The 101477-nt window shown below is 35.6% G+C and overlaps 8 protein-coding genes and 7 long non-coding RNA genes across 23 annotated transcripts; 6 read left to right on the top strand and 9 right to left on the bottom strand.

Moving 5' to 3' along the window:
- Positions 1-6903: 6903 nt before the first annotated feature.
- LOC138126576 (uncharacterized) lies at positions 6904-7818 on the bottom strand. Its single transcript, XM_069042367.1, has one exon. It carries the CDS (start codon positions 7816-7818, stop codon positions 6904-6906), a length of 915 nt encoding a protein of 304 aa, XP_068898468.1.
- Positions 7819-9513: 1695 nt separating this feature from the next.
- On the top strand, positions 9514-14196 carry LOC138126575 (uncharacterized). The gene has a single exon (XM_069042366.1). It carries the CDS (start codon positions 9514-9516, stop codon positions 14194-14196), a length of 4683 nt encoding a protein of 1560 aa, XP_068898467.1.
- Positions 14197-16332: 2136 nt separating this feature from the next.
- LOC138126574 (uncharacterized) lies at positions 16333-16839 on the bottom strand. Its single transcript, XM_069042365.1, has one exon. The coding sequence runs from the start codon at positions 16837-16839 to the stop codon at positions 16333-16335; it is 507 nt and encodes a 168-aa protein (XP_068898466.1).
- Positions 16840-24152: 7313 nt separating this feature from the next.
- On the bottom strand, positions 24153-24926 carry LOC138126757 (uncharacterized). The gene is made up of 4 exons (XR_011157948.1): positions 24817-24926; positions 24570-24761; positions 24484-24514; positions 24153-24429 (listed from the first exon to the last, which is right to left on the bottom strand). It is a non-coding gene; the product is annotated as an uncharacterized lncRNA (long non-coding RNA).
- A 10268-nt stretch (positions 24927-35194) lies between these two features.
- Positions 35195-37213, top strand: LOC138125222 (uncharacterized). Of its 2 annotated transcripts, XM_069040429.1 has the most exons (3): positions 35195-35311; positions 35465-35500; positions 35558-37213. In XM_069040429.1, exons 2-3 carry the CDS (start codon positions 35476-35478, stop codon positions 37078-37080), a joined length of 1548 nt encoding a protein of 515 aa, XP_068896530.1. In that variant the 5' UTR covers positions 35195-35311; positions 35465-35475; the 3' UTR covers positions 37081-37213. The 2 variants fall into 2 exon arrangements, with proteins under 2 accessions (XP_068896530.1, XP_068896529.1); XM_069040428.1 differs by having other exon boundaries at positions 35197-35500.
- Positions 37214-38101: 888 nt separating this feature from the next.
- On the bottom strand, positions 38102-39597 carry LOC138125236 (uncharacterized). Of its 2 annotated transcripts, XR_011157379.1 has the most exons (3): positions 39452-39579; positions 38692-39385; positions 38102-38639 (listed from the first exon to the last, which is right to left on the bottom strand). It is a non-coding gene; the product is annotated as an uncharacterized lncRNA (long non-coding RNA). The 2 variants fall into 2 exon arrangements; XR_011157378.1 differs by having other exon boundaries at positions 38692-39597.
- A 2989-nt stretch (positions 39598-42586) lies between these two features.
- Positions 42587-45096, top strand: LOC138125238 (uncharacterized). Its single transcript, XR_011157381.1, has 2 exons — positions 42587-44861; positions 44913-45096. It is a non-coding gene; the product is annotated as an uncharacterized lncRNA (long non-coding RNA).
- A 1376-nt stretch (positions 45097-46472) lies between these two features.
- Positions 46473-49738, top strand: Gga (ADP-ribosylation factor-binding protein Gga). 2 transcript variants are annotated; one of them, XM_069040407.1, is made up of 7 exons: positions 46473-47027; positions 47086-47654; positions 47707-47926; positions 47987-48250; positions 48301-48412; positions 48465-48975; positions 49025-49738. In XM_069040407.1, the coding sequence occupies exons 1-7, from the start codon at positions 46988-46990 to the stop codon at positions 49226-49228; spliced, it is 1920 nt and encodes a 639-aa protein (XP_068896508.1). In that variant the 5' UTR covers positions 46473-46987; the 3' UTR covers positions 49229-49738. The 2 variants fall into 2 exon arrangements, with proteins under 2 accessions (XP_068896508.1, XP_068896509.1); XM_069040408.1 differs by lacking the exon at positions 46473-47027 and having other exon boundaries at positions 47086-47189; positions 47353-47654.
- A 271-nt stretch (positions 49739-50009) lies between these two features.
- Positions 50010-51447, bottom strand: Lst8 (MTOR associated protein, LST8). The gene is made up of 5 exons (XM_069040440.1): positions 51223-51447; positions 50810-51175; positions 50553-50755; positions 50335-50477; positions 50010-50275 (listed from the first exon to the last, which is right to left on the bottom strand). Exons 1-5 carry the CDS (start codon positions 51340-51342, stop codon positions 50160-50162), a joined length of 948 nt encoding a protein of 315 aa, XP_068896541.1. The 5' UTR covers positions 51343-51447; the 3' UTR covers positions 50010-50159.
- A 602-nt stretch (positions 51448-52049) lies between these two features.
- LOC138125233 (uncharacterized) lies at positions 52050-53849 on the bottom strand. Its single transcript, XR_011157374.1, has 3 exons — positions 53544-53849; positions 53265-53455; positions 52050-52913 (listed from the first exon to the last, which is right to left on the bottom strand). It is a non-coding gene; the product is annotated as an uncharacterized lncRNA (long non-coding RNA).
- A 5408-nt stretch (positions 53850-59257) lies between these two features.
- LOC138125232 (uncharacterized) lies at positions 59258-61422 on the top strand. Of its 4 annotated transcripts, none has more exons than XR_011157372.1 (3): positions 59535-59773; positions 59824-60977; positions 61299-61422. It is a non-coding gene; the product is annotated as an uncharacterized lncRNA (long non-coding RNA). The 4 variants fall into 4 exon arrangements; XR_011157373.1 differs by having other exon boundaries at positions 61231-61340; XR_011157371.1 differs by lacking the exon at positions 61299-61422 and having other exon boundaries at positions 59258-59773; positions 59924-61059.
- A 5406-nt stretch (positions 61423-66828) lies between these two features.
- On the bottom strand, positions 66829-73698 carry LOC138125237 (uncharacterized). The gene is made up of 3 exons (XR_011157380.1): positions 73638-73698; positions 68769-73582; positions 66829-66957 (listed from the first exon to the last, which is right to left on the bottom strand). It is a non-coding gene; the product is annotated as an uncharacterized lncRNA (long non-coding RNA).
- Positions 66850-99444, top strand: LOC138125235 (uncharacterized). 3 transcript variants are annotated; one of them, XR_011157377.1, is made up of 3 exons: positions 66850-66977; positions 67104-73592; positions 98212-99444. It is a non-coding gene; the product is annotated as an uncharacterized lncRNA (long non-coding RNA). The 3 variants fall into 3 exon arrangements; XR_011157375.1 differs by having other exon boundaries at positions 66923-67052; XR_011157376.1 differs by having other exon boundaries at positions 66950-67368; positions 67643-73592.
- LOC138125231 (uncharacterized) lies at positions 79304-80587 on the bottom strand. Its single transcript, XM_069040444.1, has 5 exons — positions 80226-80587; positions 79998-80128; positions 79740-79950; positions 79542-79686; positions 79304-79490 (listed from the first exon to the last, which is right to left on the bottom strand). The coding sequence occupies exons 1-5, from the start codon at positions 80260-80262 to the stop codon at positions 79355-79357; spliced, it is 660 nt and encodes a 219-aa protein (XP_068896545.1). The 5' UTR covers positions 80263-80587; the 3' UTR covers positions 79304-79354.
- On the bottom strand, positions 81756-82862 carry LOC138125230 (uncharacterized). Its single transcript, XM_069040443.1, has 5 exons — positions 82705-82862; positions 82471-82625; positions 82204-82423; positions 82015-82144; positions 81756-81961 (listed from the first exon to the last, which is right to left on the bottom strand). The coding sequence occupies exons 1-5, from the start codon at positions 82742-82744 to the stop codon at positions 81829-81831; spliced, it is 678 nt and encodes a 225-aa protein (XP_068896544.1). The 5' UTR covers positions 82745-82862; the 3' UTR covers positions 81756-81828.
- Positions 99445-101477: the final 2033 nt, after the last annotated feature.

Here is a 101477-nt window from a genome sequence, read left to right as displayed (position 1 = left end):
TTTTCTCATGTGTGAACGGATTTTGATAAAAGTCACAACTTGTCAAAATGAAACGTCAAGCTAATTTTAAAGATTTTAAGCGACTTGAAGCCTTTAAGGGGCTCGTCGAACAAAAAAACGCTGTATTCAACTCGTTCGTGTGTAAATTGGACCTTTTTTGGCACTCGTTTCACTCGTGTTTTAAAATGGTCCACTCGTGCCAAAAAAGGCCCAATTTACGCACGAACTCATTAAATAAACTACTATTATATACTTGAAATCCTCTATGAAAGACTGCGTGTGGATTTTCTTCAGCCCAGACATCCCAGTTATGAGCATTAAAACAACCTTCTCGACCAAACATCGCCTCATCAGTAAATAGAACACGAGACAGAAAGTTAGAGTCCCCATTATTTTGATTCAACAGTCACTCACAAAACCTTCGTCTTATGGGATAATCTTCAGGTTTTAATTGTTGTACCCATGTGTAATGAAATGATAAGCGTGCATGGAGTTTTCTTTCAAAATTCTTTGGACAGAGCTCCACGACATCACCATTTGGCGAGAGACTGCTCTTTGACTGGTAGTGGGGTTTTCTTCAAACGTGTTCAACACGATTTCCTCATTTTCCACCATTCGTACGTCTCTTGTGGACCCTCCAACTTCTGAACGATTAGAAGTCACTTGTCGTGTTTCTCTTCCTCTCGCTATTGCATGCAATAGTTATTTGTTTCACATTGTCCATTGTGAATAAGCACTTAAGATTAATTTACTAAGCGCGTCACATAAATAACTATTGCGTTCAGCAATTTTTGATTTAAAGAAGAGATCACAATTTCGCAATTTCTTAGCTTCATATTCTAAATAGGCCAATATCACACTTTCAGACACGTTCTTTAATTTCTTAGAGCTACACCAATTCATGAAATCCTTCTAAGCAGATTAATATTGTCTAGAAGACTTTTCCGGGATAAGACTCGAAACTACACTTCGTGCCGTTTCTGATACATCCAAAGGCAGAGATCATCTTCATCACTTTCGGAACTCATTTTTGTTTTTTCTTCTTTCTTTTATTAAACACCAGTAATTCTCCCAAAATCGCAACCAAACCTTAGAAAATTAGAAGTTATAACCACGATATTATAACGTTTGTTTGACGGTTGCTATCCCTATCATTATTAGTTAGTCAGAGCATTCCAAATTTAAAACATCAAGATAATTGTAGACAATTTTTTTTTGAGTTTCCGCTAATGTGGAGCTGTGCAGTTTTCTAAAAAACGTTGTTTGATACTCGATTGCGATAGTTATTTGGATCACTAGTCCAGAAAATAATATTTTGCGAGAGTGAGTGGTAATGCGTAGCCAAGGCGCCTAGCCGAAACGGAGCAACACGAGCACTCAAAATAGTAGGTATTAAAATATAAGTTGCAGAAGGCATCTATTCAAGCATAATGTAAGAAACTGGCAGGATGTGAATATCTGGTTATCGCTCTAGGATTATGTATGGTCTTAATTTTGGTGACTATTTCCTTCGAAAAATTTAAGCCAATCAAAAAGCTCGAATATTTGAATTTTAGCCAGTAGTGATCGAATTACAGCGATAATACTGCACTAGTGCAATTATCGATAATTTGCACTAGTGCCAAATTTTCGCGTAGTCCTAATTAAAAAATCATTTGGTATTAATTTTATATTTTAAAAAGAATTACGTTTATTTGTACTTACTTATCATGTAAATTTTTCTCAGGAAATAGTCTGCCAAAATATCCTCTCGTGCATGTCAAATTGTGGATAATTTGACATGCACTCGGGATATTACTAGTGACTATTTAGTATTTTTGGGAAACGAAAGTAAATTTGTTAGAAAATGAGAGAGACCCTCGACAGGACCAATGAACGATCAGGATCATAGTCTATCTTTGTCAGATCCTGATCGTTCATTGGTCCTCTCTCATTTACTAGTAAATTTTCTCAAAAATTTAGTATCGTGTCAAACAAGCTTTAGGTATAAGATTACCTATATGGCAGCACTAAAATTATCCCAATAATGGAAACCAATATTGGCGTTAAGATGGTTGTCTCGGCTCGTGCAGCTGCATCCCTGGGCGTATCCGAGTTCCTCCCGGTGGTCACTTCTTTACCTGCATAACCCTTTTTAACGGACGAGTTCCTCCCGAGGTTATCGGGGATTACTGCGATAGGTAGTCGACGGGTGGTAGCCGGACTAGATTATAATGACAAGTATTTTGCTTGAAATTGGCAATAAATACACTGATGAGAGGGAGAAACAATTTTATTTACAAGGGTAAATTAAAATAACACGGCATTTACAAATTGTACTCTATTTATGTTCATGATATGAGTATACAGTGAGTTTTTTTAAGACTGGCCATAGGGTTTTACATCTCCAACGTATACCGTTATCACATATTACATAACTTTCTGGCTTAATGAAATTTTGCACCATTCACTACAAGTTTGCCTTTTTCACTCAGTTTCCATGGTGACGCTTTTAAAGAAATAATTAAACTAAAAATTTTACTTTGAAATGGGCCTATTTATAAGTGAGATTTACCCCTGCATCCCACCAAAAAAGAGATGGTTTTAATCATTGGTCCCAAGAAGTATGTCTTCTTATAAAGAAATATTTAATTTAATATTTTAGGAAAGGCAATGTAATTCCTAATTACCCGATCATTCTTATCACCAGTGCTAATCCCTTACCTCTCACTACCTGCTACAAGACCTGAAAATTTCTGACCGCCGGGAGGAACTCGGCTGCCGCCGCATCCCTTTTCCTTCGTTGAGGGCAGGGATTAAAAAGTTGTGAAAGAACATGTTTTTGATGTTTATTGTAAATTTTGTTATTGTAACGAAATTCCCTTTAGTTGTTTGTGTTTTGAGAACAGTAAAGATGATTTGTAATAGTATTGTATATTTAATAAATAAATATAATTTCGTCGGTACCCATTTGTTTTGAGGCCGGCTCTGGAATTCAGAATAGAGAATTGCTTGAAGCATGATTTATGGTTGGGCTGACCACCTACTGCAATTGCGACAAAAGGAACGTTTATCTCCGGTCAAATACTTTTAAAGGGCCACATAATCTTATACCTTAAGCGTTACTTTATTTTTTTGTATGAATAAATTTGGTAAATTTGGTAAACGGTTATATACCACCCATTTTAAAACAAGTGAATAATTTAAACTAGTTGCGATGAAACAGAAACCCATGTATTCAATTTGTGGGAATGCATCTACGCAATGGAAGTTATAAATAAATCCAGAGACATTTATCAGCGGTAGAAAAGTATATTACCTTCTATTTCCTCTCTTATAAATTTATGGGATTCAGAAAGGTCACCGTTTCGCAAACGTCAAAGCACCAATTTATTAACTTCTTACTGTAGCCACATTTTCTTTTAAATTAAAACTGTTACTAGAACCACGATTCTGATTCATATAATAAAGTAAATAGTTACTTACTAAACCTCATAAATGCTCCTAATGAGTATTGGTTGATGTATTGTGAACAATTACATACAATGTGGAAACATTATAGTGGAGTAACGATAGACAAAAATACGGCGTTATTTCGGAACCGGTAACAAGAGTTCCGATTGTAATAATTTATTTTTTTTTATGTCATGAATACAAAATACTAAAACCTTTATAGGTTAAAAATTGACGCTCATAGTGGGAAATACACTCACCGGCACAAAAAGCGACTCATTTCCAGAGTTTTTGGCCCATGGTATAACATATCTGAAACCAAAAGATTCCGATACTAAAAATCCATCAAAATATAGGCCAATCACATGTCTGCCTACAATTTATAAAATTATGACATCTTGCATTAAAGTAATAATTTACGACCATTGTCAAAAATTAAATATACTTAATGAAGAACAAAAAGGTTGTGTTAAGGAGTGTTTTGGTTGTAAAGAACAACTCATAATAGATACGGTAATAATGGAACAAGCTAGAAAAAATAATAGAAATATTATACCGCATTCATAGACTACAAAAAAGCCTATGATTCAGTACCACATTCATGGTTAATTAAAATTCTTAAAATTTATAAAATTAATTTGGATTTGATTAACTTTTTATCCCATGTTATGACATTTTGGAGAACTACTTTAAATTTATCAATAAACAATACTATTCAAATTAAACGGGGAATTTATCAAGGAGATTCTTTAAGTCCTTTATGGTTTTGTCTAGCCATTAATCCTTTGACAAATCTATTAAATAGCACTGGATATGGTTTCAATATTACTTAACAATACCACACTATCCAAATTAAATCACCTTCTTTATATGGATGACATAAAACTTTATGCATCTAAAAAGAATCACATTTTATCTTTATTAACAATAACTGAAAATTTCTCAAATGATATTGGCATGAGTGGTATTGATAAGTGTAAAACGCAATCAATATGTCGCGGTCATTACGAAAATTTAGAATATATAACTAAAGAAGGAGAAATCATTAAAAATTTAAATAAAGGAGAATTTTATAAATATTTAGGTATTAATCATATTCAACATTCAATTATAAAAGAAAATTTAGAAAAACAATTTTATTTAAGAATTAAATCTATTTTATCTAATCCCGTGGGATAAATGACACTTATCCCACTCATTTGAGTGGAATAAGGAACTTCATTACCGGACGCATTTCATTACTCCACTCAGTGGGATAAGTGAGCTTCATTACCCCACTCAGTGGGATAAGTAAGTTATTATTCCACTGAGTGGTGTAATGAAACTGGCGGAAATAAATAAGATTTACCTTTTTTTTTAATTCGGGGCGGTCTTAGATAAAATTTTGTACATAACACGTGGGCTAAAGCATATTACAGGAAACTCGTGTGATTACAGATGAACTCGGGCTAACGCCCTCGTCATCTGCAATCTTCACACTCGAATCCTGTAATATTGCTTTTATCCCACTAATTGTGTAAATAACTATTAAAATCAAAATTAAACGGTAATAATTTAATTAAAGCAGTTAATACATATGCTGTTCCATTGTTGACCTATTCTTTTGGTGTTATAAAATGGTCCAAAACTAATTTACAGAATATAAACATTCAAACTAGAGTTCTCTTTACAAAATTTTGTAAACATCACCCCAAATCTGCTATTGAAAGATTTAATTTACCACGCGAAAATGGTGGTAGGGGTTTTTCAAATCTAGAAATTCTACAACACAATCAAATTGCTTCACTAAAAAATTATTTTCTCAATAGAGCTCGTGATAACACTTTTTTTAATGCTTTGGTTTCAGCGGATAAAGGTTACACACCTTTAAATTTAAGTGATAATATAATTTCAGATATTGTTGAGCCAAATATACCTGACACTATAGCAAATATAAAACAAAAGTCTTTACATGGGAGATATTTTAAAGAGCTAGAACAGCCAGAAATTAATATTCAAGCTTCTCATGCATGGTTTAAAAAATCAAATATTCATCCTGAGACTGAGGGTTTTATATTTGCAATACAAGATCGTGTTATAAATACAAGAAATTATAAAAAACACATATGCGGTTTACAATCGATCATTGATAAATGTAGGATTTGCGGAACTGAAGGGGAAACCATTGAACACATCATTTCTTCTTGCACCGTTTTGGCTCAAAGCTAATATAAAAAACGTCATGATATATTCGCAAAAATTATACACATAAATTTAGCAGTTAAATTCAATTTATTAAAGGATACACAACCACATTACATTTATAAACCAGAAAGTTGTTTAGAAAATGACAATTACAAATTATATTTTGATCGCACAGTTTTAACTGACATTCACATTCAGCATAACAGACCAGACATTTTTATTTTAAATAAACAACAAAAGCAAGCATATCTTTTAGATATAGCTGTTCCAAATTCACACAATATAACACAGACATATAATACAAAAATTAATAAATATTTAGAACTCTCCGTTGCTATGAGAAATCTTTGGTGTTTAGAAAAAATTTCGATTTTACCATTTATAATTTCAGCAACAGGAATAGTACCGCAATCTCTTTTTAAAAATTTAAAAATTTTGGACTTAGAGAACACATTGGTGGTTGAAATTCAAAAAGGTATATTATTATACTCATGTCACATCGTGAGGAAATTCCTTAACATTGACACAGAACATAAAACACAAAAAAGTCAAAATGTGGAGGCGAGACGCCGGTAATTATGTTGATAAGCACTGCACTATTACTTGATAGTATTATCCGTAATAGTGTATGTACTCCGGCAAAATTGCCGTGCCGCCGGGTGGAGGTGGGATACGAAAAATTTTGAAATTATATTTGTGCTTATTTTTTTTATAATAGTTAAATTGGGATATTTTCAAAGATCGGGAGTGCTATGGTCACCATGGCAACCGAATTGTTTTGTTTAAATAAATTATTGAAAAGTTTGCGCTACTTCCATGTTGTGTTTTTGTCGGTTGTTTTACGTGTTAAAATTTTTAATTTGACTGTTTAGGACTGTAACCCTTTTGTATGCTGTGTTTTTGTTGGGTTGTTGCGATCGAATTGGACGCTTTGAGTTGGACGTCTTTATTCGAGAAAAAATAACTGTCACTTTTGTTGAGTACTTTATTCGTCTCTGGTTTCTAGTTATTCTCTGCCTACTATTTACAAAATTTTACCTTAAATACTACCTACTTCTAGAAAACTGAGGGTGGGGGTGTAAGCACCCGTCCAGACCTTCGTGGGTACAGTTGGACGTAACAGAAATGCAACATGCCGCCCACCATTGAAATAAAAATGAGAATGTGTACATACATATTTTTGTTTCAATAAGACCTTAATACCATGAACAACGAAATACATATACATCATTAACAAAAAAATAAAAATAAAAAATGCTCGATTGTTAACCGCATACCGAAAATTCATTAGTCTGTGGGCAACGGACACAAATAGTTTATCGAACGTTTGGATTCACTTGAATTGCACTTCACTGACACTACACGCACCACCTTGTCTGGTCCGGGATGCAGCTGAGTGATGCGGCCAAGTTTCCACTGCAGTGGAGGTGCATTGGTTTCCTTGATTAGTACTAATGAACCCACATGCGGCACCTTGTCCTTGGATGTGATCCACCGGGTCCGTTGTTGTAGCGTCGTAAGGTACTCGTTGGACCAGCGCTTCCAAAAGTGTTGTCGAATTCGCTCGACGTGTTGCCACCGTGAGAGTCGATGGATGTTGACATCTGTGAGGTCGAACTCCGCTGGTGCATTGAGAGGCTCGCCGACGAGAAAGTGGCCGGGGGTTAAATAGGATAAGTCATTGGGGTCGTTGGAAAGAGGACACAGAGGACGTGAGTTCAGGATTGCTTCAATAGAGGTTAAAACAGTGTACAGTTCCTCAAATGTCAAATTCGCGTTCCCAATTACCCTTTTTAAATGATTTTTGACACATTTAATATTTGCTTCCCACAAACCTCCCATGTGGGGACTTCGTGGTGGAATGAAATGCCATTCTATATTGTGATCAGATTGAATTCTTTTTTGTAACTCGTTTTTTGATCCAATAAAATTCGTGGCGTTGTCAGAGTAAAGTTTTGAAACCATACCCCTTCGCGATATCAAACGTTTAAGTGCATTTAGAAATGACTCTGTTGTCAAATCACCAACCAATTCAACATGTACTGCCTTTGTTGTCATACATATAAATAACGCAATATAGGCCTTAACTATTCGCTTACCGCGACCTCTACCTTCCTTGAGGGCAATTGGACCGGCAAATTCTACACCACTAATTAGAAAAGGACGATTTTGAGTTACTCTATCGGATGGTAGATCACCCATGATTTGATCGAATGTGGTAGGATTTGTTTTGAAACACCTGATACATCGATGTATGACTTGTCGTACAGCATCACGTCCCGCAATTGGCCAATATTTTTGTCTTATATAGGCTAATGTGCCTTGATGACCTGCATGTAATTGACATTCGTGAGCATGTCTGATAATTAATGTCGTGACAAAATGTCCCTTTGGAAGCAAAATAGGAAATTTTTTATATGCACTTATTGAACGTGAGTTACGCAATCTTCCGCCCACCTTGATCAATCCGTCTGTATGGTCGATAAAGGGGTTAAGAGATTTGATTTTACTCTTGTTAGAAACTAAATTATTATTCTTTAAAAGAGACAATTCTTGGTGAAATGATTCCAATTGGACCAATTTTAATATTGTATTGGTTGACGCACTTATTTCCTGTGGAGATAATCTGTTACTTGCGATTCGCTCAGCCTTTACTTTACGACAGTTGGAGATGAATCTTTTACAGTAACCGATCACGCGCTGTAATTTAGGAAATGTTGAAAAACGTCTCAAAATCTCTAGGTTCAATTCACATTGCGTTACAAAAGCGTTTGTTTTGACTTCTGGAATTGTACAAAATAATGTAATTTTGAACGTTATTGTTAGAAACAGGTACTGTAGCAGGTAGTCCTGCCTACTTTCTTTGTGAGAGGGGTGAAATCACCCACCCTTATTTAAGTCGAGATATAGCGGTAAAAACCAGAGTCTACCACTATCCTTGGTACTTAACACTTGTACATCAACATTTTGTCATACAATAAAGTTTTTAAGTAGTTATACAAAGACGACTATATCATTTGAACGGCTAATATCACCACCCAACAGTGATTAATCGTTCATAATTTTGGTCCTTCGAGCCGGATGATTAAATCCATATCACACGACGGTCGTCTAGTGTAATAACAAGTGTAATACAACAACAATTCAAGAAGCAGTTTCGACACCCAGAGGGCAGCAACGATTTCGTCACCTTCAGCAAGGGCAAAAGGGCAGCACGAATAGTCACCGAATTGGGTAGCAGCGAAGCGATCATCACTCAAGACATCAACAAAGGTTAGTGGCTCTCAATCCTTTCAATTTCCCTTCCAAACTACATTACTACGTACGACTTTTTCTATTGTTCTTAATTTCGCAAATTTTCATCTCGACCACGTAAATCAAATCAATCATTATGCCCGAGACATCCTTATTAGATGAATCAATTGCCAAATTAGAGGCTTTAAAAAAGAAAAGAACCTCATTAAAAACAAAAATTACGCGAATTCAAAACTTTGTTGCTAACTTTCAATCAAATGATAACGATGTAAATCCACTAAAATTTAGAAAAACATTCATCGAACAGACATTCAAAGATTATGAAGAGGTATTGAATTACTTGATTCTTCAACGACAGCTGTTGAAACGCAGACTCAGGACCGCGTCGAAATTGAGTCAAAATATTTCGATGTATTATCATCAATTCAAACAAAAATTGAACAAATGACGCCTCCACCGCACACTGCGGCCACAACGAACGGTAACGGTAGTTGTTCCAGCGCTAATTCACATTGTTCTAATCGTGATCAATCAATCAAATTGAATCTGCCAACTCTAAATTTAAAATCTTTCACTGGTTGCTATAAGGAATGGTTGTCATTTCAAAATTCATTTAAATCCATTATTGAAGACGAAAACAACATGCTAAACAACTGTCAACGTTTCCAATATTTGCGATCATGTTTATCTGGTGAAGCTTTGCGAGCAGTCGAGTCATTAACGGTGTCATCAGAAAATTATAATGTAGCGTGGGATATCTTAAAGAAACGGTTCTGCAACAAACGGCTGATCGTCCACGATCACATAATAGCCATCACAAAGGCACCCCAAGTAATTAAAGCCTCGCATTCGTCACTTAGGTGTTTTTTAGATACGTTGAATTCAAATGTTGCCGCGTTAAGACAGCTAGAAGTACCGATTGATACTTGGCACGCTCTTCTAGTCGTAATAATTGTGGACAAATTAGACGACAATCTTGCAAGAGAATGGCAGGCTACATTAACCGACGAGGTTCCAACTTACGGTCAAACGATCGAATTTTTAGAAAGGAAATGTCAGTTGTTGGAATCCTTAAATCTATTGCACCCCAAATCGAACGTCAATCCGAATCACAATAATGCAAAAAACAATATGTCACAAAAACGAAGCACTACATCTTATGTTGCCACAAACAAACTACATTGTACATTTTGTAAAAATGACGATCATACAATCTTTCAGTGCAATGAATTTACAAAATTAAATGTAGAGGAAAGAAACGCTCAAGCTCGAAACCTGAAGTTATGTCTTAATTGTCTAAGAACCAATCATTTTGTTAACAACTGTCAGTCCAAATTCAAATGCCGTAAATGCAATCAAAGCCACAATACGCTGCTTCACAAAGAAAGACAAATCACGCAAACCAATGAAACACCAGCACAGGTAGAAAGTTTAAACGCTCATTCTATGAGGTCCCAATCATCAATTATTTTGTTATCAACCGCGATCGTTCTCATAGAAGATCGTAATAATAAGTCACATAAATGTAGAGCTCTCCTGGATGCAGGGTCCATGAACAGTTATATTACGTCATCATTTTCCAAAAAATTACGTCTACAGCAGAAAGCCGTAAATATAACCGTTGGCGGAATTGGTCAAATTTCGACGAACATCAAACAGGCCGTCCAGGTAAACATCAAGTCTCAGTACAATAAGTTTTCGGCGAACTTAAGTTGTTTTGTTCTGGAAAAAATAACCGAAAATCTTCCCCTGGTGACCATAAACATGTCTGCAATAAATATTCCAAAGGAATTACAGCTAGCCGATCCGAAATTCTTAGAAACTGCACCAGTAGACTTACTTATCGGGGCTGATTTGTTTTGGAACCTTTTATGTCAAGACCGCAAGGAAATAACACTGAAGAACCATAACAAACTAATGCTGCAAAATACCCATTTAGGTTTCATTGCGGGTGGGTCACTAAATATGAACAATAACAATAGCTCAAGCACCTGCTCGCTTTCTCTAACGTCGGTAACCGACATTTTAGAGAACCAGGTGCAAAAATTCTTCGAACTAGAACAATGCAGCAACCCTTCCGAACAAAAATGCTTTTCAAATGAAGAGATTATGTGCGAGCAACATTTTATTCAAAATACGTGCAGACAAACAAACGGAAAGTTTCTTGTTAAACTGCCATTAAAAAATGATCCTCCAATTCTCAAGTCAAACCGCGATAGTGCTGTAAAGTTTTTTAACAATCTGGAACGAAACCTAAACAAAAGGCCTACACTAAAATCAGATTATGTGCAATTCATGCGGGATTACATCTCTTTGGGTCACATGGAGGAAGTTCCGGGTTGCGAATTAAATAAACCGAACTGTACATATTTGCCTCATCACGCGGTACTCAAGGATTCTACATCGACCAAGTTAAGAGTTGTTTTTAACGCGTCATTTCGCTCAGCTGATGCATTAAGTCTAAATGACAATCTTATGGCAGGACCTTCAATCCAGCCAGAGCTTTTTGCAATTTTGTTGAGATTCAGAACTTTTAAATACGTCGTAAACGGGGACATAGCTAAAATGTACCGTATGATAGAAATACATCCCGATCACAGTGACTATCAACGAATTGTTTGGCGCGAGAACACCGAAGATCCGCTAAAAACGTATAGATTAACCACTCTAACCTACGGTACAAAACCGGCCAGTTTTCTAGCAACAAGATGTCTTAAAGAACTAGCTCTTCAAAACGTAAATCAGTACCCGGAAGCCGCTAAAGCAATTCAACAGGATTTTTACGTAGACGATCTTCTGACGGGAGGAGACTCACTTGAAAACCTAATCACTTTACGAGATCAAATAATTCAAATTTTAGCTCATGGTGGTTTCTTATTACGTAAATGGACCGCCAATCATCCGGCATTAATTCCAGATAGTCACGAGCCTAATCTCAACGTCAGTTTCGATAAGGATGCTTACACTAAAACGTTAGGGCTTTTTTGGAATCCTAATCACGATTCGTTACGGTATCAGGTAAAACAGTGCGACATTCCGAAAAGACTAACAAAACGCGAAATCCTGTCTAAAACTGCCCAGGTATTCGATCCATTGGGTCTTGTGGCGCCAGTAGTAGTAAAAGCAAAAATAATCCTTCAACAATGCTGGAGTTTGAAAATTGGATGGGACGATCTATTACCTGAAACTATTTATTGTGCATGTGTTAAGATCTTGCAAGAACTCGCTCACTTAAACGAAATCGAAATTCCCAGAAACATAATAAAATCAAGCCCCGTACAGGTGCAACTACATGGTTTTGGTGACGCATCACAAATCGCATATGGCGCTGCTGTCTATCTAAGAACAACCGATCATAGTGGCAATCATCAAGTTCACTTAATTTGCGCTAAATCTCGTGTGGCTCCTCTTCGCGCTGTTACGTTACCACGCTTCGAGCTGTGTGCCGCCTTAACGTTGTCGCGATTATTTAATACAGTTTTACGAACGATAAATGTCAAAATTGATCAGCAATTTCTCTGGACAGATTCCACAGTCGTTCTGGCATGGATAAACGCTACATCTTCAAACTTACAAACATTTGTAGGAAATCGAGTTTCCGAAATTCAAACGCTAACGGATGCGAAAGATTGGTATCATGTCAAAAGCGAAAGTAACCCTGCGGATGTACTAAGCCGAGGTGCTTTACCTGGTCAACTCAAAACTAATAAACTGTGGTGGAACGGTCCTGATTGGCTGTCAGAAAACAACGACACTTGGCCCGTATCTAACGTAAATCTTTCGGATATTGAAATTCCAGAACGGCGAACTGTCACTCTGACCAATATTCATTCTCGCGAAAGACAACTACCGCTTCTTACAAAATTTTCAAATTACAAAAAAACTGAACGCGTAATGTCATGGGTATTACGGTTCATCAACAATTGTAGGAAGCCAAACCAAAGGCAAATCTCTAGTTCTTTAACATGTGAAGAATTAAAAGATTCCATGAAGGCCATCATGCGTTTGATTCAAGAAGTTGCATTCAACGATGAATTAGCTTGCCTTAAACAAAACAAACCGATTAACAAGAAATCACGTTTACTGTGCTTAAATATTTTTCTCGACAAGAATGATAATTTAATTCGCGCGGGAGGTAGGTTGCAAAACTCATCCTTAACTTACGATGTCAAACATCCCCTCGTGCTACCAAACGATCACCATTTGATTAAGGCATTAGTCAAACACGTGCACATTGAGCAACTGCACGCTGGTGTTCAGGGAACTTTAGCCGCGTTACGTCAAAATTTTTGGATAATTTCTCCACGCAGTGTGGTACGCAAGATTTTGCACCAGTGTTTGCAATGTTTTAAAGTCAAACCAAGCGTTATGTATCCTATTATGGGTAATTTGCCCAAATCCCGTGTCGAACCAACCAGACCATTTTCAATCAGTGGCGTAGATTATGCCGGGCCTATTTACATCAAGGAATGTCGTGGTCGCAGTAAGCGTACTGTGAAGGCATATATTTGCGTCTTTGTCTGTTTTTCAACTAAAGCCGTTCATTTAGAACTAGTTGGTGACTTAACGACTCAAACCTTTTTGAATGCGCTAAAACGCTTCATATCAAGACGTGGTCATGTGTACCATCTTTATTCGGACAATGCTACAAATTTCGTTGGCGCCAATAGAGAATTACTGGAACTAAGAACATTTCTAAAGTCAGCTTCATTTAGTCAAATTACAGAAAATCTGGCTAATAAGGGTATCTCGTGGCATTTCATTCCCCCCAGATCCCCGCACATGGGCGGTATTTGGGAAATAAACGTAAAATCCATTAAAGGTCATTTAAAGAGAACAATAGGAGAAGTCGTGCTTTCCTACGAAGAATTGTATACCCTGTTAACAAGAATTGAAGCAGTCGTAAACTCCAGACCTTTGTGTCCCCTGAGTAATGATCCTAATGACCTTAATCCCATAACCCCTGGTCACTTCCTCATCGGAGAGCCATTAACTTCTATAAGCGAAAGAGATCTTACGACGACGAGGATCAACCGATTGACGCAATGGCAAAGAGTGGAACAGATGAGGCACCTTGTTCAAAACATCAATCGTTCCAAGCAGCTCCGTGGTTCCGGTTCCAGACCGTCCACCCCCGCCTTGGAAGTTGGTTCCATGGTGATTCTAGTTGAGGACAACACGCCGCCACTACAATGGAAATTGGGAGGCATCGTAGAACTTCATCCCGGAAGTGACGGTGTTGTGCGCGTAGTGTCCGTAAAGACTGTCAATGGCATCTTCAAAAGAGCCACGCGAAAGGTGTGCGTTCTGCCAGCGAATGAATAGACTATGTTTGTATCGTGTAAATATTTGTTATAATTATGCATTAACCCTTTTTTTACAATTGACTTCAATGTTTGTATTTTTTAATGTTTTTTGTCATGTTTATTATGTAACAATCCTTTTTCTAATAACCATGTTCGATCTTTGCTAATTCCAATATTTTTGAAGTCCGTGCCTTCAAGGGGGGCGGTATATGTACAAAATAATGTAATTTTGAACGTTATTGTTAGAAACAGGTACTGTAGCAGGTAGTCCTGCCTACTTTCTTTGTGAGAGGGGTGAAATCACCCACCCTTATTTAAGTCGAGATATAGCGGTAAAAACCAGAGTCTACCACTATCCTTGGTACTTAACACTTGTACATCAACATTTTGTCATACAATAAAGTTTTTAAGTAGTTATACAAAGACGACTATATCATTTGAACGGCTAATATCACCACCCAACAGTGATTAATCGTTCAGGAATGTTTTCTGACCGCGCGTAGTTAGATATATGATTGCAGCGCCATGTATCAGGGTGTGAATGTAACCAACTTGGCCCATGAAACCATAATTTTGAATTACGTAATTGACTAGGTAATAAGCCCCGCGATATTATATCGGCTGGATTTTCTTCACCTTTTACATGATACCAACGGTCGCTATCCGTTTGTGATTGAATCTCTGACACCCGATTAGCAACAAAAACCTTCCATTGTGTGGGCTCACCGGAAAGCCAAGACAATACGATTGTACTATCCGTCCAAAAATAATGATCATCAATTTTGTGAGAAATGATTGGATACACTTTGTTGAATAATTTAGCTAATAACATCGCCGCTGACAATTCTAATTTTGGTAATGATATTGTTTTGATAGGTGCAACTCTGGATTTAGCGCAAAGAATGTTAACATGACAATTTTGTTCTGGATCTATGAACTTAATATACAAAACCGCACCGTAAGCTGCTTGAGAAGCATCACAGAAACCGTGGAGCTCTGTGCGCTTAATTTTCTGTTTTCCCAAAACAAAACGAGAAATTGAAATGTCGTGCAAATTAGGTAATTCTTCTAAAAACTGTAACCACAAAATTTTAATGTTTTCAGGAACTGATTCATTCCAATCTATTTTTAAAAGCCATAGTTTTTGCAACAGAATTTTTGCCTTTGTAATTATTGGACCAATCAATCCTAAAGGGTCAAATAATTTTGAGATGGTGGATAAAATTGTTCGTTTTGTGATTGTTGACACTTCAGTGTCGGGTTCATATTTGTAATGTAATGTGTCTCGTTTATTGTTCCAGAATAAACCTAAAGTTTTATTAATTTCCTTGTCTAAATTTAAGAATTCTGATTGGGATTCATTAGGTGGCAAAACATCAGATTCATTCGAGACCCATTTACGCAATTCGAAACCTCCTAAACTGAGATATTTAATCAGCTAACCTCTTAATTCAATCGCGGTTTCCTTTTTGTCCACGGAATGTAATAGATCATCTACGTAAAATGAATTTTGTATGACTGGACATGCTAATGGATACGTTTTCTCGTTCTCTAAAGCTAGTTGCATTAAACACCGAATCGCTTGATATGGAGCGCATGTTGTTCCGTAAGTTACCGTTTTAAGCCGAAATACTTGTAGCGGATCATCGGGATGATTTCGCCACAAAATTCTCAAAAAGTCCCGATGAGCAGGGTCAATGAATATTTGTCGGTACATTTTTGTGATATCGCTGCATAAAACAATGCGATGTATTCGAAAATTTACGAGAATATGAAATAGGTCCTTTTGTAGGGTAGGACCCCCCATCAGATTGTTCGATGATTTGACTGAACCATCAAAAACAACTCGCAATTTTGTCGTTAAACTGTCGATTTTGAACACCGCATGATGCGGTAAATAAAAATGTTTATTGTTTAAGACATCGATATCCTTAGATGGAACTACCTCCATATGACCTAAATCAACATATTCATTAATAAATTCTGTATATGCGCCTTTTAAACTGAGATCACGTGACAATTTTCGTTCTAGTGATTGAAATCTCTTTAATGCTTGGTCAAATGAGAGACCAATATTCGGACTTTCACTTTTGAACATCAATGGTACCTGAAATTTACCGTTAGCAAGCCGTTTGTGACATTCTAGGAATTGTTTCTAGCACCTTTCATGTTCTCTGGACAGAATTGGTTTATGGTCTATTTCCTCAATTTGCCAAAACTTGACCATCTGTTTTTCCAAGTTCTTGCTGGAGAAAGTGCAGATCGTCTTTGTGTTTTCTTTGTTAGTGTCCCAACAACTGCCCAAAATCCACCCCAGCTGGGTATTTTGAGCTATCAACCGTTTGGCGGGACCTAATTGCACCTTGCCGACGCACAGTACCTTCCAGAACAGCTCGTTTCCGAGAAGAAGATCAATCGGACCGGGTTTATTGAACGTCGGGTCCGCCAATTTTATATTTCTAGGGATTTTGAAAGTGTCGTAAACTAACGGACTCGCTGGGATGTTTTGAGTGATTTTTGGCAACACTAAACATTTTACTGAAGCTTGGAATTTATTGAAATTTGATTTGAAAATTAGCGTGGTACTTTTGTTTACCTTGCTGTGACTGTTGTTTACCCCAGATAACGTGATGTTCGTATCGTAAGATGGCAAATCTAACATTTTTAAAGCTGACTCTGTGATGAAATTTGACTGTGAGCCACTGTCTAGAAGAGCTCGTAATTGGGTGAAATTTACTGCTTTATCTTGCACCTGCACCAGTGCCGTTGACAAAATGACATTGATTGGCAAGGTAGTGCTCGAATTTAGTACATTTACATCATTGTTAATTTCATCCAATTGCTCCGATGTGTCCTTGTGTAATAATGTATTGTGTGTATTACTGCCACACACTCGGCAATAACCACCTTTGCAGCTGTCTGAGTCATGATTTGTTCTTAAGCAATTTTTACAAAGTTTTCGTTTGTTTATTTGATCAATTCTGTTTGATACCGATAAGCTGAGAAACTTCTTGCATTGATACAAGTAATGATTTGACTTGTTACAATATAAACATTTTTTTGAGGTAGTTTCATTTTTGACACTAACAAACGATTTTTGCGATTGTTTGGGTTTTTCAATTGTTGATGATTTTCCCTTATGTGAATCGCTCAAAGCTTCTAACGTGAGACAATGATTTGTTAGTATATCGCTAAATTCTTTCAGTGTCGGAATGTTTGTTGTTTTGCAAGATGTTTCCCATTCTCTGTGGGATTGATAATCTAATTTTGACAACATTAACTGAATGAGAATGATATCCCAACTTTGTACTGGAATATCTAAATTTTGCAATATACTTAAATTGGTCGAAAGCCCATCTAACAGTTGTCTTAGGGACGCTGGCGATCCCTTTGTTACCTGCGGTAGATTTATTATTGTATTGACGTGCTGTTGTACGATAATCCGTTTGTTCTCAAACCGTGATTTTAAAAGATTATACGCGGTAATATAATTGTCATGGGTGATAGCTAAATGAACAATTAGCTTTTGTGCTTCCCCCTTTACACTTGATTTTAAATAATGAAACTTTTGTATGTTGGTTTAGTCATTATACATTAGAATCAAATGTATTTTTGAAATTTACCCATTCGATTTAATTTCCCTCAAACGAAGGTAGGTTTATTGGCGGGAGTTTGGCTATTACACTTTCAGCAATACCTTGACTTGAATTGATTGATGTTGACGATGATGTAAGTGTATGTGACTCTAAATAACTGCTTACATCCGCGATAACTTTATAGTAATCAGTTTCAAAACTCTCTCGATACGCTTCTTCATCATCTTTTAATAATTCAATTGACGTTTGAATGTCATTAAAATCGTTGAAGGTTTTGTTTAAAACTTCTTTCCGAATTGAAATTTGTTTTGCGTGTGCAATATTTGATTTGTGATTTTCAAAAAATGTTGTGAATCGAGTTAAACTTGACTTTAATATCGCGCGTCTTTTCAATAGCTCTGGTAATTCTGCCATAATCAATTTGAAAAACTGTTCTACTGCTAGGAAATGACTGGAAAATGGGACTGACCTTTTGTTTCTTGAATTCGATTTCTTGTACCTCTGGCGGATACGATGTCACCTTGATGTTCCACAGCCGGTGAATCCGATTCGAGGAGGACCACACGGTTTGCTTGTTTCACTGTAGCGACTTGAGTTGCTTTGGATTCCAATGTTTTGTTTGTTACACTTTTTTAATGCACTGTCACTGGATCCGGTTCGAAGGACCAAAAATGTTTAGGACTGTAACCCTTTTGTATGCTGTGTTTTTGCTGGGTTGATCGAATTGGACGCTTTGTGATGGACGTCTTTATTCGAGAAAAAATAACTGTCACTTTTGTTGAGTACTTTATTCGTCCCTGGTTTCTAGTTATTCTCTACCTACTATTTACAAAATTTTACCTTAAATACTACCTACTTCTAGAAAAATGAGGGTGGGGGTGTAAGCACCCGTCCAGACCTTCGTGGGTACAGTTGGACGTAACAGAAATGCAACATTGACAATACGAAATACTAATTCAAAATACTGTTCAAATTTTGACAATTTTTTATAACATATTTTTTTTTTCTAAAAAATAGCTTTTATCATTTTTCATTAAAATCTTATTTCCTGTGTTTAATGTTTTGTTTGTCGGATATTCTTTGGCAAAGAATAACTTAAATAGCACCTACCAATACATGATACAAAAAAAAAATTCTAAGACAATGAATTACTTAAAATTCAAAGTGAGTAGAACTCTTCAAACGATCATTGTGACGGGTATTGGTAAAAAATATACAAGAGATGCTGAAAGTAAAAATTTATTAAGAGTGTATTATAAAAATTAAATATTTTCCCCGGTTTCATCCTCTTCTATGTCATTTTCATCTAAAATTGTTGTGGCCTATTTTTGAACACGTTGTTTTTAAGGAATGGAAAAACAAAATAATCAAGGCAAGTTGTTGGTACAGTTGGGAGTAAAAAAAACGGACATCAAAATTGTGACATTTTCAAAAATTCAATACAATCCATTCTTTATTGTCAATGTGACAGTTTATGACAACTGGAACATTTGAAGAATTGATCAGACGGACCTACTACCTTGTCAAAAATAAATTACTCCCTATATTTCGAACTTTTAGAGAAATAACGTTTTTCATGTTGTGTAACTAGAATTTTCAGAAGTAATTTTGAATGCCTAAGGTTGGTTACTATGAATTGAGGGATAAAGTTCAATCAAATATGCCGACATAAACCAAAATTGATTGTGAAACGAAAAATCATCTATCACTTAGCGAGGCATTAGTCATTAATTTGCAACTGTGACAAGGAATTAGCCACAGCCTTACATTTTTGAGATATCTTTTGTCTGCCACCAGAAACCACATAGCCCCCAACCTAACCAAATTTATGGCAACCTAGTATCGAATATCCCTAAATCCTAGAGAGTAATTTATTTTTGACACGATTGTAGCACAGTTATTAACTAAACTGTCACAATCAGTCTAAATAAGTTTACATGTTGGAAGGGCGGTTTCACACTTATGACTGTTATGTCAAAAATTATGTCTGTTTTTTTTTTACTCTCCACTGTAAGTGCCTTGAAAATCCGGAAACTTTTGTTGAAATTCCTCGAAAACTAGAGGTGTTGAATAGGACGATTCGCCGTTTCTGAAGTAACACTGGACAATGAAAATTTTTTGCTCTGAAGTGAACATATTGCAATAGCAATTTTAATAGTCAATAATTAATAATGACAGTTCTCCATTGTAATGGCATCTGATGACATTTGAATTACATTTTTACATGTTGCCAACTGAAGCGTATTACTCACGGACCTCTGGATTTTTTTTATTTTCGATCGCATGGTATTACTAAACACTTTTTTGTCAAAAACCATTAAAAACAATTATATATTTTCTTCAAAAAATGCTAACTATGCGACTCTAGAAGACAAACTGAACGTGTTTCTATCTGAGCCGGTCAACACCGGGCTACCGAACATCTGCCTATTGTTCTTCTTTTCCCACATACAATTAATTCCAAACAAGTTTCAATATAACAATATAATATCTATTCACTTTGATTGTGACCACAACGAAAAACATAGTAGGCGCTGTTTAGCTGTGTGCTGCATACGTTTTACATTAAATATTTGTGTGGTGTGAACATGATATGAAAATGTCAGAATTGTCAAAACTTGACCTGACCAATATTAATAACGGAAATCAATATTTGAAGTAGGAGAAACTAAAAACGTCTGTCTGATTTTGTGATCACGTCTGTTGAAAAGTGGGGTTATATCCAGGTACAGATTATTTAACGTAAAAACTTCGAAATAACCTCATGCAATTCTCGATATTAATGAAGAACGAAGGAAATGGTCATTTGGCAGTAAGATAAGGGCGAAAAATGCCTGGGGATTACCTACTAAAAAAAAAAAAAAACTTAATTAGCATTGATTAATACAAATATTTTCAGATAAAAACTAATCAGGCAGAAAGTTCAAAAAAATGATTTAAATGAAAAGGCAGAAGGTATCAAACTACAACACTTACTAGCCAAAATGTACAACAAAAAAGCACAAATAGAGTTAACTTTATTGGTGATGTTCGTCTTTGTGAGTTGTTTTCCCGTTGGCTTCAATAAATGTCTCGAAACAAGTCAATATTAACCGTTTGGTTCCAACTTTGAGAAGACGACGTGGCATTTTCTATTTGAATTCTAAAATTTTGTACCAAAACTCAATTTTATAGATATGCGCACAGTGTACGTCGAAAAACGTTTGCGCAAGTCGTTCTCCGTTCTGTCTTCTGTGAGCGTGACGTTTCTGTCAAAATGGCGCCTCCGAGAGTTGCCAACTGCGACTGGATTTAGTGTTATCTAAAATTCCCTATCAACAACCTAGCAACTGAAAAGTTACTAGGGAGTGGTCACAATCAAAATGAATAGATTATACTCTTCCTAAAGTCATTCTATATTGTTCTCTAGTATTTTTCTTACGAAAATAACGATTTCTAACTGGAAAATTTCAGTTCTTATAAATAAACAATAAATTAATGAAACAAACAATGAGCGGCAATTTTTAACCTATAAAGGTTTTTATCTACGATCGCGTAAAAAGTAGGCACTTTTTGTACTAAAAATCGTTGTCAAAGTTGACGTTTAGAGAAATTGACGGAATCGTTCTCTAAAAGTTTTAGAGCACGATTTCTCACTTTTATGTCACAGAACTGTCAGAATACAACAATCGAATTTGTTGGAAACATTGTTTAGAAGTAGGTTGTTAAACGACGTGGTTCTCAAACGACTTTGGTTATTCATGAAATATTGAACCAATGATAATTATTTTATACAAATTTATGTTGAAACCGGTGTGATGATCTCACGATCGTACAATGTTGTAAGACATACGTGTAAAAAGTTCCTTTGTTGCACTCACATCTTTTAAAATACTCCCTCGTACCTCGGTCGTATTTTAAACCCGTTCGTGCAATAAAGGATAACTTTTTACACTTATATCTTAAATAACTATAATATGTTTTATTTATTTATAACACATTAAAAAAATTTCGTTCAAATCCGAGCTCTTGCTACCGGTTCCGAAATAAAAACCTAACGTTACTCCACTATTAACTGGAATAAAATTCATAACTTGAACATGGGCGACTTTTGTAAAAAATCCCGAAACAGGTCGATTTTTGTTTTTCCTTGCCTACATTTTGGTGCATATAGTTTTTGCATATGTCCTCTTGGAAGTGCGCAACCACCTCTATTTTTTTTTTTCAAATGTAAGGGTATGCCAAGTGACACCTCGTTTGAAAGCCCACTTTGCCAGGAATATAACAGACTATTTGCTCCCTGAATATTTTCAAAGCCTACGTGCTAAAAATAAAAACCAATTTTATAAGTTGAATTTTATTTAATGCAACAAATGTTCAAAATCAAAATGGGCACCGTTTCTTTCTTGGCAAATTGCAAATCGATAGTAACATGCATTCCTTATGTTTTGTAACATTTTTGGTCAGATTTGCCTAATTTCATGCCTAATACTTTGCTTAGGGTTTTCAATACTGTTCGGTAAAAGCGTACAAGTAGTGAGCACAATTTTGGCTAGATTGCCATATCGTAAACCTATCTTTTAATTGTTGTTACTTAGAAACCTGTAACAAAACCCGTAATGATAGCTGGATTTGATCGATGTATTCTTCAGAGATTTTAATGTGTATAAATGTTTTGCCTTATTTATTAGGCAAGTATTATCAATTACTACAAACACAATTCAAACTTTTATTCACAAATTTATAAAAAACAGTCTTCACACATTTGACATACATACAAAATGTCAGTAATACCTCGTCTTGGAAACGATTAATTAATTTTATCCCCATTTACAGTAGCCCTCAATACGTGTACGCTTTTTTTTTAATAGAAGTGTATCTAGGCTTTGGAAATATTCAGGAAAAAAATAGTGCGTTGTATTCCCTCCTAAGTAATCTTTCAAACGAGGTGTTACTTGGCATTCCCTTCCATTTGAAAAAAAAAGTTAGGGGTGGTTGCGAACTTCCGGAAGCAGATACGCAAAAACCATATACCTACGCCAAAATGTTGACAAGCAAAAGCAAAAATTTACCTGTTTCGGGATTTTTTACAAAAATTCCCTATGTCCAAGTTATGAATTTAAAAGTTAAAGTTTCCACACTGTATTACATTTCAATCTGTAAGTATTGGGTGATTCAAAATGATTGTGGATAAGTATGGCAACTATGTACGAAAATGTATGTGGCAATTGTGTGGGTGAGGTAGTGTTGACATTTGTATGACATTTCATATGGGTGCATTTGATTTTTTTATAACATTGCACATTAACTTAACAATTGTCAAAATTGCGCGACTATAAACTCTCAAAGAAATGTCTCTATTCTACCCACACAGTTGCTACATGAATTCTCGTACTGTCGCGAGCAATAAATTTTGGTCGTCAATGTCATTTCAAAATTTGGATAGATTGTCACAAATTTAAAAAATTTCCCTGCCTGATTATGCCCACGTCAACAAAGTGTCAAAAAATTGAGAAAAAAATGACAATTAATGTCATACAACATGATGATAGGTTATGCTATTTACGACTGTTTTACAATGGAGCATTTTCGATTGCGTCAAAGAATGACCTTAACGATCAAAATTTATAGCTCGCGACTGTACATAATTGCCATACTTTTATCCACAATCATTTTGAATCACTCAATATATGAAATGTGTTATTCTTTAATATGACGTAGGTAAAGATAAAATGCGTCTTTATTTGAAATTGGATTCCATTACCTACTATTTTAATTAAATACGTACGTGAGAATATACATAGTTCGTGTGTCACGTGGTCCCTTTTCAACGATTTTAATTGGCTGAAATAGGATAGTAAGAAGCTATCGCAGCTGTAAAATAAAACAAAAGAACCTATCAACTTATTATGGTTCTTTTTAGCGGTAACGACATTTATCAAATTTAACAACTAATATTGTTTCTTCAAATTGTGTGATTAGGAGCTGAAAAAAGGTGACTTTTTAAATTTCACATGTAGCTGGCTCTATTATTATAATGGAGAAACAACCGACTAGATGTGAAATCACCCCATATAAGGAAGCAATCAGTAAGTCGATCCCAAAAAATACAGTCATCAATAATAATTAAACCACTTGTCATATTACAACTGAAAAGATGATATTCGGAAGTAAAACTCAACTTTGTCACCTAAAAATATGATAGTTAAACGCTAACAAGACAGAAATATTTAATTAAACAGACAAAAAAAAAACACTGTTTCAAAATAGTAGACAGATTACATAACTAGCATGAAAAGTCACGCATTTTGTACTATACGCCAACCGATGGTCGCAATCACACGAGTGCCCAAAGACACTTTCCACTTTCTTATGTGACTGTAAGTTCGAAATGTTTAAAAAAGTTAAATTTCTTTTACGATATCATGTCCAATGTATTTTTTAAAACTATATGCTGCTCTACAATTTCTACAATAATAAATATTATATATGTAATTTCATTTAAAATCCAATAACTTAGTTAATGCGTAAGAATAACACCTCTAGATAATCTTAGGTTCGTTGTCGCTCCAATTTATTTTTAAATAATTAATGAAGAATGTTACCATCACTTCCCACGCGTAAATTTATAAATTCCGTACATAGTTTGTGCCAAACTAATTAGCTTCAAAATAGGTCTGAAAGAGAGCAATTAGTAAACCACTAAAATTGAGCCGTTAATAATTACATACTTTGGTATAAAGAAAGCTATAAACTTATTGACTGAAACAATGAAAATGTTAAACAACATAAAAAGGATATAACAAAAACAACGCACTTGATTCCCTTATCCGTATTGAAAGATAATTGGAGCATCGACTCTTCGTAACACATAAACCATTTTTAGGATCTCTGAAGAAGTCGTGTTTACAAGTACATTTACTTGTGAGTTTACACTGTTGTCTTAAATGTTTGCAAGAAGATTCACAACTGATAATAGTGGCGTATGACTCATTTTTTTTGCATTTCTCTGGGAAATAAGAAATATCAGTATTTAATTAAATCTCATTGATATTATTATTTACCACTTAAAACTTCAACAACGACAAGCAACAGTAAAACACTTTTCCACAACATGATTCCAGTTTTCTAGTAAAAACGTTAAATATTTCTACTAACTTATTTATTATTATTCTAACGACCTCCATTGAATTTTAATATTTGAAACTGATAATGCCTGGTGATAAATTACATTTATGCAGTAATGGAAATTCATAGGTAATTTTCTGCGTCACTTTATGATAAAGAAAAAAACCAAGGAGTTTTTTTTATAAATCAAGTCCACTGCGAGGTCAAATCTGTTGCTACTTAAGACATTGTCATTAGCAACTTCTTGTATTGTTTAAAGTGCAACGTAAAATAAATAATTTTTTTCAAATATATATACAGGTTGTTAGTAAATGGTTGGGAATAAATTTCAGGGTGAATTCCTTACAAAAAATGTGGCTTAAAACCTAAATAAAGTTTTTCGTTAAAATGAGTAGTTTTCTCAAAAAAAAAAAAATTAGTCCAGTGTTGAAGAATTTCTCTAATTAATATCTATTCACTTTGATTGTGACCACAACGAAAAACATAGTAGGCGCTGTTTAGCTGTGTGCTGCATACGTTTTACACTAAATATTTGTGTGGTGTGAACATGATGTGAAAATGTCAGAATTGTCAAAACTTGACCATGGTAGTAAAGCAATGATTTTAATGTATTTATCAATATTAATAATGGAAATCAATATTTGAAGTAGGAGAAACTAAAAACGTCTGTCTGATTCTGTGATCACGTCTGTTGAAAAGTGGGGTTATATCCAGGTACAGATTATTTAACGTAAAAACTTCGAAATCACCTCATGCAATTCTCGATATTAATGAAGAACGGCAATAAGACAGAACTTTCAATTAGCATTGATTTTGTTTTGATTAATACAAGTATTTTCAGATAAAAACTAATCAGACAGAAAGTTCAAAAAAATGATTTCCCTACAGGGGATGAAAAGGCAGAAGGTATCGAACTACAACACTCACTAGCCAAAATGTACAACAAAAAAGCACAAATCGGTGATGTTCGTCTTTGTGAGTTGTTTTCCCGTAGGCTTCAATAAATGTCTCGAAACAAGTCAATATTAACCGTTTAGTCCCAACTTTGAGAAGACGACGTGGCATTTTCTTTTTGAATTGTAAAATTTTGCACCAAAACGCAATTTTATAGATATGCGCACAGTGTACGTCGAAAAACGTTTGCGCAAGTCGTTCTCCGTTCTGTCTTCTGTGAGCGTGACGTTTCTGTCAAAATGGCGCCTCCGAGAGTTGCCAACTGCGACTGGATTTAGTGTTATCTAAAATTCCCTATCAATAACCTAGCAACTGAAAAGTTACTAGGGAGTGGTCACAATCAAAATGAATAGATTATAGTTCATTTGTCTGCCTAAAATCGCATTAGTTTTAATTTTTTTTTTTTTAATTCAACGTTCCACGTTTAAATTTTTTCTTTAAACCATTATTATTTCGCAGTAATTCAAAAAAATACGGATATGCCAGAATACATTTATTTTTATTTTTTTATTTTTTTGAGAAAACTACTCACTTTAACAAAAAACTTTATTTAGGTTTTAAGCTACATTTTCCATAAGGAATTCACCCCGAAATTTATTCCCAACCATTTACTAACACCCTGTATATATTTTTTAATATGTGTAAATGTCCATTTGCACCGGGGTCAGTTAGCATTGCAGATTAACTCTACACAACTGACAGTAAGGGTCGAATTTCATCTATAAGCACCTCGACTGACCATCACCGCCTCGGGATATTTCTGCTTGTTTGTTGTATGCTGGAATATTGATTACAAGTAGTGATACATTTTCAAATCCTTATTTGATCATTTATAAATCTGGTAATGAACACTTCAGTTTCTCCTTGGCAAATAGTACCTTTCGAACCAAGGTAAGAAAGTGCTTTCTTGCAGACCGCAGGCAAAGATTATAAACCGAGCCGTAGGCGAGGTTTGTAAGTGCCCAAGGTCTGCAAGGGCACTTTCTTAACAAGGTTTGAATACTATTTTTCCCTACCGGCACAACTTCGTTGAAAAAAGTCAAAAAAAGATGGTTATATTTCTGATTAAAACGAAAATTTTGAAAATTAAATAGTAGGCTAGGTTATTTGTTTAATTAACTTGTCATCGCATTTGAAGATTTGACGTTTGTTCGAAAATTTGATATAAACAGAAGTTGTAGTACCTACCTAGCTTATCTGTTTATTTTCCAGATTATATGATTGATCTACCAACTTGCTTTATTGAATTGGCTTTCATTTATCAATAACTTATTTCACTTTTGACACTTTTGACATTTGTATTTTGGTACAGTTTTACCATAAACATTTCATAATTAACTTTCTTACCTTAGCGAGAAAGTTGAATTTTCTCACCTCAAATGAGATATTCACAGCCTACATTTCTAACCGGTAGGGAAAAAACAATTTTTTTATACAGGCCGATTTACGTAGCCCGTTCGTTAAAAACTTTCTGATTTCCCAAAATCCTATGAATATGATAATTTGTAGCCGATTATAATGGACTGCTCCAAGTTTACATAAAATATTTTCAAAATGACGACACTTCCGGAAATACGGGAAATCGACTTCATCTTTGTTGGCCGTGTCTTAAATTACCAACTTCCAAAAAAATATGCAGGCCATTCATTACTTGCAAACTCAGGAGCGAACCTTTTAATTGTCGAACTGTCCTTAACTGTATACAGTCTGTGCATTCTCAAACTCGAACATAGGCAATTAACATTGTATTGAACATTTTTGCCGATTCCTGCTCGCCAATTGAACTTACAGGTAAGGTAATGGTATCAATAGAAAGATAAAATTATTGCGCTTGAAATGATACTAATAATAATATTAAAGGTCATTACGAACATTTAGAATATATAACTCAAGAAGGAGAAATCATTAAAAATTTAAATAAAGGAGAATTTTATAAATATTTAGGTATTAATCAATCAAATCATATTCAACACTCAATTATAAAAGAAAATTTAGAAAAGCAATTTTATTTAAGAATTAAATTTATTTTAAAATCAAAATTAAACGGTAATAATTTAATTAAAGCAGTTAATACATATGCTGTTCCATTACTGACCTATTCTTTCGGTGTCATAAAATGGTCCAAAACTAATTTACAGAACATAAACATTAAAACTAGAGTTCTTTTTACCAAATTTAGTAAACACCATCCTAAATCTGCTATTGAAAGATTTAATTTACCACGCGAAAACGGTGGTAGGGGTTTTTCAAGTCTAGAAATACTGCTACATAATCAAATAGCTTCACTAAAAATTATTTCCTCAATAGAGCTCGTGATAACACCTTTTTTAATGCTTTGGTTTCAGCCGATAAAGGCTACACACCTTTAAATTTAAGTGATAATATAATTTCAGATATTGTTAAGCCAAATATACCTGACACTATAGCAAATATAAAACAGAAGTCTTTACATGGGAGATACTTTAAAGAACTGGAACAACCAGAAGTTAATGTTCAGGCCTCTCATGCATGACTTAAGAAATCAAATATCAATATCAAATATCAAATATCAGAAAAATACGCTTGTTTGAAAATCACACAAAAAATGTATGGGTGCTATTTAAAAAAACCAAAGTTGGTTGCACTTAACACTTAATGCAGTGTTAATTGCCTATGTTCGACTTTGAGAGTGGACACCCGGTATATCATGGCAGTTGGAGGTCTAGCACAGTTGCTGAGGGGTATATGGAGGCTTCATGTGAAAATAAAGAAAACATCTTCTAGAATAATAATGGAAAAGAAAACAAAATGGAACCTTCAGCAAGTATTAGCAATCAAAAATTGGAAGTTATTAGCAAATAGTTGTCAGGAGTGACCTCGTTCGGGAACATTTTGTCTGAATGCAAAAAATATGTAATTAATATTTATAATAATGCTTTTTGGTGTGGTTTGCAGGTATAATATGTATTTTTCATGTGGTTTAAGATAATATTAAGTAAATAAAATGAGTTCGGTATACAGCAGACTTGCAGACGTAAGGTTCATAGTACAGGGTGAGCAACAATAACTGTTTCAGTTGGCAAAAAAAAATTTACATAAAATTTATAAGACTGTGAATTGTACCTGTTTCGGTTTGTTTTATTGACATAATTGACAGCTGGTATACATTTCAAATTTAAACGTCTTGGTTTTTGTAATCTTTTATTAATAAAATGGTTTTCTCGTTGGAACATGACATAAAAGTCACCAAAAATCACCAGAAGTTATTGCCAACTCAATCAGTACTTGTTGCTCACACGGTACTAACTAACTAAAGGTACTCTCGTGTCAAAAATGGATTACTCCCTAGAATTCGAACTTTTAGGGAAACAACGTTGTTCATGTTGTGTGTAACTAGAATTTTGAAAAGTTATTTTGAATGCCTAAGGTTGGTTACTTTGAATTGAGAGATTAAATCCAAATAAATATGCCACCAGTAACCAAAATTGATTGTGAAACGAAAAATCATCTATCACTTAGCGAGAAATTAGTCATTTGCAACTGTTACAATTAATTTGCTGTCTTACATTTTTGGGATATCTTTTGTTTGTCACCAGAAACCACATAGCCTCCAACCTAACCAAATTTATGGCAACCTAGTAACGAATATCCCTAAATCCTAGGGAGTAATCCATTTTTGACACGAGAATAGGTAGGTAGTAGTAAGTACTGTTACATTATAAATTACTCTCCCGAAACTGGACAACCCTGTTACCGGTAACAAATCCGGACTGTTCAGGGGTACCTATAACGAACAGGTCGTGGGCTTCGAGTCGGTTTACAATGGGAACCACGAGTATCGTCGACTGATGCTGAAAATGGTGAAAACTGCCCGGAGTACGGGAAATGACACACAAACATTCGTGGAGGAAAGGTTTTATTCACGTACAAGACATGGAATATTTGAAAATGGAAACTAACTTAACATAATTCTGACCTAGTACAACAGAACAATATGTGACCTTCCCTGTTCTGACCTGGTCAAACTCAACAAAATAACCTGACTTTCCCTATTTTGACATGGAAAAACACAACAAAATATAACCTGATCTACTCAACAAAATGACCAAGACTTCCCTGTTCCTCACCGGGTCGCGCAATTTAGGCGTTCCACCTCGTTGGCGGTATTCGACGTTTACTCCAAATTTAACGATTCCATCGAGAAAATTAAGGAGGAGGAAGACCAACCCTTTCTACGGAAGCTAGACAATTTCACCGCCCTCCGGTGAGGGGTAAGACGTCTGGCTCTTCCTCCTTCCCTTCAGCAAGCTTTTGATTTTTCTGATTAACAAGTGGAGTCGTTGAAATTTATCAATCGCGAAATTTGTTTACCCAGTGAAGAACCGTCGCAAGAAGTTGCGATCGCTCGCCGATAACCCAAGCTGACAAGGTCACCCACAGGTGATAACGGTGAAGCCGTGCATAAAAAGTCTCGCCTTTGAAGCAAAATAAAATGATTTCAACCCGGACTATGTACAGTTGCGGCCGTTGAAAACTCAGACACTTTGACAACGCCAAACTTTTAGCTTTGTAAATGGTATTGAAAGTGACGTTTCTCAAAATGTCACTCAAACATTATCCACATTAATTTCTCTCGCAATGGCTCTTATACTCACACCGTCCCTCGGTCAAACACATTTTTGCAAATCAGATAATTGCGGCATTTCAAAAGTTACGCGCGATTCTGACCTAATATGTCAAATACTGACGCTGACTTTATAATCCTTGATGAAAATCCTGTTTACGCTAATCAAATTGCGGAATTTATACAGAGTGTTTAAATCTTTCCTGTCTGAGATTTCAACGGCCGCAACTGTACAATGGCCGGCAAAAAAAATTAACCATCACTTTTGTGTTACGTCAAAATCCAAATGTGTAATTAATGCTATTTTGACACTGACATTTAAATGATGGCTAATTTTTTTTGGCGGCCATTGTACAATACTACTAATTAGGACACGTTACAGTTTACAGTAAAACAATGGTGGCGAGTTTCTCCCCTCGCAAGGGCATCAATTTACGGTCATCAAATATTAAGTAAATGTGACTATTCCATTCACTGTCATTTGTTAAAAATGGACCAATAAAAACACAATTTTACACCTTTGTTACTATTGGGGACACGGAAAACTGGGCAGATGTGTCATTCAGTTGTCAAAATTTCTAAACCATACCTTAGCTACTCATAAGCAAGCTTAAGTTAATTTGACAGTTTTTTTGAAAATATCAATCATAATGACAGTAAAGGTGCATTTACATTGACACTTTTTAAAATGACAATAGCAGACTGCCCGGGATTCCATGTCCCTCATTGTACTATTGCGATCAAAAAATTTTGGACACTAATGTCATCGTGCTGTCATACATTTTAAAACTACCCTTATGTATTAATAACCTCAATTCTGATTGTGTCAATTTTGAAAATGTGAATGTCAGATTTACCGAGAAAATATTAAAAAAATTATATTTTAAACCGGTGTCAAATTGACAACAATTTCATCTTTCATGTGACAGTTTTAATAAAGCATGGTTTAGAGTAATTTTTTTAAATGTGACAGAAGTTTGATGTCCAAAATTTTATGATCGTAATGGTACTATCGCGGCCAAAATACTTTGTTCGTCACTTTTTGACACTTAAAATGTAAATCAAGTATTAATGTCAATATACATGACAATTTCAAATTATTCTTGTCAAAAATATGGCACCTTCAGTTTTTGATAAATATAGAATCGTCTTACTTGCTTCTGAAGGTTGTCTAAACCGTGACCATGTTGATCTTTTGCTTTTGAACCCTGCCTCCGCAGCTGGGATTTACCCCACCCGTATGACACTGATAGATTAAAATAATTTTGACAGTAGTAAAAAATAAGGTTAAACATCCTAAAGTTTGCTTTACAATTGAATGTCATTTATGTCACATTGACGACCAAAGTATTTTGGCCGCGATAGTACCATGGTTTCAAAAAATTGGACCGAATATGCCCACTCGTGGAAATTGTATCAGTAATACCACTAGTGATCCCAGCGATAATTTTTAACAAATCAATGCAGCCTTGAGAATTGCTTCCAAATGGACTCACGTGTCTTTTTTGTGTTGTTGGGAACATTTTCTTCGATTTCTGCGTTAATTTTTTCTTCCGACTTGCTGCCAAATTGCCAAAGTTGGTTCATGGAATAGTCCTCCGAATACAACTCGCAGTCCAAATTATGTAGACTATTTTTCAAACTAGTTTCACTCATTCAATTGTGCTTGGGAATCTCACTCGTGCTAACGCACTCGTGGATTCATTCCCAAGCACAATTGATAATTCGTGACCAGTTTGAAAAATAATCGACATAATTTGGACTACTCGTGGTATCGAGTGGATTGGTATTAAAGTATGTGTTCTGTGCCGTATATCCCGTATAAACTCTGTCCACTCATAGATTGCTTGACATAAATGTTACTAAAAAAGTTCACTCTACGCTACAACATATAGATCCGGCGCGAAATTTAAAAAAATGGAAAGAGTAGGTTTACACGTGATGTTTTATTTATTGTTCTGCATGTTTGCACATAGGAAAGACGAAAGAAAACTTCAGTATAGTAGGAGTAATATATTAGGTTTTATTAATACAGGGTATTTCACGAGTGATAATGTTCCCGACAGAATTGAAAATGCAACCCACAATACATTTTCGAATTTCCGAAAAAAGCCGGCTAATGAAATTAAAATATCCAGCTTTTTTCGGAAATGGCTAAACACAAACAAGAGATTCATAAATATTTAATATTTAATGCATGAACAAAAATTACCTCTGTATCATTGTAATGTCACTTAAAGTGTTCATTATGGTAGATTCTTGAGGCACGCACCCACTTCACAAATTTAAAAAAATCAACAAAAAATCGCAACGGAAGAGATCAAAACAGCAACACGATCAAAATTAATAATTTTTAAAACCAGAGAAACGCAAACCAAAGCTCTAAAGATGAAAAATCGCAAATCTAAATGGTTAAACCACTTGACAGCACTGACAGTTTCAAATTTGAAAGGTCATATAATTTATTTTTTTGTTCGACACTGTCAGAATTTGAGAATATTCTCCTATGTGAACGGATTCTGATAAATGTCACAACTTGTCAAAACGAAACGTCAAGCTAATTTTAACGGTTTTAAGCGATTTGAAGCCTTTAAGGGGCTCGTCGAACAAAAAAACGTTGTATTCAACTCGTTCGTGTGTAAAGTGGGCCTTTTTTGGCACTCGTGGGCCTTTAAAACGCTCGTTTCACTCGCGTTTTAAAATGGCCCACGCGTGCCAAAAAAGGCCCAATTTACACACAAACTCGTCAAACAAACTACAGGGTGAGCAACAATAACTGTTTCAGTTGGCAATAAAAAATTTTACATAAAATTTTCAAGACTGTGAATTGTACCTATAATCTGTTTCAAAATCAAAAATCCACCACCTGTTGAATTATGTTGGCAGAAAAAAAGAAATCCCTAGAAAATGTTTAATTTTTTTGGGTTGGCTCAACCTCCCGCCAAAATTTGACATTGAACTGTTGAGTTTATTTACGAAACACAAAATTATTATTATTATGCACACACAGGTTTTAGCTACCAAATCATACTTTTTCAGTGAAATAATAAAATGGGAATAAAAAACACGATGAATTACGACCAAAACGACTGTCCAACAGTTTTCTTTCATAACCCCACTTTTTTCTGACACTTGCAGACACACTAAAAACAAAAGTTGGCGACGTTGTCGGTTGTATTTTCTAGGTAGAATGCACTGTTGGTGGATTTTTGATTTTGAAACAGATTATATTTCGGTTTGTTTTATTGACATTACTGACAGCTGGCATACATTTCAAATTTAAACGTCTTGGTTTTTGTAATCTTTTATTAATAATAGTATATTATGATACAAGTTTATAAGGAAGCCTTTAAAGCACGCGAGACGAGTTTAAGAGCACGACGCGTAGCGGAGTGCTTTTAACGTCGCAAGTGCTTTAAAGGCCCTTATAAACGTGTATCATACGCTATTTTTTATTATACCTGCACTACAATCTGAAAATTATAACAAAAAAATTAAATTGAAATACTTTTTCCGAAGTAATCTGTGTCATTAATCGTTGATATAGAAATGATCAATTGTTGTTGTTTCGTTGCTATTATAAATTGTGTATTTACCATTGTTCAAAATATAGGTGAATTTGTTGTTACCTTAAAGCTTTAGTGTTTTAAGGGCCTTTTTCGCACGCATTTTAGTGTCAAAAACCGGGATTATCATTCAGGTATAATAAAAAATGGTTTTCTCGTTGGAACATGACATAAAAACATGACAAAAAGTTTCATAACAACCAATGAGAATCAGTGGCGCGAATGTTTGAAGATATTACCAACACAATCTATGATACCTATAATCTATTCATTTTGATTGTGACCACTCCCTAGTAACTTTTCAGTTGCTAGGTTATTGATAGGGAATTTTAGATAACACTAAATCCAGTCGCAGTTGGCAACTCTCGGAGGCGCCATTTTGACAGAAACGTCACGCTCACAGAAGACAGAACGGAGAACGACTTGCGCAAACGTTTTTCGACGTACACTGTGCGCATATCTATAAAATTGCGTTTTGGTGCAAAATTTTACAATTCAAAAAGAAAATGCCACGTCGTCTTCTCAAAGTTGGGACTAAACGGTTAATATTGACTTGTTTCGAGACATTTATTGAAGCCTACGGGAAAACAACTCACAAAGACGAACATCACCGATTTGTGCTTTTTTGTTGTACATTTTGGCTAGTGAGTGTTGTAGTTCGATACCTTCTGCCTTTTCATCCCCTGTAGGGAAATCATTTTTTTGAACTTTCTGTCTGATTAGTTTTTATCTGAAAATACTTGTATTAATCAAAACAAAATCAATGCTAATTGAAAGTTCTGTCTTATTGCCGTTCTTCATTAATATCGAGAATTGCATGAGGTGATTTCGAAGTTTTTACGTTAAATAATCTGTACCTGGATATAACCCCACTTTTCAACAGACGTGATCACAGAATCAGACAGACGTTTTTAGTTTCTCCTACTTCAAATATTGATTTCCATTATTAATATTGATAAATACATTAAAATCATTGCTTTACTACCATGGTCAAGTTTTGACAATTCTGACATTTTCACATCATGTTCACACCACACAAATATTTAGTGTAAAACGTATGCAGCACACAGCTAAACAGCGCCTACTATGTTTTTCGTTGTGGTCACAATCAAAGTGAATAGATATTACTTTGTTAATATTTCAATGTTATGGTTTGGGGATTTTGTTATCTAAGGATATTTAAAAAACTGCATTCTATCATGCTATCAGTGGACGTACTCGTAGTCTATTGTCCGTGCGCCGTATTTTTTTTCTACATGATAAATTCTTTCGAGATTTAACGAAATTTTAGTAATTTCAACTTTAATTGTGAGTAAAATGTTTGAAACAATTGTGAAAAACCTGCTTAATCAATACAGATAATAACTTGCGTGATAAGATACCGTAAATACAATAATTTATAACTAACATATACCTATAGGTTATAAATTATTTATTGTTCACAGTGCATTATTATTTTAGTTTCGCATAAAATGAAGAGAAAGAAATATCCAGAAAGTAAGTTCAAACAATAAGTATCTATAAACTTAACTTTTTAACCTGGTGCCTATTTAGCTATCAGCAGCAGCTTGGAGTTTTACAATACATCTCACAAAATGACGGCTCCATTTTATAAGATATTATCAGAAGAATCATTGGAAAAATTGATATGTTCCATCTGCAACAATTATTTGTCATGTGGAAAAATAAAGATAGGAAATAACAAACTTATTTGTGGACGTTGCAATCAAGAAGAAGGTATTTTGACACATGATCAAGACTTATCAAATTACTTATTTCCATGCATAAATCGTTTCAACGATTGCAAAGAGCTGCTTCAATATACAGACGTGAAAGAACATGAGAAAATATGCAAGAAAAACATAAAACATTCATGTTTTAAATGTGAGTACAGCGGAAACGGATGTCAGCTGTACCACCATTGCCTCAAGGAACATCCAGATCACATTTTGAAATGCTCCGTGTTTAATATATACCTGTGGAGGAATAAAAATTGGAAATATTTATATCGCATCAACAGCAACTTATTTCTTATAACATATCAAATTTCAAAACCAGAACATATACTTAAGTTATCGATGCAATGTGTTGGTAATATTAGTGAAACTTTGAAATGCCAAATAATTTTGAAATCGACGATAAGTAACGAAAATTATTTCATAAGTGAATATAAGAACATTCTTAATGAAGAAATTAACATATTAGCACAACTACAGAAATATAGACAATTGATTGTGACATGTCATTTAAATGTAAAAATTGTTGGCGAATTATTTACTTTAAGAACCAGTACAATCCAGATGGAAAGTCAAAAACAATTTCGAGAAAGTACACCAGGTTCATCCCAAGGAGACCAGCAACAAGTTTCAGATGACCAACTAAAACTTGTAATGAAAGCACTAAACAGAAATTTATTCCCCAAATTAGTCTGCTTCAACTGCGGTTGTTATGTGATTCCTCCAATTTACATATGTCCATTAAATCATGTTAAATGTGAAGATTGTAACAGTTCATTTTGTAGTGCATGTAAAGATATTGTTAACTGGTCAAGAGCAACGGATCTGGAAGTTTTCCATAATATTGTACCTCTGCCATGCCGTTGGAATTGTAGATCCATGCTATTAACTTCAGAATTGAGAACTCATGAAAAAAATTGTCATCACAGAAAATACAAATGTGTAAAACAATATTGTACGTGGAAAGGAAGTATAAATGATCTTATTAAACACTGGCATAGTTCAATCCCAATATATAAAGACGCTCATGAAATATACGGTTTTGACGAAGATTTGGTGGAATTTTATCTAATATATAACTGCGAAATATTCTATTGGAGACTGAATCCATTGAAACGAAATGGTAGATTTATTCACACTAGAAAAATTTCTACAGTTTCACCACTTGGCCAAATTTATTCGGCAAAGGTTCTCCTGACCCATAACTGTGAAGAAACTCTAAGGCAAAAAGCACGAAACATTCCAGTTGGTGGAATAACATTACTAAACAGACGATATTTTGATTATTTTGGGCATTGTAAAAAATATAAGATCATTTTTACCATGTCGCTTATTTCATAGAATACTTATAATCGTATAGTTTATAGGAATTTATATTATTACATATTATCTTTTATTGTGCATCTTATCATGTATACAGGCTGTAACAGAAATAAGTACTATTGCGGGCAAAAAAAGTGGGACATCAACGTCATTGTCTTGACTTTTAATGTGAAATAACCCTTACCTAATTATAACCCTACTTTGAATTGATTGACGTTGTCATTAAGTATTGTAGATTGTAGGGAATGATTGTAAGTAAGCACGTAGTGAATATTTATTTAATGTAAAGTTCCAATCAAAATCTACCTTTAGCAAAAGAAGATGGCATTTGGAAAAGGAAAATAGGAGTATAAAATAAATTTGTAAACTGTCAGCTGGAATAGGTAGTGTCAAAAAAAATGACAATAAAGCTTGAACTACATCGAATTTTTCAAAACTGACAGAAATTTGATGTCCCACTTTTTTTGCCCGCAATAGTACATTATAACGTGCCTTCAAATAAATTTATATTTAGAGCAACCTATGGAAGTTCAATTGTTTGCAACATTTTTACCACGTAGAAAATGACACAAGAATCGTCTGGTCTGACATTTAACGAAATAAAATTAGGTTAGAAAATATTTTTAATTTTTGTAGTGCATTCATCTCAGATTATTGAAATTCACGTTAATAAATAATCCAAACATTATTCCAATCACAAATTATTTGCTAACTAATGGCTTTTCGCCAATATACGGAAGATGATGTTTCAGCTTTCGAAATCTTTGTGAGGCATTGCTGCAAATTTTAATTAATCTTCGGGAGAAAAATACCCCAAATTCGGATGGAAAGTCGAATAAGATCGCAAAATTTCAAAAGCTCTAGAGTCAAGTAACTGTTAACATAAAGAGAACAAGTAAATGGGATGTTACACGGTTAGTTCATATTCTCCATTCGGTTTCAGTATTTATATTGAATATTGAATGAAAACTGAAACTGAACATGGAACTAAACAGACAGTCTGAAAGTACCCACCTTAAGGAAATTGACAAATAGTTAGTCGTATCAATTCATTTATTTCTTTAAACCATAAAAGAGAACATAACATTAACATTGCTGTGAACACTAATAAGAACTGTAAATTAAGTATTGCACATAACCTCACACAATAGGAGATAACAATTTTATACATAATTTACAGTAAGTGTTGAAAATGTGCACCCTGTTCTTGTAAACACAACCTAGTCCTTCATCTAATTGCATTAGTTACATTTTCTAAAACAATAGGATTATTATTAATTTCATTAATTTTCTGTGTTATCCTATTTCATAGTTCTGCCAATCATTTATGGGTGTTGTGTAAATTGAATTTTTGTTGTGTGGCCACAAGAAGAAATCACAAGGAGTGAGATCACATGATCTAGGGGGCCACTTGTTTGGTGTATTACGGCTTATAATTCTATTGTCGTAAAATTTGACCAAAAAATCTATTGTAGCACCATCCTGCTGAAAGTAACCATAAACTAACTAATCATCATGTAGCTGATTTAAAAATGAAGTCAAAATTTCATTTCTGTATCTTGCAGCATTGATATTTCCTAAAAAACATTGATTATTATTTAATTACTAAAACATTATTACAATTGTTACCTTAAAAAAAGATTGGACCAATAATTCTGCGTTGGCTAATAGCAGCCCAAACGCCTACTTTCTGGGGGTACTGGGGTGTTTCAATGAAAAAATGTGGATTTTCTGAACTCCACATTCTTGTATTTTGAGAGTTGACATATCCACTAAGATGGAAGTAGGCTTCATCAGTGTAAAAGGTTTTATCAAGGTGAACATCTAAAGTATTCAGAAACCATTGACAATATTCTAATCTTTGGGGGAGATCAGCTGGATGTAATTCTTGAACAGATGTGAGACGGTATGGAAATAGGTGAAGATCATTTTTCACAATTGAATGACAGGTACCAACAGACACACCAAGTTGTTGTGATAAATGTTCAATTGAAGTGCCTGGGGCTTCTTCCATTGCTTGTCTCGCTTCCAGGTTTTCGTCCCACAGATCCATTTTCTTGGAAATTCTTTAAGGAAATGTTTAAAGTTTGTCGAAACTGCGTATATTCTGCAATGTCTGGGAATTCGCCAAACTCTTCCATACATAACGCAAGGGAATACTGCCAAACTCCATCGACATGAAGACTTTATGTTGTGCCATTGTTCACAAAAATGTCGGAAAACAGTAAAACACTGACGCAGATTTCGTTTTAGTTCCGACAAGAACTGATTTTTTGTACGCAAACGAGGAATAAAACGAGTAAAATCACAAACACAGCTCAATCTGAAAACGGGAATGAGAACGAATGCAAATGTCAAAATTTTAATATGAAATTGGGACAAAACTTACTATGTAACCTGTATAACTCCAGAGAATAATTGGTTGCCTACGAAATTATCTACACTGTTAACAAAATTAAAACGTCGTCAACGCCTACTCTAAATATAGTTATTTTTGAAGGCACGATACTAATGACAACTTAACATTTTATCTGCCCCGCCCATTTAATTTTCTTAGTTACCAATCAAATATACTCAATTTCATATAACTGTGCATCTAAGCAAGCCATGAAAATCTGATTTTCTGTTGGTAATAAAGCTAAAGCTAGTGACTTTGACTTTCAAAGTTGCTTGCTCTGCGCGAATCCGATTTGACGAATTTTTCAGTTTTTGTCCATTTTAACATTGCTGATTTCAAAAGCAATGTTACGTCTTTTTACTGATTAAATTAAAGTAATTCTTATTTGTTTTTGTCTTTGTATTTTTACCAAGTAAAGATTTATTGGACATGACCTTCATAAATGTGACTTTTGTAATGTAACTAAATTAAAGGTGCTTTTACAAATGCACAGCTCACTTGATGAACATTTATATGAAATCAATTATAGGTTGTTAAGACGATCTGATTTACACAGTAAAAATTTCTGACATTCGAATTGTCTTAATGACATTTTATTTTTTAGAACCTAAAACAATAATTGTGGACTTGACAGCAAAATTCTAACCTTAACTTTTTTACGTGGCAAATGTGATGAAAAGTTGTACAGATTGAATCTGGCTTTGATTCTGATTGGTCAATTTTAGTGGGCGGAGCAGATAAAAAGTTATAACGGCACATTTATACATACTATCCGTTTATTAAACTCCCGCACCGTCAGTGTCAATTTTTTTTTTTTTTTTTTGAGTGTACCTATGGTGATTGGTGACATACCTTTTCAGTTGCCTGTATACAAAATCTAGTTATAAAAATGTCAACAGAAAAAGTTTGGTTATGTTAAAGGAGTTAATTCTCTTCTTTCCAAACAATAATTAACAATACCCTGCTTCTCTCTAGCCGTTAACAGGGTTCAGGATTCAGCCTTTCGTGTAAGTAATACTGTGGTAATACTTTGAATGAAAGAAAGCGAATTTATTAAACTTCAAATTTGAAATTTCAAATTTTTGCGCCAACGTTAAAGTAAAAATTACTAGTCTCAGAACGGCAGTGCGGCAACTTGCAAACACTTTGACAGTGCGGGAGTTTAGTAAATGGATAGTATCTATATACCGTGCGATCAAATAAAAAAAAAATTAGAGTAGGCGAAAATGGTGGTTTGAACCAATCAAAGCATCAGAATAGCACAATCCAGGTAACTCTTTTTTTTTTTTATTTGATCGCACGTTATACAGTGAGTTTTTTTTAAGACTGGCCATAGGGTTTTACATGCTAATTTTTCAACCCCCTGTTAACTTTTGTTCTGATGAAAATATTCAAACCATTTTTGGAGCAAAGTTGGAAGATTTTTCAAACTATCGGATAGATTACAATTCAATATCCCAAACTGTCGAAAAAGTTGTGAAAAACATATTTTTTAGCGCGCCGAAAGCGTCCAAAAGTGGAGATCGTCAGGTGCTGGTTGAGCCCAAAGCCAGTCGATTAATAAAGTACCGACACGATTTGAAGTTTACATAAAAGGCAACCGTAACGATATTTTCGCTACAAGAGGCGCTGATATCGCTATTTTGACTGGCTTTGGTGAACATTTGTTCACCAAAGCCCATGGATTTATTAGTAATAATTAGTAATTTATTAGTAATAATTAGTAATATATTACTAATAAATCCATGCCAAAGCCAGTCACAATAGCGATATCAGCGCCTCTTGTAGCAAAAAAATCGTTACGGTTGCCATTTATATAAACGTCAAATCGTGTCGGTACTTTATCTACATCTACCCCGGTAAGCCCTTCTAACCCCCCTTGTTCTCTTTCTGCTCTTCTTTCCCCATTCCAGATACTGAACAACAGGACCCAGAAGATAAAAAGAACAATCCAGTAGCAGAACCATCCACCCACAGGAACCTCAAGGACGCCCAGCCCCATCTGCCTCACCTAGTATATAAGTTTTTGTTTCACCTAGCATAAGTTCACTGTTACCATCAAACGTTATTTAACTTCCATTGTATTCAGCTTTGTTTTTTTTTTTCTCCGTTCTATTGTATCATTATTGTATTATAACCATATCATTGTCTAACATTAAGTATAACATTGTAAAGTCCATTCGTTTTAATAAACAATTGTCAAAATGTTGTCAAGGTGGTAGACTTGCCAAAATGTCAACCCTAGTTATTTCATAAATCAATCTTGGCATCTCTGAGTGTCAGCCAAATTTCGTCCTTTTGACATGCGCAAGACTTGTTTAATATAAAATTCAAAATTGGCGAAGAATTTAAAGTTGAAGAATGGCTTCACGTAAAAGGGGTACAGGTCAGTCGCTTCTTCAACGTGAAAAGATGGCAGTAGTTCGATACTGCAAAGAATTGGAGACGGAAAAACCATGAATGTCGATGAAAGAAATTTGCGAGAAAGCTGCTCATATTTTTGAAGTAACCTATTTCCTAGTTTTTTCATTTTTCTAATATTAAACTAGTTTTTGTCTTTTATCTTTCAATCCACATTTTATTTAACCGTTCACATTTCCCGATTTATTGGATTTCAAGTAAATATTCCGTACAAACCTTCATTTCTTCTTGCTAAGTTTGAAGACGCAACTCACTTTTAAGAATCATTAAACATCATAACATTGCTTTTGATGTGCAAGGTCTTAACAAATATCATTTTTCTGTAGGTACTTGCGTACGAGTCGCTGGATATGACATTATTATTGTGATTTGTGTAATTGCGATAGAAAAACGTCAAAGTGCAACATATACATAACCTCAATAAATGTCTAGTGTAAAAACCAATATACATCCGGTCCATAAATACGACATTCTGGGAAGTCTGGGGTGGTACAGTCCGGTCTTATAAGAATTTTTGACATTGACAATTGTTTATTAAAACGAATGGACTTTAATTAGAATAATCCCAGCGCTGAAAAGGCCTTAAGCCTCAGCAGCGCCCCCTTGTAAAAATTTGCCATAGCCCTAAGAACGAATGAAATGTAATAAATAAGCAAGGAAATAAATGAAGTTGAATTGAATTGAATTGGTACTTTATTAATCGACTGGCTTTGGTTGAGCCATTGCCAACTGTATCAAAACGCTAGGCGCTTATTATGGCCGTCCCACTTGGTTTGAAAAAGTGTTCCCGTCGAGTAGGCCCGGGAGCGTACGTACAGTGGCGCCCCCTAAATTAACATTAGGAACTGATTTGAAAACGAAATTCGTCACAATGACAGTATTGACAGTAGCTGCGTTCGTTTATATCATTTTTATGCTGATTTACGTCAAAATCGTTCGGTTATTGTAAAATGAGCAAATTGATGTAAATCTCGTCGTCCGCGCCGATAATAACGATATTACGATCAGCGCAGACGACGGTAAATCTAAATCGTTCGGATATTAGACATCAGAGTCATTAGAGGAAGCTCGATTTGCTAGGAGTATTTCGACCGAGGATGTTGAGATTTTGGCGCCTGTCACAATAGTAGGGTTATATCTGAATATGTTTATGTGGTATGTGCATGATAGAAAGAAGACTTCTTATGTATATCGTGGGTATGTGGAACAAGAGAGAAAAACAAGGGCATTTGCACAAGGTTTGAGTGGTGGGAAACGATGTGGGAGGACGCCCTAAGGGTGTCTGCCAGAAAAAACACGAAAATTCGACCGGGAGCTAAAGTGAACAATTACCTACACTATTTTCGTTCGTTTATTTCAGATTGATCTCCAATCAGCTGTTCAAGTCTATTTTTTTTTTTTTTTGCCTTTCCCTTTTCACCTAACAGGCCTATCAGGTACCTTTTACGGTCGGCTTGGTTTCTTTTTCCTTTGTGGTGCGGCGGGGCTCCGGGGTACTTTCCCCGGCTACCTACGCCCACCCTCTCTCCTCTCCTTTTTTCTGTTCAAGTCTATTAAATTTGTGCTTGCATCTCCGAGGTAGTATCCGAACGCACCTAGTGTACCTAATCAAAACTTAGAAATAGTGGAAAAAAAGGTCAATATGATTTTTTAACGTTCCGCTGCAAAGATTTTTAAATTAAGCCACATTTGATGCATGATTGTCAGTAACAAGCTAAAGAACAATGAAACCATAATCTGTGAAAATTGTGCCGTTGTTAATGTTGAATGGAAGAAGTACCCTGCAGCAATTGTGTATCTAGTTGATAACCCGTGGATAACATAGCAGAGCGTTTTGTTGGCTGTGCAAGGTCTTTCACCAATGGTTTCAGATTTGGTATTATCCAAACCATATACAGTATATATCGTTTATAACGACGTGGAAGGGACCCGGTGAAATTCGGTCGTTATAACCGTAGGTCGCTATTTCCAAACACCATTTTAATACTGAAAAATCTTTTTATTTTCATAGAAGTGTACATTTAAAGGTAAATAAACGTGTCGATACATTTTTAAAGCTTTTATTACAAATTTAGGATCTCATCCTGTGTGTTCCTCCCATATGCATTTTCCTTTAAACTGAATGTTTCTTTTTGGTAAACGACTTGTTGGCTCCTGGTAACTTATTTGCTAGCTGGGTCGGCGAATCTTTGTATTTATTAAGTCCATTTGGGTTATCCTCTGCAACCATGAAAATTTTGTTCCATTCTAGGAAATTTAGATACCTACTATTGTCTTGTTGAATTTTTTTCATAGGTGACAATCTTTTTGATGTGCTCACTTATTCTAATGCTGACACGAGTCACATTATCCAACAACACAATGTATTCAGAAAAATACTAAATTGGAATTAAAACAATTTGAGGCTATGTCTGATATTTTGAAGCAATTGAAGTTCGTTTTTTTTTTTATGGTTTTTAAGCTATTGACACAACACCTTACCTATTATATGTTTCTTATTTTTAGCTATTAACATACCTAGCGATGTTATGACTATCATAACTACCGCAGATGTCGGTTTGAAATCCGAGCTCGTAGAGCGAGGATTTTAAGACATCTAAGGTTGTTATGATTCATAACATCCGCGGTTTGTTCAATAGTTTACCGGTTTCAGAATAAGCCGAAGAGAATTTAAAACAATTAAATCCCAACACTCGTCTTAAAATAGATTGAGTTGATCGCGTTTGCATGATATGTTCGAGTGTCATAGTTACATTTGGTTGTTTATACAAACAGACATTTCGCAAAATGAGTTTGAATGATAGTGTTTTACCGGAAAACGTCTTAAATGAAGAAGAACAAGCTTTAAATAGCTTAATACCGGAAAAATCGAAAGGCAGGAGGTACTAATCTGAAATCATAGAGACACTCAAACAAGGGCAGGATCTAAATAAGGTTACAAGTGTAAATGAGAGTCATGTTGGCGTATTTTCATGAACTGGTAAGTGCTCGTAGTGTTAGTTCCGTAGCGTATTTATCTTTTTGTTTATAGAGTCGAAGAAATATAGCCCCTCTGCCCCTCATCATTATGGACGTAGGTACTACCCGATGCCCCATGCTATGAAGTGCAGTTCATTTTTACTATGGCAGAGTTCCGTCTATTTAAGTAATTATCGTTTTTTGTTTTTAGTTCCGTCTGTTTGAATTAATAAATGAATAAAGTTAGATATTTTCTTCATTTGTTGATTGTTGTTGAGATGTCACTATGGCAATATTACCCTACAGCATAACTGTACTAGTACAGTTATGACTCACCTACCATCCAACTTTTGTGAATGTAAACCAAGGCTTACTATACTGAAACCGGTAAACACTTTTACTATTGTTACAATATTTTTTAAAATTAAGAAAAAAAAATAACACAGCTGCATGACCCCGGCGTTTGACCCCGAATTAGCTACCCCGCTTTTTTCTATATGTGTCGTTCTGCTTCATTTACACCACGTTGAGGGTGTAAAGGAACCGAACTTTATTTTATGCTAGTTGGTAGATTATGAATTATTGTCCAGATGTTGCGGACTTTGGTGCATTCTTAGGATTAGGTAACTGCAGCTGTCTTAATTAGTTTTTTTTTTGCATGAGATCGACCCCAACGAAGGGTCTCAAGTTTGTGATGGCCCGCCTATAAAGTGGGAGATTTTTGTGTATGTAGGACAGTTCAGAATTAAAGTTTGTTAAGGAAACAAGTCTTTGATTGCATTTTCTCCGATACCCCTTACACTTTATTTGAAGTTTGAGTTTCACTAGATCCTGACAGAGAAGTGAAAAGCTCAATATTAATTGATCAGAAGTGGGTTAATATTTTTTCTTTATTAATATTTTTATTATTTTGTTACTGCATGCAATTAACACTTGCAGTTAATTTATTTACTTATAAACATTTAACATGGACATAACCAAGACTAGGACATAACGAATTACAGAAAAAAAAAGACGTTTCTGTCATCCGTTGTCTTTTAATTCAAATAATCGTCACTTGAAGTCTCTACTGTACGTACGATTTTTTTAAATGTCAAGAACAATTTTTCTTACGGAGAAATCATCGAGTGGGACGGCCATAATAAGCGCTTAGCGTTTTAATACAGTTGGCCATGGTTGAGTTGAGCCGACAATGGCGCAACTCTGGCGGCCGCTCGACGTACTATTATTTCGGCGCCCTGAAAATATTTTTTTCACAACTTTTTCGACAGTTTGGGATATTGAATTGTAATCTATCCGATAGTTTAAAAAATCTTCCAACTTTATTCCAAAAATGGTTTGAATATTTTCATCGGAACAAAAGTTAACAGGGGGTTGAAAAATTAGCATGTAAAACCCTATGGCCAGTCTAAAAAAAAACCTCACTGTATAGTCACTCTGGTCTCCAGTGGCGGATAGCGAAATTTTTGGAAAATTTCAAAACTATTTTAACTCATTAACGAGAACGTTTACAAAAAATAAATTATTTAGAAAAGTTGTTCTTATAATTTGTTTCAAAATCAAAAATCCACAAACACTGCATTCTACCTCGTAAATACAACCGACAACGTCGCCAACTTTTGTTTTTAGTGTTTGGAAGTGTCAGAAAAACGTGGGGTTATGAAATAAAACTGTTGACAGTCGTTTTGGTCGTAGTTCATCGTGTTTTTTAAATTCTTCGAAGCACTTAATGAGCGCTCGCTTTAATTTAGCGGTTAAAAGATTCCTTGTTTTTCGAGGCATTTTTATAATTTGTTTTTTGTTAATTGTGTCAAATAGGCGAGTACGCCTATGTTTATGTCAACTATCACATTGAACATCAGAATAACCAACAATAGTATTACCACAGAATAGAATCAATTGTTTCTATTCTGTGGTATTACTACCAACCTATGAAAAAAAGTTACAATTATTTATAGTCACCCTCCACGCCCGGTAGACAATTTGCTCGTCGTCATCCCAAGTTAGTGTTAAAAATGATCAAATGTGGTAACAATGACTAGGAAAATGGGGAAATTTTCCTTTACTGGAAATTTGACAGATATTTGACATTTAAGCGACATGAAAATAATATGGTTAACATAATAATTTAAAATTGACAAAAAAAAAATGGATTTAGTGACCCAAACTAGTCTCGAAGCCCTTTTGCGTAAGTGACCTTAAACTAGATGAATTAAGATCTAAATCTTGGTATTCTGTAATTACAGTGAAAGCCACCAGTTCTCAAAACCAAAACATTGATATCGCTGCTGTTGAAGCATTTTGCACGTTAGTAAATAAAGAAAAGGATGGTGCACACATCGGGGTTAAGGTAATAGCAAGCAGACTTCCCTCAGGTAATGAAAAAGAATTGTTACAAACATTAAACGTTCTCGATACTTGCATGAGCAAGTGTGGATCACAGTTTCAATCAGAAGTTGGGAAGTTTCGTTTTTTAAATGAGATGATCAAATTAGTATCACCTAAATATTTAGGTTCTCACACACCTTTGTTGGTTAAACAGAAGGTTTTGCAATTGATGTATATTTGGACCCTTGATTATCCTAAAGAAAGTAAAATTAAAGAAGCATATGATATGCTTCGCAAGCAAGGAGTGATTAAAGAAATTCCCAATCCAAATATTACAGTACAAAATCCAAATATTGCAAGAAAAAAAGTAGCAAACTCAGTATTCCAAGATGAAGAAAAATCAAAAATTTTACAAAAGTTGTTACAAAGTAAAGACCCTGAAGACATTCAGGCAGCCAATTGGCTCATCAAAAGCATGGTTAAAGAGGTAGCAGTAATGAAACAATTTTAACTTTCCATTTAATACTCAATACTTATAGGATGATAAAAGAGCAGAGCTGAAAAGTAGACGTGTATCTGAGTTAGAATCTGTACAAAACAATGTCCGATTATTAAACGAGATGCTGGATTCATACAAGCCAGGCATTTCCTCTGCAGATGAATTGGATTTAATTCGAGAACTTCATCAAAGTTGTGAACGTTTGAGGCCTAACTTGATGAAATTAGCCACAGAAACTCAACAAAATGAAGAAATATTAGGTAGGGCAATTTATGTTATGTTTAGCTTCACGATTTATAAGTTATGCTCTTGCACTTTAGGTGATGTTCTGCAAGCTAGTGATGAGTTGACTCAAGTTTTTAGTAAATTTAACAAAATTATTATACAGAAAACTGACACGTCAGATGACCATAGCAATCCATTGCTGGATTTTGACAGTTCTGTAAATCCTTCTAACGATGGCGCTAAGTGCCAAAGTACAGAAACCAAAGACAAAAGTGAAATTGATGTTCTATGTGATATTTTTAATACTTCTAACATTCCTGATTCAGATATTTTACAACCAGTCTCAATATTACCTTGTGGTATGTTGAATATATTTACATTTTTACATTTGTAAAGTAAATGGTTGTAGATAAAACAGAAAATGAAACAAGTAAATTTAAGGCTTTGGAAGATCTGGATGTGTTGAGTGAACATCTATTTAAAGAAAATCTTCCATGTCCAAGACAAGGCACTTTTAATAAGTTGTTTTTGATTTAATTGTGCTGTTACTTTTAATGGTATTGAATTTTTTAGGAGTCAAGATAAAACTCCAATGAATCTCCTTTCAAAATCATCAGAAGTGAAAACACTTCAGTGTACCTCAAATAAAGATGCTTCTGTTAATGAGTCTCTCAATTTAGATTTGAATTATTTAATAAGTAAGCCAAAAGATGAACCAAAAGTTAACTCAATTGAAAATTCCAGTGATGATTGTCTAGTTGACATTGCTGATGAAAAATTATTGGAAGCTGATGAAAATGCCATATGTGAAGTCAAAAATGAAAACCAAACAAAAACCAATTTAAATGAAGTGCCAGCAAAAAACCCAGAAATTAAGTTAAATGACATCTTCATTAAATTAGAAGATGTCAAGCCTAGTACAGTCCCACCTCTCACAATATTGAATGACAGAAATGGAATCACAATTACCCTGCATTGTGCAAAAGATAGACCTAAAAATGATGTGCATGTTTTTGTTGTAACCACCATAAGTAAAAATGAATTGCCTTTAAGTAATTACCTGTTCCAGGCTGTTGTACCTAAGGTAATTTCTACTCCTTATCATGTGAATTTTACTTATTTTAAATTTGTAGGGATGCAAATTAAAACTTCAGCCACCATCTGCAACTGTTCTTCCTGCACATAACCCATTTTTACCGCCTGCCGCTATAACTCAAATAATGCTGATTGCTAGTTCCGAAGGTGTGCAAGTTTTTCTCAAGTTTATTGTTAGTTACGTGATGGATGACGAGACGTGCACTGAAATGGGTGAAGTTGAGAATCTTCCATTGGTCTAACATAAAAAAAATATGCTTTAAGATGCCAATGCATATGGCCACCTCATAAGTTAGAAAAATATTTTTCTTTTGAAACTAGTGTAACAAAAATTGTATGAATGTGCTTTTATCATAAGTAATGGAGTCAATTTAATACACGGGGTTAGTGCCATTTAGTGTAAAACTGTATTTAAAATTTAAAGGTACGCAACAGTATTCTAAATCTAAATTTTTACAAAGTGCTTACGATCTCGCGCATGCGCCTTTACTATTTTTTCTTAATTTACCTTTAAATTTGCTGTACAGTTTATTATTAAGCTGCACTCTCAAGAATGCGTTTTCTTGTCAATTCTTTGTAGATAGATCAATAAAACTTGATTAAGTCACGGGATTGGGGCTATTAGACCAGCTAATTTATGAGAACGGCTTAAGTTGGTTCGTTTAGTTTTACTTAATTAACTATTTAGAGACTGATAAGTACTTTTAGTCATTTTTTTCTTCTCAGAGAAGTAAAATAGAGCATAAAATGAATCGATCTTGTATTTATTGTAGATAGTATTTTCACTGAATGAAACCGTCATTGTGGTATTTTCATTTGCCTTTAGCGTAAACTGACGAGTAAAATTGCAGAACAGGCAGTTGTCACCTGTGAAGAATATTTTCAAGGTTTCTGAAAACATCAGTGTTGTTTTATCATGACCTTATGTAACTTTTTATAAATAAATGAAACTAACGTGTAATCATAAATATGAAGGAAAACCTTTCTAAATTTTTTAGCAGTAAAAAATTGCCGAATCACTAATTCGCTAATTGTGATATAATTTTAATTTACATATTATTTTTCGGTATTGTCTAAGTACTTATAATATTTTATGTACCAATTAAACAATATATTAAAGTACAAAAGAAAAAAAATCAAAAATTTCTTTATCTGGTAGACACAGGAAAGGATTCAAACTGCACAGTCTCTGAATGCTAAGGCTGTAACAGCTTTTTGATGTCCTGCATATTCTTTCTCCATGACGCCTGTTTCAATGTTCCATATTTTTGCACAACAATCAGATGAAGCTGAAATTCACAATATTTTTGAAAACTTGTTGCTTTTAAAGATGCTCTGAATTACCCACCTGTGAAAACATACTGTGAATCAGAACTAAAAGCAGCGTCCCAGACCCATCTCTGATTCTCTTGTTTTAACTCTTGGCGCAAGGAAAAATCACCTGTGTTCCAAATTTTCGCCGTTTGATCCGCCGATGTTGTTACTAAATACCTACAAAATTTTCTAACTAATAATATGTCATAAAGCTATTTTAATATAGTTTTACTTCCAGTTTACTTAACTTACCGCGAGTCAGGGCTAAATTCGCACTTTAATGCATGCCTTTTGTGGGCATCAAATTTATGTTTTGGATTCATTTTTGTGGGTTCATCTATTTTACCAGACTTCAAGCTCCAAATGTAGCATCGCCCTTTGTTGTTCACAGCAGCCATATGTGTACCAAGGGGATCAATTGCAATATCCAGAATCATAGCATCACTTTCAGGAATCTAAATTTAAAATGTAAATAACATTAAAAAATGTAATTAGGTATATAATTTTACCAGTTGTTCATTATGGTCAGTTTTTAAATCCCATCTATATATAATTCCGCTTTGATCACCAACAAATAATTCTACCTGATTAGGGTGTAAACACACACAGGTAACAGGAGCTTGCACTTCAAAAATCTTTGGACATTGTGTGCCTTTAGATTTTAAATCCCACAATCTCACTCTACAATCTTCACCACCAGAATACATCCACCTTCCATCTATTTGGAATCCTACATCAGTCACATTCTTTGTTGTACCATCATAGTTTACAATTGCATTCGGGTTATTTGAATTTAAGTCATACATATAAATGTGCTGATAACTTGCAGCTGCCAGAAGCTGCTTATCAGGAGTTATTTCTAATGCATTCACTTGCTAAAAATATTATTTTTATTATTGCAAAACAAATTTAAAAATTTTACTGATTCTGAATGTTGCATAGTTCTGTAACATATTCCTGAATGAGTATGCCATAATTTTATAGTGTGGTCATATCCTCCTGTGGCCAGTAAAACCTGGTCCATTTCAGATTTATCAAACATTTTTAAAGTATATTTAAATGTTTGGAACAATAGTAGAGACTTCAAACTTTTAGGTTAAGTGCCGTCGTATGACAGGTATGACATATACATGTTGACTGTCAAACCACAGTGTCAAACCCTAGATAAAGAAGAGAATAGATTGGCCACTCTCTCAGTTAAAACTGGTAACAAGTTTCAGCGCCATCTATAGTGGCCGAAAAAAAGTTTTACCGGGAGTCGGTAAAAAGTTGATTGGAGACCTGTAATCGTGCTAAGGCGGCAAAATTGAATCCTGTACTACGCACTGGTTCCAAAAAAATTTTAGGGTGGTAATTCAAAACAAGGTTAAAATGTTACAATATTTATTATAAAACAAGTAAGAATACAAAAATTGATATATGAACAAAGCGAATGCATAAAACAAGGCGTTTCTACATATACAATGGCCGGCAAAGAAAAAGCCATCATTTAAATGTCAGTGTCAAAAAAACATTAATTACACATTTGGATTTTGACGTAACACAAAAGTGATGTCTAGTTTTTATTGCCAGGCATTGTACGTATTTCAATTAAAAAAAAAAACGGGAAATGTTAAAAAACCGACATGTTTCTTTTCATGTTTGTCATAGTTTGAAAATGGCTTTTTAGAAATAGATTACAATTATTTGACGGTACGTCAGTTTATACATAAATAATTCAATGACATTATTTGTTTAAAAATCGTTTGATAGGTACTGTCAAGTAGACAATTAATTGACAAACATTTTAAAACCAAATTTACATTATGAAATATGTCGTTTCCCGTTTTTTCAAATTCACCTACATTTTAAATAATAATAATAATAAATTATTACTTGATAGTAATATCCGTAATAGTGTATGTACTCCGGCAAAATTGCCGTGCCGCCGGGTGGAGGTGCGATATAAATACCTACACATTTATATACAATTTTTAACAAATATACAGGAGAACGAAACAACAACAATTGACCATTTCTATCTCAACAATTAATGACACAGATTACTTCGGAAAAGGTATTTCAATTTACTTTTTTTGTTATAATTTTCAGATTGTAGTGCAAGTATAATAAAAAATAGCGTATAACATACTTTTTAAGACTTTTAAGGGTCTTTAAAGCACTTGCGACGTTAAAAGCGCATCATAATATACTATTATCGAATTATTGTGTGCTTAAAATGTACAAATCTGTACTGTTTGAGCAGATATTTTATACACTGATTTTCTTTGTGTTCCGTTTAAAATACGCCATGTTGAGGGTGTGAAAGAGTTTTACTTTTATTTATGTCTACTTATTGTCTACATGTTACGGACTTTTCGTTTCCTATACCTATGTTTTTATTCCATATTTTTTTTTCGAATCATAAATTGCTGAACATTCAAATGTTATTGTATGAATGACAAATTGAAGTTTTACAAATTTTTTTTTTCGTTTAGAACAAATTTTCTGGTAGATTCGCGCCTGACTATCACATAAAAACAGACCTACCTTTTATTTTTTCAGGTGTAACATATTTATATTCTTCCTGAGGGTGACTGAAGCAGTCTTCTGTCCCGGAAGATTCCTTAAAGCCTGAGAAACAAACATAATATAAATTTTTTGAATTTTTGGGAGTCAAACACACCTACGACCTATCTGGTAGAATTTTTTTTTACTGGGAAAGGATAATGACTAGTAACACATAGATTTCCTCTTGCTATACAACAATAATGACTTTTTCATTTGCTATAAAAATTTTTACTTTACTTATGACCTCTAAATGTAAAAAAAAATACTATAATCATGTCAAATGTGATTCCAAATTAACAATTTTTGCAGCTTGATAAAGTTTACCATGTGTAGACTAGACGTTGCGAATTCGTCGTTATTGTTTCTCAGTAAAAAAGGGTCAAAAATAATTAATCAGGACAAACATGATAATACCTGGTAGATTTATTGTAGGTAGAGCATTCTTTAACAAACGTCCTCTTGCATCTTTGCAAATCGATGAAAAATGTTTTTCGCACACAACAAAACTTTTACCGACATATTTTGGCTCCAAGCCTAGAAGTTTTGGATTTTGGATTCTTTCAATCCAAATTTTTTGAATTCGTATTTCTCTTGGTATGAAATATCTATAAATAAAATATAACAATAAAAGATTTTTCGAAAAACATTGATTGATTATTATCAAAGTTTAAAAATTTAATTTTTACAGCCTACCTGCGACTTGGAATATTTTCACATCCGGGTACACAACACGGCTTCATTTTTTTATAAATTGTCCAAAAGTACTTAAAAATTAAACACAAAAACACAAAATCAACTTTTTCCACTATCCACTAAATTACGTCACGCGTTGTAACACTATTCTGGGAATTACTAGGAAAGTGCCTCGGATTGGGGATTTAACCAGGATGACCAACCATGGGAATTGCTAAATTGTGTTGGTAGTAGCAAACGTTTTAATTTTTTTCTGATCTGAGCGCCATCTGTAGTGGCCGAAAAATATTAAGCTTGATTCAAGGTCGTCTATTAGAGTGCCCTACCCCTGTGTCAAACCAGAGAATACAGAGAAGCGACACTTCGCTTGAGTTGCCAAAACCACCTTTATTGACATGACGTCATAGTACTCCCTGAAAGAAAAACATTTATTTGCGCCAAATTTAAAAATCTACTATTATCCACAGCGTCCTGTAAATTTTTTTTCAGACTAAATACCAAGAAAGAATAATTGTACAAGTATTAACAGTAAATATTCACAACACTATTAAAGGGTACCTAGGTACCCTTTAATAGTACCTAGGTACCCTAGGTACCCCTAGGTACCTAGGTACCTTTTATTAATTTTTTGCCTTTTGTTGTTACAAGAATATCCATTGATCATTATCAGTTTTTAACAAAATAATGACAGAATTTACAATCTACAAAAAACAGTTTAAAAATAATTTAAATCGGCGTAAGCATTCCCTGTGAAACTAAAAAAAACAATATTTCAATTAGGTACAGTTGGTTGCAAAAAAACGGGAACTGTCAGAATAAAATTGACACATTTTTACAATTTTTCCATAGTGTGAAACCTTCTTACCGCGTAGTTCCAAACTAAGTGGGGTAGTAGAATGATTTTGAAGTATGTTGTTTGAGTAGGGACCCTGATCAAAAATACAAGTTTTCGACCTCGGGGCCTTGGGGGCGGTGAGCGCGAGCCGCCATCTTGAATGAAAGGTCCAAAATAGTTATTTGTATCACAAGGCTAGAAAATGCTATTTTGTGAGTGCAAGCACGGTTTGTGGAGCAGAGGCGCCAGCCGAGGCGCACTAGTGCGAGCACTTGCAAATCATTTTCTATTGCCGTGTAATACACAAAAGTTTTTCGCCCGACAATTTATTTAAAGCAAAATATAATAATTTTTGTTAAAAAATTAGCGAATGGGGAATTTATTTTTCTTTCATTGGCAACATAAAGGATCCAAGAAGCGACAGTCACGACATGGTCACGACCAAAGTCAGTCAATTCCTCAAATATTCAAAACCATCGTCGTCCTCTCTGTTATTACTAAGACGTGTGCTGCCAACCTAAAATCTTTCATTAAAATTCCTGTTTCGGTTTTCTTGCCTAGGCAGGGAAATGCTAGTTTCCAGACGATTTAGACGAATGAAACATCAGAATTTCTAGACGGAGGCCGAAAAAACACGTTATCTGATATCTCAGTATAACCCGATAACATCTCATTATTTTTTAAATATGAAATTAATTCCCATGCGCATTTGTATTTTACTCTTTTGTATTGCATATTGGATATGCATTACGATAAAATAATAGTAGTTAATCGATTACAGAAATGCAAAAGGTCTTCCTTTGTTAATTTTTCTGGATTAGATGTCTTTTTATAATCATCCGTCCAGTTTATTTAGATGCTCCACCTCTTGGTGTATACTAATTTTTATTCACCGAACAACAATTCCTTAGTTGAATGCACTTGTAAAGTGTTCCACGACTATTAAAGAATGAATGCCCGAGACTGCCTAGTGATTGGCAGGCACAATATCACAATAAATTTCTTTTTTAGGTAGGGTTTTTGTTTATGGTTATGGTTTATTTATGGCTTAAGTCAAAATTCCTTACGAAGATAAAAGCACTAGGCATACTTGTTCATAATCATAACGTTGTTACTTTTTTACTTGTGCCTTGCCAACGATTAAGATATGTTGCAGAATTTGAATTGTTATTTCATTAAGTATGAAAACAATTTCAATTACTAACAACGTTACGAGGATTATGTATAATTATCTGTCTTGCTTATCAATAAGGACTGAACTCTGTAGAGTTTATCAACTATTTATTTCCTTTATGTGAGCTTCCATGTAATCAAAATTTATAAATAAAATATTATCATGTCAAGTGCATGTTTATAAATTATTTAATTATTTATGTCATTTATGTAAGTACATCATATCAAATTAAATAAACAACATTTAATAGATTATTAACCAACTAAAATACATACATTTTTGTAATGACGAACCAGCTGGAACTTCTTTTTGTTAGATTCTTTTACAAAATAAATAAAAATTGGTCAGTTGGCAAATATTGAAATTGTCATATTATCGTCGCTGCCATGACAAATGAATTTTCAAAACAGAGTAGAGCGTCAATAAGCAAGCAGACGAAGCAGCAAATTTTAAAGGCTTTCAACAAAATAAAAGAAATTACTCATGGAGAAAATGGAAACGTAATAAAAAAGTACAAAATTGTAGACGCAAATGACGTGGCCCATAACCTAACTTTTAAAAAGCCCAAATTCGCGGTAAAAAGGTGTGTTCACAAAGCAAAAGTTACTAAATTTAGTAACTCTAGTTCGTCATTACAAAAATGAATTTACTATACTTTCCCATATTGCTAGTTTTAGTATTACAAAATATAATATTTTATTTCATACTGTCCGGTAGGTGTTCATTTCCATCATCAATTTGAGTCCGGTAGGTGAGTTATAACAGTATTAGAGCCGGAAAGTGTCACTAAGCAACACCTACCGGACTGTTTTATTTTTATCCATCAAATCTGACACTGAAAAGTGAAAAGGTCAAAAAATATTCAATCTAAAAAAACAATAGCAACGGCCGTTGCCACAGGAAAAAGGTGATGCTATTTTCACAGAATAATGTGATTTTTTAATTTTGAAATAAAATTATGTTTCACAAGAGACGTCAAGTATGAAATAAAATACATTACGATATACATCCGGTAGTACTTGTAACAGGTACTCGTTTAGACATTATGGACGACCTGACCTGACCTGACCTAACCTATCGGACTTATAACGTAAATTAGTATTTTAACATTATTTGTGTTGTAAATTGTTTATTTACATAAAGGTAAACAAAGTTAACAGAGGTTTGTGGTGAGACTCTTGAGGGAGCTCGAATGATCATATGAATAATATGAATCATATGAATCATATGAATAATGATTAATTGTCCATGCATGCATCCCTTTTATAGCCAGGCTGGGGATGGTCCGGCACGCTCCGACGGCGCGCAGCTGGTAATGATGGTAGGGGCCCAGCGATTAGATTCTCGCTGGCGACGGTAGCGCTTCGAAAGGGTTAGTACGGGGCGCTTTGGTACTACATCCGTGATTTATGCTACACTATTTCTATAACCAGTGTAACGCTTTCCAGGCTCAACCAACAAACATTAAAGTCTTTACACTTCTATCTTCCTGAATCGTCCCCTTCAAGGTTAAAAACTTTAAAATGGCCGTTAGAACTTTCTCGAACCCTGAGAAAAATGACATTTCTATAGTTCATTTTTTAATGCTGTAGAAAAAGTCAGGCAACCCAATATACAGTCATCAAGGCTGCCTAGATACATTAAATTCATTTATAATTGATATGGATCCACGATTGCGCTAAAAATTCTGTTTGTCAAAATCTCCGTCAGTCTGACAAAGTTTTGACATTTGGTAAAAAAATTTAATTGAAATGAGAAAACGTGTTTAATAATGTGTTTAATCTAGAATTCATGAATAAAAAAGCCGTAAGTTAGTAAATAGAAACAATAATTAACGATAACTCAGACATATTATGGATTTAAAAAATCAACTCTCATCTTCGAATTCTTCCGGTTAATCCGAATCGTCGTCAGACTCTTCAAGGTGGTTCCACGGTCACTTCAATACGCACATCCAATTCCCACATCTGCTCTTCTTTAGTTTAACCGTATCCCCATGTTCCGCATGTTCATCATAGACATGTTTGTAAATGTTCAAAATCATGTTTTTTCGAATACGGTGAAGGGCGACTTACTTTTTCGTTGAACATAATTTGTTCTGTGCAGCCCATCGATAATTAAGTATAAAAGCCCTTGACCAAACTAGCCTTTAAATTAATACCTAATTGACAGTGACACGAATTGACGTTAATGCATTTATTGTGGCATATGGCATCATGGATTATAGTATATTATGATACGAGTCTTATAAGAAGCATTTTATCGCACGCACGGGTTTAGAGCACGACGAGTGTAGCGGAGTAAGTGCTATAAAATGCCTTATAAACGAGATGTCATACAGTATTTTTTCTACTTTGCCACTTTTTCAATGAAAAAAAAAAAATTTAAAATTTAAAACCGTTAAAGTTGAAGGATTCCACCCAAGGTCACGTCTGCGGTCTGCCGCGACACCACAGTAAAAAATTAAATTTCACTGTTTTTAGTATAAATTTTTTTTTTTTTATATCACGCCTTTTCCTATTGGGTACGATACGCAAAACAGTATCGTAATAGCATCAGTACGAACGCAAAATAGAAAATAGTAGTTTATTTAACGAGTTCGTGTGTAATTTGGGCTTTTTTTGGCATGAGTGGGCCAGTTTAAAACTCGAGTGAAACGAGAGTTTTAAAGGTTCACGAGTGCCAAAAAAAGCCCAAATTACACAAGAACGAGTTGAATACAACGTTTTTTTGCTCGACGAGCCCCCCCAAAGGCTCCAAATCGCTGAAAACCTTTAAAATTAGCTTGACGTTTTATTTTGACAAGTTGTCAAATTTATCCAAATCCGTTCACACAGGATAAAATTCTCAAATTCTGACAGTGTCGAACAAAAAAGTAATTTACAAAATTGAAATAGGAATCTAGTGAACTATTGAAAGTGTATATTTGGCTGCCTGACTTTTTCTATAGCATTAAAAAATGAACTATACCTATAATACTGTCGTTTTAGTAAACAGAATTATTTAATTTAAGTTCAGTAATTCCCCTCCCCATCAGTTTATTCACTGGATTCGTCTCAGTCGATGCGGTAATCATCTTTCCTTTAAGATAACTTTCACCCCGGAACTTTAGTGTCAAAACCGTCAATTGCCATTTGACCCAAACCATGCGTTAAAGTTCATTCGTTATTCCACCTGGTTTAGTCGGCTGTGCGGAGGTAGGCGGGATCAGATTCCAGAGGTCTAGTAAGGTTCTCGATCATAAATAAGGTAACGATAACGGTTGCCACGAATATTTCTATCTCACTTAATTTGGCGTAATGTTAAGTTAATCTGTTTGACACGTAAAATTTCAAGTCCGAAAAATCCCTAAAAATAGTGTACTTCTGTCTTTGTCACACTAACGGCATTTATGGATGATGATGATGTCCTCTCTTTTAATTTGGAGTCTCAAAAATGAACAATGAGTTGTCGTTACCTTATTAATCATCGAGAACCTTAAGGTCTAAGAGACACCAGGGCTTGCAGTGGCGCTAGTAGGAACCATTGGTTCGCTGGCAAGGCAGTTCATATGACAATTCAATAATTTTTTGTTTATATGTAATTTCCATTTTTATCTGTCATGTCAGTTTTCACATTTATATGATCTTTTGCTCATAACCTCAATAAAAAGAAAGTGTCATGATTAATCTTATTCGCCAGGCTACTTGGATTGCTTTATTTCGAATTAAACAAAATATCAAGTTTCTTTTTCTTTGTATTTTGGGTTGGATATAACGAAATTTTCATCGGAGGTCTCTCGTGAATAACCCTGTATAATCCATGTGTATACAACGACTAATTGTTGTCTTACTCTTAACGTATTGAAAAATATAGAACACAATTTTCTATTACTTTATTTAAACACACAATTAAATAAACTCGATATTCTCCATAAAGCACGTGTTGTATGCGCAGCATGACCAACTTCATTCATATTCGCTTCGCTTCTATATGGCCGTCTCAATTTTGAATTTTACATGCAATCAAATGTTCCCGTTTGATGGACATCTACTAGCGACCTCCACTCAACAAACAACCAAACTACAAATTATGAATTTGACATTAACATCAAGGTCAATGACCTCATTTTTATGTTATTATATTACTGTTATTAGCCCATTTAACGAAAACACGAAGACGAAAATGTTTGGTTTAATTTAACTACCTAGATGACAACACTAACAAAACACATTTTTAAAGGTAAGAGCAAAATTTATAACCATTTATAACTTCAACACTTTTCGGCTCAGTGGTTTACTGTTTAAGCTCAGAGTCTTCAAAGAATCCGTTTTTTCTACACAAATATTATTGAGGACTGGTTTCACAGCCGTTTTAATAATAATCTTGCAGACTGCAGCTTTGTGTTGTGAACAGGAAAACACAGAATTTTGAAAGAGGTGATCATATAGCAAGTCATGCAACTGAAGACATGGTTTCTCATACTGTAAAAATGGTAACAGTTTTTGTGCTATATTTGCAATTCTTTGAATAATGCCCACAAATGCATTATTGGGATATATCAATCGACCCCGATCTTGAAGGGCTATTAATCTTAATAATGGTCCTGGTATGGTGGTAGATAAGAGTGGAACAAGACATTCATCACAGTGAAATTGATCTTCTAACTTCTTATGTATCCTGAGAGAAATGCTACTGATGCAGAAAAAATATTACTTGCAGGTGTAATATTTTGGCTGAGACTGTGTATGCTGGTTCTAACATCAATAAGCAATATTAGTTCTTCAATATTTGTAGTCACACATTCTCCGTAAGTTTTAGAAGGAATCTTTGCTTGACTAATGAAATTAATGTTTTGAGCAGTATTTGCTGATGAAGATGCTTTTACAATTCCACAATGAAGAATTTGTTTAATAGTTCAAGCTTAGTCTTCAAAGAATCCATTTATTCTACACAAATATTACTAAGGACTGCTTTCGCAGCCATTTTAATAATAACATTGCATACTGCAGCTTTATGGTCTGCACAGGAAAACTCTGAATTTTGAAGGAGGTGATCATACAGCAAGTCATGCAAATGAATACATGGTTTCCCATATTGTAGAAATGGTACCTAACAGTTTTTGTACTATATTCGCAATTCTCAATAATGCCTACAAATGAATCACTGGGATACAGCAATTGACTCCGATTTTGAAGGGCTATTAATCTTAACAAAGATCCTAATATGGTGGTGGATAAAAGTGACATAAAAGATCACTTTGACAAATATGTATTGTATATGTATTGTTTTGCAGGGAAGAAGCAGGTTCATTTTCATCTAGGGACGGTCAGGATATGAATTCGTACAAACAACAACAGGGTTCTAAAATAACTAAAGAAAACATTTTGCATGTTGTACATTTGAGATCTGAATTCCTACAAATACGAATGGGACAGCATCTTTAGTGAGTGTCACTTTTTTTGAAGATGATCTGTAATTTTGTTGAGATTTATAATACCATTTAATAAATTACCTTCTATAAGAAATTTTATTATTCAAAAAATACTACAAAATCTTTTAAGAGACTAACAATTTGTTTCTCTGATCGGGATCGCTTGGAAATCGGAAAAAAGGTTTCAAATTTCCACAAATAAAACACTTTCTGCCCATTTTGTTAAAAAAACAACTTAACAGTCCCGAATTTATTTAAACTTTAGAATGAATAAGTTGTCAACTTGACGGAAGATGGCGACACATGATGCACGTTTCATGGACTACTTTGCAGGAACAAATTTTTGCTAAATTGAGACGGCCATATAGAAGCGAAGCGAATATGAATGAAGTTGGTCATGATGCGCAGACCAGTGGTACGATGATGTGCCGCCAAGCGGCGCCACCCGTTGACATGCAACATGGATTTATTAGTACTGGATACGGTAATACCCTATAAACGTATGTCGACTTTGAAAAAACATATCACAGACTTCGGTACCTTCCCCCATTTCATTCTAACCTGTATTAAAATATGTTTCTCTCTGTTATTACAATACGTATGTCGTTTAGATGTTTCGAAAATGTCAATTTTGAGGTTTGAAATTAATTCAAAAGTCTGAACCTGTGGTCTGAACTGTCATAAAACTTGATGTTTTAATTTCTAACATTATTCCTGCATTCGTAAAATAGAATAATTGCAATAATGAAAACCTGCAGAATTTGTTCTATTCCTTATAGTTCTTCAAGACAAGACTTATCTTTTCACTGGTATGTACAATGGCCGGCAAAAAAAATTAGCCATCATTTAAATGTCAGTGTCAAAAAAGCATTAATTTACACATTTGGATTTTGACGTAACACAAAAGTGATGGCTAATTTTTTTTGCCGGCCATTGTACCTAAAATAGACGATTCTTTACAAATACCCAAGACCTGGGTGAAAAAAATTTCAGTTTTCCAAAAGAAACCTTCTTAAGAAACAAATGGATATCAGTGTGGAAGAGACAATCAAAGTTACAAAAGATGCGGTTATTTGTTCAAAACATTTTCGGAATTCTGATTAGGATGAATGTAAAGAACCATGCAAAATTTTAAAAAGGGTTTGTATAGGTATCTTCACAATACCTGAATTTTCCTACCACACCTAATGCCCCCTTTAATCTCAATTTCGCAGAAGAACATTGTGGTGGGAACAAAGGTAGAGCGTATAAAACTTAAATATTTAATTTCTCTTTCATAACTTCTTTAATCTAAGTATTTTTAAAAATTGTTAGAAAATACGCCTACTCAATCAGTACATTCGAGATATAATAATGCAGATGTAACAGTAGAGCATTTTAGTAGCCCTCGAAAAGCAAAACGACATGTAAATATGATCCAACAATATGTTGACGAGCAAAGGGAAATACACTACGAATGTAAGAAAACTGCGAAAGCTCTAAACAAAAACAAGATAAGAAGTAAACTTAACAAAGTTGTATGCTTTTTCGTAAAAATGTTATAGAGAAAAGTTCCATGATTTGGCGCGTTCTTCCACTGGTTAAAATTAACACACATATTTCAGAAACACCCTGTATATATTATGATTTATATTTATAAATTTCCTTAACCCTCCACCACCCAGCGGCACGGCAATTTTGCCGGAGTACATACACTATTACGGATAATACTATCAAGTAATAGTGCAGTGCTTATCAACATAATTACCGGCGTCTCGCCTCCGCATTTTGACTTTTTTGTGTTTTATGTTCTGTGTCAATGTTAAGGAATTTCCTCACGATATGACATGAGTAAAATAATATACTCATTAATACTATCACAAAAAATTCTTTTCATTAATTTTTTTTAATTTTCAATCTTTTCTTATACATATCGACCGCATTTACAAATATTTTGTTTTTATACATTAAAGTTCTCATGTCCTTACCACTTAAAATTAACTTTTTTCACTACTAGTCTCAGAAGGCGTCATTATTGACTCTCGAACCGACCCCAGAAGTAGAATTTCTCTCCCAAGGTTAATAATAATTTTCATTATTAACCAAGGTCAATAATGAACAGCCGTCACCTAGCAACGAAAGATTTTCTTTGATTTTATTGGTTAACGTAGACAGACGATTTTCAATTTTCATAGCAACCGTTGAAAAATGAGAACTCGGATCGTCGCATCGGACAAACAAATTTAATTAATAATTATTATTAGAAAGGGTTTTAACGGATCTAGTAGTGAAAAAAATAATATATACACCACGCTAGAGAAGACAATTTTAAGCCTCGCTTCTTTATTCCCCTCGAAGCTTCGCTTCTCGGGGAATAAACTACCTCGGCTTAAAAAATGTCTTCTCTACCTTGGTGTATAATATACTATTATTCCCTTAACAAAAGTAAATATGGTTAATGTTACTATTTTGTCGACTATTTCAGGTTCAATTTCAAATTTTTGTTCACATTCGAAAGAAAACTTTTTATTATCAATATCTACTCTGAAAAATTTACCGTGGTCAGCATCAAGATCGAATATAGTATTGGTAGAAGAGTTGCACATCGCGTTTTCTTCAACAGCATGTCTTATAGATTTGTTCTGATATTGGGATCGGGAATAGACATACGGGGTGTAGAAATTTCTGGAACCTTTGAGAGTTTGTAATTTGTTTAATATGTGTGATATTTACCATTAGGTAGGAGCAAACTAGACAAGTACAGCAGTATTTAGAAGTCTGTTAATTGGTGCCATTGTCGGATTTTTCAAAATGTAATTCACAAACCGTGTGGTTATTATACACTTTCATTGGACTGAGCTCCATCAGATAATTATTGTCTTCAGTCCGCTTCAGCTACTCTATAAAGCGATTCCCATATTTCAATGGATTTGGAAATGTGTAGCACGTAGTGCTAACAGACCTGTAACATTTTTTGATGCTGCAACGCTTTGTGGCACGCGTTTACCTGAGTTTGAAACGGTCGAAAAAGTGGATTTTCGATCACGTTTTTTGAGAAAACAGTACGAGATGAACGTTTTCTCTCTTTACTACGTAAATTATGAACATTTTTATTAGTGAACTATGAAGAGAAAAATATAATTTTGTTTTGACGAATTTGTTGAAAGACCACAAATAAAATGCTCTGCTTGGAAGCTGTGTAGGCAAAATGAAAAGAGATATCGAAAATATCTCACGTCATTCACTAGATATTGTTATGAATGTGACGCAGACGAAAAGTGGTGTTTCCTACTTGAATATTAGTTGAAAAAAACGAAAAAAATGAAGTCATTTCTCAACGTTAAAATTTCACGTTGTAGACAACCAACCCTACATGCTACCTGAGCTAACAGCTTACGGAAAGGGGACTATACAAGGGTACAAATTACATCGGCATATCAGCATATCACCCATTTTAATATTATGCAAATCTCTATCCTTCTTTTTTACGTGCAATAATAATTTCCAGTAATAATACACCATGAAATAAGCACAATTTTTTCCTTTATTTCATGTCAAAATTCACGATTTAAAATATGTATTTTATGTTATACTGTCCGGTAGATGTCCGATTACATTATCCATTTGAGTCCGGTAGGTTAGTTATAACAGTATCAGAGACTGTTTTATTTATACAAATCAAATCTGACATTGAAAAGTGCAAAAGTCGAAAAATATTCACTTGAGTGCTTCGAAATGATCGAGTTGTAATACGAAAGTTGATTAGCAACCACGAATGTCATTTTTAAAAATGGTTGCAAGTTGCTCGTCAGAAGTTGACGACTCATGTTGACATTTGATATAAAAATAAAAAATGTGACACTAATATTCGCCGTTGTCTTAAAAATTAAAAAAAAAAAAAATTTGAAGGACAATAAAAAATTATCGAAAAATTATCACTTATAATATCCCTAGTGCATTGATTATTTCCGGAAATTTTTTCGAATGCATTTCTTAAACGTGTTGTTAAACGTTTTGGAAATGCAAGAGAATAAAATTTCCGGATATTAATCAATGCACGAGGGCATATTCGGTAAGAAAATCGCAACGACACGGACATTATGCTTCTTAAATTATAAATTTTTAAATCGTACGACACTCATTAAAGGCCAATAGAAAAATTAGTTCACGAGCCATAACCAAGACAACAACAAAATTTCTTGGATTTTTAATAAATAAATGATTTTGATTGGCTGAAAAAATTTCCACTTATTAATTTCATGTTGGGTTGGCTAGGTGCAAAAAATTTCCAGGAAATCTCTATATTGTTATAGAAACGACACCGAATTCTGTTTTTCTATTGGCTATTTTTAAGTGTCGTACAATTTTCGCTGTAATTCAAAAAATAAAGCCTTACGATTGGTCGAAAATGATGATGAATGAAATAATCACATATTATATCCCAAGTGCAAAATTTTTTATCGGAAATTTTTTTGCTAATGAACGAAAACATCCATAAATGAGGTCAGAAGACCAATTATTAGCAAATAAGAGCACGAGACGAAGTCGAGGGCTTTTATTTGATAATAATTAAACGATCAAAAGAACTTACCTGAAGTTCGATCGTAATTATATTAGGCATCCATTCCGAAGATATCACCTGTTTACCACGTAGTTCGGTATCCGAGCTGCTACGTCACAAGTTTTAAAGAGCTAAACCGTAACCCCCACTTCTCCTCTCCTGGTGCACTCCCGCTCGCCTGGGGTCCCGCTATTCATTCGGTTTAACCCGGACAGTTTTATTTGCATGGGGAGGGACGGGAGGGTGGTGATATCTTCGGAATGGATGCCTAATATAATTACGATCGAACTTCAGGTAAGTTCTTTTGATCGTTTAATTATATAACGGCATCCATTCCTTCAGATATCACCTGTTTACCACGTAGATGTTTAGAGATTCTGATGCAAAATAAAACTTTAATGTTGGTAACCATTTAAACTACATAGTAACCATAATAAGAAAAAATTAAGTCGCAGAACTTAAGATTTTGGTAACATATTGTCCCGGCTCGACCACCGGGCGATTGTAAAACCGAGCAAATGTTTCGGAATTGGGACTCAATCCGGCACACTGTTTGATCTGGTCTATGGAGATTCCGAGACGATGTGCTGACGATGTGGAAGCATGCCTGGTGGAGTGTGGCTTAAATTGAGCGACGTCGACACCAGCCATTTGAAGCGTGTCTTTTACCCATCGGCTGATGGTTTGTTTTGACGCTGCAGAGTGAGGTTTGGTAGTAGTAAGGAACAGAAAATCTTCCTCTTGCCGCATGGATGCGGTCATGTTTACGTAATGTAGAATCGTAGTCGCCACGCAGAGTTTGGGTTTCTCTTGGAAATATGGGATTGATAATACTGGCTGATTTTTCTTAATGCCTGATGTTTTCAGCCAGTCTTTAATAAAGATGCGTAGGCCGGATGTGCTTTGTTGGAGGCCAGATAATCTGATTAAGGAAATCGTTTGTAGACGTTGTCCTGTGGCAAGGACTAGCAAGGTGGTAAGTTTTTTAGACAACGTCTTTAAATTGGGCGTATCCATTTGCTCCAAGAACCGCAATACAGGAGAGGGGTCCCAAGTTACTGTATAGCGTGGAGCAGGAGGTCGAATTCGCGACACCCCTTTTAAAAATCTACTGAGCACAGGGTCCGCTCCGATGTTTCCAGGAAGAAGAAGAGAAAGGGCCGCTCTGTGAGAACCAAAGGTTCCGTATTTGTGACTACCACTGTCTAACAGTTCTTGAAGGAACAAGATGACGTCCTCTGGTTTCGCCTCAAAGGGATTGATTTTGTGCGACTGGGAAAAACTCCACCATAACTTATAAGTCGTGGAATATTGTTTTACCGTATTTTTCGAGAGAGAACCAATTAGCGTATTTATTGCAGGTTCCGGCGTACCGCGTCGATAGAAGGCTTGCCAGATACATTCGCGGCCACCACGGAAAGCGTGTTCGCTAACGGATGCCGGAGTTGAGAACTGAAAGGAGAATATAACAGGTCTGTAGAAGGCTCGAAGATTATCTGGTCCGTGGTTAATTTTTCCAAAAGCGGAAACCACGGTTGTGACGGCCAGTACGGCACGACGAGTATACCTTGGGCCTTATCGTGAATAATTTTTTGAAGTGTCCGCAGAATGAGGCAAAACGGCGGGAAGGCATAAAAATACCATGATCCCCAATCTGCCGTAAACGCGTCCACACCTGTCGCCCCTGGGTCTCTGAGCCATGAAAAATAAGTCTTACACTTAAAATTGTGTTGGGAGGCAAATAAGTCGATTTCCGGCCTCCCGAAGTGACTAACTATTTGCCTGAAGATGTTGTCGGAAAGCGACCATTCAGTATCCGGTAGAAGTGTACGTGATTCCCGATCGGCTTGGAGGTTTGCCCCCGTAGGTATATATGAGGCTGTCAAGAAATTGTTTTTAGCTTCGCAAAAACGCCAAATTTTTCTTGCTAGATTTGTTAGCTTTGGAAATCTGACACTTCCCATTCTATTTATATAAGACACTGCTGTGGTGTTATCCGATCGAATCAATATGTATTGGTTAGCTAGGTTTTTTGTGAAACATTGCAATGCCAAATAGATGGCTTTCAATTCTAAATAATTTATGTGATCCAACTTCTCCGTTTCTGTCCACCAACCGTGTGTCTTTTCTGTTTCAGTGCAAGCTCCCCAACCCGTAAGGGAAGCGTCCGTAAAGATTTCTAGATGGAAGGAGTCGCGCTTAATATCATTGTATCCTACGTCGATGTTACGTTCCCACCATAAGAAATCTGACTGTAGATGAGACGATAAGCTCATCTGCGATTGAAAGTTGAAATTATTCGCTTGCAGAGCGAGTTGTTTACACCTCTCAAAACGTTTGGTATACAACCACCCATATTTCATCGCCGGACATGCCGAAACCAATGTGCCGATAAACCTTGCAAATTCTTGAATAAGACAGGAAGTTTTATTTTTAAAATGCTCGACTCTTTGTTTAATTTTAGACTTTTTTTCTCTTGGAAGCTCGAGTGTCAACCTATTTGTGTCTAGGAGAAATCCTAGAAATTTGCATCGGGTGCTAAGTGTTAAGACACTTTTTCTAGAGTTAATAATGAAACCAAGTGAAGTTAGAAGGCTAACGGTCAGATCTACGCTTTGAGAGCATTCCTCAAATGTTTCACCTATAATGAAAAAGTCGTCCAAATAATTAACGCAAACTACCCCCTTTTTCCTGAGAGCATGCGTAACGGGTTTCATAATTTTGGTAAAAGTATATGGGGCCGATGACAGGCCAAATGGGAGGCAATTAAACTCGAACAGTTGATTCTCGAGGCTGAATCTTAGATATTTTCTATTCTTTGGTCTAACCGGTACCAGAAAATACGCATCTTTGGGGTCTATTGACGCCGCAAAACAATTTTTTGTTACTAATCGCTGTGCCGTGCGAATGTCTTCCATTTTGAAATGCGGCGCTGCGATACATTTGTTTAAGTGCTTAAGGTTTAGAATGAATCGCTTTTGACCATTTGGTTTATCGGCCAAAAATACCTGTGACAAATATTGGCCTGGTCTTGGTGAACACGGGGAGATTGCGCCGATTATTAAAAGTTCCTGCACCGCCTTTGACATAGACTCGAAGTCTTTCGGTGCCGGACCGAAGTGGGGAGCCTGCGCTTGTAATGGTGTTTTTGTAAATGGCAGTTTATGGCCTTTTACGCAGCTCAAGACCCAAGGGTTAGAGGTGAGTTGGCGCCATTTGGGATAAAACGATTTGAGTCTGCCGGCGTAGGAAGAATTCTTTACCTGCGTTAATGTCGATGACGGTAACGCCTCTTCTTGGTCTCTTTGGTTGCATACGATTTCGGGGTTTGCCCTTTGTAGCGTCTCGTCTCCCCCCGACGGACCGGGCGCTGCCTGTTTAACGATCTACTTCCCTGGAAAGTTGTCCCCCCTCCCTTTTTTGGCTGCGGATTTTTGATGGACGGTGCATAGGTAGCTTTAATGCTGGAACTGGCGGCTTGAAGAGTTTTGGCGTCTTTAATTTTTTCGGGAAGGTCGGCGCCAAACAGGTACCCAGTAGGTACTGTTTTTTCCAGTACGGCCTTGATTTCTTTGTTTACCAAAGGGAAGATAAGAGACCGTCTCAAGGTTGTGAGCGTATAAAATAAGTGTGTTAAAAGCCGGCCGCTATCGCCTAAAAATTGTAACATTGACTCCTTCAGTTCCGTGGAACCGTTCTGGTGAGTTATGTCGAGCATACGAGTAATTGCTTGCCCCAACGCCGATAAAGCAGTCGTTAATTGCTTCTGCGAACTGCACAATGTTTGGTCGCGATTTTTATTGCCTCCCGACATGACCTGTGCGACCATCTCGTTGATTTCCGGAGGTTCGAGTTGTTCGCAATTGATTGGTCTTTTGTATTTTTCCGTTAAGCGGGAAAGCTCATCGGAAGCTAGACCTTGAACCAAACTATTTTGCCAAATAGATGCTAACTGGGCGTGGAGCGTAACGTCGGGGCCGTTTACATTTGCGGGGGTTCCCCCCAGTAACAAAAGGACGTTATCGGGCAAATCATCCACCGCATTGTAAGGCATTTTTTGGAATTGGTTGGCGCCGTGCTTCTTGGAGTTCAAAGTCGAGACCCAATACGAGCCAGATGCCTGACCCACCCGCTTCACCCCGTACCTCGCCTTTTTGTGTGTAGTTTTGTTTATGTTAACGCACCCCGTCGAGGGTGTAAAGGAGTCTAGCTTCAGTCTTTGTGTTATATGTCGATAAGAAAGCACGTCTCATTTATGCTGTATTTGTTTTCATCTTTTGATGGCATTATAATAAATATTACAACTGATATTTTAAATGAGTCTTACAAATCAGAAGTGGGATTACCCCTGACAAAATTCACGTAATGTTTGTGTAAAGTGAAAATGTTAAAAGTGTTGTGTCGAAAATGTGGTCGACATAATGTAGGTGTCGGACAATCGAGTGCTGTTATCAAGGTGGTAGTTGTCGTTGATGATAAAACGACGTACGACTGGATTATCGGTCGTGATTTAAAAAAAAAAAAATTACGAAGAACTTGGCATTCGGTGATAAATGTTGGTTACGACGATGGAGTCGAGGGTGAGGCCTTGTTGACGGGGTTCGAAGGTTGAGTTTCGCACGCTATGGCCACCATAGAGAAGACGGACGCTCCAGGAATAGAGACGGGGTTGAATACTCGAGAACTCATCGCTTGCAGCCCGTGAGCCCGCATCGATACTGAGAAAGGAAACTTTACCGAGTCCCATTCTTCGTGCGAAAAGAAAGACTGGCGAGTGGCGACCAGCGAACATGTGTGGACGACACGACGGACCGTCGATGGTTCTATGTTGTAACCGTCAAGGACAGGCGTCCGCTTCCTTTGATGGATGAACAACTCGATCGTCTAGGTACTCTAGGTGGTAATAGGGCGGGTCGTGAGTATAAGTATGTTACAGCCCTTGAGATGTTTCGAGTTTTTATCAGGTGCCGATAGACGAGAACCGTATTTGTTACATCTGGTTCTCATTATGAATTTTTACGTTTTCGAACATTTGATGAACAATGTACTCGGACCATTGAGGGGTACAGTAGTATTCCCGTATGTGGATGATATGATCATTCCGTTGACGACTGTCAAGTACTCAAGTAGGGTTTGCAACGGTTACGATCAGTTTTAGGGGTATTACGTCAGCATAATTTTCCGTCAAAATTAAGTAAATGAAAGTAAACGAAAATCGGAACGGTCTTTCGAACCGAGAACTGTTGTTAAACAGGTGTGACAATTTGTGGAACTGTCCGGTTATTTTTGAAAATTTGTACGAAATTATAGAAGTAGGTATAGTATTGAAAGTGCTAACGAGAGTTTAAAGATTTTCAATGACATCGGGAGGTTGAATGAGAATCCGTGTTCGAAAAAAAAAAGGAAAACACAAGTAATGTCGACATGTTTGTGTTTACTCAGAGTTGTGGCTTACATTAGTAAATAAATCACAGTTGTCAAACGGCAGTAGGTATCATTCGTATGAAATAGAAACTGTGACTGTCGTTAGTACTCTGCAGCATTTTCGAATATATTTGTTGGGTTTGCAATTTGTCGTGGTAACTTGCTGCGGCGCCCTGAGAACAACATTTTCTAAAGAGGATTTATTACCGCGAGTTGATAGAGGGTGGCTTCAAGCACAGGAGTTCATTTCAAAATTAAGTAGGTATAGACCAGGGTCACGCATGGCCAGGTAGACGCGCTCAGTCGTTACCCTGTCACTGTTGAGATCAACAAGGATGTCGACTCGATAGCAAAATAGAAGTTAACTACGGTTTGTAAAATTTTAGAGTCTGATGTTAGCAGTTGAGCAACAAAGCAGTTTTTTGAAAATGCGTGTCGAGAGGCAATAAAGTTGTCAGAGATTGCCGGTAGAAAGACCAGTATGGGGCGACCCGACGTCAAATAGTTAGATTGTGTAATGATCGGGCAGTGTGAACGCCATAATAAGATTGTTGTTACGATGTTAGCCACGACGACTGTCAGCTGAGAGCAAGCTTTAGGGCTCTCGTGGAAGAGTTACAGTGTGCGCTGAGGCTGAAGACAGCATTCGATAAAGGTACTAATTACTCCTGTTCTAGCATTCTGGATATCAGGAAGGGCCGAACGCGGAAGGAACTAAGAAGGTACGAGTACGGCAGAAAGAGACGAGAGGCTCACAATTACCAAGTGGACCGTCTTGTGTTGATGTTGGTTACGAGCAAGGTAGCCACAGGGTCGAGTACGAAGTTAAAGATCTGCGAGAGAAAGGGCTCAATCAAAACACGGTTGTCGCCGCCGATAAAACAAAAGGTTGGGACAACTCTGCAAATGTAAGTCGATACACTTAGTAGATCGCTCGTCGATATCGTTAGTGTAGGTCATCAGACGCTGATACTAAGTTAGTTGAGTTGATGCGTATGACGAATTAAGGTTGATCATAAGACGTCAAAACAATGAAGGTAGCACCCGAGACCAAGTCGGCCGTCCAACAGAATGAGAAGACTGAATGAAGAATGGGCCGACGCGGTCTTGGTGTTATCCTCAGTGGAGACGTATGACGTAGAGTAGGGCCGAGTTGCCCGGGGCCGACACTGCCCGTAGAAAGTGGGGGGCCGAGTTGCCCGGGGCCGATACTGCCCGTAGAAAGTGGGGGGCCGAGTTGCCCGGGGCCAACACTGCCCGTAGAAAGTGGGGGGCCGAGTTGCCCGGGGCCGACACTGCCCGTAGAAAGTGTTTATTATTAAAACTGTTGTATGAAGCTATGTGTTGAGTAAAAGTAAAATGAGTTGGACCTAAGCCGTCAGAAATGTTAAGGTGTGAGGTGTTAGACCTAAGCTGTCAGAAATGTTAAAGTATAAATTGGACCTAAACCGTCCTAAATGTCGAAGTATGAGTTGGACCCAAGCTGTCCGAAGTGTTGAAGTATGATGAGTTAGACCTAAGCTGTCCGAAATGTTAAGATATGAGGTGTTAGACCTAAGCTGTCAGAAATGTTAAAGTATAAGTTGGACCTAAACTGTCCTAAATGTCGAAGTATGAGTTGGACCCAAGCTGTCCTAAATGTTGAAGTGTGAGTTGGATCTAAGCCGTCCGAAATGTCAAGGTATAATGAGTTAGACCTGAGGTGTACGAAATATCAAAGTATGAGGTGGACCTAAGTGTCCAAAATGTAGTACGAGTTTGGTTGTTACACAAAAAAGATGACTAATCACCGATAACGTGATTGGCTATCTACGAGAGTTCTTCAATTCGGAGTGACCTCTCCTCGGTGTGGCCCAAACTAATGTTTGCTTGGTTCCAGGTAAATGAAGTAACTTCATTCGTCGGTGCGGTCTGAGGACATCCCGCCATCAGGATGGTCGTATGTAAGGCATTTTTTGGAATTGGTTGGCGCCGTGCTTCTTGGAGTTCAAAGTCGAGACCCAATACGAGCCAGATGCCTGACCCACCCGCTTCACCCCGTACCTCGCCTTTTTGTGTGTAGTTTTGTTTATGTTAACGCACCCCGTCGAGGGTGTAAAGGAGTCTAGCTTCAGTCTTTGTGTTATATGTCGATAAGAAAGCACGTCTCATTTATGCTGTATTTGTTTTCATCTTTTGATGGCATTATAATAAATATTACAACTGATATTTTAAATGAGTCTTACAGCATGAAGGCTTAGGATGTCATCGGTCTCGCTGGGCGCCTCTACACCCTGTAGGCTAGACGCAGAGGTCTGGGGCCCCAGATAGTGTTGTGGCGACGCTAAGCCGCTCGGGCTGTAGACATCGCAAGCATCAGCAGGTGACGGACCGTGCAGGTCTCGTATTTCGCTGTAAGAGTGTTGCCTTTGGCGACCGGTACTAATAGCGCGGGGCTTGCGTCCCGCCGCTGTTCGGCGGTGCCGAGAGTGACTGTGGCTACGATCCCGGGACGGTGTGAGAGAAGCCGAGGTCCTGGAGTACGAGTCCCTTTTGCGGGTGCGACGGTGACAAGACCCCGACCGGTCCCTACTTCGACTCCGGGGAACGTGACGGTCCAGTCGGTGTTCCAGTTCAGCGATACGCTGGAGGAGTTTTCGTTTTCCGCCCATTGCTAGAACGCTGTAAGTAAATAACGTAGGCCTTGATGGCCCGTTACTTGTACCTACCAGAGTGCGAACGATGTGACGTTGTGACGCAGTGAAGCACAAGAAACCGAATGAATAGCGGGATGCGGGACCCCAGGCGAGCGGGAGTGCACCAGGAGAGGAGAAGTGGGGGTTACGGTTTAGCTCTTTAAAACTTGTGACGTAGCAGCTCGGATACCGAACTACGTGGTAAACAGGTGATATCTGAAGGAATGGATGCCGTTATATAATTGGTCTTCTGACCGAATAATTTATGGTTGTTTGAGTTCATTAGCAAAAAAATTGCCGATATTAAAATTTTGCACGAGGGGTATACGGCTGATTATTTCCTGAATAGAATGAAAACAAACGCATTATTTCCAATCCTTTTTATTCAAAATAATTAAATTTAAAAAAAATCAGGTACCGGCATTTTTTATCAGATTATTGCACATGTGCATTTTAGAGAAATTTTATCGGGTTATTTTTTGTTTTCTCGTTTTGATTGGTCAATATTTGTCACGCAATTGGTTGCTAAACACATGAAGGAAATACTCATTGTAAAAAACAATAGCAACGGCCATTACCACAGGAAAAAAGATGATGCGATTTTCACAAAATACATAATATGATTTTTTATTTTTGCAATAAAATTATGATACAGAACAGACTTCTTGTATGAAATAATAGTATACTATTACTATTACATGAGCAAGTACAGAATAAGTAAAGGATAAAAATCGTTACTTGCGAGTACATAATATAATCCTATACTTTATCTATAGCAAATTTTTTTGACTAATAAACCGAGAATATTCAATTATTCACCGAAGGGACACAAGATGAAACCAACCTCTTCATTGTAATTTTACCTTAAAAATATTTTACCATAAGGGTCATTTTTGTCTCATTCATAATTCTTGACAAATCAGGTAGAAACTCCTAACTAATATTCATTCCCTCATCTGCAGGGAGTAAATGCAGATTTAATCGTAATACTTTGGGAAAATACAACTACACAATGCTGCACCCTGTATTTGGTGAATATTATAGTTTTATTAGTCGGACCTTCAAAGTCAGAAAAATGTCCTATACGATCAAATTGTAGGTATATTATGTACCTTCAAAAAAATACTAAAACAAATTCTTAGCTCAATATTTTTAATTTTTTAAAATTTAATGTTTCTTTTGTTAAAAAAAAATCGAGAGAATTACAAAGGAAAGTCGGAAAATTAGGGCAAACTTCAAAAATTATAATTTTTGTATGCCCTCTCGATCATAACTGACGACATATTTAATTGATTTTTTTTTTGTTCGGTTTGTTCCCGGGATGGAAATAACTCAATTGAAGAAATGTTTTTGGAAAATTTGGAGAAAAACCTGGAAAAACGCATTCCAGCCTAAATTAAAATTACATCCGTTTTTACTTTTCTGTTGTTTCGCGATCTGTCCAACAAATGTAATTATTTTATTTCTATACCAATTTATTTCGCTATCGGATTGTTCACTTGAACATCGATCTTGCAATCGAAATGTAAATAAAACACCTTGAGATTCATTGTTATTTCAAATTTAATGGAAGAAAATAAATCATCATCACAAACTAATTTACTGAAATTTGGATTGGACAAGACAACGCCTGTCGGGTCAGCTAATATAGTTAAGATATACCTAAGTGTAAAAAGTTATCCTTTATTGCACGAACGGGTTTAAAATACGACCGAGGTACGAGGGAGTATTTTAAAAGATGTGAGTGCAACAAAGGAATTTTTTACACGTATGTCTTACAACATTTTATCTACGATCGTGAGATCATCACACCGGTTTCAACATAAATTTGTATAAAATAATTCATTGCTCATTGGTTCAATATTTCATGAATAACCAAAGTCGTTTGAGAACCACGTCGTTTAGCAACCTAAACAATGTTTCCAACAAATTCGATTGTTGTATTCTGACAGTTCTGTGCCATAAAAGCGAGAAATCGTGCTCTAAAACTTTTAGAGAACGATTCCGTCAGTTTCTCTAAACGTCAACTTTGACAACGATTTTTAGTGCAAAAAGTGCCTACTTTTTACGCGATCGTAGATAAAATAATAAAATGGAACGAAACAACAGTTTGCAGTGCAGTCAATTGAGATTTGGCATTGTAGGACTTGTCTTTCCAACACAAAGTCTCATTTTATCTCCGTATTTAGGTACGGAACAGGACAGGATCGTAATCCTCTACCCCCTAGTGAGCGTCTGTGACTAATTCAAGGTACGGTTGGTGGACAAATAAAACTGGGACACTTAAAATTGAATTGTCAATATATTTGTCAGTGTCTATATAATATGTCATACCAAAGTTAACCTATTTGTGATAAAGCCGTAATTAAACGATGCAAATTTTTAAATTTTGACTTATGTGATTGTCCCAGTTTTATTTGTCCATCGACTGTACCTGCGTTTCTCGGTTTGTTTGACCCGTTGACCAAAATATAAATTTGTAAATAGAGTCATTAATAAATGACAGTTATTAAAAATCACTTTGAAGTTTTTCTTATGACATCAAAAAAGCAGGGAAATGGCATTATCGAGTCAAAAATTGGGTTATATTCAGTTCACACATATTTGTCAGTTAAATGTCAGTTGTGGCCAAGTAAAGATTCCGTGTCCGGAATAGTACTATGGCGGCCAAAAATTTTTGGCCGTCACATTCTTGACATTCAAGTAAAGTGTAAATAAACCTTTAGGAATCGTAACCCCACTTTCGATTCTTGTCATTTTGACAATCAATTTAAACTGTTTGAAGCTCAGATATTCCAAAAATCCGACATGAATAAACAAAATTAGAGCAATCGTACATAGATAACCTGAGGTAAACGTTCTGTGTAGTAGAAATGACAAAATAATTTTGAGTTTTGAAATTTACCACCCAAAAAATAACGTTCATAATCAAGACGGTAATCATGATGACAATAAAGTACGGATTACAATTTTTTTTTTTTGAATTGACAGACAATGACGGCCAAAATTTTTTGGCCGGCATAGTACGCCTCTGACGCCGCCTGGCCGGTAAGCCAGCGTTTCTCAACCTTTTAGTCTTTGCGACCCAATTTTCAATCACAATTTTGATCGCGCCCCTGTCGCTCCTAAAATGAAGATTATTTAAAGTCCATTCACGTTGGATTTTCCTAGTCAAGGTCAAATAATTCAATATTGTGGCGGTGTGATTTTTAGTTCAAAAATGCTTTAGCTGTGTATGTCACCAATACGGGCTGATAAAGTAACCAAGTCATTCGTAGACTGTAGAGGTTATGTTATTCGCTGTCAGCAAAGAAACAGTCATTTTTCAAATATTGTTATTAAACTTTTTAGAGGATAACAATAGGTAATAATACATCCATTTTCTTATCACTTGCACTAAAAATAGTGTCAGTTGTTAATCGGTATGATGATAGGATTAGGAACATACAATAGGTACCTAACTCCTACCTACTGGTGTTGTATTTTTCTGCTTGCGTTGTTGATTAAGTGAAACAACCCTTAATGACTACATTTACTTAACCTTCTGCGACTAACATCATGATTGATGAGTGATGAGGAACTAGAATAAGTTATAGAAAATGAACCCAATAGGAAATTGTGTGAAGTTTCTTTCATTGGAAGCGATGGAAGTAAGGAATGCATCTAAATGATGGAACAAATTTGGCAATAAAATTTCAGTTATTAAGAGACACTTATACGTTTTGATTGTGGTTGTGACGTTTCAAGAATGTATTGTTACAATTGCATACCACAAAAGAAAGGTGTGATTTTTAATGATTTTTTTCTAATTTAAGTTTTTTCGATGTACATATTACCTTTAAAATAACGTTGTATTGTTAAAACTGCTCAATAAAGGTCGTAAATAGATTATAATCACGTTAATACATACAATACATTAAATATTAAAGGATTCTAACTAATTAATTTTCGAACTGAAGCTACTTTTTCTTGAGTCCGTATTAGCTTGCGGGTTTCGTCACATTACGGCAGTTGTGGAAGGTTAACACAATTTTAAAATTAACCTTTTTTCTTTTCGCCATGGTAAAATCACCCAGGAATAGAATTTTATTAAAAAATCTGTGACTTTATTTCACACGTCAAACTAACATTCAAAATTAAAGACGTCAAATCGATCTCAATCGCTTTATCACGAAACACGATAATGTAAAAATTACTAGGAAAGGAGGCGCAGGCTTGCAACGTGACAACAATTTGGCAGGGAAAATCCAACGTGAATGGACTTTACTGCACTTTGTAAAGACATGGACAGTACATTCGGCGTCACTGTTTTATTGCATGGCAAGATGTTTACGTGTTTTCACGTGGGATATTTGTGCATTTAGAGATGAAATCGACATTTTTCTAGAAAAGGAAAACGGAACGAGCCGAAAGCCGAGAAGTTTCAAGATGATTTGTTTGTGATTATTTCCTTCATACATATAAAAAGCCGTAGTTGCTATGGTTTTTCTGGCTTTTATATCGGTTAAATTTGAAACGTCAAAATTTTATTGGGGTAAATATGTATGTGTCAAAATTTAATCGCTTTATAAAATCTATTTGTAACTCAGGAAATAACGTTTTGCTTAAATAAATATTTCTCGTAAATTTTCCATCCAAAATTTTGTTACGTGGAAAATTTACTCGACATATTTCTAAGCAAAACATTTTGACAAAACGTCAAAATTTAATCAATTATTTTCATGCACTTGGGATATTACTGTTGATGAAATTGAGCCACTTGATCGACATATTCGAGAAATTAAATATCTTGAAACTTGAACTTCCAGGAGCAAACACACATATGTTGGATACGAGCGATAAAGTTAATGCTTTTTGAAGAAAATTGGAATTGTGGAGCAGAAATTTAAAGCAAAAAAAAAACCTAGACATATTTGCAAATGTGGATGAATATGTTAAAAGGTTGAAGAACAACATGTGAAACATGTGAAACATGTTTTGTTAACCATTGAAAATCACTTAGCCATGCTGGCAAAGAATTTTAAGAAGTATTTTCTTGTTGATGACAACTTGGCAGCAAGTTACTCCCGAAGATCTCTCAACTGCCGAAGAAGAAATCTTCACAGACTCACGGCAAACGACGAAATCAAAAAACAATTTAGTAATAAATCGCCCTTTGAATTTTAGGCAGGGGCGGATGATGAGTTTTCTGTACTGAAAATAAGAGCATTTCGTATACTCGTAGATACTACCTACAGGTATTATTATTATTTTCAACATCCTACCTTTGCGAAATTGAATTTCCTATGGTGGCTGCTTTGAAGACAAAAAGAACTCAGTGTGTCAATTTCTAATATTAAACCTACTTTCGAAAAACTTTGCTCTGCAAGACAGGTCCAAGGGAATCATTAAACTTGTTTTTAATTTAGTATTGATATAGTTATTTTCTTTTTTTTTCGATATGCTGGCGCCCCCCCTTTAATGTTACTACGCCCCACAGGTTGAAAATCGCTGCGGTAAGCGGTTCTACCTTCCCATCCTAGAAATCGAAAAATTGACTCGACCAACGTAGTTGCGTCTGCCGCGCAACTTTATTAGTGTGTTCTTCTTAAAGTGTTGGCACTCTACAAGGTGAAATTTAAAAAAGCACCCGATATTATTTAGGACGTATAAAATGAATGTATTCAATAGTCAAAGAAGATAAAAATGAAACAAATCACTCATTTTTAGAAAGAAAATTTATTTCAGAAATCATTGACCTTTACATCTTATTACATTAAACCTTTAATGTCATTACAAGGCGTCACAAATGCATCATAAAATCTTGAAACTGCTTCTTTCGTTTTTGGGTTTTTACAGTTTCTTGTCAGTCGTGAATTAAAACAACTCCAAAAAGTGCCTAGGGAACTGTAAATTTATGTTAATGTTAATTTATCAACACTTTACCAAAGCACCGACCTGCAAGCTTCGCTTGGCGATGGGAGGTTTTTCCTATACTTGTGAATCATATCTTTTAAACGATCGTTACACTCCTCTAGTTCTTCTTCTGGCTCTTGCTCCTCTGCTGTAAATTCGTAGAACCAGATACACGGATTGACTAATTCTTCAAAACAACGAAGCGTAATTGGTGATAACAAGCAAAAAATATAACCTTACCTAGGATAACTTCTCCGCGTTCACTGCACAAGAAGTCGATTGCTGAAACTATACCTTTTACAGTCAGCATTGTTAAACCTTTAGTGTAATTTGTTAAACATTCATCTTCCAATTGTATGAAAGGCTGAGAGCAATGTAAGGCGTAAGTTCGAAGTGAATCACAAGTTGTCAAGGATGTGTCGAACTTTTTTCTACATTCCATTAAAGCTTCCTAAGATTTATTAATTTTTTTCTATTTTTCGGAATACATGTACTTACGTTTAGTTTAGCTTGGCTGCGAATAAAACATTGGTGTGCTGTACTGTTCTTGTCATAGAAAGACGAAGAATGTTTTAAGTTCTGCTCTTGAGCCGCCAGTTGAGTAATATCGCATTGTACCCAATCAATAACTGTAAATAAAATGAATATAAATACAAATTATTATTTTTTTAAACTATAACTCCAAGTAATGTGTGTGTAAATTAACTAAAATTTATTGGAACGTACCAAGGAAAAAAACCGCTACGAAAGCAAACTTATTCATTGCCAAAGCTACAGTTTTACAGACTTTACAAATAATTATTCGTTCACATTTGGGGGACTTTTCTTTTTATATGAATGTAAAGTAAATAATTTGTCAGTTAAAATATTGACAAATTTTAATAATGATTATCATTTCCTATTCAACTAATTTTAGTCTGAATTATTTTGTGTATTCTCTTCTTAATTCAATATTTATTTGTTTGAACAACAGAATAAATACGCAATTGTTATGGCTGTAGCAGATATGTAGTGATAATTACAATGGGCCGTATCACGACACCATTATTAAAGTTGCCGATAACTAAAGTTGTGATTAAAATAAACATAAAACGATATAGATTTATGCAATTATAACGTGCCAGAAAGAAATGAATGCGTCACCATCCTAATTAGAGTCATGATTAAATTTAATAAGGGTGTCGTGATACGGCCCTATGTATCGGGCCTTCAAATAAATATATATTTAGAGTAGGCGTAGGCGAAAAAATATTTTCTAACCTAATTTTTTTCGTTAAAATGTCAGACGTTTATTGTGTCATTTTCTACGCTGGAAAAATGTTGCAAACAATTGAATTTCCATAGGTTGCTCTAAATATAAATTTATTTGAAGGCCCGTTATATAAAATGTCTACATGGTTTTACATTCTTTTTAACCCTAAAAATAAAGTAGAAGATAAATGATTAAAGTGACGTACTAAATTACTATATGCCATTCACGATTGTTTTAAACACGCAGGAGGCCACGATATTTTTTTGTTAGATTGGCGTCAGGTCCTGTCATATGACGTTTCGTTATTAAATATTCGTCTTGTTGTCAATTCCCTAATTGATTAAGGCCCGGTTTACTCTCATGTCAAAAATAAATTACCCCCTAGAATTTGAACTTTTAGAGAAATAACGTTTTTCATGTTGTGTGTAACTAAAATTTTCAGAAGTAATTTTGAATACCTAAGGTTGGTTACTTTGAATTGAGAGATTAAATCCAAATAAATATGCCGCCAGTAACCAAAATTGATTGTGAAACGAAAAATCATCTATCACTTAGCGAGAAATTAGTCATTTGCAACTGTTACAATTAATTTGCTGCCTTACATTTTTGGGATATCTTTTGTTTGTCACCAGAAACCACATAGCCTCCAACCTAACCAAATTTATGGCAACCTAGTAACGAATATCCCTAAATCCTAGGGAGTAATTTATTTTTGACACGAGAGTATTCACCTTCAAGTAAATTTATCTAGCCAGTAGTTGCTATGATTTAGATTGCATTAACGCAACAAATGATTATTTTGTAAAAATTTTACTGGAAAAATTTAAAAATGTTCTTACGAACTTTCCGAACAAAATAAAAAGGAAATTTGGAAATACAATTATCTTCTCAGAAATAATACCAAAATCCGGTTGGGTACTTTGTTAGGTACAAACATTTTTAGTCATACATTGTTATTAAGTAATATACGAGTATGTTCTGTTTTCCAACAAAAATAAACAAAATAAGTTTAAAAGACGTTTATTTCATCAATGGTTGTAATTCCTTGTACAAATCGAAAATTTCCAAAGATATATTCTACACCTCATTGATATGACTACAAGGAGCAACCAAAGCATCGAAAACACCAAGAGCGACGTTCTTCGTTTTTTGGTTTTTGCAAGTGGTAGTGGCTCGTGTTTGAACACAAGTTCTGAGACTAGTGGCGGTGCTGCAAAATTCCCAATAACATATTTGAGAATTAAAACTTTTCGAAAAACTTACCTGCAAATTTCGGTTTTGGATGGGATGGTCTCTTTATGTTTTTTCGCAAAGTTTTTCACTTTCTCTTCGCATTCGTCCAGTTGTTCATTTGACTCTTCCAAGTCTTCCCACAAACATGGATTACCCAATTCTGTAAAGAATATTTATAATATCTGCAATTTTTGCAACAAGAGGCAGCTAAAACCTTACCGAAAATAGATTCTCCGGTTTGTTTGCACAAATAGTCGGCTACAGAAAGAATACTCTTCACACCCAAACTTGGTAAACCTTTGGCGCTGTCTGGCAAACAATCGTCAACTACTTTGAGGAGAGGCGCGGTGCAGTTCAAGGTGTAGACTTGGATTGCAGAGCAAAGGGTCAAAGAATCGTCGGCTTTATCGTCACATTCTTGGAAAGAAACTAAAGCACTCTGAAGATATCAGTGTAGTTATGCCTTTTATTTTCTATTCTACTCACTTTCAGCTTCTCGCTAACTCCTGGGCAGTGTTTCTCTAGTTTTTCCAAACCGGAGTCGACATCTTCGCGTCTATCTGTGAGATACTTTCTCAGATGCTTGGACTTGACTTTTTCCAAAACTTCATCACTGTCGCTGCATCGGACGATGCTGATAACTACAAAATAGAATGAAAGTTGAGATCTCTTCGGCTCATTTAATTATTGTAAATGGTCTGTTAAGTATTGGTGTCTTACCAGCGAATAAAGCGAAAGCTATGATGAGTAACTTGTTCATGGTGTCTTATTCTTCTTTCTCCACACAGACAATTATTGTTCTTACAGAGAAGCATTTTCGCTTTATATAACTTCAGACATAATAGTTATCAGTCAAAACATTTCCAATTTTTCGTGCTGAAGGTTATCACCAATATAATTATGTTAACTTTAAAAACATATTTGTTTTGTAAAATTTCTCATTATATAATGTTTAGTTATCTAACAGCGCTAGACAGTCTTGTAAAAATGTATTGATGATGAAAATTAGATCAACCGACAACTTTTAACTACAAACTGTGACTCTATAGGGTTTACGCACAAATCAAAAAATATATATAGTCCATTTTTAAATTATAGTCCGATGGATCAATTAATAAGCAGAGCCACTTTATATTGCTATCTCTTTTCAACATAATGTAAAACAAGCTATTGGATTTTTCACTTTAACATGTGCGATTAGAGCGAGACGCGAATTGTACGTTTTATTCCACTAGCGATGTCAAATTTTTAGGTTAGGTCGTAATTACTTTTGTGACAGTTTTTTTTAAATTTTGCTTGAAATTTTCGCCGTATGATGCCAAGGAAAAGCTACGCAACTCTTTATTGAACAGCACCCACTGGCAGAAGCGGACCATTATTATCTCGTTCCCGTGTAAAATACATAAACAAATTTTTTATTAGCATGTAAGGGCATTAACCTTACGTGACATTGCCGAAACAAAATCTAGGAAGAAAAAAAGACAGTCCAAACCTAGTTGTTTAGTGTCGTTTTCCACAACTTTTAATATATTTTACCTATTAGTTGATAAATAGTTATCAAATATTAGTAGCATCATGCGCTGCTGTCAAATGTCGAAAGCAGACGCAGGTCATGTAGACTTCATGATTCGGACTAAGCTCATCGGACTATGATAAAAAAAAAAGGACTATAGATAGGTATATTATACGACGATCATCTTTTATACGTGACAAATAAAACACATACTTAACGTATTTGTATAATAACTTTGTATAAGTATACAGTGTGTCGTATTTAAAATGAAAATAGCCTCATATTTTCATTATTTTTAATCGTTACGAGATGCATCTTCGGAGATATTTAGCTTAACTGTAAATCCAACCAACCCTGCCCTCGTGAATAAGGTTATTTCTCAATATTTTGTTTTAGGCTGTAGATGTCGAACTATTAGAAAAAGTTGTTCAAAATCTAATTTTAACCGTCAAACGAAAGTACATATCAAGTCGTCTTTATTTTAAAAGTGCCACATTGTATTTAACAAAATGTTAAAATGTATTTCAGCTGTGTACGAAGATCGTTCGTCAATTATTATTGTTCGATGAAATTTGCCTTTGAAAAAAAAGTAAACTCAAGATACACACAGTAGGTTTTATAAAACACCCCAAGAGAGCTAATCGCCGGAAAAAATTCATAAATTTTAAATTTGGCAGAAAATGTGATCACACACCAGTCGTTGAACATCCAAGAACTGTTATCATTTAATCACAATGAATTAGATTTAAAAAATGTGAGTGTCCGATGATATCGAATTTATTAACAGCATATCAGAAGTGCATTCAGTAGCTGAACTCTGAGGTAAATTTAGACATCATTAACCAAAATACAGTTAGATTTTGCAAAAAATTTGTTTCGATCAATGAAATTTAGGTTCGTCAGATTTAAAACCAAGTACAGTGTAAACAAAGAGGTCACATTTTCTCGAAAAATTTGTGCAATCATTACAGGAAGAAAAGTTGGACCAGTGTTTTTTGGGATTCAGATGGGGCGCTTTTGGTTAAGTATTTACGATGTGTGCAGTGTATAATAACAAAGGAATATTATGCTAAATTGACTGAGAAGAACTGCATTTCCATCGGTGCTACGCTGCTACGTGGGTTTCAAAATGTTAGCGACTAGCGTAACCTTTCAGTTCACTAGATCTCGCTTCCCGTTGATTACGATTTGGGAAGAAATTGAAGAATTATCTTCTAAGTGTCTAAACATCAGCACAGTTGCACCATATATGCAACTTACAATTAGGTAACTATGTTGAGTAGGTCTTTTTTTTTATTTTCTGGCTGTTGTACTTCTGCATTATGAACCACCCTTGTAGTGAAATATAAATATTCCATGAGTCAGCTTGAGCAAAGTCGATGTACTTACAATAATTGCTGCTGGTATTATTTGAGAATGTTTTTAGTATCAGATAAAGTATAAATTGCATATGGCAACTAATATATAGCTAATAAAGTAAATAAAGCCGAGACATGTGTAAAATAAACATGATATCACTTCTTCATATTCTTCCAATATTTGGATAAAAATATTAAACAAGTTTGATTAACAGATTTTATCTATCGTATAAAAAGTAGGCACATCTTGCATTGAAAATCGTTGTCAAAGTTGCCGTTTAATAAACTGACTGAACTGTGCAATAATAGTATATTATGATTCAAGTTTATAAGGAAGCCTTTAAAACACGCGCAAGTGCTTTAAAGGCCCTTATAAACGTGTATCATACGCTATTTTTATTATACCTGCACTACAATCTGAAAATTATAACAAAAAAAGTAAATTTCCGAAGTAATCTGTGTCATTAATCGTTGATATAGAAATGGTCAATTGTTGTTGTTTCGTTGCTATCATAAATCGTGTGTCAATGTCTATTTATCATTGTTCAAAATGTAGGTGAATTTGTTGTTACCTAAGCAACCCTTAAAGCTTTAGTGCCGATTTTGCACGCATTTTAGTGTCAAAAACTGAGATTATGATTCAGGTATAATAAAAAAAAATTATTGCACGTTTTTATTGCACAGAACTGTCAGAATAAAATAATGCAATTTGTTGGAAATGTCACAATTTAAAAAATCTCAAATGAAAGTAGATAAAATGTTGTAAGATATACGTGTAAAAAGTTCCTTTATTGCAGTCACATCCTTTAAAACCGTCGCTCGTATTTTAAACCCGTTCGTGCAATAAGGGATAACTTTTTACACTTATATCATAATAGTTATTTAAGATATAAGTGTAAAAAGTTATCCTTTATTGCACGAACGGGTTTAAAATACGACCGAGGTGCGAGGGAGCATTTTAAATGATGTGAGTGCAACAAAGGAACTTTTTACACGTATGTCTTACAACATTTTATCTACGATCATGAGATCATCACACCGGTTTCAACATAAATTTGTATAAAATAATTATCATTGGTTCAATATTTCATGAATCATAACCAAAGTCGTTTGAGAACCACGTCGTTTAGCAACCTACTTCTAAACAATGTTTCCAACAAATTCGATTGTTGTATTCTGACAGTTCTGTGCCATAAAAGCGAAAAATCGTGCTCTAAAACTTTTAGAGCACGATTCCGTCAGTTTCTCTAAACGTTAACTTTGACAACGATTTTTAGTGCAAAAAGTGCCTACTTTTTACGCGATCGTAGATAAATAACTATTGATAATCATAATTTGTATGTCAAGAATACGTAAAATATACTAATAGAAAAAACAATATGTATATTTCTTATATTGAAATAACAAAAGTATCGATACCCTACACCGTACGTACGTCATATTTACGTCATATTTCAAATAATAATAAAAAAAAGGTTATATATTATTTACTGCAGTTCAGACTCAACACATTTGTGCTATCAAATTTTGTTTTGAGTTTGTGATAATGAGAGACTTCACCTTAAAAAGTCTTACCCATTGACTTTTTAACCCTGGGATAAAGTGTGATTATGAGTGACCTCAGTGATCCCAAAAATACAAATATAGCATACGAAAAAGATTATGTTGTTGCTTTCCGTTGTTAATGTTCTGTTTTGTTTATATTTCCTGGAAAATGCAACAGTAAGTTCTAGAACTTCGTTAAATACGTTTACTTGATAAACTGGAATAGTAAATCTTAAAGCGACACTAATAAAAAAAGTAGATAAGAAAACGAAACGGAGTATGAAACAAAAGATAAAAACGATTTAAAAAGCAGTTTTACATATTGCACAAATGTTATTAATATGTTTATTCAAAGAAATTGAGATAAGATAATTTCAGACGAAAGTTTGAATTTGTTTACTTTCGTCGATATTTTTGATTTTTTTTAATTACTCGTATATCACGAAACTCGTGTAATAACTAATAACTCGTGACATTGATTTGTTGTTTATACAAACACAAATCTTCTTATCGAGGATAATATGTATGTTAATTATTATTGACGTGAACAGCAAACTTTCCTTCTTTTTTTTTTCTTTGGATCTTGTCTAAAGAATTTACTAAAACGTCAATAAAATATGAAAAAGTGAACAGAATACAAAGTTCTTCAAGATAACAAACATTGAAATCGTTCCTCACAAAAATGAAATTTAATTGATGATGTTTTAAGAACTGTTACAAAATGAGGTGTTGGATAAAACTCGTGCCTTAACAGCAAATAAGTCACTCAAGAAACATTAGCCAACTCGAGTAAGCTCTCGTGGCTAAACATTTTCTTTCCTGACTTATTTGCCTTATAAGACACTTGTATAATAAATAGCTATTATTTGTTCTGCATTTGTAAACATCAGTTTATCAAGTCACTGCATTCACCTTGAAAATGTCTCTTAACTGGCTAGCCAGTAAAATTTTACACCCGTGCTCATATGAGTGGCGTGCTTTCCAAAGCAAGACGTGTAAAGCTCATACGATTTTTTTTTCAAATATTGGAATTTTTAATATTTAATTTCTAGTTTGCATGACCATTTACAAGTGAGAAACAAATAAAATATTCAACAATACACGTAAGGTAATGGGTTTTACTGCCCCCCCCCCCCCCCTTTGCTACGCCCTTGCGTCAGATTATCGTAAAAAACGGGAGAAAAGGTATAACATTTATTTGCAAGCATAACCGTGCCCGTCGCAAAAGAATCAGTTTAGAGTTCGAAATCATTTCAGGAGTAATTGTGACCAAAGCTCCCTGAACACGACCCCTGAGTTATTCTTATGCAAAATTTCTCGAAATTGTCGACTGAAGTGTGGTGGTGCACCGTCGTGTTGAAACCAGCCGTTAGCACAAAAAAGAAGTGGAATGTCGTCAAACAAATTGGGAAGTTCTGCGTTCAAAAATTCTGCGTAAATATCTCCCGTTAATCGTGCAGGAAATTCAAAATGTCCTACCTAAAGACGGAAGTTAGCTGACATGTAAACTAATTTCAATTGAAGATATACTACATGATTCCCTAAAAGACCAGCCCACAAATTTATACAGGGTTATTAAGTAGGCGTAAAAACTGAATGTAAAAATTATGGTTGCCGCTCCGTCAAAACGATGTGAATAAGTGAGTACACACCGTTTACACACAGGAGTTAAATTGGGTCCAAAACAACTCAATATTTTTGGATTCAATTGTTAATTAAAAAAAAAAAAATGAAATTCTCATCACTTCACTTTTCACCTAAAAAATGTCAGTTCACATGAAAGCAGCAAAAATTTCATAACATGGGCATGGCCTGCTTCGACTACAATCATTTAGAATAACTCTGTATAAAATGGTTGCTATTAAAAATAGAGCATGTGGATTTTCTACATTTCCACATTCTCCGTAAATTATTATCAACATTTCCACATAATCCGCTGCAGAATACATGATGAAAGAGCACGGTTGACCACGACGGCAGTACTACAGCGATTTGAAGGGATTCGAATGAAATTTTGACACTGACGTTTCTCAAAAAGTTCATAGCCGGTCGGTTTATTGAAAACGTAATAAAATATGCAACATAGCAACAATTACGGGAAGTAGACCTGGATAGCTTAAAACGCTTTGATTGGTCGAATTAAAAATGTTTTTTTCTTGAATATTGTTCCAGATGGAAACATTTTTCTTTGGGGTTTTATGAAGATTTCTACTTTTTTCTCTGGGGAGCGAGTTCTGGGATATTCTGTATACAGGTTCGGGCATCGTATACGCGCACGCGAGAAATCACGACTTCTAATTAAATAAAATTGTCTCAAAAGAGGCTCAAAACGGCCGGCTACTAGTGAATGGTCCTTTTGTTGGTAAATTATACCATTTGGGCCATAAAGCACGCGTCTGGTTTTTCTTTAAATAAAAAAGCGAATTATTTAGCTAACCAAGTCAACTTTTGTAATTGTGCCACCAGGGTTTGATGCGCTATAGTCTATTCATTTTAAATCTTGGGTAAAGTTGTAAACTCAAAACGCCGTAGATTACGAAAGCGGCAAGTTTTCATTGTGTGGGTACTGTAAAGTAGTAATCCCTCTGTTCACATAAAATTGGTACCACGTCGTACTTTCACCATCTTATCGACGAGCAAAAGAAAGAGACCTTAAAGTATCCGCAAATAAAAAAAATAAAAACACATTTTGCGATCAGTGACCAAAAAAATGTTAAGAGATTGTTGATTTTGTATTGGGAAATTTTGTATTTGAGAAATAAGATTACTAAATAAAGAAATAAGAGTAATTAATAAAGTATCCATTACATGTATACTTTAAAGTAAATTAATAAATAAAATAATAAAATACTTACATAAACAAATAGAAAATTAATCGTCATCTGAATCAAATTCACTAGATGATTCATCAGTATTGACAACAAATATTCCAGCACATTAAGAATAATTTGTTCAGACTGATAAGTCAAATGACCCAAACCACCTGACATATTGAGTAAAATTAACGCACTGAATTCACTTTACACAACACAAGTTATTTCTTGAACGGTACAACTAAGACTGTAATTGTTTAGTGGCTTAGGGCCGGCCGGTCCTGTATTTTTAAAATTCTGGAAAACCCCATTATTATGTACTTTCTGTCTACGCTTGGGATGTCTTATTATTACCTGCACCCGTCGTATAGATAAGGTAAGCAGAACATATTTATAGTACCTAAAAACGGGATATGGTAAATTGCGCACACTGCTCAAATTTAACAGTCTGGAACCTGAAGGGCCCTTTAAAATACAGGTAAATTGCGCACAAGTGGTGAGTTGGTGACGACAAGCGTTCGGTCATAATAATTCTCGTTCAAGACTAGATAATGATCTTATTTTAACCACTTGGACTTTAACACTCCGAAATAAATATATCAGACTAATAGAAAAAAATATTTTTTGACATTAGGCGTTACATCTCAGGGTTCTGTAGGTAAATTGCGGTAACTTACAGTTTTTACATAATTGAATCTATGTACGAGTAATTCAGAAGTAGAATTATTCTTATATAAATTAATGCATTCCTCTAAGAACAACTGCTTCTTTATTATTTTGTTACTTAGTTTTTTTCTCAATATTGGCGTTTTCTAATTTTTGTTTAGACGTTAGTCTGGTATGTAATAAGAACATTTACAAAATTAAAGATATTTGGATGCGCCGAGTAAAAGTTTTTACTGAAGTGATAGAATGACATGATTCACGTGCGTTGGAAATGACAGCAACACTTGAACGATGCTAATCCCTTGGTTGCAGCTACCTGCAGCTAACCCCTGAACAATTTTGACCATGTGCGCAATTTACCTGCGTCCCTAAAAACAGGTGTTTTACCGACGAATGGTATGTTAAAGTTAAATAATGAGCCACCCAGAACACTCGATATTTGTCTCAAGAAAATCCGCAGATAAATTTAACTACAAGAATGCAATGCCCTCAGAAATTTAATGTTTGGGATGGTACGGTCGGTGGACAAATAAAACTGGGACACTTAAAATTTAATCTATGTAAATCAGACCATTGAATTGTCAATATATTTGTCAGTGTCTATATAATATGTCAAACCAAAGTTAACCTATTTGTGATAAAGCCGTAACTAAACGATGCAAATTTGTAAATTTTGACTTATGTGATTGTCATTTTTGTCCCAGTTTTATTTGTCTATCGACTGTACATATTTTTAATAATCAAATTATTGGGCGATTTTAGCAGTAAATTTAAACACAAACATATTTCGACATTTTGATAAATGTGAATAAAAATGTTTCTAATAACTTGACCATTTAACAAATGTTAAATTTAATCAATTTCTTAATGAAGTAGGTACATGAAATCACGCAAAAGGTTTGGTAGTTGACACTCGATATTGAACACAGTTTTAGATTCACTGAGTTTCGGACAAGTGTCAAAGCAGGCAAGTTTTATTACTAAACCCAAGATTTAAAATGAATTGACTATAGCAGGTATTAAGGCGGACAAAAAATTTTAGCCGTCACTATCTTGTCATTCACGTAAAGTATAAATAAACCTTTAGGAACCGTAACCTCACTTTCGATTCTTGTCATTTTGACATGTATATTGTTATTCTACCAATCAATTTAAACTGTTTAGAGCTCAGATATTCCAAAAAACCGACATCAGTCCATCAATAGGGAGTTCTACCTTGCAAAAGGTACAGAAAAGTTTATACTTGGCAAGTATCTTCTGTCAGGCATATTATTAATATTGTTGCGTTTGCGACCTTGGGGGGTTGCCGCTCGCCCTGCCATATTGGAGAATAGGGGTGCAAAATCACATTTTTGCGATTATTTCATTATCCGTGCGAGATACCTCTATCTAAGTTATTATAGAAAATGTAGAGCATGTAATTCTCAACATTTTTTGTTCTTTATGTTTTTTTGTCAGATCAATAATTTTGTAGTTACAGCGTGTAGAAATCGAGAATTTCTTTTATTTTTGTACTTTTTATTCTTTTCCACACCACCACAGAGGTAGAGCAATAGGGTGCGTTTTTTTTTTTGACGTGGTGTCCCCAGTGGGCATAGTCCACGATGCAGTAGAAGTTTACTGTTTTACTCTTTTTGATCTCTTTGTAACGTAGACGGATCCAAATGATCCTGATGATGATGATGATGACCCCGAGGAACAAGGGGAAAATTCTCAACAGGAATTCCCGAATTCATAAACTCTGATGAATTCAGCTTATCTATATCGATCGATCCAAATCATTTTGATCCGTCTACGTTACAAAAAGATCAAAAAGAGTAAAACAGTAAACTTCTACTGCATCGTGGACTATGCCCACCGGGGACACTACGTAGAAAAAACCGCACCCTATTGCTCTACCTCTGTGGTGGTGTGGAAAAGAATAAAAAGTACAAAAATAAATGAAATTCTCGATTTCTACACGCTGTAACTACGAAACTATTGATCTGACAAAAAAACAAAGAGAACAAAAAATGTAGAGAATTGTATGCTCTACATTTTCTATACTAACTTAGATAGACATATCTCGCACGGATAATGAAATAATCGCAGAAATGTGATTTTCCACCCCTATTCTCCAGTATGGCGGGGCGAGCGGCCACCCCCCAAGGTCGCAAACTCGGCAATATTAATAATATGCCTAATAGAAAATACCTGCCAAGTATAAACTTTTCTGTACCTTTTGCAAGGTGGAGCCATTTTTATGTCTCTATTGACTGGACTAATAGATAACCTGAGGTAAACGTTCTGTGTATAATGCATTCATTTTTGTAATGACGAACTAACTGGAACTTTTTTTTTCTTAAATTTTTTTACAAAATATAAAAAATTCGACAGTTGGCAATGATTTGAAATGGCAAAAATAATTTTTTATTATGTCATATTATTGTCACTGCCAAAATGAATGAATTTCCAAAACGGAGTAAAGCATCAATAAGCAAGCAGACGAAGCAACACATTTTAAAGGCTTTCAACAAAATTAAGAAAGAAATTACTCATGGAGACAATGGAAACGTAAATACGTAAAGTACAAAATTGTACAAGCAGTGGCGAATGTTTTTTCGGTAAATCCTAATCTAAAATAAAACTCTTCCTAAGTGCTGCACAGGCTTCAGTCCCAGAAGTATGTATAGAATTTTTTATTATACCTGAATCATAATCCCTGTTTTTGACACTAAAATGCGTGCGAAAAAGGGCCTTTAAAACACTAAAGCTTTAAGGGTTGCTTAGATAACAACAAATTCACCTACATTTTGAACAATGATAAATAGACATTTATATACAATTTATGATAGCAACGAAACAACAACAATTGACCATTTCTATATCAACGATTAATAACACAGATTACATCGGAAAAGGTATTTCAATTCACTTTTTTTGTTATAATTTTCAGATTGTAGTGCAGGTATAATAAAAATTAGCGTATGATACACGTTTATAAGGGCCTTTAAAGCAATTGCGACGTTAAAACCACTCCGCTACGCGTCTTACTCTAAAACTCGTCGCGCATGCTTTAAAGGCTTCCTTATAAACTTGTATCATAATATACTATTAAATGAAGGATAAGAACAAGGCTTATGGGAAACTTTAGCATCCATGACATATCCACAAATATTGTTAATTTGGTTGAAGATTCGGATTCGGACTTGGAAAACAGCGACGATGACGAGGATGAGTAGCAAAATGCAAAATTATTTCATTGTTACGTTCAACTGCCTTTTCGTATTTGTGTAGTGCAACTTTGCTTTTTTCTTCAAAATAATTAAACACATTTAGTTTCACTATACTTTGAATTGGACCAGTTTTGACAGAACAAATGACGTGACCCATAACCTAACTTTTTAAAAGCCCAAATTCGCGGTAAAAAGATGTGTTCACAAGAAAAAAGTTACTAAATAAACTCTATAATGTTTCAAAATCAAAAATCCACCAACACTGCATTCTACCTCGAAAATACAACCGACAACGTCGCCAACTTTTGTTTTTAGTGTGTCTGCAAATGTCAGAAAAAAGTGGGGTTATGAAAGAAAACTGTTGACAGCAAGGAGGTTAAAGTAAGAGGGGGGAAAGCGCCCTATGCTGGTAATGCATTGAAAGTGATGCCAATCGTTCCTTCTCCAGCAACCTTTTATGACGGCGAACGTCCTTGAACGGCCCACCGTGTATCGCATCGCTTTGGCGCCAGTGGCGTCCCTTTAACCCCCGCAACAAGGTGTTAAGCGTTTTTATGTTACAACAAATGCTCCAGTGCGCCCCGTCATGTACTTATAGTTTTTTCTGAATTATAAATTTACTTCTTTTATTTTTGTTAATTTTTTTCATGTACTTTATGTTACAAATTACAATAAATGCATCTGTGCGCCCCGTCTTTTATACGCCACTGGTACCATCCCCACCAACCACCCTTGTTTAGCAACCTTTTATGGCTCTGCACGATTTGGCGGGTGGCATCACTTTTTCAAACTGGCTTTCCCTCCTCTTACCTACTTTAACCTCCTTGGTTGACAGTCGTTTTGGTCGTAGTTCATCTGTTTTTTTCTTCTCATTTTATTATTTCACTCAAAAGGTATGATAAGGTAGCTACCACCTTTTGTAATAATTATTTTGTATTAGGTACGTAAGTAAACTCAACAGTTCTCAGTCAAATTTTGGCCGGAGGTTGGGCCAACCCAAAAAAATGAAACTTATTCTAGGGAGTTTTTTTCTGCCAACATAATTCAACAGGTAGTGGATTTTTGATTTTGAAACAGATTATAGTTCGTCATTACAAAAGTGAATTGATTATAGTAGAAAATGACAAAATAATTTTAAGTTTCGAAATTTACCACCCAAAAAATACCAATTATAATCAAGACGGTAATCATATGATAATAAAGTATGGATTACATTTTTTTTAAGTGACAGAAAATTACGGCTAAAATTTTTTGGCCGCCGTAGTACAGATTCATTTAATGTAAAAACTTTATAGGTAAATTAATAGTTAATTTCAGAAAACTAATAACACTGTTACGGCCTTATTTATTAACAAAATTTTTTTCTAAAATCCTCAAATACACCTTATCCATAATTAGTTAGGTATATAAAATTTCGACATTTTTTTAAAATTAGAAGTCGGCATTTCTCGCGTGCGCGTATACGATGCTCGACCTGTAGGTATGTAATATACATAGTAATGTTATAGCTATTAACATACCTAGCGATGTTATGACTATCATAACCACCGCAGATGTCGGTTTGAAATCCGAGCTCGTAGAGTGAGGATTTTAAGATATCTAAGGTTGTTATGATTCATAACATCCGTGGTTTGTTGAATAGTTTACCGGTTTCAAAATAAGCCGAAGAGAATTTAAAACAATTAAATCCAAAAACTCGTTTTGAATTAAATTGAGTTGATCGCGTTTGCATATGTCCAGATGTCATAGTTATATTTGGTTGTTTATACAGACTTCTGTGATACAGACATTTCGCAAAATGAGTTTGAATGATAGTGTTTTACCGGAAAACGTCTTAAATGAAGAAAAATCAAAAGGCAGGAGGTACTTATCTGAAATCATAGAGACGGCAGGAGATAAATAAGGTTACAATTATAATTACATTTACAACTGTAAATGAAAGTGATGTTGGCGTATTTTCATGAACTGGTAAGTCCTCATAGTGTAGTTTCGGAGCGTATTTATCTATTTGTTTATACAGTCGAAGAAGCCCCTCATCATTATGGGCGTACCACTCGATGCTACTAAGTGCAGTTCTATGGCATAGCTCCGTCTATTTAAGTAATTATTATTGTTTTTAGTTCCGTCTGTTTGAATTATTAATGAATAAAGTTAGATATTGTCCTTCATTTGTTGACATGTCACTATGGCAATATGTATTACCTTACAGTAGAACTGTACTAGTACAGTTATGATTCACCTACTATCCAACTTTTGTGAATGTAAGGCTTACATACTGAAACCGGTAAAATACTTTTTCCTACTACGTATCTAGAAAGTTTCATCTACTGTCCTAGCAACACACTTGTAATCGAAAGTGAAACCTATCTTGCGTGTGGTTGCTAGCTACGAAAGTAAAATACTTACGCGACTAGGAGATTCCTTACGGGACGAGGAGATTTTATTTTATTTTGTGACAATTTGGATTGAGGTACCCAAATCATCAAAAGGAAAACAGCAACATATTTTATAATAATATGTAGTTTAATTAGTCCAATTGAATACAACAAAGGAAAATTAATCTACTTATTCACATTTATTGCAATTTATGAATTGTTGGAAAGTTAGGTTATATCGCTCACCCGACTTGACAGGCAACAATGAGCCTAACGTAATTCCAGCGGCTCTTTCAATTCCGTCACATTCCATATTTTGCGGGAAGGCTTGTTGCATAAATACCAATAACCACAAACTATCAAACTAACATTATTACGGTTTACACGCACTTACACAATTCACGCCGTTTGAAGACGAAAAATAAAATGTTTGTAAAAGCTGTTGCTATGATTTTTGCTTCCAAGATCCAAGGACGGTCGCGATACGGCACGATTTTTGCTATTCTTTTAACAATATAAAATGTTCGTGCTTCGTAGTAGGAAAAATTTAATACAATACACGATGCGTAAAATTCTTCTTTAACCTCGGAGGTTTCACGGTCTTCGACTGCCGTCTCGGGTCTTGAACTACCTCCTTGCCAAAAAAAGTTCACTTACGCATCTGGTAATGTAGAAGAGACCTGTAAAAACTTTACAAGGCTCATCAAAAAAAAAATAATAATTAATCAAAACTAATGAAATGATTTTTGAAAAAGTTTATTATAAACACAAACAAATTTAACTGTCAATTGTTGCAATTACATACCTACCTACGTTAATAATGCATTTTGATCCGTTTCGAAAGTCATTTTCATATCGCTCCTGGAATCGAATCAGTAGAGAACCGCACTTGCAGCGTTGGCAATTCCTTGGCTATTTTCTTGCACTTCAAGAAAAACGCCTACAAAGTATTCATCGGGCATTAAAGCCATTCTTTCTTTTCTTTCTTTTTGCAACAAATTTCACAAAACTTCTGACAGTATTTTTGTTGTTTATTTCAACACCATGACGACGTAGGATCTAAGGGATCCTGCGAAACCTAGAGATTCTCTGAGACAATCCTGCTGGTCGCCCTGCGTGATAAATCTTCTGATTACGAGAGCCGCCATTTTGGCGTTTAGATGTCGTACTTACTTGCGTCGCGAATTACCGTAATTGATCCGTCACCGCCCACCGGGCCCGATCCCGCAGCGGATCGCGGTGGCGGTCCTTGCTTCCGCCGGTTCGATTTAACGGTCGATGGACCTTAGGACCTTCGACTCCGGGACGCTATTGCTATTACTCACAAACGCCCGGACTCTGGTTCGAATACGGCGAAAACAATACGATGAGGTATATATATAGTTCGGTCGACTCTTCACGGGGAAAAGAAATAGTATATAATACACCAAGCTGGAGAAGTTCATGATTATAGCCAGAGCGCCAAGATTAGATCCCGAGGCGTGCCGAGGGATGTAAGGCGCGAAGGCTATAAGGGACTTCTCCACCGTGGTTTATATATTTTTTTTCACTACTAGATACGTTAAAATTCTTTCTAATAATAATTATTATTAATTAAATTATTTTGTCCGATGCGACGATCCGAGTTCTAATTTTTCAACGGTTGCTATGAAAATTGAAAATCGTCTGTCTACGTTAACCAATGAAATCAACGAAAATCTTTCGTTGCTAGGTGACGGCTGTAATAATGAAAATGTATTAACCAGGAGGAGAGAAATTCTACTTCTGGGTTCAGTTCGAGAGCCAATAATGACGTGAAAAAAAAAATTTTTGTAGCTGATGTTATTATTTTTTAAACTTAGCAACTGACTTTATTTGGTTGAAATAACATCACACCTCGAGATACCCTTCTGGGATTAGTAGAATTACAAGTCTTGTACCTCAGTTATGTAAACAGTAGTAAATTGTTTTCTTCTATTTTTTTCTATTTCTATTTATTGTCGTTGGCAGGTGCCATTTTTCTCTGGGGCACGAGTTGTGAAAGGCCCTGTATGTATAATCGGGAAAGTTTATATGTATATTTAATTGTATACCACTTTCCTGGTTATGTACTCGTATCTCAGAAAACGAACATGAAATAGTTATTTGTGTATCAAGGCCCAAAAAGTGCACCTTTTTCGTCCGAATCTGGGTTTTCTACAGGCGAGGACAAAAGGCACTTTTTGGCCGAGGTTCGTTTAGGCAAACATTTTAAAAAACATGAATTAATTGGCAAATTCGTGAGAAAAAAAGTATGACTATCATAACTAGTTGTACAAATAACTACATATTTACATTTATATCTAGTTTTAGAATTGTAGTTACCATTTAAAAAAATTAAGTTGTGGGACGAGTGACGTAAGGAACGAGTCTCCATAAGCCAGTAAGCCCACTAAAGCTTAATTGCTAAGCGAGTTGCATACAAACTTTTATGTCCGATCGGGCGATTTTTGCCTACTTATGGACTAGTTTTTAGGGCGTAATTCAGTATATTATAGCCCCGGGCTGTAAAAGTTTTTGCCGCCCTTGTTTATGCCGTTACTACAGTAATAACAATAACTGGCTTATTCCACCTTCCTGATTTTTGTGTCGTTATTTTAAAATTGAATCTACATAAATTATTATAAAATTCAAAACTTCGATCGGACATAAAATTTTCTATGTACCACGGGCATAATTAGCGTTTGTGACCCTAGCCTTAGATCATATTCCGATCTTCTCCAGATCGGGTCAGGATCTTCCCCAGACGCAGTCGACGTCTTCACCATCAGCCCCGCCTCACCTCGTGGAGACACCACCGGGCACCGCGCCGGCCAGGGAGGAGGTGAGCCCCGACTCCAGAAGAGCTCCGCCAGGCTGTCACAACACTCGCCAAAACCTAGTACGGCCCTCCTCAGACCAGTCTCGGCCCCACTGGACCATCCAAACGAAGACCGCAAGTAGGTACTGAGCGAGGAGCGACCGATACACCACTGTACCGCACCCTGGTAGTAGAAGGTGTGCACTCACCACCCGAGTTCACGCCGCGGCAGGTGGTTTGCCGAGATCGTGAGTGTACACCCCGCCCAGACCTCCCCGTGGTGCCACCGGGTCTACGGTCGGTCGTAGCAGACTTTATGGGCAAATCGGGCTGTTCAGAAGGAGGTTTATCTGCACCGCTCATCGGATGATGTCCCCGAAAGGTGGACAGGGGTGGGTGGCCTTAGGTTACCCACTTTTGAACTAGGGGAGCAGACAGCTCCCCGAAGTAGTGACAAGGCAACGAAGAGGCGAACGAATTGGTATATAAGTGGTTTTAGCGATGACGTGTGGCAGGGGCCGAGAGTGGGGCCTTCGGGCCGACATGAGCCGTCCCCGGAAGGTGGACCCGCGGTCTTCGGGCCTCAGAGATTAGGGGAGCAGACAGCTCCCCGAAGTTGACGGACTTGACATGAATGGGCTTTCGAAAATGGTATACGAGCGGATGACGTGAGGGTCCCCTTCGGGGGACCGATGCGCGGAAAACACTGCAAGGGTCCCCGTTTCGGGGACCGATGCGCGGTGTAACAACTTTCTTGCCATCGGGCAAGAAGAGGATGGGGGAGACTGCGGTCTTTGCGCCCAGGAGTGGTACGGGTAAATGGCAGACCACAATCTGTTTACCCATAAAGCGTTCCGGCAGACTACCCAATCCCACCGCTCCGTGGGCAACGGGCGTCGCGGTTCGCAATTTATGTGTGGGACTAAGGGGGGAGGGAAGCCCATCGGCCTCGCCGGTGCCCTCCCACGGGAACGGACTCTTAGTGGCAACGTGTATACGCTAACCGGTAGGTAGCATTTTTCTAGGACTTTACGCCTTGAAGGCAGGCAAGTCGGGCCAAGGCCCAAGACACGCATTCATGTACCGCACCCTGCGAGGTGCCGAAATCTGGCAAGCCGCCCTGTACCAGGACAAATAAATGTTGTTTTGTCCCCGCGCTTTTGAGTCTCACTCTCCCGTCCCGCTCCCCGATCCGGACAATCGGAGTTTGTTTGTGGCCGGCCCCTTTGGGTCGTAATAGTACAGTTGGTTGCCAAAAAAACGGAAACTGCCAGAATAAAATTAACACATTTTTATAATTTTTCCATAGTGTGAAACCTTTCGAGAGAAAGGTTAGAATTAACGTCAAAATTCAATAACATTTTTTTAAATTATTTGATAGGTATTGTCAAGGAAACAATTAATTGACAAATGGACAAAATCAAATTTACATTAGGAAAATTTTTGTTTCCCGATTTTTTTGCAACCAGCTGTACCTAATTTGACATCTGTCAAAGTTAACCTCAAAATTTACAATTAATTGATGTTTTTTAAGACTTTGCCCAAACGAATACGAAAAACGTTATTCAATATTCGTGCGCTGTCAGTTTTCAGGTAGACTTCAGTCGCTTGGTGGTGGAGATGTGCAGCAACGCTATTTTGTTCGACCGTTCTGTGATTCGACCAGGTCCATTTATTAGTAAATAAGAGTGGTTGCTATTGGTTGGATATTTGGACCGCGCAAGTTTCCTCCACCAAATGTCCCTTCAGCCTGCAACGGTACGATCTGGCCAAAAGGGCATAATTTGGCTAGCTCGTTTGGTGATGGTTGGGGCGCCACCCGCGGTAGAGCTGGGTTCAATGAGGTACCTCCGCAGGTAGGGACTCAAGCTAGGCCAGACGATGTTAAATTACGGTAAAGTTAAAAGATAAACAACGTAGTTGGAGAGGGTGTCCTCGTACTTTGATTTATTAGTGAATTAGTTGTTAGTAAGCGTTAAATTACTGGTATGCACAATTAATGTTTATAGATTAAACGCGGAGGTTGATAGCTATCAAGGCTCTTACAGAATTATTAGCATAACGAAATGATAAGTCAGTAAAAAAAAGAAAGGCTACGGAAAGGTTGCTCTGAAGGAGCGGTTGGAAAAAAAGGGTAGTGACAAAGTTGAAATTATGGGAACTGTTTGATCGTTTGCTTGCCGTTCCTCCTAGTGCAGGTGAACTCAACTCCTCGGTTATAGCGATTGCTGCAGGTCGTGGCGAGATTCGTTAGTCGTCGAGATGATCGAGATATTCGACGGGATCGTGGGGATAGTCCGAGTTAGTTGAGGCACTCAATGTTTGGGTTCGGTTAATAAAGATAGTTGCGATTTGAGGTTCGATATTATTGAGTTGAGGTTGTTGAGCTGAGGTTGTTGGGCTGAGGTTGTTGGGATATTCTACAAAATAAGGAAATCTGCTGTAAAGAGGCGATACCTAACATCATGCGCATATACCTCTTGGCAGAGAAAATACCCAACGGGTAGTTATCGACGATAATGGGAAACCAGAATGTTCGCTCTGTTATGCCTGTTGTGCCCAAGACTGCTGGTGATGGTCAATGCCTAAAAGCGTATCGTGAGGGCACAGTGATTTTATGCGAGAGACACATACCTCTAATGCCTATATCCGTAAGATCCTCCAAATGGAGCTGCAGGGTACAAGGCGCGGTAATTCGAAACAGACGGTATACCTTGACCCTTGAAGACTATGGTACTTTGGAAATCCCAATTTAATGGTAAGGCTTGCCCAAAATAACCAATTCAGATACGGCACAGGTTAGCGTCTCTGTTTTCTGACAGGCAAGATTTTTTTTTAAAATAACAAATTAAAAAAAAAGAAACGTCCGTTGCTAACCATAGATTTCTTGATGTTGCAAAAATTAAAATGACGGAAAAAAATGGTGATAAGCCGCTAACAGAACTCTATTCGGCCTGTTTTGCATCACTTGGCTAACGCCTCGTGCTTCAAATTTCGGCCTCATACCTGAAAACTCATCTGACAGCGCTACTGATATGAAAATAACTAACTTCTACTTTGGTACCATAAGTGAGCCTTTGTGAAGCTGAAAGTAGTGTCACAAAGGAACTTTTTGTGAAACTGTTTGTTTTTTTTTAATACATATTACGTTGGTATTGCTATAATAGCATGCTGGCCCGCGTCCGGCATC

Source organism: Tenebrio molitor, chromosome 3, assembly GCF_963966145.1.
Source record: "Tenebrio molitor chromosome 3, icTenMoli1.1, whole genome shotgun sequence".
Classification (NCBI taxonomy): domain Eukaryota; kingdom Metazoa; phylum Arthropoda; class Insecta; order Coleoptera; family Tenebrionidae; genus Tenebrio; species Tenebrio molitor.
Note: the sequence above shows the minus strand (reverse complement) of the source record. Positions and strands in the feature narration are given on the sequence as shown.

Coding starts and splice junctions, on each gene's coding strand:
- LOC138126576 (XM_069042367.1), bottom strand. CDS start 7,818: ATGGGTGATCTACCATCCGATAGAGTAACTCAAAATCGTCCTTTTCTA.
- LOC138126575 (XM_069042366.1), top strand. CDS start 9,514: ATGCTAAACAACTGTCAACGTTTCCAATATTTGCGATCATGTTTATCT.
- LOC138126574 (XM_069042365.1), bottom strand. CDS start 16,839: ATGTTAGATTTGCCATCTTACGATACGAACATCACGTTATCTGGGGTA.
- LOC138125222 (XM_069040429.1), top strand. CDS start 35,476: ATGAAGAGAAAGAAATATCCAGAAA. Junction 35,501..35,557: donor GAGAAAGAAATATCCAGAAA/GTAAGTTCAAAC, acceptor GTGCCTATTTAG/CTATCAGCAGCAGCTTGGAG.
- Gga (XM_069040407.1), top strand. CDS start 46,988: ATGGATTTAGTGACCCAAACTAGTCTCGAAGCCCTTTTGC. Junction 47,028..47,085: donor TAGTCTCGAAGCCCTTTTGC/GTAAGTGACCTT, acceptor CTGTAATTACAG/TGAAAGCCACCAGTTCTCAA. Junction 47,655..47,706: donor TCAAAAGCATGGTTAAAGAG/GTAGCAGTAATG, acceptor CAATACTTATAG/GATGATAAAAGAGCAGAGCT.
- Lst8 (XM_069040440.1), bottom strand. CDS start 51,342: ATGTTTGATAAATCTGAAATGGACCAGGTTTTACTGGCCACAGGAGGA. Junction 51,176..51,222: donor CTATGCAACATTCAGAATCA/GTAAAATTTTTA, acceptor TAATATTTTTAG/CAAGTGAATGCATTAGAAAT. Junction 50,756..50,809: donor CTGACCATAATGAACAACTG/GTAAAATTATAT, acceptor TTTTAAATTTAG/ATTCCTGAAAGTGATGCTAT.
- LOC138125231 (XM_069040444.1), bottom strand. CDS start 80,262: ATGAATAAGTTTGCTTTCGTAGCGGTTTTTTTCCTTG. Junction 79,951..79,997: donor GCAGCCAAGCTAAACTAAAC/GTAAGTACATGT, acceptor AATAAATCTTAG/GAAGCTTTAATGGAATGTAG. Junction 79,491..79,541: donor TCGCCAAGCGAAGCTTGCAG/GTCGGTGCTTTG, acceptor ATAAATTTACAG/TTCCCTAGGCACTTTTTGGA.
- LOC138125230 (XM_069040443.1), bottom strand. CDS start 82,744: ATGAACAAGTTACTCATCATAGCTTTCGCTTTATTCGCTG. Junction 82,145..82,203: donor AACCGGAGAATCTATTTTCG/GTAAGGTTTTAG, acceptor TATTCTTTACAG/AATTGGGTAATCCATGTTTG. Junction 81,962..82,014: donor TCCAAAACCGAAATTTGCAG/GTAAGTTTTTCG, acceptor GGAATTTTGCAG/CACCGCCACTAGTCTCAGAA.